Consider the following 144179-nt stretch of genomic DNA (forward strand, 5'->3'; position numbering starts at 1 on the left):
CGAGGCAAGCAGTTGTGTAGTCATTCTGTCTGCATCTGGTACTGGAGGGAATGACGATTGTTTAAGCACAATGACCATCTGGTGATGAATTTCAGTGACCAGTTGGCCCACTGTATGAACCACCAAGCTCTATTGTATGGACACACCAGAGCCGAGGTGAGGCACGTCAAAAACTTGACACTGCACGGGAGCAGGGAGCAGGGGTGTGGCCAGCCTTCACTCACTGGGTGATGCCTTCCAGAGACTGGAAGCTGCCATCTGCAAGGGCAAAGCCACGATATAAGCTCACAGCCTTGCAGGTCCAAAGCTACCATCCATCACCGACCAATCCACCATGAGCAGGTGACTGGAGCTACTGAGGCTCTACTACTATGATGACTGCTGGCTCTTACCCTTTTGTACTCTACATGGTGATCACAAGAAGTGCTTGAGAGAATAGCCAGACATGTTCCGGAGGCCTTCAGCTTAGCCGATACAAGCTGCCAGTCATGCCAACTGGGCCATTGCAGGAGCCATCAGCTCACAAAAATGGAGCAGCTGGGTGCCATAGTAGCAGATTCTGGTGCTAGCATTTGCACTGTCACATGTACACACATCATGCCGCTGCCATCTGAATCAGCAGAGGCACTGTGTATTCCTTGTTGGAATAAAAGTCAATGCCAAACTTGTATCAATACCTCTGCACACCCAGTATGATTCAGTCCTGTCTACCAAACCATATCTCTCAGTCATCCCTGAGGTCAGGGGATTGTAACAATATCTTGTAAAAGGAAAATTTTTGTCAGTAAAAAATCTTTATTTACATTTATAATTGTGCAAGCTAGGACCATGCCCTAAGTTTTCCTTATTTTGTTATCCCTATAGATAATCTGAAGATGCCCCATGAAACAAATTGTTAATAAAAGAATGAATTGTAACCAAGATTACTTTTAATTGAAATACAATGCATTTATGTTTTGTTTAATACTTGTGTGGTTTGATGGCAACAAATAAATGAAACTGTTGCAACAGATTGAGGTGTTACAATGACTCTGAAGAAACTGTGGCCAACTGGATGGTCTTGTTGTTATCAAACAAACAGAATTTCATACAAAATTTTTGGTGCTTATACAGTATCATTCGAAAGAGTATGAACCAAGCAGAGAGGGAAGAAACTTCTAATTTGATAAAAAAATATGGAAACTTTTGGTTACATCCTGTCTCTCCTACTTCAAACTATGATTTTGTAAAATATTTTTTTTTAGTTTCCAAGCTAATGCAGTCCCCTAATGCCTTCTAAACTGAAGAAATGGTTTGGTCACATTAAGAAATAATTTCGAAGTTGTAGAAATAAGAAGAACCACTGGGAGATAAATCATAGGTACATACAAATCGTTTGGTCAAGAATGGTGGGCATAAACTTGGCTCCTTCTATAAAACAAAAGAAAAGATTCATCCTTAGACATTACAGCTTTATAAGTGACAGGCCTGACTCAACAGTCTGCAAACCAATACTAGATATTTTCTCTGAAAAATATGATATTCTATTTGAAAATGTTTACAAGAGGAAGTTGTAACAGAGTACAAAGGGCAATTGAAAGAAGTACAAATATTTACAAGTTCAGTACAGCAGATGATTATGTCTAGGGATGACTCTGTTGGTTGAAATAAGGCTCCAAGTTTATGTCCGCCATTGACATTAATTCTTGACCAAACAATTTCCAAGTGTCTGCAATTTCTCTCTCAGTAGACTGGAGTTTCTAGTTTAATGTGACATGTAAACTGCCTCTGTTTTCCATTACCATATTATTTTTATATAAAATTAGAACTACTGCCAAAATTTCACTACTATCTATTTTGGCTTTTGGCCATGTTTCTGTTCCTAATATTATGTATGGTCATCTGCTTTTTTGTAGCCCTGTTAACTCTGGCACCGTGTTATGAATGCTTTGGCAATTCATCAGTAGAAATATAATAATCTCATCTGCTGAGGGATTTCTTTGAATCTTATATTAATTATTTGTGGACTCATATAGCTATCATTATCTGGAATGAATTGAGAGATACATATTCTAAAAATCCTCTTTTGCAACCCATGCATAGACACCAACTCGGTAGCAGCCTCTTATACATAATGACTCCTAATGCATTTTGGGAGACCCTACAACTCACAGACCTATGGTGCAAAGTCCACAAAGTCACAGTTTAACTTGCTGTAGTCTCCAAAGTCTCTTGTTCAAGCCTTCCACTCAGCTCAGAATTAGGCTATCAAGATTAGTTCTGGGGACATTTCTGCAGACTATGAGCTTCACTGAAATTCCATGAGCTATGTTGTTCTCCTCAATCTTTTCAGCTAATCACTGGAATTATTCACATATGAAACTGGATGCCAGATGACAGGCATTGTTCATTCTAATGTGTACCAATATGTGCAGGTTGTGCACCCCGATATCCCAATGGCTGTTGGAAGTATTTCAACCTGTTGAGTAAGTCCCTCTGGCATGCACAATGAGTGGTAAGGATGATTCTTCTTACCTTCTGCTGCAATTTTCTTGAAGTGTAAAATATTTCTGGTACGTGTTTCTCAGTAGCCTGCCCAGCACATCCATTCATAGCAGCTTCCAATAAAATGACAGAAATTTGGGCGATTTCCAGCTACTTATGAACAGCAATTAATTTATTCCATAGCCAAGAACAACATTCACAGTGGGGTTGTATTGTGAATAGTGCAGTGTTTTTCTGGAAAGTAACAACTCCACCTGAAAAGGCCTCAGAAGGTCCAACAGTGTCAACCAACTGTCATGTCATCCTCAGCCCAAAGGGGTCACTGGATTCAGATATGGAGGGGTGTGGGATTCAGAACATCACACTATTGACCCTTGTCAGTTTTTGTCATCTGGGGCCACTATCTTTCAGTCAAGTAGATCGTCCGTTGGCCTCACATGGGCTGAGTGAACCCTACTTGCCAACAGCGCAGAGCAGACCTGATGGTGATTTATCCAAAAGTTAGCCATGCCCAACGGTGCTTAATTTTGGTCATCTGATGCAAACCTCTGAATCCAATGTGGTGGAGCCATTGGCTAAAATGTACCATTATTTGCCATATTTTTGAACTTCCAATAGTTAACAGACCCCTACCCTATTTTACATACTTCGCTCTATTACAGAAACAGCAAGGCTCCCAAACAGGTGAAGTGTGTTGTACTGGCTCAGTTTCAGTTCCATAGACAGCTCTCAAACTTGTTGGTTAGGGGTATAAGAGTAATACTATCCTAAATTCTTCAAAGTCTGTTTCCATTGAAAAATTCCCTTAGATCTAACAGTTACTTGCCACCCACAGTGAAATGGACAAGTTACAATTGGTCCTGTTTGCCTGTAGATGAGACGGTATCTACAGAAAAGGATAGTACTTGAGATATCTTTGGTATTTCTGGTATATGTCTCTCTGCAGTCTGCACATCATCACATACATTCCCAGCAGCTTCCAATCACATTACAGAGATTTCCAGCAGCCCACAGGCAGCAATTAACTCACCGCATTGCCAGGAACAACATTCACAGTGGGATTGTATTGTGACTGGTGTAGTGTTTTTCTGGAGAGTAAACAATTAATTTAAATTAAGCTTATCAATTCTCTTTTAATTCTTGGCTCTGTTATGGTGCAAGGATTACAACTTTCTTTAAGAAATTGATTTTCTGATATAACAAGAGATAAAACTGAAATAAAATTTAGAGTCCCTGAAGCTATTTGGAACTTAAAGCCTCAATGCTCACTAAGAAAATCATGTAGCAGACATAGTGTGGTGTCACCGCCAGACACCACACTTGCTAGGTGGTAGCATTTAAATCGGCCGCGGTCCATTAGTATAGGTCGGACCCGCGTGTCACCACTGTCAGTGATAGCAGACCGAGCGCCACCACACGGCAGGTCTAGAGAGACGTACTAGCACTCGCCCCAGTTGTACAGCCGACGTTGCTAGGAAAGGTTCACTGAGAATTACGCTCTCATTTGCCGAGACGATAGTTAGCATAGCCTTCAGCTAAGTCAATTGCTACAACCTAGCAAGGCGCCATTTATCCTTTGCTATGTATCTAATGATGCATGTACAGTAACAAGACCAATGTTCACCAATTGTGGATTAAAGTTAAGTATTCCAGCAGCTACGTACTTTTCTTTATAGCACTCATTACGTATCCTGTTTCAGACCTCACGCCAGCCTGCGTGAGTTTAAGCGCGTGCCTTTCGGTTACCCGTCACTGTGGATTGGATATCTTGCCAGTCCACAACACATAGAAATACTGGAAATTTATGACCAATCAAAACAACATACACTGCTGTTGAAGGTTGAAACTAACTAGAACATAATATAACAGTTATAATACTTAGAGAACATACTATTATGCCATAGCAGTTGACTCCTTAAGAGGTATGTTTACACTGGGGTTGTAAACTTTCAGACACATCCTCTGATGGTATAGAATTTTTGCATAATTGAATTTGCAATTTCTCGTTTTTAAAGTCAGAAAATAAGCATACATTTTTGTACACTCATTATCTTATATAAATATTTATCTGCCATAAATTAATATTGTAATAGTGCACAGTTCCACATTTTGCTTAATTATGGTGTTATGTACTAGTACATATAAGTATTTGTGTGTGTTGTTATTTGGAGCCGGCCGCTGTGGCCATGCGGTTCTAGGCGCTTCAGTCCAGAACCGCGGGACTGCTACAGTCACAGGTTCGAATCCTGCCTCGGGCATTGATGTGTGTGATGTACTTAGGTTAGTTAGGTTTAAGTAGTTCTAAGTTCTAGGGGACTGATGACTTAAGATGTCAAGTCCTATAGTGCTCAGAACCATTTTGTTATTATTTGGTTTGATGTACTTCTTGGGTGGCATGTTGGAATTGTAATTTATTAGCAGTTGCCTCTACATCACAAGTATGTCAAGGAGCTTCCAACACCACACTTGTGCTGAAGGGCAGCTTTGGAGAAGATATTGTTGAACATCATCAAAATGTCTAGAAAACTTGTACAGTAAGACTGCTAGTTTGTGTTAGTATAAAAAGTCATACTGAGATATCCATACTAATAACATATTTGTACAACCTCTGACAATCAGATTATTTAAAATACAAGAAAGTATAATTAATGATTGTTAAATGAAAACGAAATTTACTTCAAGAATATTTGATGACTTTGCCACCCAGCCAGCCTTTTCAGTCTTTAGAAGAAACTTGCAAATGAGTGAAAAACGATGGGAGCATTTTACTAAATTCATAATTACCTACACTGCAATCAAGTGATAATGGTTGCCCAAACTAGATATCACTGCCAAAAGTTGTAGAATGCACAGCTGTAGCTTGCAATCATCAATTTATTATGAAATATGTTATGTACAGCCTGTGTAAACTTCCAGGAACTCTCAAAAACATATTTTAACAAGACTGATATACACCAAAATTAGGAGAAGGAATGGGGTAGGTTGAAATGATTGTCTGAATGTGCATACTAGGAAGATGCAAGACTAAGTCAACTGTTTACAACAGTTGACTTAGTATAAATCACATTTTTGTGGCACACAATGTTTGAAAATATGTAATATCCACAATACATACACAAGCTGTGATGATACAAACAGCATGTTTAGTTTATATTTAGATTTTTGAAGGGAATACCGTAGTACTCACTCCCCTCTCTCTGCCCTTCTAATGTTTCTTCCTCCAGCAGCTGGTATGTAGACACATCTCTCCTGACTTAAATTTTAATCATATTCATTTCTGACTTCCTTGAGTTGCAATTACACTGAGGGGCCAAACATCATGGGAAGTCACTGAGACATAAGTCGCTCACTGGCATCTGATGCCTGCCCGTTTATATCCATACAGTCCCAGCAGGAATGAGTTCCCGACACTCCATATTAAAAGCGATGATGATCTGACTCAAAGCATACTTTTGATCACCCTATAGGGACATTCTGGTGTTCGTTGTCAAAAATTTATGGTCGTTGTAAGCATCAGTTTGCATGTGTGGAAACGATGTATCCATAGTACCGAAGAACCACCATAGACATTGTCAACCTCACAAATCTGTATTCTTGTGTGATCTCCTAAGTGTTATGATCCATTCATCTTGCAATAATCATCACCCCTTTTTCAAAGTCAGTTATCTCATGATGTCCCATGATGACTAAAGACTTTTATGTGACAGACTGCTCAGATATCATGGCTACAGTCACATTTGCAAAATACAGGTGCAACATTTGATCATCACACAGAGTACACATTCAGATGGGACACCCTTCCTATCAGTTGTGGCCATGCAGTTTATACACACTAATGAGCAAAATATTATGGCCACTTGCTTAATAGTATGTTAGCTCACTTTCGGAATAAAATAAAGCAGCATTTCAGTGTGGCATGGATTCATCAATTCCTTGATAGATTTCTGGGGTACATAACACCAGATGTTTATGAACTGGTCACACAGTTCCTGTCAGTTATGGGCTCGTGATTTATAGGTATGGAGATGGCACATGCTGAGATGCATTCCTTTGGGTCCAGATCCGGTGTATTTAGTACCAGGATATCAACATGAAATCACTGTTGTGGTCCTCAAACCACTGTAGCACAATTGTTTATTATGGAGAGCTATCCTGCTGGAAGGTGCCATCGATGTCTGGCAAAACAGCAAGCATGAAGGGATGCAGGTGGTGAGAGGATCCGATACGTGGTAAAGATTTAACATATTCTTGAAGTAACTTTAGTTTTCTCATATCAATCATTGATACACTTTCTTGTATTTCAAACAACTTTCAAATGATTTACATAACTGTTAACATTTATTAGACAAGCTTGGGCAAATATGTTACTGTGAAGGCATCTCAATAAGAATATTAATACACATAATTTGCAGATATTTTACGTAATGTTTCTTTTAAACACCATTGGTGAATTTCAGCATTATTCTCTCTGGTGCCCTCCTTCAGTATCCATGCAGTTGTACAAATTTATATTAAAAAAATATAATATGATTAATTAAAAAAACTGATTTTGTCTCACTTTTATCATTTTGATTCCTTATAGATTTTTAAGTGAATGCAATGTCTTTCACTTTTAACTTACATCGATTCCTGTATTCACTTTGCTGTTGAGAGTCACACAAGTTGATTAAATGGTTCTCCTTTAATTAGTTCTCATTCTTGACCATGTGTACAATATTGATTCTTAATCAAACTTCCACTTATGATGCAGGCACCTACAGTGACATGACATTGGGATAAAGCACAGAAGAAAAGAAAACTTTTGTGGTTTTGCACAAAAACGAACTCTCAGACTTCATATTTTCATAAAATTATTGTGCAGACAACATACTGTATCACAAGAAATGCATCTTCTCACCACGAGAACTAAAGACAGAGTCTCTCTAATAATCGTCCAAAAAAAAAAAATTGAAAAAAGTTTCCATCATTTGTCTCTTGCCTTCCAGTGTGGCAAAATATCTCTTTGCCAATGCTTACAGTGGCCACACTAGTGTTTATTGTCATTGGTAATAACTTTTATTGTAGCATGTCAAGGCTTTTCCTTTATGTACCTTTACACAATGTTGGAAGCTCCTTGACATACATGTGATGTAAAAGCATCTGCTGGTGAACCCGAACCATCAAGTACTGCCTGAGGAGTACCTCAAACAGAATAACAACACAACACAAAAGCATATATGTGTTAATAAAAAATACCATATGCAAAGTATGGACTTGTGTACTGTTATAAAATTAATAAACAGCACAACTGCTTCTTTATAGAAGACGGTGAGGGTGCAGAAAACTTGGCACATTTGACTTTAAGAAGGAAAAATTGTATTGTAGAATATTACACTGGTGTTGTGTTTGTTTCATTCACAATGTACAAAATACTCTACCAAGAACTGGCATAACTTCAATCAACACAAAAGAAAATTCCCTAATTTAAAAATGCAAAAATTCTGTACCCTCATAGTAGTCCACAATAATGTTCACATAGTCCACAGCTGTCGTGGTGCCTTTGATTATCACCACAGGTCCCATAGGAGCCTAGGTGAACATCTTCCACAGGATAATATTGCCCCCACCAGCCAGCATCCTAAGTGCAGCGCATGTTTTGAGCAGTTTTTTGCACAAATTACAGCTAATCTGGACACAGCCATCAACTTGGTGTTACAAGAATCATGATTCATCTGACTGGGTAACACATCTCAATTGATTCATGGTCTGATCTCAAAGATCTCATGCCCACTGCAACTGAAACTGATAATGTCATTGGGCCAAGATGGGACAGAGCCCCACATTCATCAAAGTGTACTGAATGCTACACTCCGAAACACCTGTGCCTGCATCAGCAGTGTACTCAGATCTGTAAGAGATAACCATCTATTCTGCTTTACAGAGTGGGCAAGCCTCTGACCTCCATATTCTGTGATGAGTCACTGAGACCCAACTTGTTGTCAGCTACTCATTGTTTCACTGTCCTTCAACAACTTTCCATATAGGGTTCTGACAGTAGCATACAAATAGCTGACCTGCTGCACCACTTTTGAGATGCTCATTCCCAGGTGTGAGGCCATAAAATCTGTCCTTTGTCCAAATTATTTATGTTTGTGGATTTCCACATTTATGGTCCATGTTTTTGATAGAATGAGCCCTATTCACCTCTGTTCCATTTATATAGTTTCCGTATACACACACACACACACACACACACACACACACACACACACACACACACACACACACACACACACACATGTATGTGTGTATATACCGCATTGCAGCATTGTGCAGTTAGATACTTTTTTATATTTCTTCTACGAATGTTTTACTATAGCTGTGTAGTTTGTCTTCATCACTGGATACAGAGAATATGAAGAAGAGTATGTAATATGAAAAAAAATGTAATACCATTATTATACATGAATGAAAGTACTCTACAAAAGAAAATAAAGACAGCAACAGAGCAAGGATGATGGCTAGTGCAGGGATAAAAGAAAATATAATTAGTAAAAACTTATATATATATGGCAAGTCCAAGGAAAATGATGAAAGACAATCATTTACCTCCATATGAGTGTTAGGCCATGAATTGGCATGATTATAGTACAAAAATTGCACTAATACTAACAAAGAGATAGAGGGGCTGGCCAGTACTTACCTCAGCTCAGTACAGCCGATAGATACACATAAAACAGAACTGAAAATTTACAGTTCTGTTTTATGTGTATCTATCGGCTGTACTGAGCTGAGGTAAGTACTGGCCAGCCCCTCTATCTCTTTGTTAGTATTTGTTTCACATCTTATATGAGATTTTCCATTAATCATTTAAAAATTGCACTAACTTTTTCTCTTTCTCTAGGATGAGTAAAACACTTCCCTCTCTTTCTCTTTCTCTTGGGCTGTCAGGAAAGGCAGTATGTGTTCAGCAGGCATTGTTTTGAGACTACTGGAAGGCCTGAAAGGTGAAGATAAGTGGCTCTTAGAAAAACAACAGGGGGAAAATATGAGGCCTGTTCTGGCAACAATCTATAAATTGTGAGGGCTTATCATGAAAGTTGGTGGAATATTAGGTGTGAAATGAGAGTTGAATCTTGTGAGGAAGAGAAATGAGGTAGAAAATCACAAGAGATAAAGGTATGAGCTAGTATGTGGGAAGAGAATATAGGAATTGGAAGCAGATGACTAAGGGAGAGGACAAGTGAAGATTTAGCCAAGAAGGAATCATAGATATGCCATATAGATAATTCCCAAATGCACAGTCCAGAGGAGTTTGTGCATTGTGCAGAATGGGGAGGTTCCATGTTGCATGGGTGCATAGTTGTTGAAGTCATGAATGGTGTACTGCAACCATCTTCACCGATCAGCTGGCTAAGTTTACAGTTACCTCAGTCTGGTCATGGCCATTCCCATCAGGAAAGAACTGGTTATTTGTCATACTCTCTTAGCTTATTACACAGTAGCTGCAGCACAGCTGGTAGCTGGTAATAGCTTAGTGTCAATGACTTAATTATGAAAATTGTGATCCTTCTACACAACAGAAGAATTTCTGAATGTATAACATAGCAACATAATGTGTGAATGACTATGTGTCTGGGCAGACTGAAGAGACCAGGGGGAGTAGTGCACATGGAGAGATATTATTGAATGTTGGTTTAATTAGGAGTCACAAAAGAATACTAAAATAATAAATAAATAAAATAAAGGTACAGTAAGATTGATTTAAAAGACAATCATGTAAATGATTGGAATGTAGCCCTATTTTTCACTGGGAATATGTATTACAATTGTGTACATATTGAACTGGCAGATACAAGAGAGCAGACAACAAGAGCTTTTTTGAATGACATAAGATACTTAAATTTATGTTGTATAAACAAGTGTGTTACATGCAATGATGTTTGTAGAGATAATATTATTTTCACTTCCAGTAATGCAGTATGTAAAATAAGGCAAGGACAACCATTCACCTATAGCAGATCAATGTGTAGAGCACAGAAACATATAATAGAAAACAGTATTTACACTAGCTTTCAAGCACTAGCTCTTTTTCTAGCAACAGCACACACATTCTCACACACAACCCCACAGACACCCAAATACACACTCCCATGGTCACAGCAAGACTAATTGTTGGTACATGATTACTGAAAGCTGATGGAGGTGGGGAGGTAGTAGGGGAAGAAGGAAGGAAGGGATAGTGGGACAGAAACATACCTTTGGACAGATGACTCCGAGACTACATAACAGTATTCTCGGTACTCTTTTCATCTTCTTGTGTAGCCACGGAGCCACCTGCCCAAAGGCCTGCCTCTTTCCCACTTCCCTCACCTTGTGTCTTTCCCTACCCTCTCTCCACCTCCATCAGCTCAGGCAACTGCTTTCAATAATCGAATATCAATAATAAGTTTTATCAAACAATGGGTGTGCGTGTTTCAGTGTCTGGGTGGTTGAGCCAGAAAAAGAGCCAGTGCTTGAAACTTAGTGTGAATGATGTTTTCTGTTATGTATTTCTATGCTCCATGGTTAACTTTCCTTTATTTTACTTACTGTCAGTTTTAACAACATAGGAACAGACAGATTGCTACTTACCATAAAGATGACACATTAAGTTGCCAAAAGGCTCTATAAAAAGACACTTACACATAGGCTTTTGGCCATAGCCTTCATCAGAAAAAGAGAAACACACACCATTCATTCACACAAGCAAGCATGCACAACATGATTGCCAAATTTGGCAGCTCGGTCCAGAAAGCAATTATCACATGGGATGGAAACAACAATCTGGAGGGGAAGGGAAAAGGAAATGGATAGCAGTGTACGGGTGGGGGGAGGGAGGAGCTCTGTCTTACAGTATGTGCATGGACTAGAATGCCAAAAGGTGCAGTGCCAGTAAGTTGTGGGGCAGGGAGGTTGGGAAAATGGAACAAAAGAGGGAGAGAAGTGGGAAAGATGGGTTGGTGCATTGGCAGAGGGTGGCAAAGTAAGAGATTGGAACACAAGAATGGGGAAGAGGTGACAGGACAGAGGGGAAGGAAACTGTTGGGTGGAGGATGTGGGGATAATATATGACAATAGGTTGAAGGTGAGATAATTACGAGGACAGAATGTGTTGTACGGATAACTCCCACCTGCACAGTTCAGAAAAGCTGATACAGTAGTGGAGGGCAGGATCCAGATGGCCTGGGTAGTGAAGCAGCATTGAAATCAAGCATGTTATGTTCAGCTACATGTTCTGCCACAGGGTGGTCTAATTTGCTCTTGCCCACAGTTTGGCTGTGGCCATTCATCCTGGTGGAAAGCTGGTTGTTAGTCATACCAATGTAAAAAGCTGTGCAATGATTGCAGTAGAGCTGGTAAATGACTTTTGGTTTCCATACATATGATTATAATCCGACTTGTTGACTCTCACACTTCCGAACAATATGCAATGAGTGGCTTTTTTTTTATTGTTATTTACAGTAATATGGTACTCTTGCTCATCATTAATTACACTTAGCTCTTTGGGTACATACAAGTAAAATTCTTAACAGATACTCAGGAGAACTGACTGAAATTAGGAAAAATAGAAAATGCTAAAACACAGCACAGTGAGCAGCGAGAGATATTTTTATAATTAATATTGGAAAGGTGAAAACTTCTAACAACGGTTATCTCCTTCAGACCAAAAATAACTTGTCTGGAGTTTATGTAAGAACCTCCCACTAAATGTAAGGCACCATGGAAAGTCATTGTTAAACAATGGGAAATCTACTACTTACTATTGAGATGCTCTGCTTACTCCAAGCAAAGAATTTGATTGTATTCAATTTTACAACTTACTAACAAAACTTAAGTTATGTGATTTATATAATACAATAGTTGCTGCAGCTGTTTCCCATTTAGATAAACAGAAGATACTCTTAATTGGATGTAGTCATTCCCAACAGTAAAAATTAGCACTGAAGTTCCAGGGGGTGCTCACTTCAGACATGTTTTTTTTATTATTTCAATTATGGATCTGTCCTGTTATGTAGCTCAAACCATTATATGCTCTGCTCCTGATGCAAAAACTGCTTATCATACATGAGGTAACTGTTTTTCTGGATCAGATACCATGGGAATCACTTGATTCTGTTTACTCAAAACTGCAGTGAGACAAATAAATCAACTTTGTTTTCAAGACAATATCCCAGATAACTTATTTCCTGTAAGCACTGATTATCTTCATGTGATGTACTTTTCAATTTTCACCTTTCACTTTTACAACAATAACATTGAAAAAACAGAAAAAGAAGTTTTTATAATGCGTAAACTGAGAGTAGAAAGGATTGTCAATCTGCACATTTATGTTTTTGTAGTCTGTATGAAAAGCAGTAATAAAGAACTTGTCAGGGAAGAAATTTGCCACTATAATACTAAAGCAAAGGCAATTTTGAATAGAGACATCAAGGTACAGATTAGCAGGAACAGAAAACACAGGTGCTGTGGTCAGAAAAACGGCCAAAACTTTTAGTAAGAAGTATCATAAACCTCTACAAGTCCGTATCATTTAAGCTGGAAAAGAATTTCTAGAGATACCTTCAGAATAACTGAAGGACTGAATGAAGGATGCAGAAGTCACTGGATCTCTGGTGCAGAAAGTGCATGGCCATGGGAATTGAAGTAGGGAACCAGTGTATATACACATTTTTTTATGCTGATGATCATGCCATTCCAGCAAGCAATGAAGAGGATACATCTTACATGCTTAGGAAATTGTTGGAGGAGTACAAAAATGTGGTTTGAAATTTAATTTCAACATGATGGAATATCTCATTTTGTCAAGAAGAGAGAAGTAACCTGGACATTGACAGACATCCTATTAAAGTGTGTAAAGAGTTTAAGTACCTGGTAGTATCCTCTCTATCACTTGATGGAAGATGTGACAGAGATATCCAACAATAGATCAGGCAGGGAAGGGTGGCTGTCTAAAAATTAAATCCTACACTTTGGTCCTCAAAATTGAGTTTAAAGGTTAAAATTCATTTATACAGATCCACTGTTGACCCAACAACAAGATATGGGAGTGAGTACTGGGAACTCACAGAATAAAATAAAAAAAATAAAAAAACATTTAGAACTTTAAAAGTGGACCAGTCCTGACTTGACCATGTAAGAAATGAATAAATAAGAGAAAGGACACAGACTCATTATAATATTATGGATGAAACAGAAGAAACACAGCTAGCATTGTTTGGGAATGTTAAAAGACTGGATGAAGACAGATGGCCCAAGAGGGTACTTTCATGGCAACTTCTTGGAAGGTGAGAAAGGGGAAGATCACAGAAAACCTGGCTAAGTTGTATCCAAGAATAGATGGAGAGAAGTGGAATGGAAGATGATGAGGAAAAATGCTGAGATCAAGGCATTTGGTGACAGAGATGTGAGACACAGCGACAACTTAGGACTTCCACAATAAGAAAGGCAGTACCTTGAACAAACTCCTAACCTTTTCATAATCTTTGTCTATAAATATTTAGGAAATGAAGTAGTATAATAGGTATCAAACAACAGGTTTATAATTTTTTTATATGTCAAATGGTGACATTAGCTTTTAAAAATTTTCTTGCATTTTACTCTAGTTGCCTATTGTCTTAATATTTATTTTATCAATGGTGACACTAGATGTTAAAAATTTTAGACTTTTCCTATATTATACCATACTTATCTGCTACATATTATTTACACATTGGAAAATCCAGGATGGAATAATGACAATATAATGAAAAGGATACTTTGCTACTCACCACATAATGGAGATGCTAAGACACAGGTAGACACAATGAAAAGACTGTCAAACAAGTAAGCTTTCAGCCAGAAATGGCTTCATCAGAATTAGACAGCATAAACACACACGTACTCATGCAAGCACAACTCACATACACATGACCACAATCTCTGACTTTTTCAATATAACAGTAACTTTTCAGAAGTACAGAATTCTTAAGAGTTTCCCATTGCTGTACTTGCATACATTATCATGAACTGAATCTATCATAAAACCTACCACACAGGAAAATATTCCAAATCATCAGTATCCATCTGTGGCAGAATCTTACGACATACTGTGAATTCAAAAGTAATAAATTATCTCAAACAGAATGACTTCCTCTATTCACTGTGGTATTGATTCCAAAAATATTGCTCACATGATATCAAATCAGCCTTTACTTACACAATGTCCTTAAAGCCACGGATTAAGGTGATCATATGGATGGACTGTTTTTGACCTCCAAGAAGCATTTGACTCAGCACCACACAAATGCTTTTAATGGAAGTATGATCATAAGGTGGCAATGTGCCAGGAGGGTAGGTAACTACCTACCACTACACATTGGTCTATGGGCGAGTGCACAACCTAAGAAAACTGTTAATTGGATTGTCTACACAGGGGTTTGGTTGTACATTGCTGCATTATGCCCATATGCAAGCATCCAAAGATTTTTCAAGGGGCCTATGGAAGCAGTCAGTGAATGTTATACATAAACAATACAAATAAAATATAAATAATTAAGTAACAGTAAATTAAGATAATGAAATGGAAATGAGTGTTTGGCGTCATTGGCCAGGAGGCCCCTTGCGGGGCAGGTCTGGCCGTATTGGTGCAGGTCTTTTTACATTCGACACCACATTGGGCAACCTGTGTGCTGGATGGGGATGAAATGATGATGAAGACAGCACAACATCCAGTCCCTGAGCAGAGAAAATCCCTGACCCAGCCAGGAATCGAACCCGGGCCCGTGGGACGGCAATCCATCACGCTGACCACTCAGCTATCGGGGCAGACAATTAAGATAATAATGCCTCAGGATAACAATGTAAGCTTACCACAGATGAATTTTATTGCTCATTTATTCACAGACGAAATACTTTCTATGAATGATGGCCCTGCACAGGATAACACTATCTACAATAGTACAAATGAAATTAGAAATAATTGTTCTAGCAGAGCAGTTGTGGGCAGTGGCTACCGTAAACCAAAAGCATTTTGCAGTGTCCTTAAATTCAATAAGAGCTGCATACATTCCTACCACTTTACTAATTTAGTCAGTCCTTCTTGCAATTAATAGCTCACCACAAAAAATCTCATCATTTAATTTTTCTAATGTTTACAGTTTTGAAGGTTCAAAATCTCCGACCAATATATGGAAACTAACTAACTTCTGAATAAATGTTCATAGGACTAAGCCTAATTCAGAACACAATCACACACAAGCAGTAACCTGTCCACTCAATCAACCTTACTCCAGCAGCTCCCACCAGTAAAAGACCTCGATGCTAACACTGCATGCTCACTCTTTGATTATGTTACATGACAAACCATCTTGCTCAAATAAATATCTATATAGATGCCTGACTGTCATTCATATCTGCAATCAATTCACAAGCTTAAATATTTCTGTATGTGGTATATAATTGTACACACATACACTCAAATGTAGTTTCATTTCATTTACACATTGTCATATAATCATTTTTTTATTAAATTTTCATACAAATTGGACAGCTGTCACTACTAAAAAGTGCTCCTTTATTCATCCTAATGAGTTCCACACTATGGTACTCAACTGTCATCTTGCAAATATTGATATACAAATTTATCATTAAATTAACATGGACAATATTAGCATATAAACTATCCCTGCAGAGACTAACTATTTCATGTATTTGTGAAGAACTTTTTTTTGGCGCACAGCAGTAGTGGTCCAAGGATTTTGTTTACAATAAATAGGCAGTTTAATTTACCCTTATGCCAAATATATTCATTTTTTAATGGATTTCATGCCCGCTCGTTGCTATATCATAAGCATAGGCAACATGTTCGGTATCTACTGGTAGTCAAACGATTTTGGAAACAATTGTTAATAATTTATTTTGTAAAAGTGGTATAAAGCATAATGACATTTTTCTACAAATAGTCTTTTTATTGTGATTTCAACACTGCTCTAAATTTCACTGTAGCTCTTGTTGACACAATTTTAGCATTTTTGGTGAGTCGATATTTTAGTTTCAAATACAGCCATAGTTTTGCCATTTTAGGATGCTGTGGCCAGGCAGTTTCTCAGTTCCCCCTCTCTCCCCTTGTCAGAAATTCCTGGCAATATCCATTCGGTCTGTGCTTGCCTGTGTGGCCCCGCAATAATCTTGCAAACAACCATCTACATTTACAGCTCACCAGCGGGTGATACAGTGCCATTGCTATCAAAGCTATCACATCACACAACACTGCTGCCTTTTATCTTACATGGTGTATCAAACTATGTGACTGAATTGAGGATTTCTTTGTAGGGAGGATGCAACATGGGTGGGGAGTCACAATAGGTTTAAAAGTAACTTCAGATGTCGCCTAGGGAATTGTATTGGGACCTTTTCTGTTCTTTTTGCATGTTAATTGACCTGGCAGAAAATAGTAATTGTAATCTCAGGCTTTCTACAGGTAATTCATTTGTCTTTAATGAAGTCTTGCCTGCAAAAAGGCGCAGAAATATTCAGTCAGATCTTCAATAAAATTTTAATGCAGTGCAAAGAATGACAACTAGCTTTAAATGTTCAGAAATAAAAATTTTGCTCTTCACAAAATGTAAAAACACAGTATTCCATGACTATAACATTAATGAGTCACATGTGGAATGAAATTAAGCATATACCTGTTGTAACAATTTATGGGAACCCAAAATGGAATGGTTATAAGTACTCACTTGTACGAAAAGTGTATGACAAACCTCATTTCATTGGTAGTAAACTGGGAATATGCAGTCAGTGTACAAAGGATATTGCTCACAAAACACTTGTGTGGCCCAGTCTCATTACAGCTGAAGATTGTGGGACCTGCACCAAATCGAACTAATGGGAGACCATTCGCAGCCACTTCAAGAAAGACGTCTACTCTTCTGCTTAAGTCTACTTACAGAGTTTCAAAAACCAGCATTAAGTGAGGAATCTATGAATATACTACAGCTCCTCTACATTGCTCTGATAGAGATCACATAAATAAGATCAGACTTATTACAGTCTGCACAGAGGCACTTACACAGTTATTCTACTTGCATTTCAGACACAACTGAAATGGGAAGACAACGTAATATGTGGTATAAGGGCAAGTAACCTCCATCACACACTTCACAATGGTTTTGCAGCATATAGATGTTGTTAACGTAGAAAATGATGAATGGCCAATAAAGATTTGTAATTCAATCCAAAGCCAATTCCACTTTGCAGTACCTTTGTATTTTTTGTTCTTTTTGCCCATTTAGAAACTTTTGCTATCATAAAACTTTTCATCAATCAATGTTCATCACAGTTAATAAAAAAACCTCACTACTCACAAACTGAAATAATAACATGATTTTATGATTTTATTTCAAATAACATTATTGTCAATCAGGTACAACAAGTATTTAAAATAATAATAAAAAAAAAGGTAGATGACAGAAAATACAGTGATTCAAGTGATTCCCCTTTCTTAGGTACACCATAACACTTGAAACAGACATCTGACAGTTGGCTAGCACTGCAAAGGCCATCTCACTCCATACAGACACCCTGATATACCTGATTCTTTTGTATCATATGATTTGTAATCAGTCTGTGTGGCCTTGTTTATGACAATCATCTTAACTATCACTTCCTTTTCCTATGATGACTAAGCAACAGTAAGCTATCAGTTAAACTACTATCTCCTGAAGTATATGTTCTATTTTGTTAATCACTAGTAAATTTTTCAGCAAAAAAACTGTGTCTCCAAGCAGTTTCAGTTTGATAACTGTATTTATTTATTTATCCATGAGACCTTGTTAGTACACAGAATGTACATAAGATGTTGGACATCATTTAACACAATATTGTTTCTATCATTTTAACATCATTAAGTTCCTATGGTTACACTACTTATTATTGGTACACTAGCTGACACGGCGAACTCTGTTCCGCCTTAAAGTCAATAAATAATCAGATTTTGGATGTTAAGTTCAATTTTTTATTAGGAAATACAAATAAAAAATTAAGTAATTTAATGATTCTTTATTCTTTATGTTTTTTGGTGCATAGCTTCCTGAAGAGGGGCAGCAGCCTTTTCAGTAGTTGCAGGGGCAACAGTCTGGATGATTGACTGATCTGGCCTTGTAACATTAACCAAAACGGCCTTGCTGTGCTGGTACTGTGAACGGCTGAAAGCAAGGGGAAACTACAGCCGTAATTTTTCCCGAGGACATGCAGCTTTACTGTATGATTAAATGATGATGGCGTCCTCTTGGGTAAAATATTCCGGAGGTAAAATAGTCCCCCATTCGGATCTCCGGGCGGGGACTACTCAAGAGGACGTCGTTATCAGGAGAAAGAAAACTGGCGTTCTACGGATCGGAGTGTGGAATGTCAGATCCCTTAATCGGGCAGGTAGGTTAGAAAATTTAAAAAGGGAAATGGATAAGTTAAAGTTAAATATAGTGGGAATTAGTGAAGTTCGGTGGCAGGAGGAACAAGACTTTTGGTCAGGTGATTACAGGGTTATAAATACAAAATCAAATAGGGGTAATGCAGGAGTAGGTCTAATAATGAATAAAAAAATAGGAGTGCGGGTTAGCTACTACAAACAGCATAGTGAACGCATTATTGTGGCCAAGATAGACACAAAGCCCATGCCTACTACAGTAGTACAAGTTTATATGCCAACTAGCTCTGCAGATGATGAAGAAATAGATGAAATGTATGACGAGATAAAAGAAATTATTCAGGTAGTGAAGGGAGACGAAAATTTAATAGTCATGGATGACTGGAATTCGCCAGTAGGAAAAGGAAGAGAAGAAACATAGTAGGTGAATATGGGTTGGGGGGAAGAAATGAAAGAGGAAGCCGCCTTGTAGAATTTTGCACAGAGCATAACTTAATCATAGCTAACACTTGGTTCAAGAATCATAAAAGAAGGTTGTGTACCTGGAAGAATCCTGGAGATACTAAAAGGTATCAGATAGATTATATAATGGTAAGACACAGATTTAGGAACCAGGTTTTAAATTGTAAGACATTTCCAGGGGCAGATGTGGATTCTGACCACAATCTATTGGTTATGAACTGTAGATTAAAACTGAAGAAACTGCAAAAAGGTGGGAATCTAAGGAGATGGGACCTGGATAAACTGAAAGAACCAGAGGTTGTAGAGAGTTTCAGGGAGAGCATAAGGGAACAATTGACAGGAATGGGGGAAAGAAATACAGTAGAAGAAGAATGGGTAGCTCTGAGGGATGAAGTAGTGAAGGCAGCAGAGGATCAAGACGAGGGCTAATAGAAACCCTTGGGTAACAGAAGAAATATTGAATTTAATTGATGAAAGGAGAAAATATAAAAATGCAGTAAATGAAGCACGCAAAAAGGAATACAAACGTCTCAAAAATGAGATCGACAGGAAGTGCAAAATGGCTAAGCAGGGATGGCTAGAGGACAAATGTAAGGCTGTAGAGGCTTGTCTCACTAGGGGTAAGATAGATACTGCCTACAGGAAAATTAAAGAGACCTTTGCAGAGAAGAGAACCACTTGTATGAATATCAAGAGCTCAGATGGCAACCCAGTTCTAAGCAAAGAAGGGAAGGCAGAAAGGTGGAAGGAGTATATAGAGGGTTTATACAAGGGCGATGTACTTGAGGACAATATTATGGAAATTGAAGAGGATGTAGATGAAGACGAAATGGGAGATAAGATACTGCGTGAAGAGTTTGACAGAGCACTGAAAGACCTGAGTCAAAACAAGGCCCCGGGAGTAGACAACATTCCATTAGAACTACTGATGGCCTTGGGAGAGCCAGTCATGACAGAACTCTACCATCTGGTGAGCAAGATGTATGAGGCAGGCAAAATACCCTCAGACTTCAAGAAGAATATAATAATGCCAATCCCAAAGAAAGCAGGTGTTGACAGATGTGAAAATTACCTAACTATCAGTTTAATAAGTCACAGCCGCAAAATCCTAATGCGAATTCTTTACAGACGAATGGAAGAACTGGTAGAAGCGGACCTCGGGGAAGATCAGTTTGGATTCCGTAGAAATGTTGGAACACGTGAGGCAATACTAACCTTACGACTTATCTTAGAAGAAAGATTAAGAAAAGGCAAACCTACGTTTCTAGCATTTGTAGACTTAGAGAAAGCTTTTGACAATGTTAACTGGAATACTCTCTTTCAAATTCTGAAGGTGGCAGGTATAAAATACAGGGAGCGAAAGGCTATTTACAATTTGTACAGAAATCAGATGGCAGTTATAAGAGTCGAGGGGCATGAAAGGGAAGCAGTGGTTGGGAAGGGAGTGAGACAGGGTTGTAGCCTCTCCCCGATGTTATTCAATCTGTATATTGAGCAAGCAGTAAAGGTAACAAAAGAAAAATTCGGAGTAGGTATTAAAAGTCAGGGAGAAGAAGTAAAAACTTTGAGGTTCGCTGATGACATTGTAATTCTGTCAGAGACAGCAAAGGACTTGGAAGAGCAGTTGAACGGAATGGACAGTGTCGTGAAAGGAGGATATAAGATGAACATCAACAAAAGCAAAACGAGGATAATGGAATGTAGTCAAATTAAATCGGGTGATGCTGAGGGAATTAGATTAGGAAATGAGACACTTAAAGTAGTAAAGGAGTTTTGCTATTTAGGGAGTAAAATAACTGATGATGGTCGAAGTAGAGAGGATATAAAATGTAGACTGGCAATGCCAAGGAAACCGTTTCTGAAGAAGAGAAATTTGTTAACGTCGAGTATAGATTTAAGTGTCAGGAAGTCGTTTCTGAAAGTATTTGTATGGAGTGTAGCCATGTATGGAAGTGAAACATGGACGACAACTAGTTTGGACAAGAAGAGAATAGAAGCTTTCGAAATTCGAAATGTGGTGCTACAGAAGAATGCTGAAGATAAGGTGGATAGATCACGTAACTAATGAGGAGGTATTGAATAGGATTGGGGAGAAGAGAAGTTTGTGGCACAACTTGACTAGAAGAAGGGATCGGTTGTTAGGACATGTTCTGAGGCATCAAGGGATCACCAATTTAGTATTGGAGGGCAGCGTGGAGGGTAAAAATCATAGAGGGAGACCGAGAGATGAATACACTAAGCAGATTCAGAAGGATGTAGGTTGCAGTAGGTACTGGGAGATGAAAAAGCTTGCACAGGATAGAGTAGCATGGAGAGCTGCATCAAACCAGTCTCAGGACTGAAGACCACAACAACAACAACAGCTTGCACTCTTCAATTAAGTACCTTGTGATACACGACATTTTTTGTTTTATTATCAGGCACAAGAACAAACAACACTGATGGTCTTCCGACCCAGGGACATGCCACATATAACTGAGCTTGTGAAAAACATGGATATTCCAGATTTAAACCACAAACTTTCAAGGATTGGCCTTGTGATTTGTTAACGGTCATGGCGAATGCAAGACAGATTGGAAATTGAAGTCTTTTAAACTCAAATGGCATATCACTTGGGATCATTGGGATCCTCGGAATGAGAACTTCCTCACCTTTGAATTTTCCTTTGAGTATCATCACATAAATAATATTGTTCATCAATTTACTTACCACCAAATGCATACCACTGCACAGTTTTGGTTGGTTTATGTTTTGAAGCATGATTACTACGGAGCCAACTTTTAGGCGTAAATTGTGTGGTGGTAAGCCAGGCACATCCAAGTAGTTTAAAATTTCAATTGGATAGTTGGTGGCTTCGTCTTCATTTGTTACACAGTCATTAGATTTGCAAGAAAATGATGTGATTCGGGTGTTTCACCACAAATCAAAGAATGCAATGGCTCAGGTGGTGGAGTCAATAATGTCAGTTTCACTTTCCCACTAAGGCAGCACAATCTGTGCGTTTCTCCGGAAAACTTCAATGCACCACAATACTCGTAAACAACGTCTATTGGCCCAATGCAAACACAAGAATGCAAGCAGTAATCATTGCTGCAATCGTATCTAAATGCTGCTTGATTCAAATCATCATGTGGTAAATCTCTTCTTGTGTTTAGAAAATTATCTACATATTGATCTCTGTTGTTCGCTCGATGATTTCGCATTGCCAACCGAGCTGTTTCACGGGCTGCCTCACTTTGCTCTTGTGATTGAGAATCACGAAGTCGAGCCATACTAACAAGGCGCTCTTCATGGGCAATTTCTTGTTCTTCTTCAGTCCTTTCATTCACAATGTTTTGTATCCTTCTTACATTACGCCTTGTCGAGAAATATTCGATTGTCTTGGTCGCAGCATTGTTAATGATGATTCAAAGAAAATACAAATTATTTCTTAAAATTTTTAATTAATGATATATACTGATACTTAACCATAGAAGTTTAGCTGTCATTTGTGTTTTGTTACTCCATGTCAGATGTGTTTTTGTTATACCACATTTTATAGTGATGTTTAGCTGACATTTACATTTTGTTATTCCATGCCAGATGTGTTTTTGTTATACCACGTTTTATAGCGGTCGAATGAGATAAAAAGTATCCTATGTCTGTCTCCTGGTTCTAAGCTACCTCTCCACCAATTTTCAGCCAAATCGGTCCAGCCATTTTTGAGTTATAAATAGTGTAACTAACACAACTTTCTTTTATATATGTGGATTATTTCCGTTTGTTCAAGGGTTACAGTGTTACTATGGTTTCAATGGATAAGAATGATACATTATTATACATACTGACACATTATTATTAACTAAAATACTCTATTGTATTGTAGAATCAGTGATCAATTAGGTACGCCTCCACTGCAGCTTTGAACCCTGATATATTATCGATTGTATGTTACTTGGTAGTTTCCTGAATATCTTTTTACCAATGTACAGAACGCCATTTTGGCAGATCTTAGTTTTTGTGTGATGCATATGGAGATCCATTTTTTGCCTTGCGTTGTGTGTACATCTTCATTTTTGAGGAAGAGCATGGGATTTTCAGTCGCATAGTGCTGTATGAATACTATAGTTTCATGTATATGAAGGCATGGAAGTGGGAGGATCTGCAGTTTTCTGAAGAGTGGCTTGCAAGATTTTTTGTGCTTGACACCTCCTACGATTCTTTTTTGGTTTCTCAATAGCTTGATGATATTTAGCGAAGGTCCCTGGAAAATGACTACATACTTCAGCATTGATTGGACACTTGCATAGCACACACCTTTTAGGCAGTCTTTACTACAGCAGCTTTCAAGGATCCTCATCACATAGCAGGATGTGTTCAATTCTTTGCTGAGATTGTCAGTATGAGTTCCCCACCTGACATTATTCTGGATCCACAGCCCAAGAAACTTTGTCAGGTCAACTCTATTTACAGCCTTGTTCGACAACTGGATATTTATAGTTTGTGGAACCTTTTCCTTGACATTATGGAAGTTAATTGCTACAGTTTTTCCTTCATTTATGATTAGCTTATTATATGTGAACCACTCTACCCTGCTATCCATTGTCTTTATTATGTTTTCCTGTAATAGGTTTTCTGATTTTGCAGTAATGAGAAAGCTTGTGTCATCAGCAAGCTGGTAAGCATTTTGACATTGTATGTTTTTTGTAGGTCACTTACATATAGGAGGAACAGCACTGGTCCCAGTACTGATCCTTGGGGACACCATATTTCATGTCTTGGTAATCTGAGTAATGGTTTGTGATTTTGTTTCAGGCAGTGTGTTGTATTTCCACTGTTTGTTTCTATCTGCAAACATATGACCTGACCCAGTAATTAACCTCTGATGCCTAGTTGATTTAATTTTGGAAGGAATGCTTCATGATCTATAATATCAAATGGTTTTGGCAAGTCAAGGCATACACCAGTGATATAATTGCCACTGTCCACTTTTTGGTAAATCACACTTAGGAATTCATAGATAGCAATGTTGGTTGGTTGAGCAGTTCTTCCTAAACTAATGTTGTGCTGTGGATAGGATTTGATATTTTTCCATAAAGGCTGTAATTCTTTTGTGGAAAACTTTTTCTAGAATTTTTGAGAAGCCAGACAATAGGGGACTTGGTCTGTAATTGCTAACTTCTTCTGTGTTTCCTTTTTTTTACATTAGTTTCAATATTGCAATCTTTAGACAAGTGAACCATTGCATAAATGTGTCAGTGGTTTTACAATGTGTTCACTACATTTATTTTATTATTTCATCAGATATACCATCAACTCCTGAGGTCTGTTTCATTTTTAAGGTTTTTGTGATGGTCAGGGTTCTTCTTCATTCATTGGGTACAGATAGAATGAGGAAGTAGAGCTGTTGATCTTAGATGGTGATGCTGTTGTATTTTGGTTACTTGGAGTAATCTTACTGACTAGTTGCCCACTTATGTTTGTAAAATAGCTGTTCCAAAGGTATTTCCTACTTTCCTTGGATCTGTTTTTTTTTTTTTCTCCATTTTGACGTAGCATGATATTGGCATTTCTGGTAGAGACATTACCTGTCAGTTGTTTCACAACTTTCCACATGGATTTGGGCTTGTTTCCCACAGACTGAATGTATAGATCAATTTGCCTTCATTTTTGCTTCCTTCACAACTTTTTAGAGTATTATCTTGTATTTTCTGTAATAGGCATGAAATTCATCACCTATCTGCTGTGTCTTTATAATATCGGATAATTTTCTCTTTTTCTTGCTTGAGATCTTTATTCCAGTTGTTGCTCAAGATTTGTTTCTATTATTAGATCTCAGTCTATGTTTCTTTATTGGGATAGCAGTTTCACAATACTTGCTAAATAATTCCATAAATCTGTTGAACTTTTGACATGTACTTCCATGCTCATGTACTGCAGTCCATGTTTCCTTAGCTAACATTTGTCTGAAGGTGTCTATATTCTGTTCGCTTAGGGTTCGTTCTTGTTTGACTAGTTCTGTTGGCACTGTGGGCTTAAGTATTGGTATTGTATGGAAAGCAATATATTGTCCATTATGGTAACTGTAATTTGCTGAAGTGTTAGACATTGAAATAAAAATAACATCAGCTGCATAAACATACAACACAAAGATAGGGTGCATACATTAACAGACATGTATTGACAGACAAGTAGATTAGCATAGTCTAACTTCCTGTATCGCCATCAGAATATTTGCCAACTGGAAATCATGTTCCAAAGTTGCTGATCAGTTGATGATGCTGGATATCCCAGTGCTTTTGTCATGTCAGTAAGCATCTGATCACTGAATGATTTCCTCAAGAGTGAATCTCCTATTGTTGCACAGAAGCTTAATAGTGGAACATGAGCTATTCATTATTTTAAACATGGTAGTAGTTCAGCTACTGCACATGCAAAAGCTTCAATGGATTGGAAATAACAGCCAACCAGTCACAAAATACAGGTTTATTAAACCTTGACCATGGTTTCAACAGTTTTAAAACTTTCTTATTCAGAAGGTATGCTACATGAAATCAAATTTTCTACATCCAATGTGGGAGTCATTGACTGTATCTAGTACATGTGATTAAGTGGATAGCATGCATATGTGCTAGACAGAGTCAACGACTCCCAGACTGGATATACATAATGTGATTCCATGTGTCTTCTGAAGCAGACAGTTTTAAAACTATTGAAACCATGGTCAAAGTTTAATAAACCAGAATTTTGAAACTGGTTTGCTGCTATTTCCATTACACTGAACTAATTAACTAACTAACTCGTGTGGCCATAATGTGTCTTGACATGTTGAAGTCAATGCCAACATTTTTGTTGCTGAAAGAGCTGCTATTCAAGTTTTCCTATCTCTAAAAAAAAGTTACATGGATAACTTCCTGGCATCAGGTAAAGCCATATTTGAGCTATTTTTAGATGCAGTCACCATCAGAACTGAGACAACTGTCATATTGTGGGATCAACTTTTGTATTCTTGTATCGTAGAAGTCTGCATTCCATAAATGGAACTAATGTGTGGCATTAGCCTTCAATTTATCATTGTGAAAATGATAACCAGAGAGCAAGAATTTCTTGAGACACAAGATGGAAATCACTGGGAGCAATATCTGGACTGCACAGTGGATGATCAAATCGATCCCAGCCAAATTCACTCAGAGTAGATGTGCACTAAGCCACATATACACGAGCATTATCATCACTGCACCGAGCATTCCACACTCCCTGTTTTGAATGGCCCATCAATATTTCCACAGTCTACCACAATAATGGTCAATTACCTTGGATGGAGAGTCATCATTAGATGTAGAAATAACTTCAATTGTGCATCAGGGAAGTGTGTTAGGACCCTCGCAGTTCACATTATACATTAATGACCTTGCAAACAATATTAATAGTAGCCTCAGACTTTTCGCAGATGATGCAATCATCTGTAATGAATTAGTGTCTGAAAGAAGCTGCATAAATATTCATTCTGATCTTTACAATTTTTAAAAGTGGTGAAGCGACTGGCAACTTGCACTGAATTTTCAGAAATGTAAAGATGTGCACTTCAAAAAATAAAAAAAAAAACATAGTATCCTATGTAAGTCACTGTTGGAATTGACCAACTCATACAAATACCTGGGTGTACACTTTGTAGGGATATGAAATGGAATGATCACACTGGCTCAGTCGTGGGTAAGGCAGGTGGTAGACTTCAGTTCATTTGTAGAATACCAGGGAAGTGCAAATAGTCTATAAAGGAGACTGTTTACAAATCATTAAGGTGACCAGTTCTAGAATATTGCTCAAGTGTGTGGGACCTGTACCAAATATGACTATCAGGCAATATTGAATGTATACAGAGAAGGGCAGCACAAATGGTCACAGGTTTATCTGATCCATGGGGGAGTGTCACATAGATACTGAAGAAACTGAACTGGAAGGCTCTTGAAGATAGACAGAAACTATGCTGAGAAAGTCTATTAACAAAGTTTCAAGAACCTGCTTTAAATGATGAATCTAGAAATATACTACAACCCCCTATGTATCACTCAAATAGGGATTGCGAGTATAAGTTCAGAATAATTACTGCATGCAATGCAATCATTCTTCATGCACTCCATATGTGAATGGAATGGGAAGAGACCCTAATAACTGGCACAATGGGATGTGCCCTCTTCCATGCCCTTCATGGTGGTTTGCAGAGTACAGATGCAGATGTAGAACATTCTGTTTCATCCCTGGGCAGGCAGTCATTGAGCAGAATGCCCTTCGTGTCCCAGAACAATGTGCACATTACTTTCTGTTCTGATGCAGCCTGTTTAAACTTCAACTTTACCAGAGATCAACTGTGGCACCAATGTATCAACTTCTGCATGGTTCTGGAGGGGGAGCAATCCACATCTTAACATCTATGACAGTCCTGTTGAGGTACCACTGCCATAATTATGGTAGCACCCTATAAATGTCAATGCTGCTCCCCCAACTGGCACACAATTTCTTGAAGCAGATGCGTAGTGATAATTTCCTGCAAGAAGTGTCCAAATATATGCAGAATATGGGTGCTAAGATCCATAAATATGGAATAACAGTTCTCCATAATGCACTGCTGTATCAGCTCCACAAAGGTGTCATTGATGAGAGGGATGACTGTCCTCTTCAGTATGGACACTTTGACAACCTATTTCCAACCAGTAGGGGGGAGAAGCGGGAAAAAAAAAACCATGACTTTGCTGTTTTTTGTCCAGTTCTTCGAATTAAATTATGATTTTTCAGATGTCTAAAATATTCTGATGTGCCCCCCAAGGTGGGATACAATGTGTACCCACATGAGGACATTGTGTTCAAGTGGGTGCCATATAAGTCGAAAAGTCAAAGTATTTTATTTGATTTTATTTCACCAACATACACAAATTACACAAAGCTTACTTAATGATCATATGGTTTTACACTTGTGAAGAATGATAATCTAAAAAACATTTTTTTTTTCTATCCAGACATAAGTGACTGTTACATTTTACACAATAAAATTTGGTTTTACCTTTGCAACCCAGTTTCTTGCACCTGTCAAATGATTTTTTGTTGCTGACCACTGGAAGATGCCAATGTTGTCGAAACAAACATCAGCTTCTGGATAAACTTCCGCACTGGCTAGTTTTGAAGTACTTGGAGATGGCATTGGACTCTCACTAGCGTGACACTTCCTTTTCCTGGCAGGTGGCTTATCTATTTTTGTCAGTGCTTTCACCACACTTGCCCTAAAGTGAAGCAAATCAAGGGTCTTATTTTTAGGAACACCTAATTCTGATGGTAAGTGGATCTCCAGGACCTATAGTAAAAAATGCTATTACAGAATGAAAAACTCATAAAAAATGTACATCTGAGTAGCCCAGATGAAAATGCCGCTAAATCTGTTTTAAGTCTATTTTGAGGTGGGCACATGGCCATATTGATTTTTTTCAGTGCCTACATGATGGAATATGTTTCAGGTTGCAAAACTGGCTATAAACTGTCAAAAATGGCTGTTGAAAATTGTGTTTGGTTTCAAAATCAGGTGACTGCATGTTGTCTTCGGGTGCAAAGCCCAATAAATTCCCAATAGGTGTGCCTGTTGCCCTGCCATGCCTGGATGCAAAGTACGTGAACAGACAGACTTACCAATCTGGACATTCAAAGCTACCTTTCAGTCTTTTATGATTAGAATAGAAGTTTTTCTTATTCAGCTTTAGATTGCCTGCGCTATAACAAATTCGTACGCAACAATAACATTCTCACTGCCAATGCATTGTCATTAGGATGGGATGAGTGTTTCATGTTTATCTCACTTATCATGCAGTTAGCGAGCTTTGCGTCTAGGCTACTTAACTTACAATATACTGTATGATATGAAACATCTAACATCACCTCCATCATTGTCCTCTTGTTCAAAATGATTGCAAGGATCATCAGATAGATAGTCCATTTCAGATGAAATAAGGAGCTTGTAATCTCCCCCTCACTTATCGACCTTAATGACAGTGAAAAATTAAACCGCGTGTACCTAATGGAAATTTGGGAAAAGCAATCGTCACCGAAGTTAATCTGTCGGTAAAGAGGGAGGAAAGGGTTACATCTAAATGAAAGGAAAAATGCAAATGAAACTGGTGGAAATTAATTTTGAAAAGGGGTAAAGTTAATGAAGAAAGTAAATGTGCGGCCGTTACGTTAACAATTAACTAGCGGTAATTAGATATTTGAGATTTGGGGAAATTACGGTCGCCAGTCCTAAGGACAATTACTATAGTAACTGAAAAAGAAAGGTAATTACACATATAATTAGCACTAGAAGCGTGTCAACTGAAGGTTGACACGTGTAGTGTGAAAACTGAAAGTTTGTCAGAAGTAATAACTTTCGCTGCATTCTGACTTAATTTAGCAAAAGAATTAATAAAACCGGAAAACTGAAAGTTAATTTAGTGACTGAAACAGTAAAATACGGTTAGTCTTGGACTACCTCAACAATCATTTCAAAAGCTACTTGAATCTACGCAATTTAGAAATAAGAGATTTAACTTTGAACTTGAATTAAATGATTCTGAACAATTAACAATAGTAAAATTTAGTACGTACCAAGCTGAACTGCAGTCACAGGTAAGCTAAAATATGGTAACAAAACTAGCACTTTTAATGTGTGCTTGTGTAATCTAAGTATTGTAGCCAGCTATGAATACTTTGAACTTTGAAATTAAAGCACTGAAATGGAATTATGCTGGCGTTTGAATTTCAACGACACTCGGGTTCATTTCGGAAAAGGAAGGGACCCTGCTTGGTAATGCAATTGGGACAATGAGCAACAAAAGTTCATGCTAAGTTGCTGTAATTTTGCGAGGCAAATGGAACAGTTTGAAAAGCTGAGGTCTGCCATACAGTTCTGAAACTTTACGTGCTTTTAGTCTTCCTTGTTGGTTGATTGAAGGTTTGAAGTCGTCGATCGAGGAGGTGGCGACAGTCACTCATTGTCGGCCGTCGCTGTTGCAGAAGCTGGATGTTGGCGCGCCTTCTTCTCGACACGGTCACCAGACGAAACGGGCTCTTGATGTGCGCCAGCTAATGCTTCCCATCCGCGACACCATGTCCGAAACTATCATCGCAAGTCGAGCGCAATTACATGCTGCCAAACCCCGAAAGCGCGGCAACTCGCGGGAGCTTCACACCACACACCTGCTCCACTAGCTACTCCCGCCGGACTCCCCCTCTGCCCGCGCTCAATGCGGCAGAGTTAACACTACCAAAGATCCTACACACTTTGATTCTTCACACGACCCATCGATGTAATCGTTCGATAGCAGTTTTCCCTAGGCAAGACCCAGCGTAAAAATACAAATAATATTTACGAAACAAACCAATTATACATCGACATAAATGCATAAATATATATATACAAACAGTAAAACAATTACAATATATAAAGAGACAGAGATGTCATATCTTGAGGTAACAAAACAAGGAAAAAAAATAATAGTACAATAGATGGAAATAGGAGGATATGCATTTCTGGCGTTACAAGCTCTATAACTTCTTCTTCTGTAAGTGTCCTTCGTCTATCTTGGACTCAGGGCATTGTGAAATCATCATGATATGACTAAAAAGACAGCAAAATAATGTCCTAAATTTCTGTGCTATTACAACCTTTCAAACACAATGTTCTCATTTAGAGACATGTATAAAGTTATAAATATGTCACTCACCTTTTGTTTCGAAAGACACCTTTAGCTTTCACCTTCAAGAATGCACCTTTCTGTGCACAAATAAATAATTTTACCTAAACTCAGAAGGTATTAACTGGCTGATGGGAGGTACAAAGATTACTGGGAAGCATCCATATTATTGTGCACATTCAATTTTGTTTTGTGGTACCACAGATTGACAAGAGATGTTGACACTGTTCTCAAATAAACTCTCTGGTTGTAACAATATGAGGACAACAATCACAAATAGTATAAATTAATGAATTTTAATATACTAAGCATTTATTTAGTATGCCCTTATATGAGGACACCATGAATGAAAGGGTTAAAAATCACATAAGGAATAGTATGTATTGTGAGGTCATTGTTAATATTTTATCTATTCCAAAAAAATTTCTGCATGAATGATTTCTTTGAATTTAGATTTCTCTTTTCTGAGTGACAAATATTTTATCTTCCATTGGCTGGTTACCCCAGAATATTATGCCATAGGACAACAGCCAAAATAAGCAGCCTTAACAACATCAGTATCAGGAGTTGCTGCTATAATATGTAGAGCATAAGTTTCTGAACCAAGTCTTTTTCTCACATCCAGAATATGGCATTTAGTTAATTGTAGATGTGGAAGCCTAAAGCTTTTAAAGAATAAACTTGCTTTTAAAGAAAGTCAGGCCATTGCAGCTGAACCACTTGTGGAGATCATGGAACACATATTTAGCAGATGTTGTAATGTCACTGTCAGATGTTTTTTCAACTAAAAGAGATGTATCACCTGCAAAGAGACTAAATTTGCTAGTAGCTTTTGTACAATATACAAAACATATCAATTGAAGCCACTCTATTGTTCAGCATCTAAAGCATTATTGGTAAAGGAAAATATAGTGTCATTAGCCTTTTTGGAATCTGAAGTGACAATGGCTAAGAGCCTCGAGCATATTCAGTTGTTCCACAGATCTCTTATGTATGATTTTCTCAAGAACTTTGGAGAAGCATGTTAAAAGGGAAATCAGGTGGTAGTTTGAAGCATCAGTTCTATCCCTGTCCTTGAATACTGGTTTCACATGTCCATACATAATTCTGTCTGTGACAATTCCATGCTAACGGGCTTCATGAAATGTACGACAAGGTATTAGACAAATGGCATTATGACAATGTTTTAGTACCTTAGTGGAAATATTGTCAAAACCAGATTAATTTTTATTTTGCATTTTTGTAATGATCCTTTTCACCTCACTGGCTGTAATAGGGCTATGTGCATTTGACTCATTTTGCACAACCTATATTCTTTCGGAAGGTCCATACCCTCATTAAGCAAGTCCTTACAGTCAGTTTTCCCAGAAGCTATTAGAAAGTGCTCATTAAGGACACTTGCAATTGCATCCATTTTTTTAATCAAATTACCACAATGTCTTATTTCTCTGCTGGACACACTATCACCTTTCCCCCCAAAGCTCCCTTTTGATGACACTCGAGATGGTTTTTATTTTGTTGTTTGAGTTGACTGTTTCAGATTTGATATGTAAGGTTTTGGAGCACTTTATAATTCCTTTTAGGATTTTACAATATAATCTGTAGTGTTCTTTTATTGCAGGAATATTAACATTGCTTTCTTTATTTACTGGGCTCCAATTAATCTGCTGCAAGAGCTGTTTGAAATTTTCTAATGTGTCCACATTGATTGTTCTGAAAGACTAAAAACTGGTTTAGGTTTAAGGCTAAAGCATAGGTAATTAAGGAACAGGAAGCTGCCCTTAATGGTCGGTCAGACCACTGAGAATTTGTCTTACAGTAGTACAACGGCTACTTAACTTATCAGGAAAGATGTTGTCAATAAGACTTACACTCGTACCTGTCCCTCAAGTTGGAAATTCAACTACTGGAGTTAAATTAAAGGTTTATAACAAATGTTCCAGTTCTCTTCTGCCTGAGTTGCTGTAAGGAAGTTTACATTAAAGTCACCCATAATGATTAACTGCTTAGCCTCTGAATGTATTTTTACCAAAACTGATTCAAGTCATTTTAAGAAAACAAAGTTTCCCTCCAGGAGCCCTATGTATTGTCACCACTCAATAGTGATTGGCACTCAACTTTATTTACAAATTACACACACATCCACGATCACTGATGCTAACAGTACTGACAACATATTTCAAACTGTAATTAATACCCTAAAAAGCTAGATAAGTGGTTTAATCTAAATGGGTTGAAATTAAAAAAGGAAAAAAACTCAGTTAATGCAATTTAAAACGAAAATATGAAAGTCAAAGGATATGATCTCTCAGGTTTTCTTGGCATGACTGATTAATCGTGTGCTTTCGGGTGTTCAGCCAAGTTATTGTTTCCATTTTAAGCACAATATTTGGACAATTGATACAGACATATTCTTCAGTGTTCCAAGTTTTGATGTTGTGTGTACTTTCTGCCTGGACTCTGACCAAAATGTAAACTATTCTTGCTCTTGCACTGCTGTTTATAGCTGAGTTTGATTCCCAATGATCGCTATGCCATTTGATGGTCTTTTGTTTTTCACAGCTCGCACTAATACTCCTGGAATGCATATGCTTTCGGTATTTTCCTCTTCTGGTGCATGTGATGCTCAGTGAGATTCTCATAAATTAAGTGTTGGATCCCAAGTGTTATTTAAATTGAAACCTCCATCCCTATTTATTACATTTTCTGATGTCTTCATTTTTACAGACTCATTAATTATGCTGTCCCAGAAACTTGTCATCTGCATCACAATATTGGTCTCAGTGTTCAGTGACAGTTGATTTGATTGACTATTCAAGTCAAGTATGGTATGTCACGTTTCTTACATCTTTCCTCAACCATTGTGATAGTCTGCACCACATATGAATGCCACATCCACATGAAATACCATACACACTTGCCTTTTGGAGATCTAGATCTACTTTAACATTACAATATTTTTTTTGTTAGTTAAAGGGGGTGAAATGTACTTGATGGCGTGTTCCCATCGATCTCCCCAGATACTCAGCTTGCATTTGGCAGATAAGTGATTTTAGCTTCACAGAGGAAGAAGTTGAGACTGAGACCAAGGAAGAGAAGCTGAACATTGTTCATCTATCTTATTCTGGCCCAATTCTTGTGTACCAGATTCCATGCAAATGTGGCATGCCTTAAGGGGGGGGAGGGGGGGAGGGGGGGGGGCAGACTATCAGAACAGATGGGGAGATATGCAAGAAACATCAGCAGCACAACTGACAAAACAACCAAGCATATCAGCTGTCACTGATCAATGCCTTGAATATAATCATGAAATGAAATGTGATGAGACAAGTAACTTGGTTCATATGCACAGATTCTGGGACAGCATGATTAAGGAATCTATCAGAATAAATATGTCAGAAAATCTAATAAAGAGGGATGGAGTTTTCAATTTAAAGAACACTTGGGGGCCAGCACTCAATGTATTAAAATCTGGCCAGCCATCATGTGCACCAGAGCAGGAAAATGCTGAGAGTATAAGTGTTTTATGGAATATCAGTGTGAGCTCTGAAAAACTAAAGGACATCAAAGGGCATTGGGAGCATCGGGACTTAAACTCAGTTATAAATACTGGTGTGAGAACAATAACAGTTTACAGTCTTATTAGAGTCAAGGCAGTGAGAACACATAACAGCACAACTTGTGGCACTTGAATAAGATGGTAAAATGTAGTAAGTTCAAGTTAAGCCATCTGTTATGTCTCCTGCTCCCCCAAATAACTAATTTTTTTTCACTTTTATTCTAGATCTAATACAGTTGCACACATAATATGTAATACGTACAGGAACATATAAAACTGTTACTTATAAAAAGTCCCATTTAAACTTATAGTTCAGTTGTTTCTATTTGTATTCCTGATTACAGTGATGCAAGTTGTTTAAATATAAGTCTGAGTAAGTAAAAGGTACAGTTAACTGAAGGCATAAAAACTACATATAATGGTAAAACATTGTGAGTAAATAAGCATCAGAGGAGGTATTGTTAGGAAGGAGAGGCACATAGCAGTCAGTTGCAATCCCACTAACTTTTATTATTCTTGCAAATCTAGATTTCAGCTATAAATAGCCATCATCAGTGCACTTTCATTCTATTTCAACAGACTCACCAAACGGTAGATTGACCAACACCTGTAATAACATACGGTGACATGGACTGCTACCAGTCAGTTGAAATATAAATCTATATTGCAAGAATAATAAAAGCTAAGGGGACTGTGACTGACTGCTGCGTGTCTCTCCTTCCCTATAGACCACAGTTGCTGTACACAATGGTTCCTGATTGAGTCAAAGTTGGATGTACTGTTACCAGTAACTCAAATGCAGACACTCCAGGCTTTCTGGCAACATATTTTAAATTATCAGAAGCTAACTGACTTACAAAATAATTGACATAAAAGTTTGGACCCTCAAAATTTCAATCACCTATTTTACTTTAATGGCTGCAAGATTCTGAACTTGGACAATATAATTTCATTATTGTATTTTTTCTGAATCAGACAACACATCTCACTAATTAACTCAGCCAGTAATTAAGATTTTGCTAATTTTGAATCATGAAACATTTATTTCAAGATGGATGCCATACTAGTAAATAATGGATTTCAGATGATGCATAATAACAATGTTCGATGCACTTTTGTAAATTACTAATGTGAAACATTTCTCATAAACCAAACAATAGTGAAGTCTTAGTGTCCAACAAAACATGACAAGCTATCAGTGCAGGACACCATACAATAGTCGTCCAAAACCATATAATGTAAAATCAAGTTGTCAGATAAACAAAATCCAGTGATGATGGCACAGAGGTGCAGAAACGTGTTTGGGAAACAAGAAAAAACAGTGTTTTGCATAAAAGGTAGAGCCTATATCCAATAATTCTAACATAGCTGAACTCCAAAATTTTGAGTAGTTCCAGAAATTACATCACTTTCTTAAACTTGTCTGTAAATAGTCACCCCTCCTCGAAAATTGCCAGGCTGCACTCCAAGCTCATACACATCAATTTGTTAGGTCAAATTGTATAAGTTTGTCTCTGGAAATCATACTCTGTAGCCACCTTTATGTCAGCTTGTGAAAGTCTGCAACTGGCCAGCACACAGATAACATCACTATATCAGTTCATGTGAAAGTCTGCATGTTGCTAGCCTGAAGCTAATAATTCCATGTTGGTGTGAAAGTCTGTGCCTGGAGATTATACATCTAACATCTCTACGTCAGAACTTGTTACAGACTGGAAATGGAAAGTACTCCGGTCACATTTTGCAAACCAATATAATATGCACAACACACATATGTTTGTAAATAGTATGAACATGAATAATATTTTGTGTCTCAAAAATCTTGAGCTAGCAAGTGGATACGCAACCCAGAAGTGTTAATTATCTAAAAAATGTATTAACTGTACAGTGTTGTTGACACTGGCGATAACAGTGCAAATTATTTTGTGTGCAGTTACTTCCATGCATCTGTTACTGTACATTACGCCACTGTGAACTTCAGCCAATACTGTGGCAGTATTTAACAATTGGGTGATTCTTCTTTCGTATGTATTTGCAATGGAAGAGATGTGTATTCCTTTACCTGTACTGATTGTGAATTGTAAAACTGGAACTGGCTATCAACTGTGGTGTAGTGTAAATGAAGTGGGATAAACTACTTTTAAAATCCATTTATTGTCTGTCTACATCATTTGGCACTATCCTTAATAGCACCAGTGTCCAGGATATTTTTCCATATAGCAAGAAATGAGACTTAGATTAAAGGATGTTCAAATCCAGCATAAAAACCAGGATTTACAAGAAGTTAGCTGTGTGAAACTCCTAGGAATGCAATTGGACAAATAAATTAAATAGCCTGGCATTTGAAATGATGATATTATACAATGCAACAGTATGAACATCAGGAAAGTGGTATATCACAGTTACTTCTAATCAGTGATAAAAGGTACTAAATTATATTTTAAGACAATTCAAACACTATTTCTTAAATACTAACACCTCAAAAAAAAAAAAAAAAAAAAAAAAAAAAAAAAAAAAAAAAAAAAAAAAAAAAAGCATCATTACAAACATGCACAACGCAAAGTGAAGAAAATCGTGTTGCTCACTTCTGAAAATCTAAATATGCTAAGTGTTCCTTCATTGTACATATATGAATTTATTGTTTATATTTTGTTCTCTATAACAGCAGATTCATTCAGACATATACAAATGAGAAATAATGAAACTGATAAAGTTTCCTCGCAGCAAGCCTGAATAATTTGTAGCAAATCAATTTCAACATGATTACAACACTAGCAATCAAAATAACTGTATGCTGCCTACCCATCTTTTGAAACTTTGTGCTCAAACTCTATAGTATATGAATATGAAAATTTGTAAAAAAGTCAAAGGAAAAGACTTGCTGAATATCTGTGTTATTAAGCAACTATCAAAGAACCCAGTAACAGTTGCAGGTTGTTTATCTAACAGCTTTTACAGGCAACAAAAATATGATTTTCAATATTTCATGTAATTAGTGAACAAATTTAAAAATTTAAAGTGCTATCACAATCTACTCATTAAGAGGTATACTCTTATGTTACAAGATTAACACAATAGGACAAGTATTAGAGTTAGACTGTGTAAATATCTTGAGACAGCATAACTGATGGCATTCAAATACCCAGACAGTATTCATCCAGTTTCATAATGAGAACACTTGGCAACTTCCAACAAACTTTGAACATAATTTCAAACCTTTTACAGATTGTATCTTGCCTGTATGCTTAATGTCAATTATTTACCACATCAACTCATTTGTAAAGCAATCAGATGTCTGAAACTGTATTATATATGGGCATTTGATTCTTTGAAGGGTTAACTAAGAATTAAAAAAAAAACTTGTGTCAGAAACTGATGCAGAAATATTACTATTTGACTGAGATGAGTTCACCAAGAATGATTTGAGGAGAGAACAAATCTATGACTAAAATATGTTACTTTAAAAAAATAATCAATTATGTATCTAGTACAGTATGTTATATTAGTAATATCTGGAGCAGTGGCAGCCACTGAGACATTCTATTGGCAGTGTGGAAGGAAAAAAACCCTTATTACAATGACATTCTTCTTATGCACAGTAAGAGTTTCACGTGTTTCGGGGAAACATGATAGGAATCATTTGTATATGATTTTGTGTGTGTGAGAGAGAGAGAGAGGAGGGGTGGGGTGGGGGGGGAGAGGGGTGGGGGGGGGGAGGTTGCTTAACCTTTCTTTTATGCACGCACATACATCAACCATACAATTCTTATTGCTCATAAGGTATGTGCAGACACTTTTACATGACAGTCTTAAGTAGAGGGTGTTTTGATGTATGGTTGTGTAAGATACCGATAGAGGTCGGGCTTTAACTATTACGTTTACAACAATACCAACCACAGCTATTGCACTGTAGCCATTACTGAATGCTTTGCTCTGTGTTGTGCTTGCTTGTTGTTTCCTTTTCTTATTTTGAAATGAGAGCGAAGACCAATCTTTGTCTGTCACAGGGTTCAATTACAACTCTCACAACACCAGATACGATCAGCAATCCATATGACCATTACATTAGCTCTGCCTTTGCAGGAGCATAGAATACAAACATCGGCTACCAACCCTTTGATAAGGAGGTGTGACTTGTCCCACCACACCAATATTCTCCACTTAACTGGCTGATGTCCTCGTTTGTTTAAGTTTGCAGCTGACTGCCAGAATAGTAACTGATACAACATGAGTGCCATTAGTATGAAAAGTAACAGAGCTTGTACAAATTATTTGAACTTGGAATCTGGATTTTGGAAACAGATTTAATCAAATTACCAAAATTTAAAACTAAAAGCATTTTACTCACCAAAAGCACCAACTCCACGGCTTTGGAAACACAGCTTCAAAATAATTAGCAGGAATGGCATTAGAATCTATTCATTGCTGTTTCTTGATGGCAAATAAATCTTTCACTGTTGAATTTAAATTTTCATTTTACATACACATGACTTTTCACAGGACAAAATCCCTGAGGCACTCAGTCGTTCTTTTTTCGTAGGGTTTTGTAGAAACATGATAATTCTCTTGAGCACTGAAAAGCACCACTCAGCTTCTGACATCAAGATAGGCATCGTGATTAGCAGTTTCAAAACTTTAACACTCTCTTCAAAAGTATCACAAAGCTAATCCTCTAGAATAAATTAAAGAAACAGAACTGCACCGCAACCTCTTCTCAACTCAGGCCTAGCACAGAAGACTTGAAAGTCTCCATTCAACTTTCTTTTTTCCAGAAAAGGTATTTGTCTGGAAAATTTGTGATGTCTTCATCAAACTGATTTATATTAAATAAGTTAGCTTCAATTAGGTGTCCAGTGAACTGAAAACGTAATTTCATTTCAGAAAGGATGGCATCACATACTTCCAGAGCATCTCTTTTTTTTTATCATCAACAATTCATGGTTTCTTGGCAGGCACTGTTTTTTCATTTTCAAAACTAATCTCATTAATGATGGAGTCAACGTCATCTCTGATGTTTTGATTACTGCTTCAAAGTACTTGATGTCTTGTTTTTCTTTGGTCAGATCAGTCATCTTCTTTTGAAACTGATTAAAAAGTACATCTGCATGAGGCATTATCTTATAAAAGAATGATAGCTGCAAAATGAATTCTTTATCTTGCAGTCTTTGATAGTATGAACCTTCTTTCTTAACAATTTCTTCCATGTTTTCATAAACATCCTTTACTACTTGCGAATGGTAATTCCATTGTGTGACAGACTTATAGGGCAAGCTTTTCTGACGAACATTGTGTAACATTTTTCATTTCTGTGGCAAATTTGAAAAGAAAGAAGAAATACTTGAAAGACGTGCAAAGAATATGCAGGCTTTGCAATTAACAGAGGCTGCCGTAGACATAATAAGGTTGAACTGGTGCACATAACAATGGCCGTAGTTTAATTAATTTATGTACCCGATTTGACTTGACATTTTCATCATCATAGTTCTTAATTATTAGTGAACTTGAAGATCTTTATTCAGTTCCATGCTAAACTGAATTAGGTCATGAAATATCCCATTATTTTGATAAGCATCAGATTCATTGTGGCCCCCATGAACCAGTTCCAAAGTGCCACAGAAATGAACACAATTTACAATTAAAGTTGCATACATATCTGTTCTTTTCTAGTTGTTTGTTTTGGCTGTCAATTGTTTGTCTATATTGTGAATCTAATTTCTGTTGAATATTGCTTTTGCCAAGAAATGAAAAACTCAGAACATTATTCATCTGTCACTCTGACATTTCATGTACTTTCATTTTAGACCACATATGCCCAACATCAGTTATTTCAGCCTTCCACCCATGAATGTGTCTCCCAAATAGCACACAAGGAAAACAAAAAGCAGAATATTTTCTCCACAGGCATAAATCCATTTATTCTTTTAGTAAATTTCCAGACTGAACTTACGGAATTGATTAAGGAGTGGTCTACCTAGTATTTCTATCTGAATTTTTACACTGAGATCCTATCGTTAAATGGTGTTTTTGAATAATTCACTTACTTTGTTAATGTTTGTAATTTTCACTGTCAACTGAATATTCGCTTAAAGACAACATTCAGCACATAGCTATATTGTTTCAATTACTTAACCTCCCAACAAACTACAAAGTGTTTGGGCAGAACTGAACTGCAAAAATGTGATGAGCAAACAGAAATACTACACTGTTGTTTTGGAAACAGGTACTCGACACATGGTGAATGCATCAGTTTTTTGTTCTGTACTAAAATCCCTTCTGTTGTGAAATAAACAAATACTAAAATAATACCCCTTAGTTTCAAAATCTAACAGCATAATTATATTCAAATTATAGATAACCATTTATAATGATATTTAAGTGTATTATTTCTGTATTTAGTTTAATTAAGCATTAATTTTCATTTCTGAATTGCCATAACTTTATTCCATATCTACCAGGTTTTTATGGGATGTATTGTTGAAATGGATAGCAACCTCGAAATGTGACCATCTGTTCATACATCGTCATGCATTATCCTGGTATGTAGGCATCTCGAAGGGTAATTCCCACATCTCAAAAACTTCTCTGACTGGCTCCAATTTGTCACTTGAGGTATGTTCATGCTGGGCAGCTGGATTGTCAAAGCTCAACACCTTCAGAAAAGAATGGAAGCAGCCGCGAGACATAATTTCATTGAACAAAGGTCAGCCATTCTCAACATTCCAAAGCTGACTGATATCTTCATTTCTTGACTTGTAAACTCCAGTCAGGATCAGAACACCCAGAAACTTTTTTCATTTCATACGAATCTATATCCAAACTGTCCTCGTAAATGATACGACCTTCCTTGTTGGTCCATATACACACTATGTCAAGAGGGGTACGCGAAAGAAACATAAAACAAAATTCTTCATTATCGCAGTTCCTAATAGAATAACATTTAGAACCCTGAGCTTCTTTGAATACATCCTTTTTGCTCCATTTACTAGAAATTTCAGCTTGAGGAGCTGTAGCCCATATTTCATTTCATTATGAGGAAACAATTAACCAGACTCAATAGAATTTGAATTAATTTGTCCTTATCCATCTTTGTAAAGGGATTCTTCCTGGTTATCATCTTCATCTGAGTTTTCAGTGACATCCACCCCATGTTCATCATCACTGGAAGATTCTCATTCACTGTATGGGTTTTCAGAACCAGAAGACTGCTCCAACAATTCCCTAATTTCTTCATCTGACAGACCTCTGCTTCATAACATTTTCACTTTGCAAAACAGACAGATTTAATGAAGTAATGCACCAAAATAAACATGTGCTTATCACAAAGAGGACGTTTAAACACAGAAAGAGTAACAGTGTGAGTCAACAACAGAGTTTTCAGTGACATCCACCCCATGTTCATCATCACTGGAAGATTCTCATTCACTGTATGGGTTTTCAGAACCAGAAGACTGCTCCAACAATTCCCTAATTTCCTCATCTGACAGACCTCTGCTTCATAACATTTTCACTTTGCAAAACAGACAGATTTAATGAAGTAATGCACCAAAATAAACATGTGCTTATCACAAAGAGGACATTTAAACACAGAAAGAGTAACAGTGTGAGTCAACAACAGAAAATTATTATGTAAGAGATGCTGCACAAACAGACACCTGGTTGTTGAAAATTTGCTTCTAACCAAATGGGCCTGTGAGGCCCATAAGGGAGGAAATGTGGACCAACACCTTAACATGAAGCCACGGGTAATTTTTAATAATTCTTTTGAAAAATTACGACTAACTTCAAAAACTAGGAAAATTCATAAAATTTCATTAAAATAAAATATATAGGTAAGATATTACACATCAAGGACAGGCCTCTGAGGCCCAATGGTAGGTAAAGGGTTAAAAACAAATTAAAAGAATTTCTGAATAACATTTCCCTATACTCAATACGAAGCAGTCACAGCAACAAAAAATTTAATTATATTGTGTAAAGAAACCTTACATTAAACTAACATGTTCCACATTATTATAAAATGTCGTATTCCAGATCTATGGAACAAGTCTTAATGTAATGTAATGTTAAACCAAGACTTGTTGAATGGCTGCAATGACTCTTTTGCTCAACTTGATAAATAACCATAGTTTCCAAAGTTAATATATATATATATATATATATATATATATATATATATATATATATATATATATATATATATATATATATATATATATATATATATATATATATATATATATAGACACACACACACACACACACACACACATTGTGTTTGTTTGTGTGTCTATCGACCTGCCAGCGCTTTCATTCGGTAAGTCACCTCATCTTTGTTTTTATATATATATATATATATATATATATATATATATATATATATATCCCATCAGTATTGCAGACCATGGAGAAATCTTTCAAACACACACACACACACACACACACGAAATCATGTGCATGTGCACATGTGTGTGTGTGTGTGTGTATGTGTTTTCTTATATACAAATATTTCTGAACTAATACTTGATATGTCCACTCCTATACTGTTGGACAAAATACTCCATGGGCCAACATATAACATTTAATAATAATCAGACTTCAATGAGATAGATACACTTTATTAATACACTATAATTTCCATTCCCATGGCTACTAATCTTTTTTTGTAGACAGTGATGTGACTTTAAGACACAAAGGGACATAAATATTTACACATCTCCATAGCTGTAAACATATACCCTGCCTGCCGAATAAGCAGCTGCAATAATTTCCGTCTTGCCATCGCCATCCAAATCAACTGCAACAGACTTGCCTGAAAATAAAGGTTTCATATTTACAAGACATTCTGTAACATGAAAGCAACATCTTTTTTTTTTCTTTTTTTTTTGCCAACAATGTCATTTTCATTAATGATACAGATTTATAAGTAATCCTGTATGTTTTGGCAGAAAATATCTTCAAATATACCACCTGGTCTTACACACTAAAATTTCCAGTATAATCACTGCTGCCATCCTTGAGATCTAGTAAAGACAAGTAACATTTTCAGACAACAAAATATCTTACCCATTGACAGGAGAAAATTGAAATTTACATAAGGGATGTGAACCTTCTATTTAAGAAAAGAAAATAATTTAGAAGGAAAGGTAACAACTCACTGAATATTAGAGGAATTGAGTCATTGACAGGCACATAAGCAAGATGTGAAACTTTACTATCTTTCTTTCAAATGCTTTTTTAACCTAGAATATATAGACAACCTGTTAGTGATTTGTGCCTTCTGAATACTTAATGGTAGGACTGTACATTCCCCTTTCCCCCCCCCCCCCCCCCCAATGCCACAACACAATACACACACACACACACACACACACACACACACACACACAATGCAGCTGACAGGTGTAAAACAAAGTATACGGCTATAGATAGAGAGATTCTGAATTAAATGTGTTTTGCTGTCAAGGGAGGAATGCATGATGCCTTGAACGATTACCATAGCATAATATTGTCAAATGATATTTCACAAAATCCAAAGAAATTCTGGTCATAAGTAAAGGCATATTGTCAACAGTATGATCGTATGGAGTATAAAGTGAAATTTGTGATTGCAATTGGAGAGATAAAAAACATCTACTCACAAGGCGGTGGCAGGAGAACACACACCTAACAGAAGATTATACTTGTGCAAGCTTTTGGAGCCTGATTACATGCTAAGCAAATTACATAAGTGATAAATTATGAAAAAGGCCATGAAAATACATATAATGATGACATATTGGAGCAGACAGGCTTATCAATAAAATCCACAAAGTCAAACAATGGAAATTGCAGGTTTGAATATCAACAGTATAGGAAAAGATAGATTGCTACTTACCATAAAGATGACACGTTAAGTTGTAGACAGGGACAGTTAACAGATAACAATGTACGAAAAGTCAGATTCCTACTTACCTCCTTGTCATCTTATGTGTAAATGTCTTTTAATTGTGCCTGTCTGCAACTTAATATGTCATCTTTATGGTAAGTAGTAATCTATTTTTCCTACATTGTTAATAAAATTGACAAAGAACCCAAAATCTGAATCAGTGTGTTACAATTACATCCCTTTCAACAAAACCCTGGGCAACAGATGTGAAGTAGAGCTGAACTGACCTCAAGTGGAATTCAGTACAATTCCTAGCCTGTGACCAGATCAGGAGTATCACACTTCAGAAATGAAATGTCAATTTTGCAGCTAGTTTAGCAAAATTGAAAATTTCTTTCCTCTCATAATTTACAGAGCAAAAACCATGAAAATACATATGTTTCTCAACAAACTGTTTTGTGAGGATGAGATCCAAACTAACTGCTCAGCTTAAAGTAAATTATCTAAAGTTAATCAACTTAATATGTACATGTTCCCAAAAACTCACCTGTAGTAGTACCACCTGTTTCCAAGTAAATATTTTTCTGATAACTCCATTCATTTGCGTCTTGGCTTACTGCAGTGAGGATGTAGTGATTCCCATCATCATCACCAGACAAAAGTATATAGGGCTTCTCTCTGTAAAAAATCAGTGTCATGCTCAGTATCATGTCAGTGGAGCCAAAGTGACAATTAAGTAAGCATAGTTTGAACACTGTGTATTATTTTAATCCATATTAACATAAAATGCAATAAAACAAAGAAAAGTCATAAAAATGAGTCAAAAGTACAGAAGGCACATTTTTATGTGTTGGGGACTGATGACCTCAGATGGTAAGTCCCATAGTGCTTAGAGCCATTTTTGTGTGTTCAGCCAAGTTAAAAATCCAATTTTTGTGAGTAAGTCCAAAACCTACACAAAGAAAAGCTAGAGAAAGAGAAAAATCCTTTGAAAAAACTATCATGGTTGCAGAAAACACCACTCACAGGAAACACAACTCACTTTTTTCACACATGATATCTCGATAATAGTAGATACAGATCAGTGGGTAGCTTCTGTCTTGTTTATTTTCAAAAGGCGTTGGTTAAGGTGCCACAATTTTTACTGCAAACTGTGACATGAATATACAAAGTATGCAACCTGTGAGTGGGTCAACAATATTTGACTGGTAGAACCACTTATATTGTCTTCGGCAAAAACACATGTAGCATGGAATTTATCCCAAGGAAGCATAACAGAATCGCCAATATTGTCAACACATGTATGTGGTTTGTCACATAGATCAATATTTCCATTTAAGTTTTTGGTCGTGACACTGTTGTCTACATAAAAAATCACCAATTGATGATGCAGTCTGATGAAGACAGAGCAGCATCTTGAAGCAATGAGCAGTAGCTCTCTTTCAATGTGGGTAAGCACAGGAGAATGTTCATAAATAAGAAAAAGAATCCAGCAACATCTGATTACAAAATTAAAATGAAATAGGATAGATTGCTACTCATCATACACACACAACTAACACACACACGGCCACCATCATCTCTGGTCTGAAACTGAAGGCCTCTGTGCCCAGTGAAAACAGCAGCCAAGGGCCTTCAAGGTGATACCACAAAGTGATGTGAAATGTAATTAACATAAAACATTAGGGATGATAAACTGAAAGTCAGGTTTGTTGAAAAGATTCTAAGAAAGTCAGTTCATATATTACAGAAACTACATACAAGACACTCATGTGATCTATTCTACAGTAGTATCCACATGCAATGAGTTCTATCATGCAGGCTTAACAACAGACAGAAATTATTCACTGACACAGTGCTAGGGTTGTAATAGGTTTATTTTATTCATAAGAAAGTGTAACTGAATTGCTGAAAGACTTTACTTAGGAATCCATGGAAGGAAGAGGACATTGTTCTCACAGCATCCTGCTGGGTGATTGCAGAAACTTTATTTGAGGTAGATTCTGGAGTAATTCTGCTATCTCCACTGCATATGCAGAGGATAAATCTCGAAATAAGCTAAGAATTATTAACATGCATAACAGAGACAAACAGTATCGCAAAAGAAGATCAGGTAGTAATTATTGGTGGGGGTTCACACTATACATAAATGCTTGTGATCAGGTTCTTAGAAACTACTTAAAATGTATCAGGTGGGTAGGCAAAATTCCATTATTAAAGTATTCAAACCAAATTTCAGGTATACTTCACAATCTGAACTTGCATATGTATGACACAATACAGGTGATCACATAAAAATAAGCATGTTATCCAGTATGGGTTGTAACTAATAGATGCATTTCTTCTGAAATGTATAGCATATAGCAATGAAGGTTCATCAGCTCATGATTTCTATTGGAACAGAAGAGACACTTGTAAGTATAAAAGAAAGATCTATCTTTCTGTTACATACTGTTGTCTTCTATTACTTTAAAATCTCACTAATCCAGCCCTCAGTAGTCTGGCCTCTTAGTAATGCAGCCCACATCCAACATCTAGTCTCTCAAACAGAAATGACACCCAAAACAATGAATTATTGTGTGCAACTTTGTTGTTAGTCCATAAAAATGGTAAGTATCTTTGAAATTATGATTTTTGTTAAAGTTCAATATCATGGCTTCTAAATGTAAGTACATTACACTAGATCCCAAGAAGAAACTGGAAATTTTAGAGTAGTTGAACTGAGTTTCTTCCCAGAAAACCATTGCTGCTGAGTATAATGTTCGATGAGCAACTATTCATCACATCAAAAAACAAAGAAAATTTTATTTGACAATAAGCAGCCCCAAAGGAGAGCAACTTGGGAAAATGGAGAGTTACGTGAAAGAGTGAGAATGAAGAACAGGACATAGCGCTTTGTAGATGGTTCATACAGCAACACAGTAAAGGAATTCCATTGAGTGGCCTTATAATAAAGGAAAAAACAGTTGCATTTAACGAACAACTGGGTGACAGCTATAAAACTGCAAAAAGCAACATAGCATGTGGCAACTGACAGTCACTGGAGAAAGTTGCTAAGCTAACGAAAAAGATACAGAACAGTTTGTAAAGAAGATATGGAAAATAATAGATAAAGAAGATTTAACTGCTGATGCTTTGTACAATGCTGATGAAACCAACTTCTCATAGAAAATGCTTCTTGCAAAAGATGAACGAGAAGACAGTTTGTGGGTACAAACAACAGAAACAACACACATTGTAATGCAAATTGGAGTTGTAAACTACTGCTCATGGTGACTTGGAAATCACTACCAGGGCAATATTTTGATCAAAAGAAAGCATGTATGGACAGAGGAATATTACCTTTGTGGTTCCTGAAACATTTGTACCAGCTGTGAGAAAAGTGCTGAGGAAGAAAAGGTTTCCATTGAAACATATCCTCACCCTTCCAATGTGACTCTGAAGTCTGATGGTGTATAAGAACTCTTTCTACCACCCAATGTTACATCCTTCAGCATATGGACCAGGGAATCATGCAATAAATTAAAAGTCATTATCGACGTGGACATCTCATCTCTTTGCTGAACAAATATGAAAATGACTTTATCGAAGCTATGTTGAGAGTGTGGAAAGTGACCAACTTGTGTGATAGTGTTTACCAAACAGCAGAAGCATGGGATAAAGTGGAAAAAGCTACCACAAGGAAGAGCTGGAGAAAAGTGTGGCCATTAACTGATGCAGAGGTGGGAGCCAGTACTGAGTGACAGGGGTGAGCAAGTCAATTCAGAATCATCAGTTGCTGACACTTTGTAGATTGACATGTTCCACAAGCTTCCAGGAGGAGGGGAAATTGATGAAGTTGATGTTGCTAAGTGACTGAATGAGAAAAACTGTGAGTCAGAACAAACTTTAATGTGCAGTAAAGTAATGATGAAAGTGATGAAGAAGAGAGCAGTGATGAAGAGAGCATGAAGTTTTCTCACACTGCTGATGCTGGAGCTGCAAACATCTTTCTGAAGTACATTACGAACTCAACACTCATAAACAAGAAGTTCTTATGTAATGCTTGTAAAGCAGTTGCATGATAAGCATGCAACCACCACATATCATCATTACGAAAATTAAAAATGTTGAATATGTTTCATAGTGAGTGATACTGTTGTATATGTATACACACAAAAGTTTTCTATGAAAATGAAGATTCTTTGGATTTTATTAAGTGTAGTCCCTATGTGTTGACACTAAATTTCCGATTCTCTCAATAATCCGTCACTTCCATTAATCCGGCACCCAAATGCACAAAGAATGGTCGGATTAGTGGGAGTCTGATGAATACAATCTACTGAATTCATAAAAACGGCTGCAAAATTTGTGAAATTATAAAAAATTATTTAATATGATTTGGATTGAAATTACTCAGGATTTAGATATCTGTTACCTATTTGGAAAAATGGAATTAGTTTCATTGGAAACCTGTTATTTAAAGAAAATAATCACAGTGTGACAACACAAACAAAACAGAGATTACATAAAATTTCCATATACTCAAAAGTCGGTATCTACTGACAAAAGAATTAACTTGGCTTAATCAAGAAACACACTTTTCAAAAATATTGGTTTCAAAAGAAACTTTCAGGCAACAGAAACTTCGAATATAAATTGAAATTAATTTAAATAACAAAAATTATCCTTCTGTGGCACTAAATTAAAACTTTCTAAAAATGTTTACTATTGTTGAAAGTTATGTTTTAATTGCAAAAGTGTAATTTTCTAGAAGGATTTGTGGCAAACAAATAGGTTATAAATTGTGCACCAACAGCATATTCGTTAAGTTCAGATGTTGTTCCGTATTTCAGTTGTTCAGTCACCCTCTTGTTAAAATGAGATTAGGAAAAATGTTCTCTGATGTGTATTCTCACTATGTCGTCTACTAAGAAGTGTTTTGGAAGATAAAAAATGTCAAGAATTAAAGTGCTGAAAAGTGTTTCAATCAGAATTATAATAAAACTGACCCTATTGACAACGAGACAAGGGATGTTCTGCAAACTACCTGTAAGAAAGCCAGAAAAGATAAGTATATTCACTCAGTATTTGTAATTATTAGTTCCCAGTTATAAGTACATAATGCATCAGTGATTTGAAGTTACACAAAAAATGCACTTACAGTGATTTATGTCCAGCTTTATGATTATAGTGTGTCTGGGAAGCAATGTTAAATCCTGCAGGAGTCATTACGATAAAATTACTTTCAGTGATGAAAAACTGGAAGCCTGGAGACATATTAAGAAACTAAGCAGTGACTCAACAACTGCTGTAATGCATGCATAGTATACTGCCTGTCAATTAGTCCTTTTGGCTCCTCATAAATGTCAGAAGGTGGAAATGCATGAGTTTCCCATTATTAAATAAAGTGGACTAAAGAACATAAACCAATGAACTAATGTAGCCCCTAAGCATATCTGAACTGAAATATATCAACTGTCAATTCAAAGGACAGTAACACAGCAGATGCAGGTGACATCAGAATGAAACAGATAAAATATCGCAGAAAGGAAATGAGAGAATGGGTCCTTGAACTTTGTGGTAACTGTCCCAAAATGTAACATATCCCAAAATTCTGAAGGAAAACATGTGTAATATCTGGTTTGAAGTCAGATCCTAAAAGCTGTAGACTAATAATACTGTTGTGTCACTTATACAAAACTTTTGAAAGAATATTGCTGAGCTGCTTGCAGCACACGATGGAACCAGCATTATTTCATCAACAGACAGGTTACAGACCAGGAAAAAAAAGTACATCTCAGATTCTTAATCTAACCCAGTTTATAGAGGATGGGTTGGAAAAATGCAGCTGCAAACTGACAGCTGCTTATGATATTGTCAATCACTGTATACTGACAAGAAAGATCTATAAGCTTATCAAGAAATACAGTTTCCCCAAACTTATTGAAGGACTAATTAGAAACAGAAGGTCTAATATAGACTTTCTGGGAAAATGCTGTGTTATGGCTATGTTTGAAAAATGGCTTACCACAAAGATGCACTTCTCGTTTTAGTATATATGCTAATGACAAGCCACTTCCAGAGCAGGACAGGAGTTTCCTTTATGCACATGATCTGCCTTTAGTAACTCATGCCAAGTTATTTAAAGATACAGAACTTTGGGTTATAGCAGTTTTGAAGAAGATGGGTATTTTATAACTATCAGCTGCACCCAAACCCAGTTCAAATTCAGCTGTGCACTTATGATAAATACAGACAGATACAATGTAAATACAGCATACATGGATGCAGCACCATATACAAAATATTTATGTATCACCTTGATATACAAGCATCATTGACATAAAACAAGGCTTAAAGTGGAACCCAGCAGTACAATACTTAGGTAGGTAATTGGTTGTAGCTGGTGCTCTCAGTCACAAACATTAAGAACAATGATATTATAAATCTGCTACTCCATGGTATGCCCTATGTGATACAAGGTAAACAACTCAGTAAATTAAAATGTAATGAAAGCTGAAGCTCTATGTTAAATCAAGACTGGAACCAAGATTTTATACTATTTGCAAGCAGTCAACTAACCATGAGGCTATTGAGAACACCAGCCTGGTTCAAACTTTCATTGTCACTGATGTTTTCAACTATAATTTTTGAAACAAAGAAGGTGTTGAATGAGTCATGAAAGCTTATTACTGACCACAAAGAGAAATGGTCTACATGATGTGTCCTCAGTCATCTACACTGAGGGGTCAGGAGTTACAGATGTAATCACAAAAATGACAATTTCCAATTATCACTACTAATTGCATTTGCAGAGAAATGCAAACCAAGATTCATTTGCTCTGCTGCTGGGCTGTATCTCACATTCTGCATAAAGGAAGATTTACTTCATGTGTTGCTGAAATGCTCTTTAGATTGCTTGTTTTTGGTGATTCATGGTGTAATCTGCTCTTATATCTGGAGATGTTCACCATTATTTATATGATATATTCATTACTTTTTCCTTTGCATTTTGAATTAAAAAGTCTAGAACTAACTTCCAAAGTTATAAATGCTGGCAGACTAACAATGGTCATAAACAGCTGTTAGTACACTTTATGGAAGTAGTCTGCAGTGGTTGCTTTTGTTTGTTAATGTATAACTTCATTCACTGCATGTCCCTTTCCACAACCTGTTTCCTCCACTTTTATCTGTTTCTCCTAAAAATGAGCTACCAGCTGAGGCAGCCTTGAATTTGATACTTCTTTTAGCTTTGCTTCAGTTTCTCCAATTCTGTAATTTAGTAAGACGTGGTCTTCCTTCCTGCTATGTAATTTCAATAAGGCAAGAGAACGTTATGATAACATATGAAATCAAGATAATGAAATGTAAATAAATTCTTAATGAATTTATGGTGACAACATTACACTTACCCTGATTGTTCATGCTCATCAGAAATGTAAAACAGATGTGCTGCACCAGGTGTCATAGACTGACCTCCCAAAATGAAATTGGCCTCAAACCCATCTGCAAGTGTATGTCTTTCAAATGTTCCTGTTCTAAAAAAAGGGAAAAAAAATTTAAAACATTATACACAGACGGAGTACCGGAGTAAATGGCCAGTGTACCAAAAATTTAAGAGAGTTTATCAGCAATATGAAAAATAATTTTTTGGATCATCACTGTTGTAATATGATGAATTTTCTCTCAACAGCATATTTTTTATTTATTTTACGCATTATCTAATATACAGTATTAACACAGAATTCTCAGTTATTCTTATATTTGCCCATTACTTTTAACTAACTTCTTGAGCAGGTAAGCAAGTACAGTGATGTTATCCACCACAGAGCTTAGTCAGGGAAACAGTACAAAAATTGAAAAATAAAAAGTCAGCAGACATAGATCAAGTGTCAGACCATATACTGACAGTGTGTACAGACAGCATGTAAGCTCTCTTAACTAACATAATAAACGACTCCAACTTTGGTAACTTCCCATCCAAAGGTCATAACCCTACTAAAGAAAGGTAAAGCAGTAGACATGGAAAATTACAGGCCTATCTCTTTCATCATTCTAAACAAAAATAAAGAACAATTCTAAAAGATAGACTAATGAATTACCTGAACAAATATAACCTCCTCCATAAGGCCCAGTTTCATTGTTACAGTAGCAGAAGTACTGAATCAATTTTAGTGAAGTTCGCTAAAGTACTAATTATGGTAATGGATGGTAATCGTGGAGCTTATAAAGTAAGCAGTAAAGATAACAACAAACATTACTGTCAAGAAGACACTCAATGGTCAACAGGAACATAAAAAAAGACTGAAAATGTTTCTAAGCTTTTGTGTGGCATCTTTCTTCAGAGCTAATTAGAGTACTGCATGTACGCGTGCACGTGCACTCGCATACATGCACGTGAATGCACCCACCCACACACACCCACCCACACACACACACACACACACACACACACACACACACACACACACACACACCTACACGGCTCTATTTTCCTAGCAAGTAATAACACTGCAGCTCAACTGGAATGAGGGGTTTTATCAAGTGGATTGGCTGAGGAGATAAAGGAAATGGAGAGGGGAAGGCAAAGTTGGAGAAGAAGGTGGGATGGACAGACAGTAATTACATGGAATAGGAAAGTGGTGGAGTAACATTCCTGACTCTGTAAATGACGATCGCTGCCCTGCAAGGCAGTGAGAGTTAGTATGCTCTGTACACTCAAAACCCTTACACCTGTTATGTATAAGTGCTTGCTAATAAACAGTGTGGAAATCATATCCCTATGCTGTGTCACTAGTCTGCTATCGCACTGCTGGTATCCCATTTCCCCCATTGGTGACCCTGAATTTCCACATCGTGCTGGGATTTTGATATTAAGTTGAAAATCTGCCGTGCTGGTTACGTCGTCAAGAATGCTGCCATTACATATGGTACAAACTCACCACAGTGAACTGTGTCATGATGTGTGTCAAATTTACTGAGTTACTTCACAATCAACATTACAGATTTGACACCAAGTGAATCTATTCCTGGTATTACAGACAGAAGTGTGGCGGAGAGTCACAATAAACAATGGCCGGCCACATCCATAACAAACATTAATCTCAGTACTTTCAACTTTTGCACAGGACAAAACATTGCATATTCCAGTGCTAGTTATTTTGTGCATTATGTCACTCACATTAACGATCTGAACCATACGGACGATTCCCACAGTGCTGTTACAGTTGAACGACAATGGCCCACGCCATACCACTCCATTGTTCCATTTAGTCATCATTCTGCCAACGAGCCACGGGATCAAGTTTTACACCACCTTTCAGTACCTGCGCTTTCCGGTTTTCCAAATCCTGTTTCAACCATAGCGACTAAACATGAGTTTCGTGAGACAGAACATGATGCACTCATATCCCCATCACACAAGCTGTGCTGGGCTTCAAAACAAACCTGCTTCCAGTGCAGCACTGCGCTTCATATTTGCATCACCCACACCCAACACCAAAACCAACTATGGCCTCTGACTCTGAGAATGCATTTTCCATGACCTTGTCTCAGCAAGGTCAGATAATTCTCCCTCCTGGTTCGCCCGACATCACACCTGCGTTAGCCGCGTCACAAATGATTGCACATTTGCACGACCTCTGTGAGACACAGAGAGTGTTGCTGGATAATAAATGGACTATTGCCTCCCTTCTTTATGGAGCCAGGACCTCATGCAGACTTTCACATGCATTTTCCACTGTCTCAGTCATTTGAAATTCAGAAAGTCATACCTACCGCATCGGCCCCGGAAATTCACTCACACTTGTGGCCATTCCTTGAACAACCAACCAAGTTCTACATACATTGCTGCATGACACTGATGCCAACCATGCCATGACATGACCCACCTGATCACAGATCACCCTAGTCAAGTTGCATTTTCTGCCCATCTTGCGCACCGATACTCCTGGGTTTCCTGCGCCGTGCCATTCCCACCTCATTATGGTGTCTTACAATCATTTGATTGAAAGGCTCCATCGCGAGATGGGGTGGAGCCACTGGCTGACTTCAAACATTCACTAAGGGAAAACCACATTGCAGAATAAACCTCAAGGAACAACTGTAGTTTTGGATGTTGTGGGTAGTATGATGGCCATCATTGGGAACAACGAGAAGTTCACCTCTTCTTAGCCACGTTGGAGACAATGCAGATCTTATGAGTGGCTTGCTTTTGGATGTTCTAGCTTCTTAGAAATACGAAACTGCCAAGACGCTACTGCTACAATGACTGACACGCACGCCTGAGTAGCAGCTACATCTCATCATCAATGAGACTAATTTGGGCAGCAGCACACCGTCTTCACTCTGACGTCACCTGCAAGTTCTATTTGCCAGATTCCTGCCTGGTCACGCATTGTGGACACTCTGGCTCCTAAATCTGCAAGAGAACATCAAAACAGTGATGCTAGCGCATGAGGAGACACCACTGGAGTTTAAACTTTGACTCGCTGACAGAACACAGGCACTATCACAACACTGCATTCTAATTAGCAATCAACATCACTATGCCGTAGTTCACACCCAATACACCTGCACCAAAACTGATTTTGCACGATGCCAGTTGAGCGGCCAACCATTCCGCATAGACGCTGACCACCCAACAGCATCCAGACCATCCCGAAAAGGGCTGTGCCCCCTGTCCTGCAACTGCTATTTACAGGACCATAAGAAGGGTTGAAACACGATACAAACACTTTTGACATCGTAATTGCTGGAAAATAAACAACAGTCTTGGTGATCTGGCTTACACCAGCATGGATGTTAGTGGATCTGTCATAACAGATATTCCCTACCTAACCACCTCTTATGTACCTGTTAGTCAATTTCCAAGGGCATAGGATTCTCCACAATTTTCTGCCTGACGACATATCCATCACATTATGTGATAATGACCTCATGTTTACTGCTACCTACATGGACAGGTGGTTGGATGCAAGCTTTGTCACACACAGTTTCATACATACCAACCCTGTTTCGCCAGAAGTTGACACTGAAGATCTAACCTCCCATTTTTCATCAGATGGTACACTCACCATCACCATTTTGGCTTATGCCACCGCTGGTTTTGCAATGCCTCCTATGGCTGCAACAATTCAAGGCAATGCTGCCAACATGCCCCCCCTCTTCAAATACTACCACCGAGCCAGCAACAATTAAAAATGCTGCCAAGAATACTTCCTTATTTGCTAATGCTACCAGTGGCAACCTGTTAGTCGCACTGCCGATGTCATGCTTTGGGCATACCCCGCACCCCTTTGGCGCACCTTGCTGACTATAACATGTCTTCCATCATATCCACCATCACACTCCTGCCTACATCACTTCAGACACACGACACCCAGGCACAGCTTCTCCTCACATGCTCCGCACTACTGGATGGGGTGGGGGACATAGTGGTGGCATAACATCTCTGTCTCTGTAAATGTGGGTTGCTGTCCCCTGAAGATAGTGACAGTTAGTATGCTCTGTATGCTCATCACGCTTATATGTGTTATGTATCTGTACTTACTAATAAACAGTGTGGAAATTGTATCTCTATGCTGTGTCACTATTTTGTTATCACACTGATAGTAACCTATTTCCCACGTGAATGTGGCAAAGTGGCATCAATGAGCTCACTGTGTCATAGGCTGGGAAGCTGCTCGTGGTGTACAATGACACGGAGATGAGGACTGGAAGGGAGAGACAGAACAGAGGAAGAGGGTGCCTGGAAAGAGTAGGATGTGAGTGTAGAAAGACTGAAATGGAGGGCATGAGGACAAGGGAGGAGATGGGTTTCGGGCAGGTGATAGCAGAGACTGAGACCAAGAAGATTTTGGGTTGAAGTATGAATAGACGTGTTGCAAGAACAACTCCCATCAACAGTAGTCAGAGAAGCTGGAGTTGGTAGGTAGGATCCAAATGGCTAGAGCTGTAAATCAGCCTTCAAAATGCAGCATGTTGTGCTCAGCAGTGTGCCTACAATTGGGTGCTGTAAGACACCAGAAAATAGACCACATCCACATTCTGAAAAAGACTGGGACCATCTTTGTTTCACTATTTGATACAATTTCAGACTTATACAGTGTTGTTATTTCTATAATCTGTCAATAATTACCTTACACAGTCACAATTTCACACAATATGTAAACATAATATTTCATAACCAAAATTTTTTATCCCATCATTTCTTTTGGAACAGTAAAGAACAATAAAAGGTAATAATAGGTGATATTGATGTAATTAATACTTCCCTTTTATACACTTAATGAGAAGTACACAGATTTTGTAACTTTAAAAACTTTGTTTAGGAGATTATGATCAAAATGTTATTATTCATTACTTAATTATATTCCTCATGAATTTAATCATTAAATTAGTTTGGTCAGAAACAGAGGCTTCCAAGAAAAATACTTGAAAATAAGAATGTAATGCACAAGCCTTATCATTCTAAAAAGTTCAAATGTAAAACTGAAACTAAATTTAATTGATACCACTATTTTGTAACATTTAAACTGAAACTTCAGTTTAACTAATTCCTATTTTGAAATTTGTAAAACATTCCAGAAGCTCTGCTACATGTAACATGCAATTAATTGCTATCTGAAACAGTTCTTCTGTTAACTTCTTTGTAGGCAGTTCTTTAGCAATTCAAGTACTTTTGTCAAGATGTTTTGAGATTAAATAATGGAATAAACTGTAAGATGAATTACCAAAGAGTGTTTCAGTCTACTAAGAATCAACCAAGGCATTTATAATGATTACTCCTAAAATATAACATATCTCCTATGCAACTGATGCCATTGAAAGATAAGTAAGTTTGTAAATGACATATAATACATTTATTTGTGAACTTTATTTACAATATGCAATATTAATAACAATTAGTATGAGAGCATGGAAAAATCTGTTTAACTGACTGAAATCACATATATGTTTTTTAGACAACTGTTTAATGATGATCATTCATTTCAGACTGACAGCCAGTTGGCAGTCATATCCACATAACAGGCTGTGCGAAAGCATGTCTGATTTTATAGGCAGCCCTGTCTGTAACTGCATGGGACATGTCTGTGACATGATTGGAATACAAAATGCCAGATGGGTTCATAGGACAGGTCTTGCATCTAAATCTTCCAGAGGGGTATGATCCCTTTGTGAAGAGACTGGGAATAGATACAGCATAAAGAAGGAGTAGATGAAGCATAAAGATGTTTCAGGATGTTTCATAGACTAAAATGGGCAGCAGGATATCACTTTGCGAGGCATGGGAAGGATTGTGGATAGGATGTTCCTCATTCACATTCCTCATACATAAGTAGCTGAAGCTCTGGAGACAGATGTGTTTGTTGGTGGTAAGCAATTTCTGGAAGGTGACCAGGGGGTGGATAAGTGAGAGTGTGATAAGAGTCACAGTTTGTTGGAGGTGTTAACTGGGAGAGATAAGGTTCAATACTGACTACTGGTCAGTTCTGGTCATAGGGGTTGACAATAAAAAAACGTTTTCCTGCTCCAATGATCAGGGAAGGAGAGAATGTCTTTGACAAATACAGCATGACTGAATCTGGGTGTGGGGCTAAAGGTGAGGCCTTTGGCTAGGACTGAAGCTAGCATAGGACTGAGGATTTTGGTAGCTAGATGAAGAGCAGTATTTGATTTTGGTTTGGGTTCTGGATTTTGTAGGATGTTGGGAGGGAGTTTTGGGGATGTAGCAGGTGGAAAATTTTAGCAAGGCAATGTCTAGGTGCTATGAGAAGTTGACATGCAAATATAGAAAGGGGTGAGGATATTTTATGGTTGGTGGTAAGACAGATATTGTTGGGCACTGACACTCCAAGATGGGAGTAGGGTTTCAGTAAATTGGAAAACTTTTGGATGTGGTATCTGAAGTGCTCTCCTAGTTGTTGGAGGACAAGGGTTTCTGTGGAAGGTGGGTGCAGGTAATGTGGTACTTCATGCACTAGATAATAATTATGATGTGACAGGCGTATTTTAAATCTACCCAAGTCTTTGAAGAATCTAGAATCATTAAGAATAATAAGAGTAGCAAATGAATGGTTCCAAACATATCTTGACAGGAAGTGACAGAGGGTAGAGATGTATTCTCGTAAAACAATTTACCACATCCAAAATACAAATTCATTAGCATAGGAGATTCTACTTATTTACTTATTTATTTCATGTTCCGTAGATCTCGTATTGTGAGCACGTCACATGAGATGTAGAACGAGTCAAACATACAAAACAACAAACATACAAAAAGATACAAAACAGTCTTCATTAAATATATAAAAAATTTCTACATAACTGCATATAGTTAATACAAAGTTTAGAGGAAAAACAGATATTGTACATATAACAGCAGATTTCTTTGAGTGTTAATACAAAATTTCATGTTTTAATTTGGAGAAAAATTGCAAGCACATTTCTTTGTTAACAAGATGGATAATTCTATCTAAATGCTGTTTCCCTTTTTGGATCATAAAACTCTTCTAATGTATAAACAGACATATTTAACAAATATTCCTTTAGTTTTGCTTTAAAAAGAGATTAATTTTCTCTTAAACATTTTATCTGGTCAGGGAGATGGTTAAAAATTTTTGTTCCTGACCATTTGACACCTCTCTGAACAACTGTCAGGTTCTTAAGTTCACAATGAGGATTTTCTTTCCCTCTTGTATTATATTTGTGATAGTTCTTATTTTATGGAAATTGTGCAGGGTTCTTAATTACAAAACACATCAGCGAATATATGTACTACGATACAGTGGTCATTATTTGCAGCTTTTTGAAAAGGTTACAGCATGATGTCTGAGGGGGTACTCTGCACATAATTCTAATAGCCCTTTTCTGGGCCACAAAAATTTTCTTTGCCAAAGCTAAATTTCCCCAGAAGATAATTCCGTAACACATAACAGAGTGAAAATACCCATAGTATGCGGTCTTCATAGTGGTTAAATCTCCAATGGAAGACATCATTGTGATAGCATACATAGCCGAGCTCAATTTTTTTAGGGTCTGTTGTATATGGAAGGACCAGTTCATCTTGCTATCAGTATGTACTCCAAGAAATTTAGACACATCCATTCTTTCTATTGGTTGATTTCCACATGTTACATTTATTTCTCTCACTTTTTTTTTTTTTTTTTTTTTTTTTTTTTTTTTTTTTTTTTTTTTTTTTTTTTTTTTTTTGTATGGAACTGGATAAAATTTGTCTTACTTGAGTTTAGAGAGAGACCATTAACACTGAACCAGTTAATCACTTCAGAGAGTATGTTGTTAACTGACTCCTCGAAATTAACATCTGATTTTCCACTCATGAAGATGGTGGTATCGTCAGCAAAAAGAGTAAATTTGCAAGGCAGGCTTGCACACAATGGTAAGTCATTTATAAACATCAAAAACAACAGTGGCCCCAGAACTGAGCCTTGAGGCACACCACAACTAATAGAAATCCATTCAGACTGAGCGGAGATATCCCTTGACTCATCTGAGCTGTTTAAAATTACTTTCTGTTTTCTTTCCTGCAGATAAGATTGTAGCCAGTTACCTGCAACACCCCTTATTCCAAGTAGTTTGGCTTTATGTATGAGAATGTGGTGATCTACACAATCAAATGCCTGTGATAAGTCGCAGAAAACACCAATTCCTATCATTTTTTTGATTTAGACATTCAAGTACTTCATTTGTAAGAGCATACACTGCATCCTCAGTTGAACAGCTCCTTTGAAAGCCAAACTGGCTCTTGTTGATAAGTCTGTTCATTATGAGGTGTTCAGTATTTTTATTGTGCATTAATTTTTCTAGAATTTTAGAGAAGGCTGTTAACAGTGAAATAGGGCGGTAGTTAGTGAGCTCAGCTCTATCACCCTTCTTGTGTAGGGGCTTCACAATGGCAAACTTCAGTCTTTCAGGAAAAATGCCTTGTTGAAATGAAGCATCAACAATATGGCACAGAATATCACTAATCCATTTACATGAAAATTTCAATAAATTATTGGATACATTATCTACTCGTGCAGAGTTCTTACACTTTAAAGACCAGATGACTGTTTGAATTTCCTCTACAGTGATAGGATTAATGTACATTTCTGGTATTATGTTGGAGTATGCATCCTGATATAAAGTCATAGCTTCCTCAACAGAGGGCCTACAGCCAATTTGTTGGGTTACTGACAGGAAATGCTTGTTAAAAATTTCAGCCACACTTTTTTGATTTTCTATTAAGTTACTTCCATGCCTGATTTTTAGGTCATCTGTGTCGCTTGTTTTTGTCTCTGTCTCACTTTTTATAACTTCTCAAGATAGTTTCTTACAACTATTGTTGATCTAGAGATAAATCAGTATCTTTTTAGACAATGTTACGTAAGGAAAAAAATCTTTTGTGTATGAAAGTAACTGTAATCACAGATAAAACACAAGAAATCCTTATAGAGAAAGCAAAAAAATGAAATCCTCACCAATGTCTGCAGTTAGTCAATAAGCAAACAAATAATGTTGAACAAGAAGGAAACACACAGCATAAATTTCAAATTGAAGAATGAAAACAACACTCACATTAATTGAAGATCAGAAATGTAGAAGTAGTAATCATTCTCAGGCGATGAAGTGACTTCAGTTAGCTGAATGCTGGCTTTTACTGAAAGTGAAGTAACTGTTTCTATAAGAAGCTGGATAAGCTTTATGATAGGAAAGAGTGTCTCCTTAGCTCTCTCACCTTCTTGGCAAAGTGCTGAGACTATGGCATAATACCAATATTCACAAGGATCACCCATCATACAAATACCATGGCTGCCCACTGGATCACGCGAAAAGCAAGCCTGGCAATTGTATGAGAAAGGATCTGGTATATTCGTCAGAGACTGGACACAACATCTAAAGAATTGCTCATACGCCATTTAGAGATGGCTTGTTTACTCTTTCCTTATTCTTGGGAACTGGATGACACTGTCTCTTGAGTTCAGGCAGACTGATCTCAACACAATGATACAACCAAATGAGTCTCCACGTTCACACACCTGGCAGCAAGAGAACAGCAGCCACAAAAACAGCAATAATGAACAAGAACAAGTCACATGGTGAAAGAGATTGATGAGATGGCAAAACCATTTTTGAAAAAGGGGCTTAATTTTGCACCAACACCAACAGCTGATGCAGATTTCATCGCTGGCATAGAACAAGTAATTTCTACCCTCCTGAGAAATGATGCAGAATAGATACCTTGGGAAACATGCTTGTTTAGTCACTAGAGCCATTCCACTGAAGACAAACATCCCAAAGTGGAAACATCTCCCATTTGAGAACTATGGAATGATCCTGAAATATTCATTTTGACATGCAGACAAAGAAAATGTCGGTCGACTGCTTCTGCTGTCAGTATAGAATCACAAATAGCAGAACTTATTTGAGGATCCAATTTACAGGAAATTAAAAGGAGACCTGACCAAGTAGAGTAAACAGTAACATCATCAAGATCCTACGCCAGTCTCTGGCAAAGAAAACCATCAAGAAGCTTTGACCACAGACAGCTGCACCACTGAGCCCCTACAGCTTATCAAAAATTCACAAATAACACTCCTCCATGTCCTATTTTAAGCAACATAGGTGTAGCTCCATAACAAATGACCAAACATCTAACTGCAGTACAAAGCCCATACGTCAATAAATGTCAGCACTACATCAGGAACCCTGTACACATCATTCAAAGGCTACAAGAATTACGGCATTGTAACAAGAACCTTATGGTTAGCTTTGATGTTGTCTCCCTCTTCACCAGTGGTGCTTGCTGATTCCCTTGAGCTGTTCGTAGAGAACTTCAACCCCACAATAACTAACCTCTTCAAATTTGTCCTCACATTTACATTATTTCTCTTCAATGGTGATTATTACAAACAAACAGATGGCATAAACATAGCGAGCCCTCTGTCACCACTCACGAAGGATTTAGAAGAGAAACATCTGAAAAGAATTGCACTGAAGCCCAAACTTATTTCCAGATATGCCAATGATATATTTGCGGTGTGGCCACACAGGACTGCAAAGATTTATGGCTTTCTCCAAAATCTGATCTCTCTGCACCCCAGTATCAAATTCACTGAGGAGACAGAAGCAAATAGTGGACTCCCATTTCAGAGTATCCTAGTCAAGCACATAGTGGGTGGCACTATGTGACACAGTGTGTAGAGGAAAGCCACCTATACTGATTTGTATCTCCACAACTCCAGCTGCCTTCACAGTGTGAGGGTGTGGTACATATATTGGTACACAGGGCCTATGAATTATAAAAAAAGCCTGCCACTGGGGCTCAACCACCTTAATGACCTATTCAGGAAGAACAAAGGCAGTGGGAGATAATGGTGATGTGCTTTCAGGTGGGAGGTACAGAACCAGCAAATAGAACGAGATGAGGATAAGACAATGTTGTAACTGACATACACTGGCAAAGCATTGAATGAAATCAGCAGAGTCTCAGCTCAACAAAACATTAAATGAGTTTTCTGTCCACATCTGAAAACATGTGTACAATTAGATATGGCAAGAGATGACTTAGGAGCTCTTAAATTAGGTGTCTACTGTATTCCATGCAGATGCGGTATGGCACACATCAGGGAGACTGTGCAGACAATTGAAGAAGGGCACCGGTAACACAGGAGACACTCAAGAAAGTAACAAAATCTGCATAAGACTGCATAGTGTAGAATTTTAGACCATATATTGGGTATTTCAATAATGGGTTTGGTCATGTGTTTACCAGAAAAACACATGTTGCTTTGGATCAGATTCTTCCCTAAAACTTTGCACACTCTTAAATTAAATATTAAAAATTGCAACACCATCTTTTGATACCTATACTTGTACAATGTTGCAATAGTCAACTTATGTTCTTATGAACAGCAAAGAAAAGATGATTTTAAAGAACCAAAATTACGACTACATTTTCAACACGCAAACATTCAAAACTAACAGACTCAAACTATTTAAGCATGAACATCAGTCAGTCCATTTTCATAAAGACCATGACTTTTGTAAGAGACTGTAGAAATACTTTTTTTTTAATCTTGTGAGAATTTGTTGCTCATCAGAATGCTTAGAAGACAGAGTATTCACAGTGTATAATAAATCTTGTCAAACTTGTTGTACTGGGTCATTATCAAAACATGAAATATTTAAATTGTACAGTAAATCAAAATTCCATACCACACTCAATTTACAAACTTGTTGACACAAGAATTCTATCTACATGGTTACATTATTAAAGTAATACACAAACTTATAAAGTCACTATCAAAGAAAAATAAACTTTAAAATCCAAATTTTCTTAACCACTATTGGGCTCACATTCATTGTACCATTAGTACTTTGGAGAGCAGCCACTTAGAAGAATACTGAGCCTAGGAAACCAACCATTTATGCCATTATTTAATGCATTAATAGCATGTATGTAATTGATGTATCTTCAAGAGTAACACATACTAAAAAGGAGCAAGCTCCAAGACTTATTTTTCTTATTTACTTTAGTTCTTTGATGGACTGCAAATTTTAAAATAATGATGACAAAAAGTGCAACTATCCTCCCAAGAAAATACTATGAGGTGAGTTATTGAGCAATTTCTTCCTCTTGAGCTTCCAAAACTACTTGCTCACTCAACTGACATATTTGTAGCAAAATTACAGAAAACTGCAAAACCTAATGAGTACATGCATGAAATTGCCTCAATGCAATCATAGTAACTCAGGCATTTGTAACAGCAGCTGCTAAGTTCACTATGTTTCTTGTGAAATAATTCTAGAAATTGACAACAGAAGACCACATTAGTCAAGGGACACATAGTGAGACATCCGCACATTGTTCTCATAAGAAATGAGTCCAGTTATGGAGCAATACATGGCTCGTGCATCAAAAAAATTGCAACCCAACCTATACTCACATACAAAAAGTTGTCGCCAGAGCTACGCTTGGGCTTGGTCTCCAAAGTGTGAAACACAGAAACTGTAAATTACATTTCTGTAGTTAATGATCACTACATGGAAGCAGAATTAGTATATGAAAATAACCAACATCTGTTTTGTTTGTATCACAAATACTGTCTTCCATTTGTCACCAACCCAAGACATTAGAATATATTAAGGCTAAATCCACCATGTTTGTTAGTGAGATTCCAGAAGTCAAGATGGTGTTTTGAATTCTGAGAGACAGCTGTGATTTATGGTCATGTGTATTTTACGTTATTGTACTGTGCAATAGTGGCAAGTCCAGGACTGTGGCTACTGTATAATAGTGTGACATGGTAAAATGGTGCATGACTATGAGTTCATGTAAACCTGCTGAGTAATATACCAGAGATTTTAACTAAATTTGTGACTAACATTTTTATTTATGAAAACACATAAGCACTACCACGAAAGTTTACAGTGCAGAATATGAACTTGGAAAACCAACTACATACTTTTAACACCGACATCAACATCAAGAATTAAGTTAATTATTATAAACCAGAAAGGACTAAAGGCTCAAATGGATGTCAATATATTGGGCAAAAATAGCTACATTTTAGCAACAAAAAGTGAAATAGTTGGTGGACAGAGCACTCAGATTTCTGAGGTCAGAAGTGAGCTAGGTGGACGAGTAACAGCTATAAGTGAAAAAGTAGACAAGTTGAGTGAGAAAAGAATAAGACAGATGACTGGTTAACTAACACAGAATCCAGATCGCAAACAGTAAAACTGGAAGTGACTGAAATAAAGCCAGGACTCAGAGATGAAATTTCTGCTGTACATTAAAAGATCAAATTAAAACTGCCAACAGCCAAAATATCGTTCATGTTAGTACTTTAAATAAAACAACTGGAAAGGCAAAAAGTTTGTTTCAGGCTGCATATAACAACTGGTCTAATATTCCTGTGAAAAGTTTCCCTGGAGATGGATTTCACAGAACACTGCAAAGATAATCTACTTTCTGAAATGAGAAATGAAATAATAATTAAGTTTGTAAAGAGATTTCTTGAGGTGGAAGCAATGTGGTTTTGTATACGTAACTGATGAAGAAATACTGTTAGGAAAAGAAGAGACTGAAGTCTCAGATATAGTGAAGTTGTTAGATGCTAAAGGGGGGTAAGAAGAAGAAGTGAGTTATCTAAAGTCTGTTGTGTTGGAAATGGCAAAGTCTGCTCAGGAATCAGATATTGGGGAAAGGAGGAGGGAGGGCGGTTGAAAGTCATGTAAATACCAAACAAAACTTAGAATGTGTAAAACCCAATTTTGGTGACCTTAGGAAAAATGTCTCACAACAATCCCTTTCGAGAAAAGCTGGCAGTAATAAGTAAACAACTGTATCCACAATGGTGGAAAGAGTATCAGAGATGGATTCATAAATGACTCAAGGGAAGATTGAGTAATCTACACAAAAATTCACTATATGAAGAAAAACTGTCTGAAAATGGTAGTGAAAATGTGATGGATCACAATCATTAACTGAATGTTAAAGTAATGGAAAAAGTAACTGATGTTAATAACAGTAAAGGTATTGAATCTCATGATACAATGTGATATGTTGGAAGCGTATGTTGATGATATACAGGTGAAAGTGGGAAACCATATATACAGAAGGCTTAAACATATATACTGGTACTTAATGACTACTGACTGGAAAAGAAAAAGTTTTCACCAATATATGACATTAAGGGAACAGTCATTCTTAGAATTTCTTGTGCCTGGCAAACAGAAAGTCTCTAGCTGTGCAGTGTTATTCTCCCAGTGTTAATTATTAGCATTGCACTATTTTTTGTGTTCTGATTTTATCCATTCTGGATTTTACATTGTTTAATTTTATTTATTGTGTTAATGTATATGTTATAAATGTCTTGCAATTATGTTATAAAATGAAAATTCAAGTAAACTTTACTTATACTCTGATAAACATTGCTTCTGATGATAACATTTCATCTAACTAACATGATGTTTTCTCTTTATATACTGACTGGTTTTATGCAAACTTTATTTCATAAAATTCCTTGTGTTTAGTAGGATACATTGACGTTATTCTACACTTTCCTGCGTGTCTAGTCAATGTAGCATTTATTTAGGGCTAAGTTTTCAACAAACACACACACTTTAGTGGTCAGGCAGAAAAAATTAGCTATTCATGTTGTTAAGAGTTGCTTATTCACACACGACATGGAGGCTTGATAACTGTTTCAATGCCAAAATCAAATCTTCTTTAATTTTTTAAACCAAAAGTATAGCAGTATATTGGAGGAACCAAAGTCAAATACAAAGATAATATCTTAGTATAATCTCCACTACTATAAAAAATTTAACACAAGTATCTGACGTACAAATATTAGACCTACTTGCAGAGAAACAAGAACTGTTTGTTTCCAGCTGAATTTTCAAACGGCACCAAAGTGTGCACTGTTATGAAATTTCCTGGCAGATTAAAACTGTATGCCGGACTGAGACTCAAACTCAGGACCTTTGCCATTCACAGGAAAGTGCTTTACCATCTGAGTTACGCAAACATGACTCATGACCCATTCTCACCACTTTATTTCTGCCAGTAGCTCATCTCCTACCTTCCAAACTGCTACTCAGAACAACTTGCTGCCATGTTTTATTGCATACCTGCTGTTTGTCTGCCACTGGTCGCTTACATTACTTTGATTAAAATGTTATTTTTCAAAGAGAATATTTTTTTACATCTATAAATAATTCATAGTAATTCAGGGTGTATACATGGACAATGAAACAAAATTCACAGATTTTTCCCAGATTTCCCAGTTGAAAATACACTTTCTCCCAGGTGAAAATACATTTTTTCCATGTTAAGTGACAGTATACTTTTCCTTGGCACTGTAAAACTTATCAATCCTTTGAATTTTTATTGTTTTATACATCGATGCAGAATTTCCCGGCACTTACAAAACGAAACTCAGAGGGAAAAAAACACGTTTTGGAAAGATCTTTGATGTGCAGCAACATGTATGCTGCATATTTTTGTGTTACGAAGGTATAAATTTGAATTCCACCAAACACCGCATGTTACTTTCTGAAGCATTTAAATAGAGATTGCAACATGCTTTTGTAAACCAGTCATAGCTCATGTCACATGATCTAACCAGCTGATGACAGCGTAGGACACATGATGTAGTCAGCCAATAGCAAGATCACTCTTAAGTAGTGCGAACACTCAAATAAGAAAAGTTAATGGTTTAAATTAATATACATAGTGTTGCTACAAGAAAAACAAAGTTTTTACATATAATAGTGATCTCAAAGATTAATAAGCTGCAAGAGAAGCTAAGCTTCCACATATAATGTTGATCTTTTTTTGCGCATGTTACACTTGAAGATACATCACAGAAATGTGCCAGTAAAATTTTTAATAACGATGTAAATGTCTGATCTTCTGGGCTCAAAATTGTTCTAGATGGTCGCCCTCAAAGAGTTGATTTTTAAATGAGAGTCAAACGCTCTGTGATTTAAGAAATTCATCGTACATTCTCGCACATGGCTCATCTTGTGTAAAAGGAAATTTACTCTGAAAGTAACGCTTTTCAAATCACCATTCACAATATTTTCCTGTGACCTGTTAAAAATTGGTTCATTTCAGCAGTTGCCAGAGAGCAGCAGATAACAGGTGTCACTGCGCTTGTGCAACTACGATGACGCAAGAAGCCTGCATGTTCGTACGTGTAAAACATTAAAAGATCTTGCATTATGTCATAAAAGGAAAGTCATCATAGGATACTTCAAGAGCATTGGAATTTTGTGAACCATACTAAAATGCATAATTTGGCTTAAAGTGCTCATTCGTACGTCCAGACTCAGATGTAAATTTTCATCGTACCAGTACTGCATTATCTCGTGTTTGGTTCTTTATTATGGCATAATACCATATGAGCTAGAAAATGAAAAATGTGCACTTGAAATGCAGCGAACAGTTGAAATTAGCCAACAGTGTGAAATTAAACACTTTGTTTCAAATAAATTGACTGCCTCACTGCAAAAGATTAATAAAAGCCAAATCTCTTTCACAAACTGACAAAAATAACTTCATTACTCTGCAAGGCGATTAATGCTTGACTGTCAGAAAGGTGGAAATAAAATCTGAAACTAATAACATATTTTAGCCTTCCGTAATTATGCGAACGTATTTTAATTCATTTAATAGCTCCCAGCCATGGAAATTTGTTTTGCTTTCATTTAATGTGAGAGCAATAAATGAAGAGGAAACAGCAAAATCACTAAACGTAAACACAGGTCACATGGAAACTGCCCACCTCCCCACTACAACTCAGGCTGCTCTGTGGATCAGCCCCAGATCTCCGATATTTCTGAACAAGGGCAATATTAGACAGTGGCGCCCAGCCACACATCTGTAGCCAGAAGCAGCAGAAGGTACTACTCATACGCGACTCAACCATGCATTCACAAGAGCCCCCCTCCGCAACTGCTCAAATGAATCTAATGTAAACAGCTGTCATGTCACGCTCATCGTAGGCAATTTGTTGTTATGAGGCACTGCATAGTCTTTGATACACTTTGCTGTTGGCAGACGCTTGTATGAGCACTGTTTTTTATTGTTGTATATGGCGTATTTCCTTTGTGACTGAAGTTGTTGTTGTTGTTGTTGTTGTTGTTTTTTTTTTTTTTTATGTTGCTGCAGTATTATTCTGCAGAAGTGGGATACAGTAATATCCTTTGTTAGAGTATTGGTTCTTACCAGTGAAAATCACAAAAATTTAACTGAAAATGTAAACAATGAAAAATTTCCTGTTTTCTCCCAGATGAAAAAATTCCCAGGTTTTTCCCAGATCTCTCAGTTGTTCCGGGTCGTATACACCCTGATACTATTACTTGTCATACAGCTTTATAATAAACACCGCCTCTCAAATGATGAGACCTATAGATAATTATAAATTACTTTATGGAAAAGATACTTTACTATGATCTGATAGCTACATACTATATTTTTATATAATCATTAAATCATAAGAAAATTCTTTATAACAGAATTAAATGTTTTAAATTCTTGCTTAGTAAGATATAAAACAAATTTGTCTTTGTTATGTTCCTGCTCTTCTTAATATTTATTTGAAATGTGATTATGTGATTACTTCAGTATCTTATGAATATAAATGAACTGTCTTCCCAATTTTCTCAGCCAGATATTTCATTAACCACAAACAAAACTGTTTCACTGTTGTTCAAAACAATTTTTAATCCCAATCCCATCAAAACCCATAGTTTATGACATTAAAAGCATTCATTGACCACTGTTATATTATTGGTTTGCATAAGTAGATGGAAATGTATTTTTGTGTGAAGTTTTCTACTGCTGTGTCAGATAAATAACATGTTTCATCCTTGATGGCCTACATTCTCTAAATAATTTTAAATCTTTTCACATTACATTAGCTCAAAACTTCAGCTCCAAAAAGATAATTAGCAAACTTGCTTCACAAAGAAATGTAAAGTATAATACAAGGCCAAAGGTATGTTGTCAATTTTTATAATTATGTCTTGCAGAGAATCAGAATAGCACATATAACACTCAGAATACTAACTCACCTGAAGTCTTCTGGTACAGTGTAAGCATACACATTTCCATAGCTGCCATTATAGGCTGTCACAACTATTTCTTTCACACCATCAAGATTAATATCCCAGTAATACACATCAAAAGGTTGACCAATTGTATCATCAACAACAACTTCCTGCAGCTGTAAAAAAATATAACAGTATTACAAATCTGGAGTCTCATAATCAGACTTATATTCGAATAAGTGCTGTGGTAAATTTTATTATGAGAGTAAATAGATTATTAAATTTATTTGACAAATCTATGGGTCAGTATAAAAAAGAATATAAGCCAAAAAGTACAAGCAGAAATAAGACAATTTTAAAGCAGTAAAATTTCCTAGGGTTTCTTGCCTCATCAGTTTGCAGTGTGTCCATGATGCTTTACAAGACATGTTATTTCCTTCCAAAATGTCACAGAACACTATGGTTTGATTCTGCAAGAAACCCAAGAAGATAATTGCAGTTACAACAAATGAGAATATTCATTTGTATATTGCAGTTTAATCCAAAAGACCAGATTTAGGGGTACTGAGTAAATTGTTGACTTGCATCTGCTTTATCTCTGTCTCCAGACAACAAAGTTGATAGCACAAGATCATCACTGCAGTACACTTTGTCGAGTGCCACGAGACATAATAAGAAGGCTATTACATGGCTAGAGCCACTGACTTTATACAACTAATATAACTCATTATCTAGCTGAGAACAATCACTCTGAAATGTGTTGCATTCTTGTTTATGTTTCTTACTGATTCTGTGCTCCATTCTGCCTAGTTTTGAGTTATCACTATTTTGTGTTTACTTAATCAAAACGTTATACTTGGCAGTTGATTCTATTTGGACATGACTATGGACTTTCTTGGTGGATTGCAATCTATCATGGTTATGACATCGAGGTATGGACTCGGTTTGCATGCTATTAGCTTATTCTGTGTTGTGTAAAAGATAATGAAATAAGTCTCTTTTGCTAAGCCATCACAAGCAGTTGCATGACAGTGAGGACTCCAATGAAGTGTAGCCGATAGGCTGACATACCAATTTTACAGTTAAAAAGGATCTTATATTGATGAAACTGTGGCAGCAACAATTGCAACTTCACATACCCAACAACAGGTATATCAATTGCAACAACTGGAACAGCAGAAGAGGAGCAGCTTGCTCGTGTAACAAAAAGCTAAGAAGGCTGCACAACAGCATCACATACTACAGCTGCTTAACATGTCAGTGCAACAACCATTTCATCCAGAAAATGGAGACCTGAACTTGTACTACAAATGTCTGTTGTTTCACTGCCAGACTAGTAGTACCTGTGACATAGCTCTGCAGTGCACTTTCATTAGCTAGTAACCAACAGTTAATGTGTCTTCTACAGAAATTGTAACCTCTTACTAAGGTCGAATGCATAGAATTATTGGAAAACTCATGTTGTAGCAAACACACTCACATTTTTTCATTGTCGTAAGAAATCAGATTAACCACACACTGCGTGGGAAGCTGACGTTGAGGCCCAACATAGTAGTATCAACTCAAATGTCAAAATGAAATTTATAAATAGTGCATAATAATAATAATTAGGTATGCACCTAACAAGGAAGTTTCTGCACTGGCAGTTAATCTAGCAAACTTCAAAAAATTAGAAACAGCAAAATAATTTGTAATGTCAGCTGCAGTAAAGGAAGATTTTGATGAACTTAATATGATTTCTATAAAACAACATTCCTGTTCATGCCACACTAAGAAAAACCAGAACACATGCAGTATGTCATCATCAAATTTGGGAGCAAAGCCTGATATGTAGATAATAAAAGCTCCAGAGGATCCACACAGCAGCTGCACATGTTTCAGTCTTCACAGGAACCCTAATCAGCCCAAGGCTCTGTACTGAAATTGCCTAAACTGTTTTTCAAATCATTCTCACACTCAGTGCCCATACAAGGGCCGGCCGGTGTGGCCAAGCGGTTAAAGGCGCTACAGTCTGGAACCGCGTGACCGCTACTGTCGCAGGTTCGAATCCTGCCTCGGGCATGGATGTGTGTGATGTCCTTAGGTTAGTTAGGTTTAAGTAGTTCTAAGTTCCAGGGGACTGATGACCTGAGAAGTTAAGTCCCATAGTGCTCAGAGCCATTTGAACCCATACAAGGAAATGATCTGTGTGCAGTACTAATACACAGGGACAGTTTGCCAAAGTCACACTGAGTCAAACTTGGCAACTAAGTCCTGACAACAGTACAGCACAAATGTACTTCAACCACAGCTGAATCCTTTCACACCATGATTACAAAAGTTTTCTCTTCCATTAATAATTAACAAGCAGTCAATAGATTTTCTTGTTGATGTTGGTGAACCAGACCCCATCATAAATGAGAAGAAGCAAGTCTATATCTAGATTGGTTCACAGCCACCCCAACCTACATAATGATGACTAAGATCCTATAGCAAACAACACATCATATTGTGCAAAGTTCAGTAAAATTACAGTAACAGTGTTGTACGAGAAAGTCAAGTGATCACTTATCTTTTTAGTTGTTCCCTCGCCAAGGACAAAAAACATATTGGTAACCAACTTTTACAAAACTTCTGATTTCAAATGATAGGCTGTATTAATTTTTCATCTTCAATGGTACCATTCAGTGATTTCAAATTTCTGGTCTCTTTCCTACAGGTTTAAGATGTGTCAGCAGTTATGTAGTTCATGTTCAGTTCAATTCTTTTCCAAGGCCTCTTTACTTAGAAACCAGACCAGTCCCAGCAGCATTATGAGAGGACCTCAAAAGTGAGTTAACCTCTTAGTGAAATATGATATCCTCACTTCTATTCCATCTAGTCAATGAGAATCCTGTTGGTACTTTTATGCAAACCAAATGTTTGTGGTGATTTCAAAGCAACTGTAAACCCACAATTGGTCACTGACACGCATCTCGTTCTATGAATAGAAGAACTAATGTTAAAACTACCTGGTGGCCAGTACTTCTCCAACATAGACATAGTTTAAACATATGCTGCCTGACAAAAAAGTAAAGCACCCAGGAGAGGTGGTCAGACATCAATGTGTAACTTCATACATGTATATGTTTCTGTGACATGTGGCATTAGTTGCTTTTTTTCATTTTTAGTGTTGTTACCAGACATGGTAAAGTACACAAGGGGTGTGAGCAACATCAGATGTCAAAGACAAGGAGATGCTGCATATTCATGTAAGACAGTGTTATCAGTACCAGACAAATTCTTGAAGACACTTCATTCTGTTTGGCCAGTCAAACTGGGCAGCATCCAAATTTATGTGACACTTAGATGTGATGGTAGCACAATGTTAAACTGCATGTGAACATGAAGGCAGAAAACTGCATGTGAACATGAAGGCAGATATACCGATCATCAAGGTTCCTGTTGATGACACTCAACCACCACAAGGGAGTGTGCCATAATTTGGCACACCTTTGCTTGTGGCAGGGGACTGGTACATTTTCATAGTGTGCGGGCTAGCCCACCATGAGTGCCATTGGGAGGCAGTGGCAGGAGGAGAGGATGGGCACAGGTCAGTTGGAGCAAACAATCAGACACACATGTACAACCAGCAATAGCAACTGGTACAACATGATGTGGGACTGTTAAAAGGGTACCTTAAGGAGCTGATTGATGGATTGTATGTCCTGTGCATTGGAAGCATGTTATATAGCTGAAATCCAATGAAAGTTTGACCAATGGATATGCTGATGCTACAATATTGCACAGCTGAAGTGTGTAGCTGGGCATGCAGTGGAAAAGGAACATGATATTTTTGGTGAGCCTTATTGCTGTTTATCGTACTTTCCATGGGGTTGTTAGATGATCTGTGTATTCTAATCTTTGTGGAACCACCAAACGTAATTTGTGTTGAGTGCCAGGTTCTCATTAATGAAGTGGACCAGTGTTTGTTGTAAATGCCCTCAGACTGCAGGCTTGATTTCTGCACACGCTTGTTTTATGCTAATTTGTTGAGGCTAGCTTATAACACTGTGATGGTGCTTGGAAAAACAATGTCTGTCAGTTATGTGTGTGCACCCAAGCACTTGGATGTAGTTAAACTCACACCGAGCCTACATCATTATTTGTAGTAAAGCTGAGTGAGTTCCCATGATCTTCTATTGGTTCTTAGAGTCAAATGTTTGTTGTCGTGTTACAGGTGGCTATTAGCTGAAATGTAGTGCACCCACTTCTCCTTAAGACTGCATTACTTGATGAATGTTGTCATTTTTAGTATATCTCAGGATTTCGATTATTGGTTAATAATTGGTATCTTGCTTGTGGCTGGAATTCTTCTTTACACTGTTATACAACTGGGCACTCTTTACTGTCACGGTTTTAAGGTATGGCTGTCAAAGGGAAAAGCGCAGGCACTACGAGCAAAGGGAGTTGTTACTGAGTGTTTCTGTGGTCAGATTCTAATATAGTTTTCCTTTCAGATGGGTCTATTGTGATATCATTTGTATTATTTGTGTCGGCGTGATTCTGTGGACTGTTCCACTGCACACAACTAAGGTGTCCACTTGTACTGACTGTATTGTGATGGTGGACCAGCTGACTTGAGAAGATGATAAGATTAATTCAAGTTATGTATTGTGTACATATGTACTAACTGTGGTGGTAAAAATTTGAAAGATGGTTCAAAGGAATGCTTAAATTTTACTGTGTTTTAAGTTTTTATTTAATTGATTGCATAATAGATGAATGCTTTGAAAGGGCATTCTGCACTTATTGGACCTAGTTCCCACTCTACTCCTGTATATGTAACAGGACAATCATCATATAATGCACCAAGCTCATCGTAGCCCCTTCACTTTAGTGCCTGCCATCCAAGAACAAGTAATGAACTCCTTGAAACAATCTGTGTCATCCTGCACATTACTCAGAGACTTGCAGCATAGGACTAGGGAATTATCATTCCATGTTTAGGCTGCTGTTATAACACCACAACACAAAAGACTGCATTTGGAGTGGCGTCGTTGACTGGGAAGAGTGGACTGCTGATGAATGGTGTTCATCATTGTCTTCAGCAATGAGTCACTGCTCTGCACTCTCTTAGATGATGATCACCAGTGAGTATGGTGGCAATGTGGAGAAGTGTCTTATTCTTCCAATGTTTTGGAGAGGCACAGTGCTGTTACACCTGGTGTCAGTGCGAGGGCAGACATCAAGTATTGCTTCAGGTCACAACCAGCAGTTATTGAGGGAGTAGATGGCACAATGGTATGTCTCAGACATCCAGTGCCCTCATGTTTTACCTATCATGTGACAGTATCGTGGAGCCATTTTTCAACCGGACAATGTTCATCCACACATGGCACATGTCTCTAAGAATTATCTGCTTGATGCTGACATATTCACATGGCCAACAAGAACCCCAGATCCATTCCTGATAGAGCACATGAGGGACCATCTTATATATCAACACTGTGCCAATATCTATCAAGAATATCAAGGATCAGTTACAACAGTTATGGGCTGCCTTGCCTCAGGAGAGGCCACTCCCAACTAAATCAGTGCATTCAAGCTACAGGGGACTCAAAATCATACTGATAATTGGACTCTTACTGACAAGTTCTTTGTTAATTTGACTCAATTTTGATGGAGATCTCAGTCAAGAGGATAGCATGATCGAAGGGCAAAATCCATCTATGCAGTTCAAGGAGATTGTGTCAGAGAGGTTGGTTGAGGAAGAAGAATCAAGATCACATGGTAAGTTGAGGATGTTCTGATGACAGACATTTACTGCCATTGAGTGGTCACATTGCACTTGGCATAATGCGTATCACTTCCAGCCGGGAGGTTACCTCCATAGTCTCGGATGTTATTGAATTTAGCACATGTTAAAATTCTGGAGTAAGTAAGAAACACATATTTTTTTTGTTTTCTCCAAAAAAATTCATACCCCGCAGTACAGGCCTCCAAATATGACACTGCAAACACCATTTTGAAGATGTGAAATTTGGGAAAAAAATTTTAAATGCTGTATCTTTGTAACAGTTCTAGATGTTCTGTTAGAGTTTTTTTTTATTTGAAAGATAATTGCTTTATGATTACAATGATATCCTCCATTTGGACATATCTGTCAAATATTAACGTTTTCTGGGTGTGGTACCACATCATAATGTATAAAACTACTGCTGCTGGTGAAAAACCAATGTTTCGGCCATGGTTGCAGTGGCCTTCTGCTTCTACTGTCTGCTGTCAGTAGACCCAGAAGAAGGTCACTGCAACCGTGGCTCAAATGTTGGTTTTTCTCCAGCAGCAGTAGTTTTGGCCACAGTTGCAGCTGCCTTCTTCTGGGTCTATGGTCTACTGCTACTATAGTTCCTGGGAACTATAAGTAGAAAGCTGCGACCGAGACCTATGGGAACAGGACCGAGGCTGGAACGAGACTGGCCAATGTGCCGTTGTGGGAACGAGACCGATCGTTTCCATTCCCGGGAACTATAAGTAGAAAGCCGTGACTGAAGTGAACTATGAAAGACCGTTCCTTAGAATTCATTCATCACTTGTTCCTTTCATCTTGATGAACCGTTCCTTTGGACCCGTTAGTTCATGAACCACCCATCTCTAGTATACACAGTGTCATCCCTGGAGGGCTGTATCTCGGAGCAGAAATTCTTTTGGAGAAAACAAAAAAAATACATGTTCCTTACTTAGTCCTTCATTTTAACATACGCTAAATTCAATGACATCCGAGACTATGAAGGTAAGATTTTTTTCTAGCCTGCCTGAATTGATATGGACTACGCCACTTGATCATAGCCAAACCAGTCAAAATCCTCTCCACTACTTCGTTCTGTGCCACCTGGAATTTCCCCTGCCTGTGTCAGGGCAGGCTCTCCAAGCCACATTCTTGCTCCATTCCCTGGGTGACTTTCACTCCCCAACTGTTACCGACCCTTCCCTTTACCTTTCCCCTCACCCACTTCCAGCTGGCACGTCTCCTCTCCCCAGTCTGGCTGCAGCAACAAGACAATGTAGCTGCACAATTGAGTGTGTGTGTGTGTGTGTGTGTGTGTGTGTGAGAGAGAGAGAGAGAGAGAGAGAGAGAGAGATCAACTTGTGACCTTTCTGTTTCTCCCAACATAATTCACTGAGTCAATTATGATCACAATGAGGTTCTGGCACAGGTATCAAACTACTGGGGCTTTGTCATTAAACAACCATTGAGATCTCAGAAAAGTGCCTGTTGATACACTGAGACTGTGCCTACAAATGTAGTAAAGCATGAGAACCAACACTTTGTTAGATTAAGGAGAGGTGGGAGACACACTGCACCCACAACTGACATCAGGGAAAAGTGGAGCACCAGCATATATACCCAGGCATGGACCAAGCATGAAACAGTGAGATGTAGAAAAGGAAAAGATATATACTGTATGCTCATGCTGAGATGGTCAGGTCTTCAGTGTACTTGAGCTCAGTGAAGTTATTTTGCCTGTTCACAAAAGAGGACTGTACAGGAAATGCTGGGGAAATATAATCTGCCTGTAAACTGAAAAGTCAGCTATGATCATGGTGGAGGCAGTTGCCTTTCCCAGAAAAATGCTACAGCTGCCATACAGGATGACTAAGAATCAGTTCCCCTCTAGAGTGTAGAACTGTATGCACAGATTTACATAGATTACATCCATATGTATTTCTTGTGTTAGTATTATTAGTAACTCCTATCTATATTCCATGCAGTGTGAATGCACTTTGTAGACAGCAAACGACACCCGGACATGTATGCACACTATGTCGCCAGTGATTCATAAGGTGCACTGCAGAACATCTCTATAACTTCATGAAAAAGCCAGAGTTGCTTCTTGTGACATAGTGGGGAGCCATCTGCTCATTCTTCAGCTTGCAGATTTATAAAGAGAAAAGAACTACATGACTACGATCCAATGACATAACATTCCTTGGCACTTCTGCCCCCTCCCCCCCCCCCCCCCCCCCAGCCCTTTCACCCTGTCACACACTCAGAACACAATTTGGGCATTAACATGTTTCTACTGCACTAAAAAATGGGACACACATCAAATGCCTGTAAATATTTGTTCTTAAGTCACTTTATTTCACAATAAATGTTAATTTTATACCATTAAAACACTATATTTAATAATCTATGAGTTTCCATCAGCTGCAGCCTGGAAACTTATTAGTCCCAGAGAAACAACAAACAGGACCTTTTTGTGGAAAATTTAATGTAGTTTAATTTTGTACTGGGAAACATTTTTGCTAGCAGCTGCTGTTTTTGAGTTACTCATGAGAAACATAGAAAAGTGACTTTTAAACACACACCCTCCACACCCATGCTTACGTGCCAATGGTGGGGATTTTTAGCATGCGGCTCATGATACTCCCTCCTACAGTTGTACTAAAATTTGTGATTACACAATTTTTTCCCAGTGTTCCTTCACTGATGGACTATATGTAATTGGAAAGAGGATGCCTGTCACTTTTTGAACCTCCCTCAACTCCCACCCAATCTCTCTCTCTCTCTCTCTCTCTCTCTCTCTCTCTCCCTCCCTCCCTCCCTCTCTCCCTTTTTAGGCACTTTTATAAATTCTTTGTCTAACATTTACAGTAGTTTTTAGCCTTCATTTGTGGCTTTCACATAAACTACAAAAAATTATTAGTCATTTATCTCATGATCTAGGTGATATCCTTGTATATAAAAATGTGACGGTACTTACCTCAGATGGGTCTTCCCAGAAGTTTGCATTGTTATTTCCATAATATATTGTGAGTTTTTCATTCCAGAACTCTCCATTGATCTGGACATCATAAGTTGTTCCACCTGCTGTCAGTTGCTCTACTTGGAAATGTATATCAGCTCCATCCTCTTTTACCATATGCTGAGTCCATCCCTCTAACTGAGAACTACCAGGATTCTCAAGCCACAACGACTGTTTTGTTACACTACCTGAAACATATATAGGTATATGTTAACCATTGAACTTATCTATTTCAGTAGAGTGGTAAACGATGCATTTAATTACATTAATATATGGCTCTCACTATATAAGCTTCTGAGACTCATTACAGCCCCTCATAATCAGGAAGCAAAAACTGATTTAAGCTATGGGACATGAATGCTTTTAATTTATTATTCTCAATCAAATGACAAATTTTTCACCCATGCCTACCTAGGAGACCAGTATGGAAACGAGCTGTTACTGCATCCAAAAGACCATCACCATTAATATCCTTCCAAATTACACGATGGTAGGAGTAGTCTTGGTCCTGCATAAATAAACATTGTATAATATCCAACTAGAATTTGCTGCAACACATACTAATAAAAACATAATGTTACATGCACTCCAGTTTCTTTAGACTTTCAAAGGCATTGAAATCCGTTAACATTGTTGAACTGCCTGGGACCATAATATCACTTTATGTGAAAATTTAAGTGCTTAAAATAGCTCTCTAACAACAATCAACTTAAATTAGTATGGTACATTACTTGTTTGTTATAGGTTTCATGCTATGTTTACAATAAATTTAACTTACGTCTAGGGAAGCAATGTTGTATGGCCCATCAAATGGCTCTGTACCAGTAAAGTAGATGTTCAAACAACCTTTGGTTTTGGTGGGCACAAGAAACCCAGATGTCCAAATTATTCCCTCGCGGCCCACTATTGAACCTGTAATTCAGAGAATGCAACTTGAAGTAGTTATGCTAATCATATGTAGTACGTCATAAATTTTATATTCATAAACAATACATTGGAACAATCCAATTATGATGCCACGTAATGATGGACAGGAACTTACTGAATTGCTACTTGATAACATTCCATAATATTCTGAAAATGTATAATATCATGTTAAAATGACAAGAATGACACAGTCGTGAATGACACAATGACACAATTGTATACGTATATTATATATTACAAGAAAGGCGACTACATGGCTCTTCCTCTTCCACTACTCTTTTTTTTTGGGAGGGCAGGGGGGGGGGGGGGGGGCATTAACCATCAGACTGCTTTGATGTGATCCATCATAGCTCCTTCTTCTGTGTTGATCTCTTCATCTCAGTGTATTACTTACATCCGACACTGTACATTATTTGTTGGATATATCCCAATCTCACCTCATCCTGAAGCTTTTACACACTACAGCTCTCTACAACACCATGGACATTATTTCCTGCTCAACCGCTGTTTTTTATCTTATACTTCTTGTAAGGAATTTATGTAACTTTGCACAGATTTCTATATGCTGCCTGTATACTTGTAAAGTTAAAACCTGACTGATAAGAATACTAGGGTTATACGGAAGTCAAGATCTTCTGGTAAATTATAGGAGAAGTTAAAAAGTATTCTTTCACTATACTTCTGAATATCTGAGAACTTTTAATTTCCAGAATCATGTGCATTGGCAACCTGTTATACACTTTTGTAGCAGAACTCCATTTCACAGTATGGTTAGCGGGGGAGGTTAGGGATATTCAAGTAGCAGCGTGGCATCCAGCTGAAGACTTTGCACCAGGCAACAGAGTCACTTGGAATTATTATCGTTCTAGTTGAATCTATTCAATTTCTGTGAACTCCAGTTTATGGTCTGTGGTGCATAGAAAATCTGTACAAAAACCTTTAGATTTTACAATTTTCTGTAAAATATATGAGACGACCATCTTCCTTATTTGATATCCTTCTTCTGTTTTGGTGGATAAGTTACAGTCTGTTTTGACTGTTACCCCTTGTAATGTCAATGTTTTTTTTTTTTTTTTTGTTTTTTTTAATATTGTATATATAGCTGGTCAGCAGCTCTGTCTTTCAGGAACACTTACCTTTTAATGCCCTAATGACAATATCGGAAAGCACCTGGCCTTGAAACAGTGTTCTGGATATATTAAACATTTATGAAAAGTATACACTTGTGTTAGCTTGTCATTTATGCACATATTCGAGGAGTCTCTACCTGAATTGTAGTTTCTAATGTTTTATTTCTTTGTACTTTTGTTATTTTTAGCTTGTATTTTCTGTGCTTTATATTTGGATCCGTTTCTCTCCATTGGGCTCCTTTTCTTCCTTTGCTCACTATTTCATTGTTCTCTCTCAGATTTTTGTCTGTTGCATGCTTTAAGTGGATTTTTCTTTTTCTTTTTTCTTTAAATTTATTTTTATTTTTATTCTTTTGCTGGAGGATGTGGGAATCTTGTCACTGCCATTGTTCTCTCCACCTTCCACTTTGCTTGCTTTCACTGATTCATTCATTCAATCATTGCATATTCACATGTCTCACCAAGAAAGAGAAACTTCAGACTGAACCTGGACTCAACAATCAGAGATGGTGGTCATATGATTGTGAGTTACCTTTGCATGAGTATGTGTGTGTTTATGTTGTCTAATTCTGATGAAGTCCTTTTTGACCAAAAGCTTAACTATTTGACAGTCCTTTTGATGTGCCCATCTATGACTCAGCATTTCCACTATGTGGTGAGTAGTACTCTACCTTTTTCATAATATTGTCATCATTCCCTCCTGGATTTTCCATTGTTTGACAAAAAAAATCCTTCATAAAAGAATGCGAGTAATAAAACCCCCCAAATTTCTAATACATTATCTCTTCTGCTTTATACCAGTCTAACTCTGGGTCTTAACATAAATGGCACAGTAACCAAAGACTGTGTGGGAGCAGCCTGATTAGCATTTTCATCCATTTTGTACTGATGTTGTAACAACGTGATTTTTCTGTATACAACTGCCTGATCATCTGTGAACATTTCTTGTTGTTGTTGTTGTGGTCTTCAGTCCTCAGACTGGTTTGATGCAGCTCTCCATGCTACTCTATCCTGTGCAAGCTGCTTCATCTCCCAGTGCGTACTGCAGCCTACACCCTTCTGAATTTATTTATTTATTTATTGTCCTCTGAATCAATACTCTACATGACATGCACATGGTGATGCACAAACATACATTTGATGTTGCACATTGTGATAATTTGCTGGCATGAAGTAATATACGAAAAGTTTACACAAACATGAACTTACACACATATTTTCTGAGAAGTTATGGACACACAAATTACATACTCAGTTACACATTTGTATTTTAATGATATATTCCTCTAACACATATACACCACAGTACCTGGTTGGATATTCTTTCTGCACTTAATTTGCTTAGTAGCAGATGATATAGATGCAAGATTTTTGCACATACTTGCGTTAATGTTTTACTCTTTACAAAATTCTTTGCTGAAATTTGTTTCATGTTTCTTTCCACCCATGTGGAGCAGAAATTCACTTGCACTGTAGAAACAATGATCAAGTAGGAATGATTTTAATTTTTTATTAAATACAGTCGGGGACTTACTGTTTTTTATTTCTGATGGCAGGCTATTGTATATTTTAATGCCTTTGTTGAAGGGAGAGTTTTTAAAGGCAGAGGTGCCCATTTCTTTAACATGGAGTTCCATTTTCTGTCTAGTACCATAGTCATGGACATTTACATTTTTACTAAATTTTGTAATATCACTTTTTACAAATTTGCATAGTTCTAGTATATACAGGCTGCCAAGGGGTAGGATGAGTAACTTTTGGAAGAGAGGCTTGCAGCTATCAGTCGGCTTTGCCTTGTTCATTATTGTTATAGCTCTCTTTTGGGTGAGGAGGATGTTTGGGCTATATGTAGAGTCTCCCCAGAATATAATACCATACTGCATTACACTGTGGAATTGTGCATAGTAGGCTGTGTGAACAGTTTCAGGGCTTGTGCAGTATGCAAGGATTCGTAGGGCATAGCAAACTTGGTTTAGCTTACTATCAGTTTTGTTAATGTGTGTTTGCCATTTTAGATCATCCTGAATCCATAGGCCTAGAAATCTTGTTTCTGTATTTGGGGATATTTGGGAACCGTGTAATTTCATATCAGCAATAATTTTATTTGATCTTAGGTGGAAGTTTAGGTAAGTGGTTTTCTTTGTGTTAACTATGAGCTTGTTTTCCTCAAACCAATCACCAAGTTTGTCTGTATTTCCATTTATGGCCTCTTGGAGTTCATGTTCATTTTTGCTTGTTATGAGGATACTGGTATCATTTGCGATGAGTTTACTGGTGCTGGCATTGATATTTGATGGTAGGTCCTTTATGTAGACAAGGAAGAGCACTGGTCCAAGAATTGAGCCTTGGGGCACACCTTGCATAATATTGCATATAGTCAGAGCAGTATGTTTCAATATGTCCTTGGTTGCTATGTTTTATTGACACTTTTTGTTTCCTATTTGTCAGGTGTGAGCTGAACCAGTTTAGTGGGGTGCCTCTGATGCCATATGACTCCAGTTTGTTGAGAAGAATCTTGTGGTGTATGACATCAAATGCCTTGGACAGATCATCTGTTTTGTGTATTCATCTCTTGGTCTCCCTCTATGATTTTTACCCTCCACACTGCCCTCCAAACATTTCTTATGGAGCTAAAATCAGTGGCTGGCAGATCATTTACATATATACCATGAGCATTAATAGTCCTACCACACTTCCTTGACATACACCAAATGCCACTTTCAATTCTGATGATGTCACCTAATTAAGAATGAAGCATTTGATCCTGTTAGCCAGGAAATCTTCAGGCCAAATACATACCTGTTCCAGTATTTCATAAGCATATATTTTATTCAACAGGTGATGTCAAACTGTACTAAAGATTTTCTGGAAGTCACGGAAGATGTGTGGGAATGCTGGTCCACAGTGAAAACTATGTATATAATGATGCAAATGAACGCACAAGGTTTATTTAATACTCAATGATTGTACATAAATACACAGAATGGATAGTGAACAAGTTTCAGTAACATGAGTGGTTAAAGAGCACCACACATCAGTCATGAAAATCGAAGTTCTGTACTGTCTCTATCAGTAACTATGCTTTACAATTGAAATAATCTCACAGCCATAAATGAAATCAATCTGATCTTTGTCATCAATAGGCTAGTGGATCTAATGTATGAGCATAGCAGGCTGAGTATAATGCAGCTGGTTCACACCAAGTTTCTTATAATCAGTTCATGATGAATTCAATTTGGTTCCTGCAAATTAGCTTTTTTGTTACCTGGAAAGTTTTGCCTGAGCACAAAATGTTTCCCTGACTCTACAACAAATTGATTCAGTGAAATAGGTATTTAGTTCTGTGAAACTGTCATGTCACTCTTCTAAATAACTTTAAGGGTTGACCACTTTTTCCAGCCACTGTTCTATTAAGCTACAATATACTGCTGTTAAAAAAAGAAGCTGGATCTTATACATATTCATTTAACAGTATTTCATTATGTCAATCAAGTGTATTCAGCTGTTTTTCAGCTTTGCGCTCACTAACTTTTATCTGTATCATTTTTGCAGCTAAGCAATGATTGAAAGTAGTGATATTTGGTGAAGCAATCTCAATCAACAGAATTTAGTATTTCGGCCTTCAGTTCAACATCTTTAATTTCAAAGGAAGGAAGATTTGAGTTTAACATACCTTTGGTGACAAGGTCATTAGAGACAGTGCATGAGCTGGGATTATGGAAGGATGGGGAAGGAAACTGGCTGTGCCCCTTCAAGGGCAAGAGCAAGGCCTTAAGCAATTCTGGGAGATCATGGAAGATTTGAATCAGGATGGCCAGATGGGGATTTGAACTGTTGACCTCCAAAATGCAAATCCAGTGTGCTAAACACTGTGCAACCTCACCTGATACTCTTTAATTTCAGTGTCTCAAGATCAACAAAAATCTGAACAGTTGACTATGATCCATTTGCTGATAGGTATGTTCTAAATTATTTATAAACTTTTTAAAATAATGTTGTATGTAAGTTACTGCTTTCAGATTCATTGAACACATCATTCATAGTTGCCCCTATGCTTGTTTTGACTTTGCTTCGTTTCTGTTTGCCACAAAGATTTGAATGTATTTTAATCTGCAGGGTAGTTCCCACTGATTTCATAGTAACTTTAAAGTATTTTTATTGAACCTCAGTCAGTTCTTCCCACCCATTGCCATCTTCCCCAGAAAAGACTAATCTAGCTCCTGGTCTGCAATTTGAACTATAAGTCATTGACTTGTTCTTTACTGTATCTCAATAGCTGTAGTTGGCTGCTCTGGCAGTTTATAATAATTTTCTTGTCATTCTTGTTTACTATACATATTCTCCTACATTTATTTATGTTTTGTTTCCCACAAGTGATCAGTGATGCTGCAACAGCCTAGGTGTTGCTGATTCCTGTCTCTATAGTCACTAAATCAAAATGTTCAGGGCAATTTGTTGCGAACAGGTCTAATATATTACAGTACCCTCGTAAGTTGGTAATTCAATCAACTCATTGAATTATTTTTATTAAAAAAATACATTTAGTGGAGTCTTGCATTAAACTTTGTCCTCGTCTAGATCTTGTGCATCTTCTATACTACATCTGACAGACTCAAACCTTTCTTAATCACTTAGGCATGATGGGGGAAATTAAGGGTGATACTCTCCAAAATTTCTCTAAAATGGTCCACAGCTTCCATATTTGATACGGGTGAGCAATATGTAAATGTAAATACTCTTTTTGGCCCACCACTGATGCTTATATTCACCAGATATTCTCGTATTCTAACTCTGTACACTTCTCATTAAACATTACCGAGTTCACATAATGGCCATGCTACAATCATTCATGCTTACATCTACATCTACATGGCTACTCTGCAAAACACACTTAAGTGCCTGGCAGAGGGTTCATTGAACCACCTTTACAATAATTCTCTGTTATTTCATTCTCAGTCTGCAGCTCGTGGTCTCGCGGTAGCGTACTCACTTCCTGATCACGGAGTCCCAGGTTCGATTCCCAGTGGGGTCCCTGAGATGACTGGGTGTTGTTGTGTCATCTTCATCATCGTCATTCATCCTTATTATGGTCGGAGGAAGGCAACGGCAAACCACCTCCATTGGGACATTGCCTAGTATGGCAGTGCAGGTCTCTCGCATCGTTCCCCTATGCTCTGTCAAGAAGCATGGGACTTCATTTTCATATTCCAATCTCAGATACTGTACAGAAAAAATGAACACCTATATCTTTCTATGCGAGTTCTGATTTGCCTTATTTTATTATGATGGTCATTTCTCCCTATGTAGGTCAGCATCAACAAAATATTTTCACATTCAGAAGAGAAAGTTGGTGAAGAAATTTCGTGAGAAGATCCTGGCACAACAAGAAATGTCTTTTTTTTTAATGAGGTCCACCCCAAATCTTGATCATGTCATTGACACTCTCTTCCATGTTTTTCAATAATACAAAATGTGCTGCCCTCCTTTGAACTATCTTGATGTATTCTGTTAATCCTATATGGTAAGGATTCCACATCAAGCAGCAGTATTCCAAAAGAGGACATACAAGCATAGCGTAGGCGATCGCTTTTGTGGATTTTTTGCATCTTCTAAGTGCTCTGCCAATAAAAAACAGTTTTTGGTTCACCTTCTCCACTACATTTTCTATGTGTTATTTCCAATTTAAATTGTTTGTGGTTGTAATTCCAAGATATTTAGTTGAATTTACAGCCTTCAGATTTGATTAATTTATCATGTAACTGAAGTTTAACAGATTCCTTTTAGCACTCATGTAGATGACTTCACACGTTTCATTATTTAGGGTCAACTGCCAATTTTTGCACCTTAAAGATATCTTACCTAAATCATTTTGTAATTGATTTTGATCTTCAGATGACTCTACTAGATGATAAATCACAGCATCATGTGGGAACTACCTAAGATGGCTGCTCAGATTGTGTCTTAAGTTGTTTACATAAATAAGCAATAACAGGGTGCCTATAACACTACCTTGGGAATGCCATAAATCACTTCTGCTTTACTAGATGACTTTCCATCAATTTAGTCTATCTTTCCAGAATTCCATTCATAATATTTAAGGAATGGACTGGTATTTGTTTCTGATTTTAGCTAGGCTTCTGTGTTATGTGTAAACTGCTTCCATAATTATGTGAGAGTAATTCTGAGAGCTTGTCTTTCGCAGTCCTGCAGTTGATTATGGATACATTCAAATTTTCTTTGTATGATCAGAAAGGACATGTACTTCATTCTACACCAAATACATATGACCGACTCTTCATTCTGCTGTGTACTACTTATTGGCCTGACAAAGAGTTTTTTTCAAGATCCACATACATGCTCTGCAAGTCCCCTGTTCCACGCACAAATAGAACAAGGAAAAAACAACTGTCTTTATGCCTCCACATGAGCCATAATTTCTCATACCTTATCTTTGTGGCCCTTACACGAAATGAATGTTGGCAGCAGTAGAATAATTCTGCAGTCAGTTTAAAATGGCGGTTCTCTAAATTTTCTCAATAGTGTTCCTCAAAAAGAATGCTGCCATCCCTCAGGATTCCCATTTGAGTTCCTAAAGCATCTCCGTAATACTAGCAGCCCACCTCTGAAATGCTTTGATGTCTTCCTTTAATCTGACCTAGTGCAGTATCAAGTATAGTGGCCTATATGTGGTCTCCTTTGCAGATGAACCACACTTTTCCAAAACTCTCCCAATAAATCACAGTCCATCATTTGCCTCCCCTACCACAGTCCTTACTTGCTCTTTCCATTTCATATCACTTGGTAGTGTTATGCCCAGATATTGAAATGATCTGATGTGTCAAACAGGACACTATTAATTCTGTTTCTGAACATTAATGGTTTGTTTTTTAACATAAAACAACCTCATAGGCGCAAAACATGTACTGTGCTATTCCAACGGCTGCTTTTTTATTGTTGACATATTCTGGGAGAATCTATAACTCCCCACACATTATCATAAGCCAAGAACTCTGTACTTGACATTGTCACAATATCCACACAATCTTTGGTTTAAGCCTTACACCTAGATTCAGGCTAGACAAGAGGACATAATTCAGTTCTTGGGATGACGTTAATTATTATGAGCTGTGCTTCCATTTCATGAGCCACAGAGAATCTGTCTCCACTACCTCTGATAGCTGCTGAAGGCAGGTCTCACTGGTGCCTGCATGATCAAATTCTTGCAGCTAGTTGTATCCAATACATTTGAAAGCTGCCAGTAAAGCCTTCTTAGAAACACTGATTCCACACTGGGACAGCAACGTGGGCAGTACTCAAACTCCAAGACTAATTACTGTCCATCATTTACTTTTCAGATGATGACTGGTCTGTGAACTACAGCATGCTGACACTGTCCAGCAATTGCTGGTCTCTGGTCATCCAGAGGTCACCTGAAGTGCCACAAGGCTTTAGCTGCAAGGAGCCTTGGGCAGAGACATCATTCAGTCTGTGGAGAGCTATCAAGAAAAGACAACAACAGAGCAACAGGGACAGGTGTAAGCAATAGGACAGAGTTGCAAGTTCGCTTGGGCAACAGTGGGACAGCCAGGTGGGGTCTGGGTTTAAGATAGTAACTAACAGATCTTGTTATCAAAGCATGAACAAAGATTCTTGTTCCAGGTGGGCTGATGGTGACTGGCATCTTGGCTCCAAGGTAGGCTGTGCTGAAAAAACATGAGTGGATACTAAATGTCAAATGAGTGGTGCTTGATGAAAACATTGGTTGTGCAGTCATTTGCATTCCCATTGTTATTCTTCTTCAAGCTCTGCTAGCAGTTGGAGGGTTCAGGGCTTTCCTACTTACTGTTGTCCTAAAGGTTGGACTGCTGCAAATGCTTAAGTGTGTTTCGCTGAAATATATTTCAGTTATTGAAGATTTATTGAATTAGCCTCTTAGGTATGCACTTATATTATTGTTGTGTTTTAATGGGTGACCTTATATCTGATTGGTTGGCCTAGCATTTGAATTTGCTAGATCTGTCTATCTTGACTATATTCCAGCATAGTTTAGGCCTTTTTCTGGATTATAAGTTGTCTATTTCCTGCTGCCTTTGGTTAATTGGAATAATTAATATTAGCCTTAAGTGTTTCTGAGTCAGTTCGCATTTTCATTTAAACTGTGAATTTTTTCCTAAACTTGTGCATAACTACCCTATTCCACTGTTGTCCTCTCAAGCTTTTACACTGAATCAATTGTAGGCTTGTTAGATTTGACTGCAAGTAATCTTTCCTTTGTTTTTTATTACGCTCATACTCTCTGATTTGCTGGATTATGTTATTAATAAATGGTTTTAAACTAGACAAGTATTTACGCCCCCACAATCCCCAGCTACTTACCACTCAGAAAGTGTCCTGTGCCACAACTGGCAGCACAATGTGGTTGTGTGTTGTAAGGGTGTGTTTTTAGTACATAAGATAATTGTGCTATTTTTGTGTCCTTCCACTCTTTTGTTATTGCTATTGCAGAGATGGTAGTACAAGAAGTGACAGGAATGGCTACTTCACATGGTAACTCACCCTTACACAGCCATGCCATTTCCCATTTCTGATAAGTCTCTAACTGTCATCCCTGGAATAGTAACAGCAAAAGAGTGGAGCAACACTGAAATACCACAGTTATATTACATACGAACAACACACCCACACAACACACAATCACATTCTGCTACCAGTTGTGGCACAGTACATGTGAGTGATAAGTGGTTAGAGGATTGGGGCTGTAAATACTTGTCAAGTTTAGAAACATTTATTAATAATGTTATCCAGAAAAATCAGAGTGCATGAACACAATAAAAATGTTAGGAATTATTACTTGCATTAGGCTCCAAAAAATAGACACAGACCCCCACATGTACTGACCCAAGTTGACCCAGAAGCTTTGCCAGGTATTGGGGAAACAAGTCTGATTAGCATCACGGAAGCAGGAGAATGCAAGTAGTGCAAATGCTGCAGTACTGCTACACTGGCTGAAATCAATGCATTTATTAAGTTCTTGAAAGGCGAGGTTCCCTCCTGGTCATAGTTGAAGAGATTACACACAAGGGTAGCATGTAACTTACATCAACTACAAGATTTATGTTTCCTATGCAAGGGAAGGTAAACAGTGACATGCTGGAGAAGCTTCATGCAAGGGAGGCACAAACAGAGTTGGACACTAAATGAAATGCTGTCAGCAACTTCATTACAAGGCAGCAGGGCAAAAATAAACACGGTGCAGGAAGATGGCCTTATCAAGATCAGAGGTTAGTGGGTCCTGGTGTAAGGGTGGTAAAGTGGAGCTAACAGTTTTCTAGGTTCTTGCTGTACTCTACCCCAAATACTGCATAATTTTCATACTATATTAGGTGTTGTTCAATGAGCAGAAGGAAGTTTTTGGATTAGCGGATGTGGGAATCTTACAGATGTTGTATGCACACATGAGAGTAAGTTTAGTTCAGGATAAATGGCAGGTACAACTTAGTATCTTTTGTACACTGAGCTAGAAATGGTGTCAAATATTGTGGAAGGAACCAATCCATTGGAATGATCACATATCATATTTGCCCAACTACCTAAAACGTTAAAGGACTTGGAAACATTGGCCTATATGATTGAGGGCATTAGTTACGTGGACCTAGGCTGGGCAGCAGGAAGTAAACTGGCTGGTGTCATAGGAAGAACAGAAGCTTCAAGAGGCCAAACAGAGTAGCTGTTTTGCCTGCAAAAGTCATGAACATGTTAGGCATGATTGCCTGTGGGAAGCAGGATGCCAGAGCAATCAGATGACAGTCTTGAAAGGGTACAACTCAAGTGCTCTGGTCATTCCCTGTCCCAGGCAGTGGCAAGAGGGCATGTCAGCACAAGAAAACCTCGCTGCATTTGTGTGTTAATGGCATTAATAACAATCCACTTTGCACCCTGCTGGACAATGATAGGTCAGTGACAGTTTTAGGTGAGCAAGGTTCATGGTCCATCAATCTTTGTATGGGTGTCCTGAGTTGAATCAGGAGTCTGCTTCCTACAACAAAGTAAACTCCATTTCATTGCATGTGTTAGGCTGTTAAAAGCCAAGCTTAAGATTCGTGGCTTCACATGGGTTATTAAGCTATGTGACACACAAGGTCTGCTGACTGAATTTATTTTAAGTTCTGGTGTTATTCAGATGACTGGATTAATACATAACTGGGGAAGAGACTATGTTTCATTTCGATTCTGTAAAAACTGTAACTTCTCATTTTGTCAGCATAACAGACTGCCAAAGAATTCTATATAGTCGAAGAAAGGCATGGGCAGCATAGTATGAAAGATTTAAGGTACTTATGAAGGAGATGTCTGACCAAGGTGTCATCCCCCCTCCAATTATCTGTATTCAGCACTCATTTTCCTGGTACTGTGGCCACAAGGAAATCTAGACCGGCGGTGGATTATAGAGAGCTGAACAAAAAGGTGGTTCATCATTCAATACCCTTACCCAATTTATGTACTTACTTTTGTTGGTTCGCTGATGCTCAGAATTTTACCACACTGTATCTCAACCAGATGTGACACCATTTTCTCTTAAATGAAGGGTTCAACCTATTGCAGCTTTTGCAATGGAATGGAATCTTTTTGAATTCAGTCATGTTCTGTTCGACCTTCCAATTGGTGCTGCAGTCCTTTCTCCATTGCCAGGTTTGTTATTCTTGGACATTATGTTTGTCTACAATTATTTTGGGAAGAATATGTTTAACATTTAAGGGAAGTCATCACTAGTCCACGTAAACTATGTTTAAACATAAAATGCATTAGGTCAAGATTTATTTTATGGAATTGTTCTTTTTGGGGTATATTATATTATAATAGCTGCTATAGCATGAAGAAACAACCTCATAACCATAGTCAGTGCCGTTTCTAGCAGTTCACCAGTAGCAGTGGGAACTAACATTTACCCCACCCATCTTTCAGGACATGTAGAACTAATTGTTATGGATGTTAAAGAATCTACTCAACTGACAGCATATAATGAACTATGTAATTCAATCCAGAGTTGAGTGTTTCCCCCATAATCTTACAAAGGTTGTTGATGTCATGATGGGAGGTACGTGGTATACCAACAGATAACAGACTGTGATACATAATGATGCAGGTCAAGAAGTTGGGGGTGAGGACAGACCCAGTGGAACACCAGAACTAACTTTTACTAAGAGGGAAAGTGTATTTCTATCTGACACAATCTGTCTTCTGTTGTTCAAGTGGGAGGCGATTGCTGCTAATGTAAATTTCTATACACTATAAAACTCCAGTTTTGTTAGTAAAATGTTAGAAGGAACATAGGCAAAAGTTTTACTTCAGTTGCTTCATCCTGGCCAAAAGCCAAACTGATTCTTACAGTGAAGTCATGTTTTTCAAAATAGTGCCATACCATATTAATTTGACAAGCTGAAATTTGTGATAGACATAGTCAAAGGCTTTGGTATAGCCATATAATATATCAACAGTATAATTTTTGTTGTTATTTAATTAATAAGTTCTTGTATTGCTTTCTCTGTGAAGAATTCTTTATGAAACACTAACTGAGAAGCAATGAATAAGTTCTGTTCAGAAAAATGTGTCAGAACTCTATTTGCATACACATCTACATCTATGATCAAATTCTGAAAACCACTGTGAAATGAATGGCAGTAGGTGTGTCCCATTGCACCACACATCTGCATTTTATCCCCATCCAATCATTTATTTTATTTTATTTACACGTCAGGTTCCATAGGACCAAATTGAGGAACAAATCTCCAAGGCCACGGAAAGTGTAAGTGCATGAAATTACAACATAAAAGTAATAACAGATAAAAATAAAATGTTTATGAACCTGAAAAAAGTCAAGCCGTAAGTTTAGGTAAACACAGTTAATAATACAACAAGAATCAGCTTAATTTTTCAAGGAACTCGTCACCAGTGTAGAAGGAGTTACCCATGAGGAAACTCTTTGGTTTCGATTTGAAAGCACATGGATTACTACTAAGATTTTAATTCTAGGGATGCTTATTGAAAATGGATGTAGCATATACTGCACACCTTTCTGCACAAGAGTTAAGGAAGTCCGATCCAAATGCAGGTTTGATTTCTGCTGAATATTAAATGAGTGAATGCTGCTTGTTCTTGGGAATAAGCTAATATTGTTAACAACTAATGACAGTAAGGGATATATATATATTGAGACGCCAATGTCAAAATACCCAGACTTGTTAACAGGGGTCAACAAGAGGTTTATAAGCTTACACCACTTATTGCCCAAGCTGCCCATTTCTGAGCCAAAAATATCCTTTTAGAATGGGAAGAGTTTCCCCAAAATATAATACCATATGACATAAGCGAATAAAAATAAGCAAAATAGACTAATTTTCGTGTCAAATGATCTCCCACTTCAGATACCGTTCAAATAGTAAAAAAGGCAGCATTAAATCTTTGAACGAGATCCTGAACGTGGGCTTTCCACAACAGCTTACTATCTATCTGTATACCTGGAAATTTGAACTGTTCAGTTTCACTAATCATATACCCATTCTGTGAAATTAAAACATCAGGTTTTGTTGAACTGTGTGTTAGAAACTGTAAAAACTGAGTCTTACTGCGATTTTGTGTTAGTTTATTTTCTACAAGCCAAGAACTTATGTCATAAACTGCACTGTTTGAAACTGAGCCAGTGTTGCATACAACATCCTACAACCAAGCTAGTGTTGTCAGCAAATAGAAATATTTTAGAGTTATCCGTAATACTAGAGGGCACATCATTTATATAAATAAGGAACAGGAGTGGCCCCAACACTGATCCCTGGGGCACCCTCCACTTGACTGTACCCCACTTAGACCCCACATCACAGCCATTCTCAACATTATGAATAATGACCTTTTGCTGTTTGTTGTTAAAGTAAGAGGTGAACCAATTGTGAGCTGCTCTTCATATTCCTTAATGGCCCAAATTCAGGAGCAATATTTTGTGATCGACACAATCAAATGCCTTAGTTAAATCAAAAAATATGCCTAGAGTTTGAAACCTTTTGTTTAAGCCATACAGTACCTCACAGAGAAAAGAGATATACCATTTTCAGTTGTTAAATGACTTCTAAAGCCGAACTGTACATTTGATAGCAAATCGTATGATATAAAATGATCAATTATCCATAAGTTTAGCAAACACTGATGGCATAGAAATAGGTCTAAAATTGTCTACATTATCCCTTTCCTCCTTTTTATAAAGCAGCTTTACATTTACATACATGTGAAGAAGAATGACTGCTTGAACTCCTCTGTGTTTACTGTAATTAATCTAACCTTGTTTTCAAGGTCTGTACAGGAGAAAAACAAGCGAAGTGTAGCACATTTCTACACACCACACTCAATACCGGTTCTTAAAACTTCGTAAGTGGAGTCATTGACATTTATCTTCAAGTTGATGCCAGTTCAAGTTTTTCTAGATTTCTGTGATGCTCCCACATTTACCAATCAAATCTACAACTATTTGTGCTAGTTTTCCTCATACACCTTCAATATACTCTGTTACTCCTGTCTGGGATAGGTCTCACATACTTGAGCAATATTCTACATAAGTTTTCATGAGTGTTTTGGAGACAATCTCATTTGCAGTCTAACTGCATTTTTCCAGTATGCTACTAATGAACCGAAGTCCCCTACCTGCTTTATTTATGACTGAGCCTTAGTGATCATTATATATCATATCTGCATAAATTTGTACACCCAAGTATGATGCAAAGTTTTTATAAAAGGAATTTGATGTACCTTCACTCATGATGAGGGCGATTTCAGAGATCGTGTGCCCGTACAGTTCACAGGCCCGCTTAGAGAGGCCACCTGGGTTGGCCTCCTGGCATGCTCCAGTGAGCCACCAAAGAAACAATACTATTTAAGTGATTGCAAATGAGCGTTCGGCCTGTTCTCTAAGCTGTATTCCTGTTGTTCGTTCTATGTGTTCAGTACTACACACAGCCTGTATTTCACCATATCTTATGTATTGCTCTATAAAGTACTATGTTCCATAAATAGTGTTTGTTCTTGCTACAGCAAACTTGGTGACAAGTGAAGGTTCATCATAATTAAAGAAAAACATTTTTGGTGCAAATTGTTTTATTGTTCCTAAAAATATCTGACTTAAAATGTACGCATTTTTTCATGTGTTTCAACCGATTCTGGGAATATTTTTTTCTCTATTCTGATGCTATAGTTCAATTCTTTTATCTTGGCGGCTCGCGCATGCCCGCCCAGACGCGGGAGATTGCTGCGTTGCCAGTTGCACACGACGCACGCGCCAATAGAAGCAGCGCCATAGTATAGAATAGTTCGCAAGCTTACGTTTAGGGGGGAGCGCGCAGTTCATGAAGTAAAGCCACCACGGCCGCATTAACCCTTTCGCTGCTACAAAGACGTGCTCCCTGCATTCCGCGCTGTGCGCGATTTTGTCACTGCACTGCTCGCCTGTGCAGACGCATCGTGTTCCGACTGCTTTGACACTCTTATCAATCGATTCCACAAAAACTATTTGGCCCAAAAATTAGATTTTTACACATCTTCTTGACTGATACCTTCCCCCATAAATGACTTAATTTTGTTTCGATGTTCAACGCAGTTATTATGCAGCATTAAATATAGTAAACCATTGCATGAAATTTTGAAGAGTTTGCAGAGGTAAAAGTCCATAGAGTATACTTTCCGTATGGTCGATTTTAGTTGCCACAATGTTGAGAATGAAATGTGGACAAGATACCTAAATTTCATATAAAATTTAGTGTATATTTATAAGTATACTGTATAAATATACTGTATATTTATAAGTATGTAAGTTGAATATATAAATGAGGTATTTTATCAGATCACTTATTTAGTAGAGGGAAAAAGTTTTAATCTATTTGCGAAGTTTATTCGTAATGCGCTGTAAGCGTAACAGAATTAAATATTTTTGTTCTTAAAAGAAAAATGGGCAAATCCCTTACAGTGAATGCTATTAAAATCTACTCACTGTTCATGTAGTAGAGATCATTTGGCCAATAGTTCTCTTGATCTATCCTTGTTGGCACCCAGCTGTCAACACTATCAAGCTGACTTCCAGGAGAATTTATATAGTAAATATAATCTTTCTGTAAACAAATAAACATAAAATTTTTAGGTTCAGTGTAAAAATAAATGTCCATTAAAATGAACTGCAAATTCATCCAAGTATACTGAGATTTAACCAACATTATAAATCATCAGAAGTAAAAAAAATTATAAGAATAAAAATCAGACCATCACTGTTGTTACACATCTTTAAATTTGGTGCATGTGGGAATACTTGACATTTAAAGAATAATCTTGGTTTAATTATGAGCACTCTGGTTTACAGAAATATATGAAAACTGGAACTACTGTAGATAAATTGCATAAACAGTTTTAAAGGGAAATTTATGCACAATCAAATAGCTTATTAATTTATATCTATCCTAGATAGAATAATTTAACGGTGGCCATTTCAAAAGGTAGATATACATGGTGTATCAAAAAGGATGGCACAAATGTGCATGGCTGAAAGTACAAGAAAGTAGAAGCACAAATGTCCCAGTAAACATGGGTCCACAAACGAGCTACTTGCAAGAGAACACGACCGTATGGCTCCACGCCACCACTAACGTCATTGTAAACACTGTCATAGTTAGTACACATTAATTTGAAATTCAGACTTTACTATTGCGTTGTACATCGCAGTTAGTTCACATTTCACGTATAGGGTACCTGTTAAGGGAGGTGTTCAAAGTGTTTTCCTTGCATCCTTCTGGATGCAATACTGTGCTCGTCTCTGCAATGAATTTTGAATCCTTTCGAAAACCCCTGGATCATTCTGGAATTCTTGACAAGCAAGTACAACTCTCTGTTCCAGTTCTTCAACCATGTTAATGGGTGTGCTGTACACTTTGCTTTTGAGATGACCCAAGACAAAAATCCAAAGGATTTGGAACAGGTGATCTTGGAGACCAACGTACAGGTCCGCCTTGACCTACCCATCTTTGGCCATATCTGCATGTTAGATGCCATCTTACACCAGCAGCAAAATGTGCCAGAGCTCCATCATGCATGACCACATACTCTGACATTGCTGAAGGGGAACATCCTCAAGCAATTTTGTAAGCTAAGGTACCTCCATCCATTAAGTTGTGGTGGAAGAATGTGTGGACCAATGAGTTGATCGCCTAATACTCCTAACCACACATTCAGTGAGAAATGTTGCTGATGTGGTGACTTATGAACAGGATGTGGGTTTATTTCACACCACAAATGTGAATTATTATAGTTAAACACACCATCGCGTGTGAATCCTGCTTCATCTGTAAATAAAATGTTACACGCGACATGAGGGTTGACTACAGCCTGCTGTTGCAGCCACTGTCAAAACATCGTTCTAGGAACAAAGTCTGCATCATTGAGACATTGAACTCGTTGGACGTGGTAAGTTGTGATGTAAAATTCTCCATTCACAACTGTTGCTTGGTACAGGCACTTGTGTGGCAATTCTTCTCATCGAGGTTCCTGGAGAGCACTGTACTGTTTCCAACACCATATCCTGAACCTCAGGCCAAATGCGAATAGACCTACCTCCTGCTCTGCCATGTGCAAAACCCCTTTGTTCTCTCAGGCACCGATGGACCCCATGTAAATGTACAACTTTCTGGGTGTCTTCGATGAGGATATGTTTCTTGGTATAAGCATGCAGACTCCCGTGCATTGTCATTAGCCCTACCATACATGAAATGCATATCCGCATACCCTTCGTTACTGTACGGTTCCACTGTAACTACAACACAACACACGTAGCACTCCTCAAATGCGACTGATACCCTTTGAGACTGTGTACTGTATCTGTCCTGTGCAGTCTGTGTGTATGGTGTGATTCCAACTCCACCTCTCAGCAATGTTCCGTTGTGTAAACAGCGAACATAGGATGGCCTCAAATTATCTCATTTTGTTCGCTTTTGTTCGTTGTATCTGCTCGGGGCGGACGTCGTAAGACATCCTATTAAGTTCGTTGATCTATTAACTCAGTTTTTTTATTACGTAACCCTCTGACCGAACACGCTGAGCTACCGTGCGGCTTCCTCTGATAAGGAAGTTCTTATAGATGAACTAAATGCGTTGATCAAGTTGTTCACTAAACACAAAAATCACAAATTCTGTATTGCAGGAGACTTTAACATAGACATATGTGAAAGCAAAACAAATGTAAATCACAAGATTAACTGTCTAAAAGCACTAAACTGTTACTATGTAAATGAAAAGCCTACTAGATTACATGCATGCCTTGAAAATGTTATTAGGAATGTAAATAGAGATCAACTAATGTACTGCAAGATTACGCTAAAGTTATTTGATCGTGACTGGATATGCCTCAGAACAGGCATTGTGAACCCTGAGGGTACTAAACAAGTTAGTCACATACAGAATGTTAAATGAGGGCAATATGGAGCCATTGAAACATGAACTGAAGGTGGTAGATTGGCCAAATATACTGCCACATAAGATAACACTGATGATTGTTTCTCTTTGTTTTTATCTATAATTAAAAATGCAATAGCTGGGCATTATCCACTAATAACAAAAAATACGTATCCCTAGCAATAGACAAATACACCAGCACTCTAGTAACTAATACACTTCAAAGCTCTAGGAAATGAGGATATTGCTACATATGAACAAAAATAAGGGTGGTAAAAGTGAGTATGCCATACAACAGTATATGACTATCAAGAAATTTGTCGAGATATGAAATAAAGCCAGTTAAATGCAAAATCGATTATGGCTGTTATCACAGGCACAAAAAGCAGTTGTCAAGCAGCTTGGAACTTGACAAAAAGTGAGCTCAATATAGGCAAAGGACAAACCTCAAACCCAACAGATGCAATACTCTTAATGAATACTTTATAATCAGCGCCAGTTCACATTCTTCATTCACTACAAATAAGTCTAATAACTGTACTTTTCCTGTGTCTCTGCGTAACCTGTAACTAACATGGTGCGGTCTATTTGACCGCGCGCTTTCGTCAATTGCGATGTAGCCAGTTCCCGACACATTATTGCGGCCATCGGCTCGTTAGCTTCGAGTTTAGTTGCGAGTGGATCGGCAACGCCATGTGGTGTTCTTCCAGAGCTTCTGTAATCTGAGTGAAGTCCTTTTGAAAATCGTCGCGGTCATTTTCACCGCCCCACGTTGTTTGTGTAATTTTTTCTACAAGTACTTTCCTTATATATTCTCGATATTTAACATTTCACAGCTTTTGAAATATGGCGAAACCTAGTAATTCTACAGGTAAAGGATCTGATGCAAGTAGCAGACACTGTGTGAACACTTCAGACCGAAACTTTGAGGAAACTGTGAGCAGATGGTTGGAGGAATCAGACGATAGTGACTGTGGCGATAACCCTGAAGAAACTGTTCCCATTGTGAGTAAGCATGACACCTTGTCAGAACAAAGTGCAACAGAAAATTACTGTAGTGAAAGTAGTGATCCATGTGATGAGCAAGGGAGAAACAATTACTTCTATGGCAAGAATCAGTACAAATGGGCCAAAGCACCTCCGATCCGAACTGTTAGAACTCCTGCCATAACGTCATCATGAAATTTCCATCCACTACGTTGACTACAGGAGATCCAAAAGAACCATTTTCATTATGGCATCTCTATTTTGATGAAGTTCTCGATCACATCCTACTATGGACAAATGCTAAAATAGATTGCATCAGGCAGAAGTACTGTGACAAAAGCAAAGCTGTACTTCAGAACCTGGATTTGGATGAACTTTTGACTATTTTATGACTTCTGATATATTATTCTGTCTTTAAATCCAACCACTATGGGATAACAATGGCGATGTTACTGATGACAGTGCCACTACAGCAGAGTAACTAAACACGTTTTTACGAAATTCTTTTCCTCAATGAAACTCCGTCTCTAAATCTGACAAAGAGCCCGAATAGATCCTGGCAATATGTAAAGTTCACCAACAGCATGATGCAATCAATGCCTTCACTGCGAGATAACAATGGCGATGTTACTGACGACAGTGCCACTAAAGCAGAGTAACTAAACACGATTTTACGAAATTCCTTTCCACAACGAAACTCCGTCTCTAAATCTGGCAAAGAACCTGAAGAGATTCTGGTAGTATGTGAAGTTCACCAGCAGCAAGGCGCAGTCAATACCTTCACTGCGAGATAACAATGACGATGTTACTGATGACAGTGCCACTACAGCAGAGTAACTAAACACGGTTTTACGAAATTCCTTCAACAAAGAAAATGAAGCAAATATTCCAGAATTCGAAACATGAACAACTGGTAACATGCGTAACTGAGAATTAGATATCCTCGCTGTAGGGGAAGCAGCTTAAGTCACTTAAAAAAGGCAGCCCTTCGGTTCAGGTTGTATATCAATCAGGTTCCTTTCATAGCATGCTCATGCAATGGCTGCATATTTAGCAACCATATACAACCACTCGCTCGTCGGAAGATCCGTTTCTAAGGACATCTACATCTACATCTAGACGGATACTCTGCAAATCACATTTAAGTGCCTGGCAGAGGGGTCATCGAACCACCTTCACAATTCTCTACTATTCCAATCTCGTATAGCACGCGGAAAGAACAAACAACTATATCTTTCCGTACGAGATCTGATTTCCCTTATTTTATCTTTGTGATCGTTCCTCCGTATGTTAAGTCGGTGTCAACAAAATATTTTCGCATTCGGAGGAGAAAGTTAGTAATTGGAATTTCATGACAAGATTCCGTAGCAATTAAAAACGCTTCTTTTAGTGATGTCCAGCCCAAATCTTGTATCAGTTCTGTGACACTCTTTCCCATATTTCGCGATAGTACAAAACGTGCTGCCCTTCTTTTAACTTTTTCGATGTACTCCGTCAGTCCTATCTGGTAAGCATCCCACACAGCGCAGCAGTATTCTAAAAGAGGACGGACAAGCATAGTGTAGGCAATCTCGTTAGTAGATCTGTTGTTACATTTTCTAAGTGTCCTGCCACTAAAACACAGTTTTTGGTTAGCCTTCCCCACAACCTTTCCTGTGTGTTCCTTCCAATTGAAGTTGCTCGTAATTGTAATGCCTAGGTATTTAGTTGAATTTACGGCTTTTAGATTAGACTGATTTATCGTGTAACCGAAGTCAAACGAATTCCTTTTAGCACTCATGTGGATGACCTCACACTTTTCGTTATTTATGGTCAACTGCCAATTTTCGCACCATTCAGATATCGTTTCTAAATCGTTTTACAATTTGTTTTGATCTTCTGATGACTTTACTAGATAATAAACGACAGCGTCATCTGCAAACAACCTACGACGGCTGCTCAGATTCTCCCCCAAATCGTTTACATAGATAAGGAACAGCTAAGGGCCTATAATACTACCTTGGGGAACGCCAGAAATCACTTCTGTTTTACTCGATGACTTTCCGTCAGTTACTACGAACTGTGACCTCTCTGACAGGAAATCACAAATCCAGTCGCATAACTGAGACGATATTCCATAAGCACGCAATTTCACTACAAGCCGCTTGTGTGGTACAGTGTTGAAAGCCTTCTGGAAATCCAGAAATACGGAATCGATCTGAAATCCCTTGTCAATAGCACTCAACACTTCATGTGAAGAAAGAGAGAGTTGTGTTTCACAGGAACGATGTTTTCTACGCCCATATTGACTGTGTGTCAATAGACCATTTTCTTCGAGGTAATTCATAATGTTTGAACACAATATATGCTCCAAAACCATGCTGCGTATCGTCGTTAACGATATGGGGCTGTAATTTAGTGTATTACTCCTACTACCTTTCTTGAATATTGGTGTGACCTGTGCAACTTTCCAGTCTTTGGGTACGAATCTTTCGTCGAGCGAACGGTTGTATATGATTTTTAAGTATGGAGTTAATGCATCACCATTCTCCGAAAGGAACCTAATTGGTATACAGTCTGGACCAAAAGACTTGCTTTTATTAAGTGATTTAAGTTGCTTCACTACTCCGAGGATATTTACTTCTACGTTACTCATGTTGGCAGCTGTTCTCGATTCGAATTCTGGAATATTTACTTCGTCTTCTTTTGTGAAGGCATTTCGGAAGGCTGTGCTTAGTAACTCTACTTTGGCAGCACTGTCTTCGACTATATCTCCATTGCTATCGCGCAGAGAAGGCATTGATTGTTTCTTGCCGCTAACATACTTCACATACGACCAGAATCTCTTTGGATTTTCTGCCAGGTCTCGAGACAAAGTTTCGTTGTGGAAACTGTTATAAGCATCCCGTATTGAAGTCCATTCTAAATTTCGAGCTTCTGTAAAAGATCGCCAGTCTGGGGGATTTTGCGTCTGTTTAAATTTGGCATGTTTGTTTCGTTGTTTCTGCAACAGTGTTCTACCCCGTTTTGTGTACCAAGGAGGATCAGCTCCGTCACTTGTTAATTTATTTGGTATAAATCTCTCAATTGCTGCCGATACTATTTCTTTGAGTTCAAGCCACATTTGGTCTACACTTATATTATTAATTTGGAATGAGAGGAGATTGTCTCTCTGGAAGGCGTCAAGTGAATTTTTTCTGATGCTTTGAATAGGTATATTTTTCGCTCATTTTTGGAGGATTTGGGGATTACAATATTCAGTCTTGCTACGACAACCCTGTGTTCACTAATCCCTGTAACGGTTTTGATGCTCGTTATTAACTCAGCATTATTTGTTGCTAAGAGGTCAAGTGTGTTTTCACAACCGTGAGCGTGGGCTCATGAACTAACTGCTCGAAATAATTATCAGAGAATGCGTTTAGCACAATTTCGGATGATATTTAATGCGTACCTCCGGAATTAATTTATTTTCGCCAACATATCGAGGGTAAATTAAAGTCACCACCAACTATTATCGTATGAGTTGCGTACGTGTTTGAAATCAAACTCAACTTTTCTTTGAACCTTTCAGCAACTATATCATCTGAATTGGAAGTTCGGTAAAAGGATCCAATTATTATTTTATTCCGGTTGCCAACAATGACCTCTGCCCACACCAACTCACAGGAAGTATCTACTTCAAGATAAACTACTTCTGAGAGCAACAAACACGCCACCACCAACCGGGTTAAGCCTATCCTTTCATAACACCGTTAGGTTCTTCGCAAAAATTTCGGCTGAGCTTATATCCGGCTTTTAGCCAGCTTTCAGTGCTTATAATGATTTGAGCATCAGTGTTTTCAATTAGCACTTGGAGCTCTGCTCCTGTATCTACGTTCTTCCTGTGTTCAGTCAGCACCCTTTGTGACTGAAGCCCTTCTTGTGTCTTCCCGAGACCCTATAACCTAAAAAACCGCCCAGTCCACGCCGGACAGCCCCTGCTACCCGTGTAGCCGCCTCCTGCGAGTGGTGGACACCTGACCTATTCAGCGGAACCCGAAACCCAACCACCCTTTGGCGCAGGTCGAGTAATCTGCACCCTACACGGTCGCAGAACCGTCTGAGCCTCTGATTCAGACCGTCCACTCGGCTCTGTAGCAGAGGTCCGCAATCGGTCCTGTCGACTATGCTGCAAATGGTCAGCTCTTCTTTCAACTTGCAAACAAGACTGGCAGCCTTTACCACTTCTGTTAGCCGCTCGAAACCAGAGAGAATCTCTTCTGATCCAAAGTGACACACATCATTGGTACCGACGTGAGCAACCACCTTCAGTTGGCTGCACCCTGTGCTCTTCATGGCATCTGGGAGGATCCTTTCCACATCTGGAATGATTCAACCCGGTATGCAAACGGAGTGCACATTGGTTTTCTTTCCCTTGTTGTCAGCCAAGTCCCTAAGGGGTCCCACAATGCGCCTAACGTTGGAGATCCCAACAAGACTGGAAAGTTGCTCAAGTCACACCAGTACCCAAAAAAGAAAAGGGAAACTGCTTGAAAACCACATTGAGGCTGATCATAGAACCAACCCGGAACTACATTGGGTCCAATCGAGGCAGCACTCACGTCCAAAATACGACGTCCTTGACACGTTACTGCATAGCCATCTCAACGTGTTAGCAACAATGTTACTGGAAAAGGGCCTTAACATGGGCTGGCATTTAACTATTTACTCATCAAACAGGGCTTTTTCCTTGCTATATGAACTGAAGAAATGAAAGTAGTGACTGGTAGGTTTACTGCCTTGGTTACTGTCTATTATGTTCGCCAAATAATGGTGAAATAATGAAGTTCAAGGTGTTTAAATTAGTGTGATAAAATACAAAGAAGGTCTGGAAAGTTTGGTGAATGATCTCAGAAGATAGGAGAAAAAAGAATTACAAACAGAATTCCTGTAAGGAACTTCGAAGAAATCAGCTAATCACCATTAACTACAACACATTTCTGGCATTGGCTGTGAAGTTGTTGGAATCTGCCAAGAAGCATTTCTTCTGAAATCGCTCAAAGCACCATGCTCACGCATTGTTTGATATCCGTTTCATAACAGATAAGACCTCACACCATTATAGATGAGACCTGGTGCTACCAATACGATCCACAGATCAACTGACAGCCAATAACATTCAGCAGCATGGTGTTCATCGTTTTCCCCGTCTCCCTCGGGTGGAAATGTATGATACGTTGTATGAACAATGTGCCATTGACTATCGCTTGGTCTCTGAATTATATTGGTAACACCAGATCTCACCTCCTGTAATTATGCGCATATCCATTAATGTGTGGCCATTGCCGGCCGGGTGGCCGAGCGGTTCTAGGCGCTACAGTCTGGAACCGTGCGACCACTACGGTCACAGGTTTGAATCCTGCCTGGGGCATGGATGCGTGTGATGTCCTTAGGTTAGTCAGGTTTAAATAATTCTAAGTTCTAGGGGACTGATGACCTCAGAAGTTAAGTCCCATAGTGCTCAGAGCCATTTGAACCATTTTTGTGTGACCATTGTACCTCGATCGATTCCAGAAGAAGTGCTTGCTGTCAGTTGCAAACAGTCTGACAACCGATGTCAGAAGTGTGCTGTAGCTAGAGGTGGCTACTTTGAAGGCCAGTAATGGCTTCTATTTCTTTCTGAGACCATTTCAGCGAACTTTTCAGACACATATTGTATTTTTATACATTACGTGCACTTCTTACACAGATTTAAAATAAAACATTAAAATATGAGTACATACGAGGTGTGTGAGAAAAGTAATGAGACTGATGACACTACGAGCGATTTGGTACCGCTGTGTTGTTCGACTTGAGCAGACTGATGTATTAATCCTTCCAGATGCTGAGTCCGAGTTTCAGTTCTGTACGGCCATGACGTGATTCTTGAGAGCGCCATCAGTGTAGTTATGCAGTTGTGCGTTACGAAGCACACAACGGAATTTAGGGCAGCGTCATGCAATCAAAATATGTGTTAAACTTGGGCAATCCGCGAGTGTGACCTTTGAATTGTTGAAACTGGCCCACGGGGAACGTTCCTGATCAAGAGTACAGGTTTTCTGGTGGCACAAATTATTTTTGGAAGGCCGATGACACGTTGAAGATGAACCTCGGTGACGGATTCACTTCAAAAACCGACGTAAACGTTCTACGTGTGCGTACTCTTGTGAGATCAGACCAACGTTTAATAACAATTAGGATGGCGTGTGACCCGTTAAACACTTTCACCGTGAGAAAGGTTTATGTCAGAGTGGATGCTGCATCATGACAAGGCCCCATTTCACACGGCCACTTCCACACGGAATTTTTGACCTCAAAAGGCATTCCTGTTGTTCTAACCCCGCCCCCTCCCAATTCACCTGATCTGAGTACTTGTGACGTTTTTTCCTTCTCTGAAATTGAAAAATATCTTAAAACAAAGTCATTTCGGGACTTGGAGAACATTCAGGAGAATGTGACAGACATGTTAAAGGCCCTAACATTTGAAGCCTTTCAGCGATGCTACCAAGACTGGGAACAACTACACCACCAGTGTATAGCTACTGTAGGGAACAACTTTGAAGGGCACAATATTGTAAGCTTTTGATCTTGTCAACCATGAATTACTTTTGGAGAAACTACTACGTTATGGGATAAGGGGAAATTGCAATGACTCATTTAGGTCATATCCTCAGACAGAGTACAGAAAGTAGTGATTACATCAAAAATTGGTGAAAATGCCCAATCAGAGGAGCAAGTTGTAAGACAAGGTATTCCCCAAGGCTCTACACTTGGTCCCCTTTTATTTCCAATATTCATCAATGATCTGCCCCAAAGCATTCAGGAAGGTCTACCGGTAATGTTTGCTGACAACACCAATATACTGTTTTCAAATCACTGTCCTCATCAACTCAACTCCACAATTGCTGATACACATTGTAGTCTGGTAAACTGGTTGAACAAAAACAAACTTCTCCTAAATGAAGATAAAATAGTGTATATAAATTTCCACTCGACACAAATGGTATCATCTGTGATAGATGATCCGGATTGAGAATGTGCCCATACAGCGAGAAAGAGCCATTCGAATGTGCCTACTTTGCATTAGTACACTCAATAATTACATACTGCATTCCTTTTTGGGGCTTCTCCCATAAGAATGTATTTATTATGCAGAAGCGAATAATTAAGACAATGAAACAAGTACCCCTGTCTTCCGCCACTAAACATCTCTTTAAGGAGCTCAGTATTTTGCCAGTCCTTTGTATCTATATTCATGAAATAATGTGTTTTATTCATGAAAATCTCCATATATTTACAAAAAATAGAGATGTTCACTATCATAATACTCGTCATTCCAATGACATATTTATAGCTGATCAACGGCGACATAAAGGGTACAGTAGTGTAAGGCACAGGGGAGTACTTCTGTACAAGAAGCTACCTGAAAATGTCAGGTCTTGCCAGAAAGGATTCAGATCCAAAATAAAGTCAATCCTACAGAAGCACTGCTTCTATTCAGTGGAAGAATTTATGAATAGTAATCTAAAACAATTTTTGTAATGTATTTTACTGCCTGTGTTAAAATATTACTTTCAACTGAGTTATTTGACTCTATTCACAGATATAACAGTTCCTTGTTATGGCTCATCTGCACTTATGATAACATAATGTAAATAGCGTTACTCTGTAATCATTATCTGATGACTATATGTAACATACCAAAAAAGTTATGATTCGCTATGTACAGCATGTAATTTATATAAATGTATATCTTAAGAATGTCTATACTTATGCATGTAACTTGATACCCGCAAAATAAATATATTTATGTATCAAAGCATGTTAAATGTAACTTATCCTACATCTATGTGCAATAACACAAGATTTCTGGATGAATAAATAAATGAAAAAAATGAAATTGTTTGAAAAAATAAAAAATTTGGTAGATAAAAAAAATCAGTCTCATTATTTTTCTCATACACACCTTGTATAGCTAATTATGAGTCCCATAAATCATCAGTGTCGTGTTCTCTTATAAACGAGAGAGTTTTCCTGCTCTTGTGCTGTAGATGATGGATTTTAGGGTAAAATTCCCGAGGCTCCATTGGTGGGCAGTCTTCGTTCGATAATTAGTGAAGTTTCCCGCATTGATGCAGAAGAAGAGGGGTTATTGGCTACAATTCTTGTCATTGTGTCTATCTATCTATCTGTCTATATCCGTATCCCGCACCAGCTAGTACCGGGTCTGGGTGCTGACGAGTCCTCTCCATTTGGTTTGGTCCTCCTACCGCTTTTCTCCCTCCACTTGCTGCCAGGTCACACCTCTTCTTTCCACAGATATTCTCACTCCTGTTTTCTACCGTGTTCTTGGGCGCCCTCTAGGTCTTTTTCCATCCATCTTCAGCTCTTCCATAATTTTGGGGAGTCTCTGCCCACACACCTCTTAACATGCCCTGACCATCTTAATCTCTTTTTTTTTTCAATTTCTTCTCTCATACTTTCTTGTTTAAAGTCCTTTCTTATATCTAAGTTCCTCACTCCACCCGTTCTTGTTTTTCCCTTAACTGCTCCGAGAAATTTCATTTCCCCTGCTTGCAGTCTGCCCCAGTCCATTTTTGTCATTGTCCATGCTTTGCCTCTATAGGTGATAATCGGGCAATAATAACTCTTATACACTCCTGGAAATTGAAATAAGAACACCGTGAATTCATTGTCCCAGGAAGGGGAAACTTTATTGACACATTCCTGGGGTCAGATACATCACATGATCACACTGACAGAACCACAGGCACATAGACACAGGCAACAGAGCATGCACAATGTCGGCACTAGTACAGTGTATATCCACCTTTCGCAGCAATGCAGGCTGCTATTCTCCCATGGAGACGATCGTAGAGATGCTGGATGTAGTCCTGTGGAACGGCTTGCCATGCCATTTCCACCTCACGCCTCAGTTGGACCAGCGTTCGTGCTGGACGTGCAGACCGCGTGAGACGACGCTTCATCCAGTCCCAAACATGCTCAATGGGGGACAGATCCGGAGATCTTGCTGTCCAGGGTAGTTGACTTACACCTTCTAGAGCACGTTGGGTGGCACGGGATACATGCGGACGTGCATTGTCCTGTTGGAACAGCAAGTTCCCTTGCCGGTCTAGGAATGGTAGAACGATGGGTTCGATGACGGTTTGGATGTACCGTGCACTATTCAGTGTCCCCTCGACGATCACCAGTGGTGTACGGCCAGTGTAGGAGATCGCTCCCCACACCATGATGCCGGGTGTTGGCCCTGTGTGCCTCGGTCGTATGCAGTCCTGATTGTGGCGCTCACCTGCACGGCGCCAAACACGCATACGACCATCATTGGCACCAAGGCAGAAGCGACTCTCATCGCTGAAGACGACACGTCTCCATTCGTCCCTCCATTCACACCTGTCGCGACACCACTGGAGGCGAGCTGCACGATGTTGGGGCGTGAGCGGAAGACGGCCTAACGGTGTGCGGGACCGTAGCCCAGCTTTATGGAGACGGTTGCGAATGGTCCTCGCCGATACCCCAGGAGCAACAGTGTCCCTAATTTGCTGGGAAGTGGCGGCGCGGTCCCCTACGGCACTGCGTAGGATCCTACGGTCTTGGCGTGCATCCGTGCGTCGCTGCGGTCCGGTCCCAGGTCGACGGGCACGTGCACCTTCCGCCGACCACTGGCGACAACATCGATGTACTGTGAAGACCTCACGCCCCACGTGTTGAGCAATTCGGCGGTACGTCCACCCGGCCTCCCGCATGCCCATTATACGCCCTCGCTCAAAGTCCGTCAACTGCACATACGGTTCACGTCCACGCTGTCGCGGCATGCTAGCAGTGTTAAAGACTGCGATGGAGCTCCGTATGCCACGGCAAACTGGCTGACACTGACGGCGGCGGTGCACAAATGCTGCGCAGCTAGCGCCATTCGACGGCCAACACCGCGGTTCCTGGTGTGTCCGCTGTGCCGTGCGTGTGATCATTGCTTGTACAGCCCTCTCGCAGTGTCCGGAGCAAGTTTGGTGGGTCTGACACACCGGTGTCAATGTGTTCTTTTTTCCATTTCCAGGAGTGTACATAAGGAGTTTTGCTTTTTCTGAAACTTCCTTATTCCAAATCAGGTGCTTTATTGTTTGGTAGAAATTGCCTCCCTTCTGTAACCTCCTATTAATTTCGTTTGTTATTCTTCCATCACTAGATATTTCACTCCCTAAATAAGTGAAACTGTCTACCACTTTGAGGGGTTCTCCATTCAAGTAATATTTCCGTTGATCCCTTTGTTTCTTACACATACCATTACTTCACTCTTATCTTTATTTATTTTTAATCCATACCTTTTCATTATTTTCTTCCACGCATCAAGTTGTAACTGTACATCTACCTCTTTATCGCCCCATATTACAATGTCATCTGCAAAAATCATCTTTTTGTCTTTTTCTTTTACTATATCTTTAACTGCCCTATTCATTCCCTCCGTCACAACATTAAAAAGCACAGGAGATAGAGAACTTCCTTGTTTAAGTCCTTGTCTTATTTCGAAGTATTCAGAGTTCCCAAATGATATTCTAATTCTACAATTGTGTCCTTTGTACATTGTCTTTATTACATTAATGTATGCGTCTTCTACATCGATTTTCTTCATTTCTTCCCAGAGTCTTTCCCTGTCATTGTGTAGAAAGGGATTTTTCCTGCGCTTATGCTAGAGAAGGAATACTTGGTTCAAATGGCTCTGAGCACTATGGGACTTAACTTCTGAGGTCATCAGTCCCCTAGAACTTAGAACTACTTAAACCTAACTAACCTAAGGACATCACACACATCCATGCCCGAGGCAGGATTCGAACCTGCGACCGTAGCGGTCGCGCAGTTCCAGACTGTAGCGCCTAGAACCGGAAGGAATACTAGCTAAATGCTGTCTGCTGCTGTTGGTGGAGCTCCGTCTGTCAGCAAACGCTTTCCGTGGAGTCGCACGAAGTACTGTGCTCACGCGTTGTTGGATAGGTGCATCATTACAGGACATGAGCGCTGATGCTACCAATACGATCTGGAGACCAAGCGACCGTCAATGGCATGCTGTTAATTTTTTTCCTCCGTCTCCCTCGGGCAGAAATTCGTGATGGGTCAAGCCCTCACTGTCCAAAAGATGATCAACCTCGCCTGAATCTTGGATTTTGTCAGGCTTTTTTTTTTTTTTTTTTTTTTTGACAGGCGGGGAAGACGATGAACATCAAGCCACTGACTGTCGCTTGGTCTCCGGATCGTACTGGTAACACCAGGTTTCATCTCCTTTAATCATACGGATATCCAACAACGCATGACCATGGTGCTTCGAGAAATTCCACTAGCAGCGTTTGCTAACAGTTTCCAACAGCGTTACTACCGATATCAGAAGTGTTTTCTGGTTAACGGTGATTACTCGGAAGAGCAGTAAAGATATTTTGTTTCTAGCTCTTGTTTCCTTTATTATTCGCCGATCTTTCCAGACGCTCCTTGTAGTATGCTGGAGAATGCCAGTGCAGAAGTGACAGTCACAACCCTTTATCTTTAGTAAAATGGGTCATTAGCGTCTATTTAATGTGTACACAGGGTGGTCCATTGATAGTGACCGGGCCAAATATCTCAAGAAACAGGCATCAAACGAAAATACTACAAAGAACGAAACTCGCCTAGTGTGAAGGGGGAAACCAGATAGCGCCATGGTTGGCCCGCTAGATGGCGCTGCCATAGGTCAAACGGATATCAACTGCGTTTTTTAAAAATAGGAACCCCCCAGTTTTTAATACATATTCGCGTAGTGCGTAAATAAATATGAATGTTTTAGTTGGACCACTTTTTTGGCTTTGTGATAGATGGCGCTGTAATAATCACAAACGTGTAAGTACGTGGTATCGCGTAACATTCCGCCAGTGCGGACGGTATTTGCTTCTTGATACATTACCCGTGTTAACATGGACCGTTTACCAATTGCGGAAAAGGTCGATATCGTGTTGATGTATGGCTATTGTGATCAAAATGCTATGTTTGCTGGTCGGTATCGTGGACGACATCATCCAAGTATCCGGACCGTTCGCCGGATAGTTACGTTATTTAAGGAAACAGGAAGTGTTCAGCCACATGTGAAACGTCAACCACGACCTGCAACAAATGATGATGTCCAAGTAGGTGTTTCAGCTGCTGTCGCGGCTAATCCGCACATCAGTAGCAGACAAATTGCGCGAGAATCGGGAATCTCAAAAACGTCGGTGTTGAGAATGCTACATCAACATCGATTGCACCTGTACCATATTTCCAAGCACCAGGAATTGCATGGCGACGACTTTGAACGTCGTGTACAGTTCTGCCACTGGGCCCAAGAGAAATTACGGGACGATGACAGATTTTTTGCACGCGTTCTATTTAGCGACGAAGCGTCATTCACCAACAGCGGTAACGTAAACCGGCATAATATGCACTACTGGGCAACGGAAAATACACCTTGGCTGCGACAAGTGGAACATCAGCGACCTTGGCGGGTTAATGTATGGTGCGGCATTATGGGAGAAAGGATAATTGGTCCCCATTTTATCGATGGCAATCTAAATGGTGCAATGTATGCTGATTTCCTACGTAATGTTCCACCGATGTTACTACAAGATGTTTCACTGCATGACAGAATGGCGATGTACTTCCAACATGATGGATTTACGGCACATAGCTCGCGTGCGGTTGAAGTGTTATTGAATAGAATATTTCATGACAGGTGAATTGGTCGTCGAAGCACCATACCATAGCCCGCACGTTCACCGGGTCTGACGTCCCCGGATTTCTTTCTGTGGGAAAAGTTGAAGGGTATTTGCTATTGTGATCCACCGACAACGCCTGACAACATGCGTCAATGCATGTGCGAACATTACGGAAGGCGAACTACTCGCTGTTGAGAGGAATGTCGTTACACGTATTGCCACATGCATTGAGGTTCACGGACATCATTTTGAGCATTTATTGCATTAATGTGGTATTCCCAGGTAATAACGCTGTAACAGCATGCGTTCTCAGAAATGATAAGTTCACAAAGGTACATGTATCACAATGGAACAACCGAAATAAAATGTTCAAACGTACCTACGTTCTGTATTTTAATTTAAAAAATCTACCTGTTACCAACTGTTCGTCTAAAATTGTGAACCATATGTTTGTGACTATTACAGCGCCAAACGCAGTTGATATCCGTTTGACCTATGGCAGCGCCTTCAAGCTAGACGAGTTTCGGACTTTGTAGTTTTGTCGTTTGACGCTTATTTCGTGAGATATTTGGCCCGGTCACGATCAATGTACCACCCTGTAGTGTAAGATAGAACTTATATACCAAGAGTTATGTCATAAATCTTGCCTGCAGCAGCGTAGCAGGGTTGAAGATGGAGATATAGAGCGTGTACTGGTCTGCGACAGTCTCAGTAGACTGCTCAGTGGCGAAGACCTCTAGGAACGCGGCGTGTCCCAAGTAGAAACTGCCCAGCTCCTTCGGCAAAATGTCGAATGCGGCAGAGCTGGCCACTGCCGCGGCGAGGACAACCAATGTCACGCTCGTCATGTTGGAGTCTTGCACCAGCTTCCTCGACCTCCAGCCTTTATGCAGGCCGAGACACAATACGTATTTGCAGACCCGCGAAAAAGGATGTTACGCATTTACTTGCATCTGTCTACCACGCAGGCGTAATTAAGCCACATTTGTGCACGCAGCTGTGTTTGTGTCCATAGAGAATGTACATAATTTTTGTAAACGCAGGTAGGTGCTGGATGCCTAGAAAGTATACTAGCAGCCACAAATACAGACAACTGCAAATAAATTAATTTGCCAAACGAAGCTCCTTAAAATGCAGGCTGGCCACATCACATGTGATGCTTGACAATCAAGTATTTTGCTTCGCCGGCTAAACAGATAATGGTTCAAATGGCTCTGAGCACTATGCGACTTAACTTCTGAGGTCATCAGTCGCCTAGAACTTAGAACTAATTAAACCTAACTAACCTAAGGACATCACACACATCCATGCCCGAGGCAGGATTCGAACCTGCGACCGTAGCGGTCACGCGGTTCCAGACTGAAGCGCCTTTAACCGCACGGCCACATCGGCCGGCGCTAAACAGATAAGTAGCCTATATTTTAATAACTGGTAGATGTCTAACATGCTGTCAAAGGCACACGTATGATTGATTCTTCGGCAGCAGTTCGCGAAGGAGCAAGTTATAGTTGCCATGTCCCGAGGGGAACACGCTCTTTCTCAAACATTTCAGTCAATTCGCTCGAATAAGCACTATGCAGAGCACAAATCTGGTACTGGAACCAGTGAGTTTGGAAACAGTTGTGTTATGTTTCAATCTGAGGTATATTTCTTTGATGCGACAAGTTCGTAAAGCCGAGCGAACAGTGTTCCTTGTGCATTAACTAACAACATCGATGATTTGTAACATGATGAAAATTTTTCCAAGTTTGAATTTTGTTGAAAGCGTTAAACCAACGCAGTATCATTAATGTAAATGGAATGCATAACCTAATGCTCTCTGCTTACGTGTACAGAAAATGGTGACACCTTCAGTTTTATTACGAGAAATACACTATCAGGTATTCCAACAACTCTGGTTCTTTATGAAGTACCGTAATGAATATAATAGCAAGTATAGCTAAATATAGACAAATGTAAATTAATGCAGGCCGGCCGTGATGGTCGAGCGGTTCTAGGCACTGCAGTCTTGAACCGCGCGACCGCTACGGTCGCAGGTTCGAATCCTGACTCGGGCACGGATGTGTGTGATGTCCTTAGGTTAGTCAGGTTTAAGTAGTTCTAAGTTCTAGGGGACTGGTGACCTCAGATGTTAAGTCCCATAGTGCTCAGAGCCATTTGAACCATATTTTTAAATTAATGCAGATGAATAGGAAAAATAATCTCGTAATGTTTGAATACTCCATTATTAGTGTTGCGCTTGACACAGTCACGTCGATTAAATATTTGGGCGTAACATTGCAGAGCGATATGAAGTGGGACAAGTATGTAATGCAGTTGTGGGGAAGGCGGATAGTCGTCTTCGGTTCATTGGTAGAATTTTGGGAAGATGTGGTTCATCTGTAAAGGAGACCGCTTATAAAACACTAATACGACCTGTTCTTGAGTACTACTCGAGCGTTTGGGATCCCTATCAGGTCGGATTGAGGAAGGACATAGAAGCAATTCAGAGGCGGGCTGCTAGATTTGCTACTGGTAGGTTTGATCATCACGCGAGTGTTGCGGAAATGCTTCAGGAACTCGGGTAGGAGTCTCTAAAGGAAAGGAGGCGTTCTTTTCGTGAATCGCTACTGAGGAAATTTAGAGAACCAGCATTTGAGGCTAACTGCAGTACAATTTACTGCCGCCAACTTATATTTCGCGGAAAGACCACAAAGATAACGTAAGAGAGATTAGGGCTCGTGCAGAGGCGTGAAGGCAGTAATTCTTCCCTCGTTCTGTTTGGGAGTGGAAGAGGGAGAGAAGATGCTAGTTGTGGTACGAGGTACCCTCCGCCATGCACCGTATGGTGGATTGCAGAGTATGGATGTAGATGTATATTTGTGTTACTGAAGGTAATTAATGCACAGACCACTCGTTCCGAAGTATTCAAGCACAACTTCGAATCTTGATGAATAACTGATACAACAGATAATGGAATCGTGAACGACGAATATAGTAAAGTTGGAACGAACGTAGGTAGCATTTATTTTCTACGATAGTCATCGTGAAACACAGGGTCACATTTATGGGCAAGCTATCAGCGTTGCAGCCACAGGCTCAAACCACGAAAATTTAAAATAAAAAAAAATTGTTTAAATACTGTGGTATCGACCCTCTTACAGTCGTAAAAGGCAAGGTCTTTTTTATTTAACTGGCTTCTTCGGCCAAATTTTTCAATGGACTGCTGATACAAACTAAGTCAGTAGCTTTATTGGTATAAACTGTAAACACAAATTAATCCGACAGCACCATTTCCAGTTTGAGTTTTCCAAATTCCCCCATAACAGACAAAAAATTTCTCCTACATCATACCATTTCAGTAACTTTTTTCCAAATATCTTAAGCCTACCTATTCCTTTCAACGATTACTTGTTATCAGTGTTGGCAGCTTGAAGAGATGGATTTCTGTGTTCAGAGCCGTAGAAGTATCGTACATTCCAAAAATTTGTAGTACGTAAACTAAAATTTTTAATTTGTAAATAAAAACACACAGCGTGACAAAAATAATTTAAAAAAACCTGCTCTAGGGGCGCCACATTTGCTTTTTTCGTGCGTTTTTCATTGCTCTATCGATTTACCCATTAGCGCACCACCTAGATCTCACTTCGTAACTCGACAGTTCTATCCACTACGCTAGTGCAACACACAAAATCTCTGCCAATGATTTTTACTTATATCTCCTTAAGGTTCTTAACCGGAGATCTGTCACTATCTTACATTCAATTATAATAAATGTCAAAGCGTTTTCGAGAGATGCTCAGCATTTGAAACAGTATATATTCATATACATATGTTATAATACTAAAGCCTTCTACAATAAAAGCTTCAAGCAAGACGACGCAATCTAGTATGGCGTCTCCTCAGAATTCGATACGACCACGAAGACCGATAAACATCCCAAACGGTTGAAACTTGATTTGTATACATCATGTCACGGACATGTATGACTTCAGTGAGCCTAACGTCTCCCACAAAGAGAAAGGGTGTCAATTAATTTGAAGTCATCTTGTAAATATCTAGAAAATTAAGTACTGTATCTGTTCTTTGAACTGAAATGTCACAGATGGCATTAGTAGTAAGGCTAGGCAGATAAAATCCTCCGTCAGTTCCCCAATACCGAAATTTTCTTCCCCAAAAATTTCCGGAAGTTTCCCATTTTCCCAAAAGTTTTTCAAAAAAATATTTTTCCCCAAAATTGCGAAAAGAGACCACAATCTGGCCTCGCTGTCAGACAGTAAGATTGTTTGAGACTTTCATTTTAATGTAGATTAATGAAGATCGTTAAATGTCAGTAAATTTTCTTTGGTCGTTAAATTCCTTGGGCAGTCTATATCTGCCTAACAAATTTGTTTGCTTACACGCTACTTGATGAAAAGCATGCGGACACTCCCGCGTAATGGGGATCAGCTAGTATAAAAGGAGGAGGGAGTGTACTGTGTTGGCAGCAGAGTAGCTGTAAGGCACAGTCCTCTCTGGAACGATGTTGCGGGTATATTTTACGGGGCTGCCCCGATTCAATGCCTCGCATCTGTTCAGGGTAGCCCCGCAACAAAGAGTCTTATCCACTAGAGTTGAGCAACACAATTCTTTTTCCTGATTCGATTCCTACGATTCAATCTCACATTGAGAATCGATTCTTACGATTCGTTCACGATTCTTTCACGATTCATTCTAGTCTGCGATGGCACGATTCTTACGGAATGCAAAAAGTTCTACATCTTACTCACAGGTGGCAGGACATGTCTGAAATTGCCAATGGGGTTAGAATCGAACTGTGTCATGATAAGATACGCCAGAAATAGTTTATTTATGAGAAAACATGCATATAACGTTACAAGTGTGATTCTCGATTTATACGTGTAATGCCTTAATTGATGAAAGGTCACGTTTGATTTGATTGCATCTATTGTTTTATTTCAGTATGCCAGGAAAGAGGAGTCGATTTGTGCGAAATGTAGTGCAAAATTGCTTCCTTTATTCACACGCATCCTCCACTTGACTGCCATCTGGCGGTCGTAACCATTCGGCACGACTCGGCATGATTCGGAAGTTGCCTTCGAAGCATAGCGTACTAAGAATCGATGAATCGTTGGAACTTGGAATCGTCACGACTCGGAAACACGCAATCGTTCTTACGATTCTTTTGAACGACGATTCGTCCGTATCACGATTCGATTCTTACGATTCTTTATTTAGAGTCGTTCAAATGAACGACTCATTCACGAATCGCCACAACTCTATTATCCACTAGAGATGGGTCGAACTCGTTCATTCCCGTGAACTACTTCATTCATTTCACTGTTTGCCGTGAAGCGTTCAAATGAAGTAGTTCGTTCATGAAGTACGGAAGCCTGGCGAAGTTGCCCAGTTCGCCGCTTAGCTGCGGCTACGCTCGCTTCGCCTCGCTCGTACAATAAAGCTTCGTAATACTTCATAATTTTACCAACAGATGGCCGAACTATGCAGTAACGTGCACGCAACGTTTTACGCCCTTACAGCGTCTGACAAGAGGAGGCCGCCAATTGTGAAATTCAGATTCGATTCATACTGCGCATAATAAAAGCTCATGGCCAGAGGTGTAATGTGGCAAAGCACCAAGATTGCACTTCTCAGCCGTTGTCGAGAAAATCGACAGTTAAAAGAAACCGTTGTGGTGAAATACTCTCTACGATTAACAATTTTCTACAGCGTCGTGGCACAGCGGTAAGCGCTTGGGTTCGTAATCTGAAGGTCGCAGGATCGAATGTCGGGCCAAGCAACTTTTTTTTTTTTTTTAGTATTTGTTTTTTGTAATTCAAATATATATATATATATATATATATATATATATATATATATATATATATATATATATAATTACCGGCAATCAGTTGCAACAATTATGCATATAATAAGTTGTTGAAAGTCGGTTGTCGTGGAAAAACTGGCGACTTCGAACATCATTATGTTTTCCGCGAAGTTGTATTTCACAAATGTTATTAATTGTCTTCATAATGTTAACCACGTATAGTTAACGGAAGACGTAGAAACGATATTCCGAAACGAATACGTATAGCGTAAGTCAAACGTTCGAATTAGAATAAAGACCCCACGAACATAAATTTGCTTTGGCAGGTATGAAATATAAACTCCGTTACTGGCTCGTTACACTTGAAGGACAGATGTTGAATGGGCCGAAACGAGCCACTGCATAACAGCGTAGTTGCCTGCTAACTTCGAAAGAAGGTAGATGCGGTCCCTAGCGCAACTTATAACATTGTCGAAAATCAGTGTGGACGGGAGAGCTTTTGGTACACCCTGTTAAAAAAAACGGAAAAATGGAGGCGGTAAATGTATGGCGCGAGATTCGATACGAGTCCGAGCGCTTACCGCTGCGCCACGACGCTGTAGAAAATTGTTAATCGTAGAGAGTATTTCACCGCAACGGTTTCTTTTAACTGTCGATTTTCTCGACAACGGCTGAGAAGTGCAATCTTGGTGCTTTGCCACATTACACCTCTGTCCATGAGCTTCTATTATGCGCAGTATGAATCGAATCTGAATTTCACAATTGGCGGCCTCCCCTTGTGAGTTAAATACAGCATGGTCGAAGGGGACAAAGGAAAGATAAACAGAGAAGCCTGTCACATATAAAGAAGGTATTACATTTAATCTTGCTCGACATTTTCTCACAAAGTGCCCAAATGAAACTAGGGCTACCAACGAAATGCAGTCCAATTTTATGTTCCTTTAAAAATTTAATCCAAAATGGAATGAGTATGTTTACCACTGTCACAAAGTCTATATACCTACGTTAAGTAATTATTGAGAAGTTTTCCTGTAGATTTTATTTTTGTTGAGAATAATAACCTTCCAGATTCAAAACGTAAACTGGTACGATTTCAGGTAAAATTCCTCTTTCAGTGTTATTAACAAACCTTTTATTTTCATGTTGGCTGTGCATGCTCACACAGCCAGCCTCTTCGTTTGTATCATGGAGGTAAGAATAAGGGGAGATGGCGCTACGTATCCCAGCCGTACTGCGTTTTGAAGCCATGGGGGCGTGGCTCGCTGTCATGACACTCTGACCAAAACATTACCAGTGTGCTATAGCACTGCGTGTATTACAGTTGCTAATTGCACGATATACGCATGTAACGTCATCAGATTGGTTGTTTCAAAGTTTTTGTTTAAAATAAAATGTCGTAAAGGCGAAATTCCGCGTTTCTTCCGATTCAAAATAGTTTTTAATGTAATATTACGAATAACTAGCCTTCAATGTAAACGATACAATTTTGTTAATTCAGTAATAAACGTGTATCACAAACTAAATAATAGAAACTGAAAACTAAGTTAGCTATACACTCCCTCCAAAGCCCCATATATACATCTTGTTTGTAATACGTACTGGGACATTTCAGTTACGTTACACTACTGGGAAACACTGTTCATTACCACCAATATTTACTGAAATACGGTACACAGAATAGCAAATCTACACAGTGTCCTGTTTAGGCCTATACTTTACGCCAGTTAATGTAGTGTTAGGTTTTAATTTGGTACATGATGAAGACAAAGTGAGTTACTCAATACTTCGCTTATCGACGATACGTACGTATTATACTGAAACGTGAACTTGAAAACTAAGAATTTAATTCTTTGAATTAACATACCTTTTGCAAATGTTTTGGGTGTGTAGGGAAAACTGATGGTACAGCATTTTCTCGGAGTCTTACTGTTGAAAGGGAAGTTCGGTCTATGTCCTCGGGACTAGTGTAGCAGGGGATACAACCCGTCGGCTTTGGACAATGACGTCACAAGTGGCCAATCGAGAAGCGATTCTTCTTAGTGTTGTAGCTCCCTTCAGTGGCTGATATGTGTTTTTTGGCTTTTTAAAAAAAATCTCACGAGATAGAATAAACAGATCCACTTTATTAAGCAATCAGTAAAAAAACGAAACTGAAACACAACAGCAAAAGCGAAAATGGTAAACTGCTCTCTGGCGACTTGTGACGTCATTGTCCAAAGCCGACGGGTTGTATCCCCTGCTACACTAGACCCATGTCCTCTTCTCGGAAATGCTGAGAACATATAGTGCTCCATTTAGACGCACGCCAATTCTTCCTCCTCACGGCATTCTCCCACAGAGCTTTCCGACTTTCATTTTTAGGAAATCTAAAATCATACAGGAGAAAAACACGCTATAGTACAAGTACCGATGTAGCACACGTTCATTCACAATGAAGTTGTAAAATCACACTTAACGAGACAACGTACACATGAAATGTTATTCCCTTCGATTTCGCATCACAATCAGAACGATTCGTACATCCGAACACCACACAAGTCACCATAATAGCGCAAAATCAATCCAAAAGCGAGCGACAAGCCTATGCACACAAGCTTACAGCAGCAATGTTTTGGTCGGATTGAGATGGCTACCCTCGGCTTCACAGCTGTGACGTCACGGCGTCTCCCTCTATTCTTACCTCCATGGTTTGTATCTTTAATATTCATTTGTCTGCAATCGCTGCAAACGGTAGGCTACCCGCAGACGCGAAGAATAACTGAACTGCACAAATAGTCACGGGTAATGATGTCAGCACTGCAGGAAGCAGCTCCCCAACCCTTCCTAAACCTGTCGTTCCCCACAAACACCGCGTCGTCGACAGGCAGTAGAGGGAGGACTAAAGGGAAGGGAGGATGAGTGACGTAGCGTCGATGTATTTGTAGAGGGAGAGGGGAAGAGAGTGAGTGAACTAGAAAAAAAGTGTGGAGTGTGCTATCTGTGAAGAGTTTGAAGTACCAGTTCATTGTAATTGAGTGGTTAGTCTACTCTTCAATGGAGTGAAGCGTTCATTTGAACGACTCATTCACGAGCTGCCCATCACTATTATCCGCACTACAAGGGGCAATTCTGCTCTAAATGTTTCGGGAACTAGCCTACGCTGGCCTCTGTTTCGCTTTTGGATCTGACTAAAAATCGAAATAAACAAAATGGAAAAAGTGGTGGATACTGAAGCAATTCAGTGTTACCAACGAACCATTCCATGATCTAAGTATTAAAACTGGAAGATGGCAATGGGTTTGTCAATTTTTTAAGGTTGTTATGACAGCCAGTGACTTCGAACATCTTCTACGACTGGTAGAAATTTTATAATTTCGATTTCGCCAATTGTGAGGTTTGCAACTACCCTTTATACACATTACCAGTGGCGATTCCTTTACAAGTCTCATGTATACTTTCAAGATTTCTAAGCAAATCACATCTTTGTTTGCCCCAGAAGTGTGTGAAGTCATCATCAGCGTTTTGAACTCATGCATCAAAGTACGTGGAAAACTTCTCATACTCAGCGCAAGGACCGCTTTCAGAATTGAGAGATGGAGAAATGATATCGTTACTGCTATTTAGAGACTGATTATCGTACGGAGGGGAATGTGCAAGTTGTGAAGAGAAAAAATGGTGGAATGAAATATCTTGCATCATTGCTTGATCAGTACGGTTCATACCCGAATCATGGACATATTGTAAAGGAACTTAATAATTTTTTCTTATTGATAAATGTATAAATAAATTATTCGACTCTCACACTAAAAATCCACTTGAAAAGTATTTATCACTGACTGACAAAAGAAGCTTTACGCTCTTCGTTTATTAGTTTTAGTGTTAGTTACCTTTCGATCTTCTCATGTCCTGATGATAAGACGTGCTGTGTAATTTTAAAGTGAAATTGTGTTATACAACGAAAGCAATTTCGAAACAGAACGACTTTCTCACTTACGATACCATGGATCCCTGGTCCTGTAACTCGGGAAGATTAGTATTATTTTAATTTTATATGGAGAATTTAGATGGAGGCGACGATCTTCACGTCGGCGGTGCTCAACAATAGAGGTACGTGAATGTGTTCATCTCTTTCCCTTTGCAACCGTCAATTTCAATATGTAGGTCATAGGCCTATTTTCCAAGACATTCAGAACCTGCAGTCTTTCTTTTCATTTAATTAGGAAGTCCGAAATTTTCTTTCTTAGATGAATAAATGCATTTTAATCACAATACTTTTTACCTAGGCCACGGGGAACGATAGTACTTACAACGTACATGCCTCTATCTCGATCGTACTTTCGCATACAACTGAGTGTGTACCGACGTAATTATACTTATGACCCATTTCCCTTACAGTATTAATTCTTATTTTGAACCACTCACTCGCGAATGTACGTGCCCTCTTATTTTGTGTAGTCATTCCTTAATATCATTACTTTTAATATTCAGTAGCTTAGTTTCCACAATTGACCTTTGCCTGTGCGCAACGGCGTTTCATGCGAAATATTTATTACGCAACATTCATACGCTCTCGCATTTCAAAATTACGACACCGGCTGACTAAGCTTCTAATAATTTTAATAGGGTGGTTACAATGGCGACCGAGTGTCATGACCTTTGTTTCAGAAAAAAATAGTACAAATTTTAAGTTGATATACCGGTATTTAAGTAATTTTTTCCATCCATTATAGCGACTATAACCATTTGTTCCTGTTACATGTTAAGCCAACTGCGTACCAGATAAGAAAATTATTACCGAAATCAGTCCATAAAATTCACAAATATTTATCCTATAAAATAATTTAGGAAAGAAGGAACTTTTGGAACGTTAAACGTTAAACCTACTATCAAGAAAACTGATTGGCAAAAGAAAAACGTAAGGTAAGCTTGATATACTGCTCTCTATTTATGCTATCATAAGCTGCTTTGAAATCTATAAAGAGGTGATGCGTGCCAACCCCGTATTCGTTTGTTTTTTCCAGGATTTGTCTTAAGGTGAATATTTGATCTAAAGTTGACTTCCTGGGAAGGAATCCGCATTGGTACGGCCCCGTCTCCCTCTGTATGATTGGGAGTATACTGTTGAATAGTATATTAGAGAATATTTTATATACCAAATTAAGTAGTGTGATCCCTCAGTAATTGCCACACTCCATCTTATCTCCTTTCTTATATATGGGACATATGATACCCTCTTTCCATTGTTGGAGCATTTTCTCCTCTTTCCATATTCTGGTGACCATTTTCAGAAGGTTTCGTTCCAGCTCTCTTCCTCCTTGCTTAAGCAGTTCTGCTGGAATACCATCTGTCCCTGCCGCCTTGTTGTTTTTCAATTTCTTCATGGCAGTGTTCACTTATTCTATATTTGGTGGGGTAGTGTTGTTGTCTGGGCCCTCTTCCCCATTCGTTTCGTTGGATTCCCTGGTATAGTTATTCTAGGGTTGAGGAGGCTATCAAAATACTTGCCCCATTTTCGCATATTCCCTTCTCTTCACTTATTATACTCCCTGTCTCATCATTTATTAAGCTTGTTTTACTACCAAAAGGCTTCCGTGCCGCATTCACCCCTCAATAGAATTTTCTTATTTCATTTTTGCTTATCATGAGCTCCATATCTTTGACACTTGCTTTCATCCATTCTCTCTTTTTTCTTTGGTGAGTACTCTTTTCAATCCTCCATTTTTCTTTGTATTCTTCTACTATATTCCTCGTACAGTGTGATCGCCGTGTCTTTCTATACACTTTGTTCTTTTCTTCAGTTACTATTTCGCATTCAGTATCAAACCATGATAATCTCACTTGTCTTGTCGCAATTCCAAATATCTCTCTTGCCGATGCCTCCACCGTTCTTTTTTTTTTTTTTATCGCTTCCCACTGATCTTCGATATTGTTAAATTCTCCAACGTTTTCCAGAATCCGAGTTATCTTCTCCTGTTACTGTGTGATCTTACTGAAATACAAATAATTTTTCATCTTTATACACACGTTACAGTGCAAATACGCTGTTGAGGTACGATTTGTAAAAGTTATATGAGGCAAACTTAACACCGTCTCTTACAATAAAAAAAAGAATATGTAATTCCCTACAGGTGGCGTTCTTCGAGATGCTACGAGACTTCAACCTGCGATGAGAAGCAACTAAGTTAACTAATGTCACTACGACTTACGATCGACGTTATAAAATATTACCAAGGACACTGAGAAGTTTGACGCTCATCAACACCAGAGGTTTTTGATAATTTGTCTTTTCTTCAACATGAATGTACTAAGAATCTACATTGACTTTAGAGGAATATATACCATGATTTTCTCTTATGTTTAAGTTGAAGACATTTTGTGAAAGAAGTAAAGTAAGGAGTGACTAAGGTCACCAGTGATACAATGATGAACACACGAACATGAAAACATGGACAAACACAGACACAGATTTAGGAAGCAGTATAGCGTGCAGCAGCCAAGCTTCATTACGTCTGTTGTTTGTACTATCTAGCATTTTAATTTTCTATTTGTATGTCTGAATTTAGGTATAGTGATTTATTTATGGGTTTTTATTTCATTCTACTTGTTTTTGTTGTGTGTACCGTGCGTTGTTACAGTGTTGGGTGACGTAAAGATAAAATCCCCCCCCACAGTAACTTGCAGGTATATTTTTAGTTAATGAGCAGATTTTGCCTCATTTGGAGACAATTTCTATAAGCATTTTTGGTGCATTAATTTTTTGTACCATCCTTTCCACGTTTAATTGCGTTTGTAGCACAATCTTGAGTTAGGAAAGTGCTGTGGTTCTCGAAAACGTGTTCTCTTATACCCTGTGAGATGCAAGATAGTATCGCGATCGCGAACTGTAGTACTAAAGGCAAGTATTTTCTGTGAAAGCATTCACCTACTGTGACGTCGCGAGTCATGCGCGGTAACTTTGTTGTAGTAAGCTACTTGGCAGAACAGTCCGTAGGAGCCGTTGGCTGCGAAAGAGACAGCCTGTTGCCTCTTAGCAATGACTCATTTGCACCTGTCGCTATGCTAACTGTGGGAAGCGGTATCTGCGTCACTTCGAGTGACTGAATATTCAAACCCTTAAGAATCTACATAAACTATATTACATATTATTTAACATTGTTTAAAGTCGATACGCTGCCTTTTGTTAGTCAAGAGAATATGGTATCAGCCTTCTATCTGTCATAGTTTCAGAGTCAGAGGAAATTATCTAAAACACCCAAAACCGACACTTAGACTAAAAAACTCGGTTATCTCTTAGTATCATTTGAAATCATTACTGGAGTTCACCAAATGACACGTCAATTTATTTGGATTTTCATATTAAAAAAGTTAACTACTTTTCATTTTCGTAATATAAAATCCAGAAAAGATTATTATTTAATTAATATCTATTTGTTTTGTTGTTGTGGAATGTATGTGAATGAGTGAGAGTGTGTAAGTGGGACATATGTAGAAATTCTGTATTGTACAGGGTGATTCAAAAAGAATACCACAACTTTAAAAATGTGTATTTAATGAAAGAAACATAATATACCTTCTGTTATACATCATTACAAAGAGTATTTAAAAAGGTTTTTTTTTCACTCAAAAACAAGTTCAGAGATGTTCAATATGGCCCCCTCCAGACACTCGAGCAATATCAACCCGATACTCCAACTCGTTCCACACTCTCTGTAGCATATCAGGGGTAACAGTTTTGATAGCTGCTGTTATTTCTCGTTTCAAATCATCAATGGTGGTTGGGAGAGGTGGCCGAAACACCATATCCTTAACATTTTCCTGGGCTGCGAACAAATGCTTGCTGGATGCATGCTACATTTTCATCACTCGTTCTCGGCCGTCCAGAACTTTTCCCTTTGCACAAACACCCATTCTCTGTAAACTGCTTATACCAACGTTTAATACACCACCTATCAGGAGGTTTAACACCACAATTCGTTCGAAATGCACGCTGAACAACTGTCGTCGATTCACTTCTGCCGTACTCAATAACACAAAAAGCTTTCTGTTGAGCGGTCGACATCTTAGCATCAACTGATGCTGACGCCTAGTCAACAGCGCCTCAAGCGAACAAATGTACAACTAAATGAAACTTTATAGCTCCCTTAATTCGCCGACAGATAGTGCTTAGCTCTGCCTTTTGTCGTTGCAGAGTTTTAAATTCCTAAAGTTGTGGTATTCTTTTTGAATCACCCTGTATATTGTACCACATTACGTAACTGTGTAGTGGCAAAGTTGTTTTTTCCCCTCATTGCTGATGATGTATGTCTAAGAGTACTTGCTTTTGTAAGAAGGCAGCCAAATAGCCGTTTGCAGAGTAATAGTGTTCTAAATAAATTCCCAGATTAGTTTCCTTTTCGTTTGGTTTTGTTAAATATTATATTAATATTTGCATATAGAAATGTCGTCAGTACAACTGGGAATAGTGATTGGCGTAGGACAGTTTTGGCGAGAGAATGATCTCAAACGATTGTTCTGATTGGCTGGTCTTTTTGATCAACCAGAGTTTAGCAGTTCCCGCGCACTACCAGGTAGTTACAGGCTGTGGAAGGAACAGCAAGGAGTAGAGATGTGCAAACTGAAACACGTAACTGTTTCGAAACAAATGAAACAGTACAATGTAATGTTCCGATACGCTGTTTCGAAACAGTGAAACAGTTTGTGTTTTGTAATCTAATAAACCAGCACATTTTATCATCTTGAATGTCTACTGTATAAGTATGTCCATATAAACACAGATGAGGTGCGAGAGCGCTAACCATATCGCAGAAAGTATGATACTACCACTTAGGCGTCTTGGGAGTTTCGTATTTCGTGCAGCAAATGCGCTGCTTTCGTGTCGTGTGACTTTCATACTTTTCAATTGGCTGAGGACAGCCATAGCTGAAGACAGAAGAACCACCACAAACGGAGGTGGAGATGGAAGCAAACTGCAGAAACAACGGATATGCTACTGGGATTCCCACATTACGTTAGTATGGGTAATATACCCATCCTGCTAATTTCCATCCACACAAAGGGAATCATTTTGGATAATAGGCACAGTGACTATAGACTCACAAATAACGCCAAATAATTCGAATAAATAACAAAATATAACAGAAAAAATTTTGTCTTGCAAGGTGTTTCGAACCGTTACTATAAATTCACCATGCTTCCCAGCACTTCCCGTTCACCATTACACTATCAGTGATACGTCAAACAGATTTCTTGCAATTATACAATTATCACTATCAGTGATATGTCAAACAGATTTCTTGCAATTATACCTACATCAAATATATGTGTATGTCTAATAACTGTCACTCTATGCCTTTTTTTATTCAAAATGTTGTAGGCTTACTTGCGTTTCTTAATATGATTATTGTACATGAACAGAGAAGCGTATGTTATAAAAAAAGTGTAATTTAACTGAATGATTTTTACATATTTATTATTTTGATTTATGCGTTGTTTTATTGTTTGGTTAGTGTTTATAAGGCAGATGTTACGCCATTTCGGAATAGGACAGTCAGCTAGAAACGGAGCTTTATTTTCGGATATCTTAAGCTTCATGCTATTGCTTGTCAAAAAGATTTCGACACTCTTTAAAGTGTTTCATGAAGCGGTATGTTGTGTTTCAGTACCTGTGCCGAGCCCGAATCTCGTCCGACACAGCGGAATGAAACATCGCTGTTTCGATACAATTAGTCCGTTCTAAGCATGAAACAACCTGCTGCGCAGTCACAGGTGGACTGAAACAACCTTATTTTGAAACAACGATTCAGTTTCTGTGTCTGTCTCGAGATCGAATCTGGTCCGGTTATCCGAGGAGGAGATTAGTGTTTAACGTCCCGTCGACAACGAGGTCATTAGAGACGGAGCGCAAGCTCGGATGAGGGAAGGATGGGGAAGGAAGTCGGCCGTGTCCTTTCAAAGGAACCATCCCGGCATTTGCCTGAAGCGATTTAGGGAAATCACGGAAAACCTAAATCAGGATGGCCGGAGACGGGATTGAACCGTCGTCCTCCCGAACGCGAGTCCAGTGTGCTAACCACTGTATCCGAGACAGGGGCGGAATGAAACACCACTGTTTCGAAACAGTGAACCACAGCCGTTCCGAAACACTGAAACAGTTCCACGTATCGATACACTGTATCGAAACATAGAAACAGTGGCCAAGTCTAGTAAGGAGTCGCTGGGTAGCTATTTAACGCGTAGGTCATGTTGAACGTGTCCGTTTGCATAATGTGTAAAATGAAGAAGTTATTGGAATTTCGCGTCCAGATTGTGTTGCCGTAGAAGCAGTTGCATTTAGGGACAGTTTTATGAAGTTTGGAAGTTCTAGAATTTTTTTGTTGGAAAGATGAACGCCTGTGAACTTTCGGCCTTTGTAAAATTCCGCGTGGCATGTTTCGTATCCGTATATGGAATATTTGGCGAGAAATTTTCTTTAATAGAAATCCACTGAAAAGGACTGAATGTGAAACACAGATATAATAGCGGAGTATGGACTGTGAAATGCTGTAATTCTTCTGGTTGGACTTCAGTACATTTCTGGCTGCCTTGCATGTGTACTGGGTTGCATGAACTTTGAACTCATAACAGTGATGTTGTTCGCTAATTACATGTGGGCTGATGGCAGGCATTTTTTTTTTTCTTTTTGAACTGAAATGGAATAAAGGCTCATTCTAGAATTTTGACATTTTACTGAGAGAATGAAGCAATCACTTTCCGCCCGAAAAGTATCATAAGAATTTACATGATAGCTTGCTACCAGAGTTTACTTTGCAAGCTAAGTATTGACGGCGTTTGCTTCAATGCTGCTTTTACGTCGTCAGCGCAGTACGTATGTATGCAGAGAAACGGGCTGGTGATCTGCCGCCGTACTGAGGTAGGTGGAACTCTGGCAGTGATCAGTACGACGAACGATCAAACATTTATAACCCGTCCCGCCGCACTACCAACTTGTGTAATGAAATATTGTGAGCAATATGTACACCAATCACGTTTTGAGAGAGAATGCAGGAGCAAATAACGATCGTGGACATAAACTACTAAAAATCAAATAGTGGTCTCACGAATGACAGGTTTTTTTTTTTTTTTACGGTAAAAATGAATGGGCGAGTGTATAGTTACGCAATGACTGTGAGCTATCCAGTGACAGTGATTTATTCAGTGACATGTGAGTTATACGCGTAGAGACAAGTGAGAACAAGTTTTATACCACTAGCCTTCTACTTCCAAATAAAGGAGACTTGGTTAATCGAGGAAGCCTGCTACGGTACGGGTGTTTATGCAAATTATAGGACAGTGCCCCGTTGGCAAGCTAAATAATAAAATGCAGTACTTACCTTCGTGCAGTGAACGTAGGAGGTGCCCTATGGTCCCTCCTCACAGGCGAGGTGTACGATGAGTTGAAGCAGGTGCAGTAGTTTCGTAAATGCTCGAACACTGCACAAAACTTTTCGTAGAGGTGCATTGACCATCACGTGATGCATTGCTACCCGGCGGTGGGTGCAAGGCTACTGGACTCCAAACGGTGCGTAGCGTGCTGTCAGACTAATTGTTGGATGTGTGGTTACTTGTGACTGACGCGTTATTGACTGACGGCGTGCAGCAGCAGGACAATTTGAATGGGAAGCAAAATCTACCTTCAAATGGACGCTCACCATAGTGCAGAGGGATGTAGAGACACGATTTCCTGACCCACTAAATAAAATCTTACCACTACAGCTCATGATCTACGTCCCACGTTACGAAATAAAAACGACACCCATGTTCATTGAACTTAAGGCGGAACAGCACCTATGTTTATGTATACGTTAGTGTCACGTTAGACTAAGTACTAATCCCTGTGAATTTTATTTGTTACATGTTTATCTTGCCCATGATGAGACAACTATAAAAACAGGAAAGGAGACATACTGGGACATTATCAAATAGATCCTGGTATAAAAGAGGCAGTGGGGAACATAAGCAACTATAAGGAAGAATTTATCACACTTGCCACTCCAGATACCCTTGCTAACCCTACGCCTGGATCGACACACCAAAGTATACGGCTTTCTTGTCAAACTTTCTTATTTTCAGCAAAAATATAATTTTAGAATCACAGAAAAGAATGTGAAATTTTATTTTATTGTCAACATGCTATTGAAAATGTTATTTGTATGAAGGAACTATGACGCTACAAACCAATCGTAAAGAACTGAACTATAGACTTGTATAAAACGTAATGTAATATTTATGTATTTGATGTGAAGGACGACGCAGGAATTTTTGTGTGTAGTATGTAAGTTAATGTGTATTTGGTGTACCCTAGTGTATATATTCTGTTTTCATTGTTGAGGGCCAGGGCTGGCACCAGAGCTATACAAGCAAAATGGTGATGAGAAATCCCTTAAAAGACACGGACAGTGCAATTCAAGTATGTGTGTAAAGGAGTAAAAGAACTACCAGTGTGTAATGTGATTGGGCTCATTGCCCGGAATTTGACAATTCTTCGGACGATTCACCCCAGGGGGCAATATAAATAAACGTAATAATTTTTCGACTCTCATACCAAAGATCCACTTGAAAAGTATTTATCACTGACTGACAAAAGAAACTTTACGCTCTTCGTTTATTAGTTTTAGTATTAGTTAACTTTTGTTGTTCTCATGTCCTGATGATAAGACGTGCTGTATAATTTTAAAGTGAAATTGTGTTATACAATGAAAGCAATTTCGAAACAGAACGACTTTCGCACGATACCATGGATCCCAAGTCTTGTAACTCTGGCAGATTATTATCATTTTAATTTTATATGGAGAATTTAGATGGAGGTGACGATCTTTACACATCGGCGCTGCTCAACAATAGAGGTTCGTGAATGTGTTCATTTCTTTGCCTTCGTAGCCGCCAATGTCAGTTTCAATATTTAGGTCATAGGCCTATTTGCCGCGACATTCAGAACCTGCAGTCTTTCTTTTCATTTAATTAGGATGTCCGGTAGTTTTCTTTCTTAGATGAATAAATGCATTTTAATCACAATTCTTTTTACCTGGGCCACAGAGAATGATAGTACTTAGAACGTACGTGCCTCTATCCCGATTGTACGTTCACATACAACTGAATTTGTTCCGACGTAATTATACTTATTACCCATTTCCCTTACAGTATTAATTCTAATTTTGATCCAATCACTCGCGAATGTACGTACCCTCTTATTTTGTGTAGTCATTCCTTAATATCATTACTTTTAATATTCAGTAGCACAATTGACCTTTGCCTGTGTCGCAATGGTGCTTACTTCGAAATTTTTACTACGCAACATTCATACGAACTCTCATTTCAAAATTACGACACCAGCTGTAAGCTTCTAACAATTGAACAGGGCGGTTACAATATTTTAGGAGAAATCACACTCTTCCTACTTTCCTCTTAATTTCTTCCGTTCTCGCCGAAACGCTTTCAAAGTCCGATTTTTTCTCCATTTCCGCTACTGAAACGCCAAACTTTTCCGACAAACATTTTAATGCCTATCTTCGTTTGTCGGGGTTTCTGCATTCGATATGTGTGGTGTCCCACAAGCAACTGATCATTTGAAATCTTCAATTACATTCATAATAGTTTAAGTGATCCACAAGAAGGAAAATCTAAAAGACAACGATGTCAGGCGCCGAGGATAACACCGATGACTGTGTGCCAAACTACCACATTACGCAACTTTATTTCAGAGAATCCCCTTCCGATGGGATTCAAATACTGTATCACTATGGACCCGCAAAATACTCCGGGGACATGGGAACATGTGTTGGGTCGGAATCTCAGCGGAGCCGATTCAAATGTGCAACAAAAACGCGCAACGTTGAGTCTTGGTGTGGCCTAGGCTTAACAGCAGAATGGGTCAATCAGTAGAGCGCAGTGAATTCGAACGTGAACTACTCTTTGGATGTCTATCAGAGACGTATCAATTGTTCTAAAGTTGCCGAAGTCGACTGTTAATGGTTAGGAAATGCTAAGGAACAATTATAGCTATACTGGAACCATGTTGAACTCATTTACTGAGAGATAAGGAGCGTCGAGCATTGTGGAGGGTCATTGAAAAAATTCGCCTGAAATCTGCAGAAGGAGTTACTTATGAGTTCCAAAGTGCTATCAGTAGTCCAGCTAGCGCAATTACCCTGTCTAGGAAGTTCAAAAGAGTGGGTTATAATAGTCGAGCAGCCCCTCGTGAGCCACATATTTGTGTAGCCAGTTCTCAGCAACGCTTGAGGTGGTGTAAAGAGCGACGTTGTCTTGAAACGAGTGATTTGGGGAGATGAAACCCGCTATACCCAGTGCCAATCCTATGGAAGAGACTGGGTCTGGTGGATGTGTGGAGAACGTTACCTGCCATGGAGGAGGAGATGTTTCTGTGTGGAGGTGCTTTCGTGGTTAGAGTGTGTCTCCTTATTGCACTTAAGAAAACGCTAAATGCAGAGGGATATGGACACATTTTACTGCATTATGTTTACAGCACAGGAGAGGAAAAGTTCGGAGACAATGACTGATTGTATCAGAATGGCAAAGCACGCCGTCATAAAGCAGCATCTGTGAGGCAGTCCGCCTGCTTAGCTGAGTGGTAACGTGCTTGCCTCCCATGAAGTGCGTCCGGGTTCGATTCCCGGCCAGGTTCGAGATTTTCTCTGCTCGTGGACTGGGTGTTATGTTGTCCTCATTATCATTTCATCCTCATGACCAGCACCCAATGGGGCGTCGACTGAAATAAGACTTGCACTCAGCGGCAGGACTTCCCCAGGTGGGGCTTACCAGCCAACAATGGCATAGGATCATTTCATTCTTTTATCTGTGAGGCAACGGTTTGTGAGCATTAACATTTCTGGAACGGACTGACCTGTCCAGAGGGCCGATCTGAACCCTGTGGAACACATCTGGGATGAGTTAGAACGTCCATTTCTCTCCAGACACAGCGTCTAACATCAGTACTGTCTCTGGTTACGACTCTTGGGGAAGAATGGGCTACCATTCATTCCTCCACAGACATTCAGACATCCCATTAAAAGTTTTCCCAGCAGGGTTCACACAGTTAAAAAAGGCGTAGGTAGGGGACACCCCTTATTAATGTTCGCTAGTAGGTTTCCGGATTAATTTTGATCAGATAGTGCACTTACAACAAGTTATTTTCAAAATGTGAATACTGATTTTACGTGGACGAGAAACTGACCTCTTGTTCTCTTTTTATAAAATGTAATTCTTTATAGCGGTGTTAATAAATTTTGCTAAGTACCTTAACGATTTCAGTCCATCTGATTTTTTACAATTATAAAAATCAAAAATTTTACAGTAAAATCGAGCAGCTCCTCATAAGCCACACATTTCCGTAATCAGTGCCAAGTGACCCTTGAGGTGGTGTTAAGGTGGATAACTGGAAACTAGTGATTTGGAGTGATGAATCACTCTGTACTCTGTGACAACTCCATGTGAGAGTTTGGGTTTCGTGAATTCCTGGTGAACATTGCCTGCCATCATGTGTAGTCGTTGGTTGGTTGGTTGGTTGATTAGTTGATTCGGGAGAGGGGCCCAAACAGCGAGGTCATCTGTTCCATTGGATTAGGGAAGGATGGGGAAGGAAGTCGGCCGTGCTCTTTCAAAGAAACCATCCAGGCATTTGCCTGAAGTGATTTAGGAAAATCACGGAAAACCTAAATCAGGACGGCCGGACGCGGGTTTGAACCGTTGTCCTCCCGAATGCGAGTCCAGTGTCTAACCACTGCGCCACCTCGGTCGGTACGTGTACTGGCAACAGTGAAGTACAGAGGAGGTGGTGTTACTGTATGGGGGTGATTTTGTAGCTAGAATGTACTCCCTTATTGCACTTAAGAAAACGCTAAATGCGGAAGGATATGAGTACATTTTATAGCATTGTATCCTGGGTAGAGGAGACAAAAACCTTAAATGCGGCGTTACAGCCTGTTTACGCGAAATTGCTCTAAAACGCAATTTTTGTGGGTTACCACAAAATTTCCCCAGGTTGTGTCCGCATCACAGGTTGAGCCTTGGAGCTTATAGATTCTGAATATGGCACTGACAAAGCGAATAAATGAGTTTTATCAGCTGTCATGCGCGCCTATAACAATTCTGTGCGGTTAATATAAAAAGGCTTTCCTGTTGACCGGCGCAGCCCGTTCTCGGGGTGAAACACATGAATGCTTACGATGGATTGTATTACGAAGTACCCGCTACTGCACCCGAAGTAAAGGTGCAAATAAATGATGTCAATTACTTGAAACATACTGTATAGGTAAATAAGGAAAAGCCCCAACAAGCTACGACAAAAATTTAAAACCAATGATAATAATCATTAGCGTGGCCGCCGTAAGCGCCGTTAAAGATGTATTTTGCTACGCCGGAAGGCGGACAACAAATGATAAAAAATTCAATTCATTTTTTTTTGTTAATATAGAGACTATGTCTTGAGTTCTCGTGGAGAGAGGACGTGTTTAAATATGAGATGCATAGATGCGTGTAGTAGCTTTCATGGGATCTGAATAATAATTTTTCTCAGTGCAAAAATATGAGGCCTTTCTATTTTCTTCCGCGCACCACGAAAATTTCATGTCTCGTATGCAGCCTGCCACCGGCGAAGAAGTCCAATAAATGAAAATTACATTACCGGCACGGTCACGAAGAATGGAAAGTTTTGTGGCGTCGGAAGAAGAAGCATCTAACAGGAGTGTGAGGATCCCTACTATAAGGAAGTAAGTTCATGTTAAAACGGAGTCAAAGGAGACAAACTATACAAATCTAGAATTTGGGCATCAATTGAAAATAATTGATTTCTATTAATTTCTATTGATTTCTATAAATTTATTTATGTAACTTTTATTATTATTGCTATATATATATATATATATATATATATATATATATATATATATATATATAAATTTGCACAATACTGTCGAATATTACTTTTTTTTAAGAAATCACCTTCTCAGCTCTTATGTGTAGTTATTGTTTCTTCTTTCCTTTGCGATCGAGTTCTCCGCGTCTGAGAGAAAAGTGAACAACGCAGTTGTTTTGTACAGTTCATACAGTGTATATAGTTGACTCTTAATAATTGGAAGTCCAATGCACCTCGAAAAACTAAGTCTTTGATTTAAGAAAGTATGACTGAACAACGTGGAATGAAGAGCAAGTCGACATAAGAGAATCCTCTACAAAAAATGAAGTTAAACATGGTATGAGAATCGTATTTCTTTACGAAGGGAAGCAAAAGTAATTTCTAAAACACAAATTATAAAAAAATGGTTTTTACCTGTTTTATTCATTCTCGTTTATTTTAACATTTCAGACAACGGGCTACATACAGATATCTCAAAATACATGTGAAATCAGTGCTCAGTGTCCAGTGAGTTCTAGCGTCCTTGGTCAAGAGGTTTTTCTGTTGTGACCAACGGCGAAAATACACTGACAGAAAAAAATCGCAACACCAAAAAATAATGAGTAATGAAATTTAGGGAATAGATTTGTCTAGGTAATACATTTAAGTGATTAACATTGCAACATTACATGTTAATGTAAGTGCGAGATACGCCATAGCAAATGTGAAATGCTGGTGCATTAATAACCGGTTAACAGCCAGAATGTAGTATGCAAGCACGCAAACGTGCGCTCATTGTGTTGTAGAGATGCCGGCTGTCAGTTTGTTGGATGGAGTTCCATTTCTGTTGCACGTGGTCGGTCGATACAGGGACGGCTAATGCTGGTTGTGGATGACGCTGGAGTTGTCGTCTTATGATGTGTCATATGTGCTCGATTGGAAACAGATCTGGTGATCGAGATGGCCAGGACAACATGTCGACACTCTGTAGAGCATGTTGGCTTACAACAGTGGTATGTGGGAGAGCGATATCTTGTTGGGAAACACCCTCTGGAATGGTGTTCATGAATGGCAGCACAACAGGTCGAATCACCAGACTGACGTACAAATTTGCAGTCAGGGTGCGTGGGATAACCTCGAGAGTGTTCATGCTATCATACGAAATCGCACCCCAAACCATAACTCCTGGTGTAGGTCCGGTGTGTCTAGCATGCAGACAGGCTGGTTGCAGGCCCATAATGGCGTCCTTCTAACCAACACTCGGCCATCACTGGCACCGGGGCAGAACTAGTTTTCATCAAAAAACACAACAGACCTCCTTTATAGCAATGCACACTACAGGGCGTCTGGCTCAGAGCTGTCCTGGGAGTAACAGATTTGAAACAGTTCGTTGTATCACCGTGGTGCCAACTGCTGCTCAGACTACTGCTGCAGATGCAGTATGATGGGCCAGAGCCATACGTCGAACACGACGGTCTTCCCCCTCGGCAGTAGAGATGGGTCGAACTCGTTCATTCCCGTGAACTACTTCATTCGTTTCACTCTTTGCCGCGAAGCGTTCAAATGAAGTAGTTCATTCATGAAGTACGGAAGCCTGGCGAAGTTGCCCAGTTCGCCGCTCAGCCGCGGCTACGCTCGCTTCGCCTCGCTCGTACAATAAAGCTTCGTAATACTTCATAATTTTACCAACAGATGGCCGAACTATGCAGTAACGTGCACGCAACGTTTTACGCTCTTACAGCGTCTGAGTTAAATAGAACATGGTCGAAAGGGACAAAGGAAAGATAAACAGAGAAGCCTGTCACATATAAAGAAGGTGATACATTGAATCTTGCTCGACATTTTTTCATGAAGCGCCCAAAAAAGTCTTTATCTGCCAAGTGAAACATTATTTGTTGTATTCATGGACTGAGAACTAGGGCTTCCAACGAAATGCAGTCCAATTTTATTTTCCTATTAAAATTTAATCCAAAATAGAATGAGTATGTTTACCACTGTCACAAAGTCTATACACCTACGTTAAGTAATTATTCAGAAGTTTTCCTGTACATTTTATTTTTGTTGAGAATAATAACCCTCCACATTCAAAACGTAAACTGTCACCTGTAGTCATAGGTACGATTTCAAGTAAAATCCCTCTTTCAATGTTATTAACAAACCTTTTATTTTCATGTTGGCTGTGCTTGCTCATACAGCCAGCCTCTTCGTTTGTATCTTTAATATTCATTTGTCTGCAAGTGCTGCCAACGGCAAGCTACCCGTGGACGCGAAGTTTAACTGCACAAACAGTCACGGGTAATGATGCCAGCACTGCAGGAAGCAGCTGACGCTGCCTTCCCCTCACGCCTCACCTCCCCAACCCCTCCTAAACTTATCGCTCACCACAAACACCGCGCGATTCGTCGACAGGCAGTAGAGGGAGGACTCAAGTGAAGGGAGGATGAGTAACGTAGCGCCGATGTAGTGGGAGAGGGGAAGAGAGTGAGTGAACTAGAAAAAAGTGTGGAGTGTGCTATCTGTGAAGAGTTTGAAGTACCAGTTCATTGAAATTGAGTGGTTAGTTCACACTTCACTGGAGTGAAGCGTTCATTTGAACGACTCATTCACGAGCTCCCCATCACTACTCGGCAGTGCCACGTGGCTGTCTGGAGTGTGATCTTCTTGCGACCATAAATTGTTGTGACTATTGCCGCCATTAAACATGTACAGTGGCTACATTCCTGTCAAGTATTTCTGTAGTACTATAGAAGGAACATCCAGCTTCTCATAGCTCTATTTCAAGACCCCGTTCAAACTCAGTGATGTGTTGATAATGGAGTCTTTGTTGCCTTAACCCTCCGTCGCTCGCGCGGATGTCACTTGTCATCCACATGACTTTCCCGCTCAATTTTGTCTGACGGGGCAGGATTGAGATCGCGCCATTTTCAGTACCTTTCTGTTAACTCTCCAGCAGTTAGCTTCATTCATTGTTGGCGTTCAGTTACGAAAGATACATTGTTAATGAAACATCGTTATAGTCTGGAGGACACAAGTCATCCGCGCGAGCTCTGATGCCACAATCTGAAACAAAGTAAGTCTGTATTACTTTATTGCTTTCCTAGATTCAATCGATCTTTCATGTGCGTAAATTTGGACTTACTGAAATTGACTGCAGTTACATTCCGTGTTACCTAGTATTGTCTTTATTTTTAGTTCGTGGAAGAAATGTCAAAAGCAAAAAAACCTCGGACAGAGTTTAGTAGAGGTCCTAAGGTATGGTTGGAATGGTTCAATGAGCTGAGTGATGAAGATGCTCACAGTGATAGCGCTGACTCAGAGACTGAGGACTGTGTTCATGAAAGCGGTCATGATTAAGGAACAGAACAGGAATGATGAATATTAGTCACAGGAAGAAGTAACTCAAGAGGATGCATTTCATTTAGGGAAAGATGGAATAACTAAATGAAGGAATAATAAATATCCTACCATTGTTAGAAGTAGATCTTGTAATATTATTACACATTTGCCTGGACCATAAAATCAAGCTCGTATAAAAAAGACAGAAATAGAAATTCTGAATTTGTTCTTGGATGAAAACATAATAAGCATTATCGCAACATTCACTAATATATCCATCAGTGAAGTTCGTGGTAACTTCTCTAGGGAAAGGGATGCTAAAGAAACAGAAGCGATAGATATATGCTTTCATTGGTTTGTTATATCTGTGTGGATCTTTGAGATGTTCTAGGAAGAGTATATCGAAATTGTGGGATAACTCAAAGGGAAACGGACTGGACTCATGTTATTTATGCAGAAGTGAAAACCGATTCAGGTTTCTGTTGAGCTGTCTTAGGTTGGTTGGTATTTCGGGGAAGGAGACCAGACAGCGAGGTCACCGGTCTCATCGGATTAGGGAAGGACGGGGAAGGAAGACGGCCATGCCCTTTGAAAGGAACCATCCCGGCATTTGCCTGGAGCGATTTAGGGAAATCACGGAAAACCTAAATCAGGATGGCTGGACGCGGGATTGAACCGTCGTCCTCCCGAATGCGAGTCCAGTGCTTAGGTTTGATAATATCCGTGATAGAGGTGTTCGCAGAGAGACTGACAAGTTGGCTTCTATCATAGAGATACTTGAACTATTCACGAACAATTGCCAAAAATATTTTTCACCTAGTGAATATCTTACTGTTGACGAACAGCTTTTGGCATTTAGAGGAAACTGCCCATTCCATACAGGCAACATATCCCCAACAAACCAACAAAGTGTGGGTCAGAAGTGTTTGCTTTGGTTGATGTAAAAGCAGCTTACACTTTGAATTTAGAATCGTACGTCGGTAAGCAACCAGAGGGACCATGTAATGCCATTCTTCGAATGGTCAAACTGTTTCAAACGTTAGAATATATTATACTGTGTACGAATATTATACTGTGTACAAATTAAATGTATTATATTTAGATTTAATAAAAAATCATAAAATAAGTCATAAAGACCGTTCAAAGTATACAAATAGACCGCTTGCTTTGTGAATGACACCTGTCAACCGCGCGCGTGACCATGTCACGAATTTTCGCGCGAGTAACGGAGGGTTAAAGACGTACTTGACTAACATCAACTCACCGGGTCCAGTCTCAAAGATAACAAGCGTTCACGATAGTTACAGCGTATATTTCAAGCGAACATGATTTGCATCGCCGGCCGCGGTGGTCTCGCGGTTCTAGGCGCGCCGTACGGAACCGCGCGGCTGCTACGCTCGCAGGTTCGAATCCTGCCTCGGGCATGGATGTGTGTGATGTCGTTAGGTTAGTTAGGTTTAAGTAGTTCTAAGTTCTAGGGGACTGATGACCACAGCTGTTAAGTCCCATAGAGCTCAGAGCCATGATTTGCATCGTCACAATAGCGCTACTAGCGCCACTCTTATGCGACTGGCGCGATATTTACACAGACATTATCTTTCAAACGTAGAAACACGTCTACTAACTTTCTTTTGCCCTCAGTGTACATTACAATCTACACTCGTTCTAAGGATCTTCCCAGTGATGACTTTTGCCTCTTTCTGGGTCACAGATGGATTTGCTTCTTCTTCTGCTTTGTTATCGTCTTCTTTCGTACCACCCCGAACAGCTAAACTTTCAAACTCAGTCAGGGCACCACGGACTTCCACATGATCGTTAAAATATTTAAGCCATCAAATGTCAGGTTGTGTCCTGAATCAGGCAGAAGACCTAAGATAACGTGGAAACTCATCCATTTCTCCGCACGCCTGTTGTTACAGTTTATTCTGTTACTCCCTGATGAATCCGAAATTCTTGAAACAGTTCGTAATCGTTACTCCATGTTTTATTAGCAAAGGTCATCGCTGCTAAAACTTTTATGTTGGGTTTCTGACCATCGTCAGTGGTATCCATTATCACTGCCACAACTTCTTTGGGGTGCAAAGTTTTAAAGTAAGCATATAAAATTGAACAAATTTTTTCCCCTGGATTGACAACGTTTCAATGAGCATTCCTCAAGACGCAAAAAGTCACATAGCTAGGTCCTGCTGCCTTCTCCCATCCGATACGTTTTCAGCAATCCAATCTTTGTGCTTCATGTAAATAAAGGATTGTCGCAAAGAGCTGAACAAACAGTTACCGAACAATTACACAACAGTTGAATTATACATTATTTGAGGAGATATCCCATGACAATAGCACTGATCCATCGAAGTATTAGGAGACCAGACAACTAGTTCGACTTATCGAGAAAAACGATTTATTTAGGTTTCAGCTAGCAAGAGTGGACTGTTCACTATTGGTACCATGGTTGCGAAATTAATGGTTTTCCCCACTAAATCTGGTTGTGTTGAGTACCTGCCTAATGTACAAAGTTTGCATATAGTCGCTAGTGGTAATTATAGTGGATCTTCAAAGTACATGGATGTTTTTAAGGTAAAATTATTTTTAAAAGTCAGTTGAACCATTCGACATGTAGCAAACAGAATTATTTATACGAATGCATGGTTTCGTACTGATAAAATTTTCTCAGGCTACCAGCCGCGTTCAGTGGCTTAAAATCCACGAGCTTTTGGCCGAGTTCTCCTCGGCCATTGTCAAGTGGTGACTGTCGAATAATTAGTGCTTCCGTCTTTATATAGCCGCGCTGTCTTCCGTGACGTCACTGGTACTCTCTCCAGCGTCATATATGGTAAGGTTTTCATTGCGCGCTTGCCGCGCACCCTTCAACTTTCCCATGGCCGGGTTCCAAGCTGTGCTTAGCTGCAGGCCGCCGTCTTTATTGAGGGTGTTGTCACAAATTTTTAACTCGATCGTTTCTTTTATAACACTGTCCCAAAAACTAGTAGTCAACTACTAACAGATATCTCGTCAATGCAATACGGTGTCCGTTTTCTAAAGCATGTTCCACCACTGCTGATTTTCAGGGTACCGTAGGCGAAAACATCTCTCGTCTTCCACGTAGCGCTGTTCAGTAGCACGTACAGTCTGTCCAATATAGAACTGTTCGCACCCACACAGTATTTTATATACTCTTGGCGTTCTGTGTCCAACATCGTCCCTCAAAGGCCACATTAGCTGTCGAATTTTAGCTGTTGCCCTAAAATCTGTATCGATTTTATGCTTCTTTAGAGGCCGGCTAATCTTTCCTGTTATTGAGTCACAGAAGGGCAGAATGCAAGCTTCTTCGTGCCAACCTCGGAGGTCTTCTGCTTATGTTTCTTCGGCAAGATGGATTGCGAAATCTGGCGGTTGTTGTGGCTGTTTTGTTTGAAGACTTTCGGTAAGTGGCTCAGTTCCTTCGAAAGGATTTCAGCGTCTGAAACGGCTTCCGATCGATGCACAAATGTCCTCAGAACACAACTTTTCTCCAAAGTGTGGTGATAGCTGGCAGCATGCAGATATCGGTCTGTGTGGGTAGGTTTCCGATAAAAAACTATGGCTGATACACCCATTTTCTTTCCGGCGGACGAGGACGGCTAAAAAAGGCACGGCACCGTCTGTCTATACTTCCATCGTAAATCTGATGTTATCATGGATGCTGCTGAAAAATTCTCCAAGCTTTTCACTCTCATGAGGCCAAACAACGAATGTCTCGTCGACGTAACGGTAAAAGCAACTAGGCTTTGCAGGAGCCGTGTCCAGGATGATGTTCTCGAAGTACTCCATGAAGAGGTTAGCTATAACTGAAACTAGTGGTCTGCCCATCGCGACGACGTCCGTCTGGTTAAAATAATCTCCATCAGACAAAAAATATGCTGATGTCAGAGTGTGCTTGTTCACTTGGGTTCCCATCAAAGATTCCTTAGATTTGCTCTCCCAGTTATTTGACGATACTGTTGTGAATTTATTTAAGCACACTCTGACATCATCGTATAAACTTACATGATGAAATGGAATAAATTCTCACATCTGGGCACTGGGCATCTGGGCAACTGGGCACTGAAATGAATTCAATAGCACCAAGTGAAAATTTGTGTCAGACCGAGTCTCGAGCCTGGATTTCTCACTTTACATGAGCTGTCGACTTAACCGTTGGGCTATCCAAACATGTATTCTGCCCAACCCAAAGTCCCATCTTGTGGCACACATGATCGAAAGAACAGACACCGTTTTTGACCTCGCCGATCTCAGAATTTATTTCATCTCATTATGTACATGTACAGCTGTGGGATCCAAAATGATATTTGTTCTTTTGGACATGTTCAACAACTTACCTTTGAAAACCATGGCAGATTATTTAGAAGTGAATTAAGCTCAGGTACCCTTGAATTACAGTATTTGTTACCAGTCATTGTGCGATTGTGCCGTGTGGTCACTTAAGTGATTTGTGCAAGAGTAAATTCACGAACACTCATATTGTCAGAACACTGCAAATATATAGAAAAAAGTGTAGTGTAATTATAAAACATGTACGAGGTCATATTTTTCGGAAAATTTGCAGCACAATATTGGTGACAGCATGTATAGCATTCTAAGTGATGAATCAACAGATATTAGTGTGATCATATTTTTAGAAATAACAATAATATATTACAGTGCTGAACCTATACAATCATTTCAACATCTTTGAAACCAGCCAGCATTCAGCATTTTGAAATAACATGAATCAGAGACAAATGTCCCATAGTAGAAACGTTTTATGCAGAATTTTCTGATGAATGTAATTTCGCATACTTAATATTTTTTAAAACCCAATCTTTTACATTTTTAGATGGTTAATAAATATTTTGAATGCAACACAGGGGATCAGTGAAAATTGTTAAATGATCTCAATGTGCTAATAGAGTCAGTACTGAAGAAAGATGTTGCCCCCACATACCCTGAGCAAAGAAAATTAAATTTAGACTTAGAAATATTTTAGATCCCAAACCATATCTAGGACATGAATTCGAAAAATAGACTCGCCACAAATGGATCCAGTTTGTCTGCCAATTAATAACTAGTTCTTGCAAAGACTTCCAGACAGTAATGAAATTTTGAGGAGAATTTCACTTTTTTCAAAGTCCAAAGCTTTTCGTCTCATTAAAGGGCCACTGATTCCTCTCCTTGTATTGTGTAATACTAATCTTGGCCATAAAAAGTTGATTTTCAAAATCAAAATTTAGCACTTGTCAAATGGTCCGAAACTAAAGACATTCTTAATTCCTGGTGTGAAATTCTTAAACACAGAGCTGCAGGTGACATCAACCTATTTCACAGATTGGCAATGTTTGCATTGTTGCAACTACTGCAGGGTTGCCAGGTTCTTCCATTCCTCTGTAGCCAATTGCAGAACAAAGTAATAGCCAAAATTTCGCCATCTTGTTATCAATAAAAATAGCCAAACTATCACCAATTTAATCAGTTAACTTAGTTCCTCTAATTCTAGACTGTCATATGACTCGACAGTGACAATCCTGTAATAAGCTCTGTAATGCCTCCCCCCATGAACCATGGACCTTGCCGTTGGTGGGGAGGCTTGCGTGCCTCAACGATACAGATAGCCGTACCGTATGTGCAACCACAACGGAGGGGTATCTGTTGAGAGGCCAGACAAACGTGTGGTTCCTGAAGACGGGCAGCAGCCTTTTCAGTAGTTGCAGGGGCAACAGTCTGGATGATTGACTGATCTGGCCTTGTAACACTAACCAAAATGGCCTTGCTGTTCTGGTACTGCAAACGGCTGAAAGCAAGGAGAAACTACAGCCATAATTTTTCCAGAGGGCATGCAGCTTTACTGTATGATTTAATGATGATGGCGTCCTCTTGGGTAAAATATTCCGGAGGTAATATAGTCCCCCATTCGGATCTCCGGGCGGGGACTACTCAAGAGGATGTCGTTATTGGGAGAAAGAAAACTGGCGTTCTACGGATCGGAGCGTGGAATGTCAGATCCCTTAATCGGGCAGGTAGGTTAGAGAATTTAAAAAGGGAAATGGATAGGTTAAAGTTAGATATAGTGGGAATTAGTGAAGTTCGGTGGCAGGAGGAACAAGACTTTTGGTCA

General features: G+C 38.7%; 1 protein-coding gene and 1 long non-coding RNA gene across 2 annotated transcripts; both read right to left on the minus strand.

The window, feature by feature from the left end:
• Positions 1-28243: 28243 nt before the first annotated feature.
• LOC126458402 (uncharacterized) lies at positions 28244-29420 on the minus strand. Its single transcript, XR_007585629.1, has 2 exons — positions 29276-29420; positions 28244-28629 (listed from the first exon to the last, which is right to left on the minus strand). It is a non-coding gene; the product is annotated as an uncharacterized LOC126458402 (long non-coding RNA).
• A 13801-nt stretch (positions 29421-43221) lies between these two features.
• On the minus strand, positions 43222-112967 carry LOC126458401 (uncharacterized). The gene is made up of 9 exons (XM_050095414.1): positions 112691-112967; positions 95891-96008; positions 79587-79720; positions 79220-79316; positions 78767-78996; positions 70065-70216; positions 51887-52012; positions 45040-45170; positions 43222-43436 (listed from the first exon to the last, which is right to left on the minus strand). Exons 1-9 carry the CDS (start codon positions 112889-112891, stop codon positions 43333-43335), a joined length of 1293 nt encoding a protein of 430 aa, XP_049951371.1. The 5' UTR covers positions 112892-112967; the 3' UTR covers positions 43222-43332.
• Positions 112968-144179: the final 31212 nt, after the last annotated feature.

Source organism: Schistocerca serialis, chromosome 2 (genome assembly GCF_023864345.2).
Source record: "Schistocerca serialis cubense isolate TAMUIC-IGC-003099 chromosome 2, iqSchSeri2.2, whole genome shotgun sequence".
Lineage (NCBI taxonomy): Eukaryota > Metazoa > Arthropoda > Insecta > Orthoptera > Acrididae > Schistocerca > Schistocerca serialis.

What these genes read in the sequence shown, in the direction of transcription:
- LOC126458401 (XM_050095414.1), bottom strand. Translation starts at nt 112,891, where the DNA reads ATGACGAGCGTGACATTGGTTGTCCTCGCCGCGGCAGTGGCCAGCTCT. An exon ending in ACCCTGCTACGCTGCTGCAG is followed by an intron (nt 96,009 to 112,690) that starts GCAAGATTTATG and finishes ATTTGTTTACAG; the next exon opens with AAAGATTATATTTACTATAT. An exon ending in GATGAGCATGAACAATCAGG is followed by an intron (nt 45,171 to 51,886) that starts GTAAGTGTAATG and finishes GATTTTTTACAG; the next exon opens with AGAGAAGCCCTATATACTTT.